This window comes from Pithys albifrons, chromosome 1 (genome assembly GCF_047495875.1).
Source record: "Pithys albifrons albifrons isolate INPA30051 chromosome 1, PitAlb_v1, whole genome shotgun sequence".
Classification (NCBI taxonomy): Eukaryota; Metazoa; Chordata; class Aves; order Passeriformes; family Thamnophilidae; genus Pithys; species Pithys albifrons.
The window spans coordinates 60,759,902-60,904,080 of NC_092458.1; the positions used below are offsets into that span (position 1 = coordinate 60,759,902).

At 41.6% G+C, this 144,179-nt stretch overlaps 1 protein-coding gene across 1 annotated transcript; it reads left to right on the top strand.

The window, feature by feature from the left end:
* The first annotated feature begins 10,067 nt into the window (after window positions 1–10,067).
* FOXO1 (forkhead box O1) lies at window positions 10,068–71,465 on the top strand. The gene is made up of 3 exons (XM_071552194.1): window positions 10,068–10,924; window positions 66,909–68,267; window positions 68,653–71,465. Exons 1-2 carry the CDS (start codon window positions 10,325–10,327, stop codon window positions 68,250–68,252), a joined length of 1,944 nt encoding a protein of 647 aa, XP_071408295.1. The 5' UTR covers window positions 10,068–10,324; the 3' UTR covers window positions 68,253–68,267; window positions 68,653–71,465.
* Window positions 71,466–144,179: the final 72,714 nt, after the last annotated feature.

The window sequence follows — 144,179 nt, forward strand, 5'->3', positions numbered from 1 at the left end:
TCAAATAGATGTTTTTTCTGACCACTCTAAGAAAATCTTGTGTTTGAAGACGGAGGATGAGTACTACCCATGGTGTAACAGTGGTGTTTGGGATGAAGAGCTGTGTAACCAATGTGCCAGTGATCCATGGCTGATGTTTTGCCAAACACACATTTGGCCACTGAGGTACTCTGGCTGCTGCTTTCACGCCACCAGCAACCACTGAGTCTCCTTTCTCACCTACAGCTGAATCAAGCTGAAGACCAAAGAGGGGATGAAAGTGATCTGGGCGACTGCTTTTGTAAGGTCTTTCTTCTGGGTTGGGTTGGGCCACAAAGGACTGTCTTGTCCCTGGAGAAACAAGAATTGAAGTGAAAGGTTATAATGCAAACCTGTAATGCTGCAAAATTGCATCAGGATAAAGACATATTCCTGAGGACCTGTCAGAAAAGCAAGCACAACTGAAAGCTGTTGTGGTGACTCAGAAATATTTGGTCATCACTGTCTGCAAACTACAACCCCCGATAACCAGTCAGCTGCTGAGAAATTCAATCTACACAGTAGTGAGTTTTACAGTTTACCTGCTCAGCTACTAGATTTTTATATCTTTTCAGGAACATGATGACATCATTTTTGGCTTCTTTGTTCTCTCTCTTTCTTGTCGTCTTCTTCTCTTATCCTTCCCACCCTTCACAGAGACCACAGATGACTGAATACCACCTTCTACAGTCTTTCTCCCTCTCTTCAAGCTGCCAGATGTTCACCATTGGTTGAAAGCTGGTGGTCTGGAGGGGTCTAAATTATATAGGTGCCAACCCCATAAGACAAGAGGTGTAAACACAGTTATTGTCCATTGGTCAGTCCAGGGTGACAAACTTGGAGACTTGGTGACAAATCAAGTAATCTCCTAGCCTTGGGCTTCTGCCTCTGCAGTTTCCTTTTTCACAGCCTTGAGGCTCTGGAGAGGGTAGAGTCCTTTTGTTGCCTCTGTGCTTTTCAGCAGGCTGAGGCATAGACCCTTAACAGTTTGGGGAACTGACTTTCAAGGGGTTACACACTGCTGTGCAGGATTTGGGGTGTTGCTCTGGAGGAAGCTTTATATCTGCTTCACATCCTGGGTGCCCCTCTGCTAACAGGAGCTTGAAGAGGAAGGGTCTAGACAGGGTCAGACTGGTGCCTGTATTTGCACTCCTGATTTAGTTCCAGTGTTAAAAAACCCCACTTATTAGATTCACATGATGGAGCAGCAAAGAAAGTGTCTATTTATGGAGGCTGAGGAAAATCCACAGAGATGTGGGTTGCTGCTGTTTGTCTGAATGGCGCCTCCTGACATCACGAGTGGCTGGAAAGGCTTGTTCAGGAACAACAGAGAAGGCAGCTCTGCCTGCATCTAGAATTGCATTTATTGTTTTTCATTAAAGAAGTCTTATTTTGCACAAAGTTTGATGTGTAGAGAGGAGTCCTGCTTTTCTACACTGAATATCCTGTAATGTAAAATTGCAGTTTTACAACAAAACTAAGAAAGGTTCAAGTTTTTAACAAACCTATATATATTAAGGAATTCTTTAAAATTCAGTTTTGTCCTTTGTCCATTTTATTTTGACTCTTGAGTTCTTCTTCAGTTGTGTATCCAAACATTCAGTGTCCATCACTGCTGTGTCCTCCTGAGTAGATGGCTTGCAAGAATTGCTGAGGGTGCCTTGGCATTTATTCAGGTGGGTCAAGGATAGAGAACAGCTGGCTGCCTGATATGCCACTTCATGAAGAGCTGTTAGTCCCTGGCATCCCCGAGCCTGTCAGTCAATGTGTTGTGCCCAGCTGCTCAGGATGGAGCACTGCTGGGCAAGGACTCCTTTGTCAGCTTCAAATCTTCTGTCCTTTTGCAGCACTGCCTGATTTTCCTGGAAATACCACAGAGAATAGTAGCCTGGGGTGCTTACTCTAGACCTGTGGGTGCTGGAGGGCAAAGTCAGCCATGCCCCAGGATCAAAGGGAAAGGAAGTTCTGACTGGATCATGCATGGTAGAAAGCAAGGCGCAGGACCAGCTTTCCAGCACACACTTTGACAATGTGAACTTCACGGCAGTGTAGACTTTGGAAACACAAAATAACTTTTGACTGCACCAAGGGCAGAAGTTCTGGATCCCTTTGTCCATTAAATCTCCACAATAGACACTGTTGGGGGGGATGTTAATGTGTTGTGGGTGAACCCTCCAGGAGACATCCATACAGACCTGCTCTGGACACCTGTGGAGGTGGCCCATAGTCCCTTGGAGGCACAGCTCTGGAGTGACAGTCCTTCGGTGTACTTTAAGTATTTTTAAGGGTTCTTTGCTTTGCAAAATTTTCAATTCAGGTTGCTCTGATACACATCTTTCTTCATACACTGGCCATTTCTCTTTGTTCCATGTTCATTTTCTTCTTTTCTATTTTTTCCCTTTCCTTTCTTGATGGTTTTTCCCTTTTTGTGATTTCTTTCTGTGATTTCCTTATCTCCCCCAATCCTTTTCTTCTCTGATTTATCACTCTGTTCTCACTCCTTCCCCTTTGCCCCTTCATTATATTTCCCATTAGCCAATGGCCTTGGCACCCATTGGAGAGGACAGAGTATCTCCTGTGAGCCTGAGCCTCAATGAACAGATCCCCACCACACCACAGGGCTACCCGAGAGTCCATTTACTGTCAGATTTGGGTTTTGTTTGCTTGGGTCTTTTTTGAGGTTTTGGATTTTTTTTTTTTGCAAGCTGCTTTATCAGCCACAACAGGAGCAAAGAGTGAAAGTGGGTGTCTCTCAGGGAGCCACTGCTGAGCTCTGTGCAGCTGCAGTAGTGTTTCTGTAATGTGTGGGTGGATGGATCTGAATAGCCCCACCATTTACCCCTTTGCACCCCATGACTTTCTCCGCCTCTATCTTCCTCCTAAATCTCATTGGAGATCCCCATCTCCTTATGCATAAAAAGAGAAGCCACCAAACTGCTGCCCAACATGTGCCTTCCCATTACTGATCACATGGCACAAACCTGCCTTATCGTGGTTGAGGTTCACTATTTGGGGCTTGGCAGACGCAATTGCAAAATTGAAACTACTGGTTGCTGCTCTTATCTGTTTTCAGGCTGGTACGTGGTGTGCCTCTGCCTTTAGACAGAACTGTGCTGCATTCGTTTTCAGCAGTATATCCTCCTCGCAGGCCAGGCATGAGCAAAGTTTGCTTCTGCAGTCCCAGATCTCAAAGCACTTAAACAGTTAACCATCAGGGTTTCAATGGATAAACGTTTTTTATACCCATTTTGCAGACGGATAAAAAGTGTAGCTGCCTAGGGTAGTTGCTGTCCTGCTGTGGATGTTTACCCTATGGATGGTATTTGTTCGCTACAGACCCTACTTACTGAGTATCCTGCCCAAACATTGCCTTCTGTAGTGTGTTAGTCACCAGCAGCACAGGAATATATGCATATATGTCAAAATACTGTCTTACTATTATTGTCTAAGCATGTTTGCATCTATATAAAACCAGCATAAAAAGCATATAATGTTATCATGCATATGTATTTGTGTAGCGTATGCATAATGACTCCTTTGTATGCAAATACAGTTATATACATATATAAATACCTTTTCAAGCATGAATTCAACAATGAAAGAAATAATTGTTTTGCCAGCCTTCCTGCTGATTCTGACTATAAATCATTTTTCTCCTTGATAACAGGTAGCTCTCAGTTTTCCAGGGAAACAAAGGAAAAGAAGATGAAATAGTTGTCAAGCATTGTGTTGTACCATGCCATGAATTTTCCTTCCTATGGGCTGAAGAGAAATCACTGAATTATATCGTAACTGTCAAGTGTCCTGTTTTTAGCTTGTTGCTCAAACACAATAAAATTATTAATATACAAAAGCTATCATGCAAAGCCAGTCAATTTTTCCTTTAGCAATATATAAAGGCAAACAAGAAATGAGAAATGCACCTGAAAATGTTGAAAAATGGATGGTAGGATGTGAGAGAATATTGTAATAGATCATATTTACAACAAAACAGAAACTCAACACCCTGGAAAACACACACACACAGCACTTGAACTGTGTTTACTTCCAGGCACATTGGCCTTTGCATAGGGGTGGGCCGGGTGATTCAGCTGAATCTGAAACCTGATAAACTCTTGCCTTCTGTTTTTACATCACAGCCAGTGATTGCACATGACACATTAAAAACAGATACCACTACGCAGGAACTACCTTTGGTATTTATGTTATTGATCCTAGTAAGGACCATTTCTTGTTCATATTGAACTTCAGTCTTTCACTCATGGGTGTGTATATGTGGGTGCAAGAGTATATATGTTTAAATGGGACATCTTGAGCCTAGATTGTGAGAGAATTGTAAGCAGAGTTTGTGTCATGTATTTTCTTCTGTTTAGCTTCTGTTTACAAACTGTGGCAGCAGACTCTGGTTCCCAGTAACTTATGCCTCATTTGAGCTCATTCAGTGAATATGGTTTTGTCCAAATATTGAGCCACACTTAGCAGAAATTTGAGCTGCATTAATTGCACCAAGCAGCAAAGTTGTGTTATTATTTCTTTTCTCCAATTGGAAAAAACATGCAAGTGCTTCTGGCATGAGGTTTTGCACAAGAGAATTTAAAATTAAATTCTGATTCCTTATAATAGAGCAACTTAGAAATGATTCCATGAAACCTTGCCCTCAAATCTTAACTGTTTACATTTTTGCAGATGCTGAGAAAAAATGAAGGATGAGCAACATCAAAGGAAAATGTTCAAAAACACATAGTAAATATTTTTGCTATTTATTTTTAGTAAGAAATATCTTTTAATATTAAATTATTTTTTAACTTATGTAACTAAATATTTATTGCAGCATTTCTTTTAAGCCACGGTGGTCTGACATCAGCAGTCATTAGGTCTGCACCAAGATTTTTGTAGCCCAACACCCAGCAGCTCCATGTCTGAGTCTGGGAACCATGACCCCACCTTCATCCCTCTTGACAAGCCCCTTTCACCCTTTCTCCTGGCAGCAGCGCTTGTCAAGCCTTCTGGCTGCTCTCTACCACTAAAACTTCTACAGACAAATTGGGGAAGAAGGAAGGGGCTGGCTGCGAGTTGTTGCTGTCTGGTTTGAAAGTTTATTGCCCATTGTTGGTAATGACAAAGAGGAGAAGGAGGGAAAGGAGAGAGAGGAGAAGGAGAGCAAAGAAGGATGCAGCAGCTGCTGGGCAAACCCCAGTCACAGTAGCCAGGCTCCCTGCAGCAGGCAGCAAGGAGGTATTTGGCTGTTTGGGCAGCTCTCCCATCACCGATCAGTTTCCCATCTCCTCTGAAAAGAAGATGTGGGCTCCCTGCTTTCCAGAGGCTGGAGTTGCACCGCACTATGTAAGGATCTGTCACTTCTCAACTCCAAAATATGTCCATTGAGGTGGGCAACCAGCACAGTTAGCACACAGCCCCAGTTCCAATCACAGATGCAAATCCAGAAGGACCTCTCTGCCTCTCTGGGGAGCATTCAGGATTTTCCCCTGTGTGTAAGAGGAGATGGACCTAAACCAAGGTAATTTCAAATCCCTCAACAGCAAGTACCCTGGCAACTGTTTGGTGACCAGAATCTTTTTAAGCCTAAGGACTAGGCCTTGGTAGACCTGGCTTCAAAGTTATCTCTGACCATGTACCCTTTCTGAGGTCCTCTGCACATTATATGAGATCATGGTGACCAGATTTCCTCCCTGTAAAGCAGGACTAGTCATCTCACCTTTCTTTTGCCATCTCTCTGCAGTGTCCAGTTAGCCTGTAAGCCTGACTTTGTGTGGCACAGCCTTTTTTTTTCTTACTGTTGATGCAATGACAGAGAGATCAGAGATTATGTGTTTTCCATTCACTGTAAAGTTGTATGGATGGGATTTACTGGCCTGAAGGCAGCTAGCTAAAAGTGAGTGTGAACCACCTGTAGTAAGATCTTGGCATCTCAATGGCCAATCAGCTCTACCACCTGCGGTGGGGATCACTCACACGGAGAATGTGTTTCTCTCCATCGACCACGGAGTGATCCTAAATGTGACACCCACCTCTCCCCAGGTCAGACGGACTCTGAGCTGTCTGTGGATGCTGCTGTGTGATATGGGAAGCAGAAGGCAGGTGGAAAGGGAGTAGGAGTTTAGCACCACCAAATTGTGGTGAGGGTTTAACAGATCTTTAAATTCCATCTGTGGTTTGTGTGGTTGGTGGGGAGACATGAGCAGTCCCAGGAGATAATGCACAGCAGTGAAGCTCCTGCTTTGAAATGTTGTGTGGAGGGACCACTTTTCTCCAGTGGCTCTGTAAAAAGCAACAGATGGCTTGGGAGGGCTTCAGTCACTTTGAACTCTCTTAGCAGGGCAATGCAAATGCCTTATTCATCCAGGACTTGTCCAAACCCTCCTGTATGGGGCAGCACTCAGCTACTCTGGGCTGGGAGTGGATGTGACTGAGGTGCCATGCCAGCCTTCAGATGACCTGGGCTCCTCAGAAACGTGCACTGCAAATCAAAGTCAGTCTCTTCTTGAAGGACATGGGAGGACACTGGAAGTGCTGAACTTCCCCATACTTCCTCAGAAAATGTGTGTTTTCCCAGCTCTTAAAATACTAGACAGAAACTGGTATTTCATTGTTGTTTTTTATTCTGTTAAAATGTTTGTTGTCTCTCACCATGCACACACATGTAGAAAAAAAGAGCTGTACATAGAGTATGAGTGCTTTCAACTTTATGTAATTTCCTGCTGAATTTGATCAAAACCTCAGCAAGTGAATTATACACAGTAGTAAAAAGACAGCACAGATCCTTTATTTTGTCTGTCTCAAACCCAGAATATGAAGAGAAGGCTCCACTTTATTCCAGTCATGATAAAAGGCAATCTTCAGGTCTTAAATGTGAAAAAAAATACAAGTTGATGCTAAGGTTGGTGGGAGATTTTGTAGTGTAGAGGAGTGGAAAACAGGAACAAGAGTAGGAGTAGAGAAATGAAAAGGTGGAGTGTAGGAGGAGGGTGGGAGTAGAAAATGAATTGTAGTACATCCATCAGCATTTCAGCATTGTGGGAGATGAGATAAGCCTAATGCTGTCCTTTGTAGATGCAGTAAAACTTCTTGTACTGAGCCATCACTGTGCTGAGCTGTTGTCAGAACAGGAAGCTCCTCTTCAGCAGCTGAATGGGTGGGTTTGTTCATGGTGCCTTCTCCTAAGGGTGGTCAGCATTGTTGGAGTGCTTTGGGAGAGTGGTTAGACACTCATATCGTGCATGGCATGTGTGTCACTTTGTTGCTTTGACTCTAAAATCTGTTGATTGATTCCCAAATACTTGATGGAGAGAAGAAATCTAATAAGGAAAGTGGAGGACCATGCATGTGTGGATTGGAGCCTTAGAGAAGAACTCACTTACCTGGGTGGTTCTGCCAGAGTCAGAGCAAACTCCTGGAATTAGTCATCCCAGAAAAAGTATGTATCACCATCTCGTTGCCCTTCATCCATCCTCCAAACCTCAGCAGACCTGGTCCCAGTTGTTAGCACGCAATAGCCGAAATCCCTGCAGCAGAGCTCAGCCCTGCCTGTTGTGGTGAGAGTCATGGGGACCCACTTGCCAAACAAATGCAGCATTTGGAAGGTTCTGGTTTTATCATCTCTACCTCCATGCCCCTCACTGCAAACTGCTGTCTGTACACACTGTATTCACTGCTAACTTGTGATCTGCAAGACCATCGGTGGCACAGGGTACAAATGTGGCAGAAGCCCACCAAGAAGATGAGGTAAGCAACAGCACTGTCATATAGGGCCAAGAAAGGGGAATGCAAGCTCTATCCTACAGAATGAATTGGGCTGAGCTATGAACACACCAGATCTTCCTAAAATCCCCCAGCATTAGCTTTCTTTACAGTTTCCACAGTTGGCATATGACTACGGAAAGCTATTTTTTTCCAACATCTATGTATAACAATAATGTTCAGGGAATAACATCTCTACTTATGACAAAATAAAAGAGCAAGGAGTGCAAGATTTAAAAAAAGTCCTTAGAAGAAAGCCTGGGTAATAAATCCATTTCCTTTAGCAGGATGGGTGCCAGTCTGGCTCTTAGATCTCTTTTTTTTTTCAGACACCAAGGAAAGAAAAAGAAAATGTTTCTATGTTCTTGAGCACTTCTTTTCTTTAGGCTCCTATTTAAACACATCCATTCTCCTTGTGAGCCTCTGGCTGCTTCTCACCATTATATAACCTCTGCTTCTCCTAGGCAGGGTGCTCTCCCTTGTTGCAGGGCAACTACTGCAGCTGAGTTGTGTAACACTGCCACATAAAGCTGTAACGTGGCATGCAAGTTATTAGCTGGAGCTGGGACTATTTTGCCTTTTTTTTTCCTTTTTTCTTTTTTTTTTTTTTTTAGCTGAAAAAAAGGTATTTTCTAAAATCTGTGGGCTAAGCAATATAAATTTGTGGGTTGAATCCTTTAAAGAATTTACAAAACACAGAAGTGACTTAAAGGCAAAGCAACTCTGAAATCTGACGAGCAGCCAACCTATAATAAGGTATAATCACCTTTAGCATTTGGTAAAATAAACATGACAAAACCAGTGCTTTAAAATGTGAGCAGTTACTATGCACTCATGCATATTTTGCACAAACTATATAGTTAGGTGTCATCTCTTGTCTCAAAGAGTGTTTTCATAATAGACAACATGTGTATCTAGATGTACGATCTGCCACTAAATTACGTGCTGTGGGCCTCAATCCAGTCTTGTACTCTCTCCCCTTCATTATTGTTACTCATTTTCAGAAAATATTTTTATATGAACAATGAACTGCATTTAAATAACATTAACACTCTCTGCCTTGATGCACAGAGGAGGGAAGAAGAGTAACAGGTTTTCTGGCTCTGCTTTGACAGTTACCCAGTTCCGATGGTTCTTTGACAAGCAACATCAAATGCCATGGGTGGTTGTGAATTTTGTCACTTACTAAGCCGTATCTGAAATATGTTTTATAAAAGCACTCCTCCTATTGAGAACAAAACAGATTTTATAAAAAGTAGAGTTTGCCAGTTTGAACAAGGTGTTGAGTCGAGCCTTATCCCTGAGATCGTTTCCCCGGCTTAAGCAAATGTCTTCTTTTTAAGTGTAAAGAAAGTAACACTTCTGTGTTACCTTGAATCTCTCTCTCTCTCTCTCTCTCTCTCTCTGTCTTTCTATGTAATGGGCTGGGGAGGCAGAAGTGGTCTGCCCTGTAACCGGTGCCTCTTTGAAAGGGAGGAACATAAGCCTTAATAAATTGTGATGGTTTGGGCTTTGTCGCTAAAAATATAAAAATATTTAACAGTTGACTTAAAATGAAATTATCCTGTGCTCCCGTGACAGCTCACGGGATAAAACACCAGCTCATGGTATGAAAACACGCTTAGCCGAAGGGAAGGTTTATCACTTCGGGAGGCGCAGACACTTTCTGGCGAGGAGCCGGCCTGGGAAGGAGGAGAGAGGCTGGGCAGCTGTCGCAGCCCCCGGTCCGGTGCGCGAGGGCTGCCAGGGCCCCCGCGGGCCAGGCAGACGGGCAGCAGCAGCGCTCCGCTCGGAGCCAGTGCTGCCGGGTTGCTGGTGGGAACGGGGAGACGACCGCTCCCCTCTTCCATGCGCTCCTCCAGCCGCCCCGCTGCACCCGAGGGATGGTGCCGCGGCCCCTGCTGATTCCCGGGGGCGTCAGACACCGGGCCCGTCGATGCGGGCGACAGCACCCCGTCGGCAGCGACCGAGGTAGAACCACTCGGGGGGGCATTTTCCGTGGTAATCCCGTCCACGGTTCGCCGTGCGAGCAGTTACTGGCTTCGGGCAGCCCCGGCCGCGGAGGCACCGCCGGCCGCCCGCTCGCCGCTTCTCAGCCGCTCCACCGCCGGAAAACAAAACCCTCCCAAAACCAGCACGGGGGCATTGGCACCCTCCAGCCAAACCGGCCCCGAGGCGGGAGGCGGGCGGGCGGCGCGGCGCTGCCATTGGCGCGGCGCAGGCCGTCCCTCCCCGCCGGGAGGAGGAGGAGGAGGAAGGCTGGAGGCGGGTCCGCGCGGGGCGGTCGCTCCAGTCGGTGCGCGCCGGGCGGCCGGGTCGCTTCTGTTTGCAGTTGCCGCGGAGAGTAGGGATCCGGGAACCAGGCAGGGGCAGCGTTTAGAGCGGCGGGACCAGGAGGTCAGCCCAGAGGTTTAGGGCGGCGGGGCCAGGAGAGTTGGCGGCCGCGCCGTCGGGGCCGCGCCGATCCGCGGCCGGAGCCTGCATGGGGCGGCGGCGCTGAGCCCCAGCTGTCCTGCTGCCGCTGCCGCGCTCCCGCCCCGGCCCCGCCATGGCCGAAGCACCGCAGCTGGTGGACATCGACCCCGACTTCGAGCCGCTGCCGCGGCCACGCTCCTGCACCTGGCCACTGCCGCGGCCGGAGTTCAACCCACCCAGCTCGGCCACCTCCAGCCCGGCGCCGTCGTGCGGTGGCCAACCCGAGGGGGCAGCCGGGACTGCGGCCGGAGCCACCGCCTCGGGAGCGCTGAGCGCCGACTTCATCAGCAACCTCAGCCTGCTAGAGGAGAGTGAGGACTTCGCGCCGCTGCCCCCCGCCGCTGCTCCCCCGGAGGCGGCCGCCTGCCGCTGCGGGGACTTCCCGGCACCCGAGGCGGGCTGCCGCCTCCACCCGCCGGGACCGCCGCCGGTGCCGCCGGTACCGCCGCCCGTGGCTGGTCTGTCACCGGGCCCCGTGGCCGGGCAGCCCCGCAAGAGCAGTTCGTCGCGTCGCAACGCCTGGGGCAACCTGTCCTACGCGGACCTCATCACCAAGGCCATCGAGAGTTCCCCCGAGAAGCGGCTCACCCTCTCCCAGATCTACGAGTGGATGGTCAAGAGTGTCCCCTACTTCAAGGATAAAGGCGACAGTAACAGTTCGGCTGGCTGGAAGGTGAGAGGCGGGTGGTGGGGACGCCCCGTCGGAGGGGGCTCCCGCGAGGCTCCTCTGCCGCCCAGGCAGGAGCCGCAGCTCTGCAGGCGGCCGGGCACGCCGTTCTGCCCAGCTGCACGCTGCCCGCCGCGCAGCCTGCAGTACTCCGGCTCCACAATTTGATTTAAATCTTAAATTTTTACTTCTTTTTCCACCTTTCCAAAGGGAAAACTCCTAAAAGAAGAAAAGCGTTCTGGCTATCCCGCCGGTGTGGCGCTGGAAGGGCCCGAGCCCCCCCCTCCCCCCCGCTCTCCACTCCGCCCCCCCCCGGCCCTGCCCCGCCGAAAGCAAAAGTTCACGCCGTGTCACGGCGCCGTCCCAGGGCAAACCCGGCGGGAGCGCCGCCGCCTCCTTCTCCCCTGGGGCGGGCGGCGGGACCAGGGCTCAACACCCGCGTGGTGGGGGTGGCCGTGGGAGCAGCGCCGCGGCCTCTAGGGCTGTCCGGCCCCGGTCCGTGCCTCCGGCTGCCCCGGCACGGCAGGGGTTTGCCGTCGGGCGGCGGAGCGGGGAGAGAGGCAAACAGGGATGGGGAAAGAGCGGAGGCAGGACAAGGGTTGCAGAAATACCGTGTGTTTAATAAGTAAGCCGCACTATTTGCCCTGATGGCTTTGTTAAACTTGAGTTGCGGGAGCGTCTGCCTCGTGTTGGGTGGTGAGACTGAGCTTCCTCCCTCCCGGAGCGCAGTCCCTGCTGTCGCAGCAGACTAGTGGGAGCAACCTGTTGGCGGTCGGGATTTGTGCCTAGCACAGGGCAGCCGGATCCGAGCAGCCCGTGCTGCCCAGAGCCCGGCGGTGAGCGCGGCTGCGGCGCTGCCACCCCCAGCTCCCGGCGACCCGCTCGCCCGGTGGCAGTGCCAGGCCCGTGGTGCCCCCCAGTTTTGTGTCCCCGTGGGTGATAAAGGCTTAACGCTGCTGTGAACGAATACTCTCCCTCCGAGGCCTCTGTCGTGAGAGTGTCACCCACCTGTGCCTCTGTGTGCGGCGGAGGCAGCGCCGGGTTTCGTGACACTGTTGCGTGAGAGCGTTGTCAGGACGAGCTTTTGCCGTCTGCGCACAGGCAGAGTCTTCTCCGCCCTGCGAAGGATTAAGTGATGGCAGTAAATGCGTGAGGTGCATGAACCTCGTACGGCATCGGCGCGTTCTGGTGTGTTCCTGACTTAGTTTCAGTGAGGGCCAGCCAAACTCTGCTTTGCTTTGTACCAGTTGTATTATCTGCCTTTTTTATAAGGGAAAGTGTCAGCTCAAATCCTGTATTAATGTGTTTTCAATTGCATCGCTAAGAATGTTTGTTACATCCAATTTTTGTAGGTAAGCAACATCCTGCTAAGGGAGTGCAGATTAATCTGCAATTCATTTTTAGGTGAAGGCTTTTAAGGCTTTTATAAGTACTTTGTTCGTTTCTATTGATGTGTTTGACTAAAAAATAAATTAAAGGATAATTGTCTGACGACCCCTGTCATGAAAAACTTTAATAGGAGTAAAGTGATTGATAGCTGACAACTTTTCAATAAGGTAACTTGTCACTAGAAAATGCTGGGTTTTTTTCCAGTGGTATTTTGGTCTCCTTAAGTGCCTTTTCAGAGTGAGTAGAAGAGAACTAAAACCCAAACAAACCAATATAAAAGATCTCCGAAATTCAAGTGAGCAAATGAGAAACACTGATAGCTGTATAACTTACTAGGCACTTCCTATTTTGTTGCTGCTCGTCCTGTGGTGTTTCTGCAAGGAAGAAGTCTTCCACATTTCCCTTTGATAGAGCTCTTCCTATGCCCACATATCTCTGCTGTGACAGGGAGAGCCGTTACTGGTATGTGTTTTGGCTGTAGTACCCCCTGGTAGAGTGCAGTACGTACCCTGCCACTGCTGGCAGGTAAATACAAATGTACTCCCTTCCATAATTAAATAGTCACTGTGTTATGTATCAGACTCATGTTGCCCTCCTCCCTTCCTTTGGCTGCACCAATGCCAGGCTGCCCTGAAAGTTACATATTTGCAGATTGTATCTCTTCTGCCAATTAAGTGTGGTGTTTCTTGAACACAGTTTTAAGTTTAGTTACCAGCAGCCACTGGGTGTCAGTTCTAAAACTGATTTGGTTGAGGCGTGCAGCCTGTTTGCCTTGTTTATCACCGCTTCTCCACAGCTCAGCTTGAGTAAGGATTATTTTCATTTTTCCACTTCAGGAGATGTTGGTTTGTTTGTGGTCTGGGGACCTGGTGTAGGTGCAGGCATAGGGCTGGGAATGAAGCTTGAGTCTGCCGAGGGCCCCGCAGAGGAGGAACGTCGCTCTGGAGATGAGCACCGATTAGCGACTGACTTTTCTGCTGACAGAGGGAGCGCAGGTTCGTGTTAGAGCCTGGCACTGACTTAGAGCTGGGCACTGTGCACTGGTGTGACGCAGTCTGAGAAAGAGGTGGTATTTTTTCCCCTTAAATAAAACTCTGAGACACTTTGTCTTGTTGGGGTTTGCATATTTATAAGTGCAATAAGGCACCTTTCAGATTATACACAAAATGTATGAAACAAAAAGAACGTGCACTTTCTGCATAGTGTCAAGGCTGTGTTTCTCTCACCTAGAAGATGCGGGGTACCTGCTCTAATGCCTGTGAATATGTAGTTCTGATTTAATACCTGATGTTGACCTGCTTTTTCATTTTTCACTGAATAAAGTTCAGAGGTGTCAATGTTATCTTTTAGGAGCTCGAAATAGCACCCAACTTCTTCTGAATAAAAACATTGAAATAAAAATAGCTTTTAAAATAAGGGTAGAAGCCAAAGGTAAAAGTAGGTAAAATTCCTCTCTGTTATACATACAAAGCAGTTTATTCCAGACTTTCTTGTCACAAACTCTGTTTTATGAACAAACCTGCTCTTGAACTCTAAGGGAGCAAAGTCCCTGTGAGGCTGCATGGTGTGGCTGCCTTGAATTAAGCACTTGAAATGTGCTCTGCTAGACCTGCTGCATTGTTGGTTGTGAATGAGTGCTGATAGTAACTAGTGTTGTTGGGAGAGAGCAGAAGCCAAGAAGGAGATGGGTTACAGAGATAACAAAGAAATTGTTGTGAAAGTTGCATGGAAGAATGAAACTTTCCTCCTAGTCAGGTGAAAGCAACATTTTTCCCTTACCTGTGACAGTGGAAGACAGGGCTTAAGACAGAAGAGACAAGAACTTCACTGCAGCTGTAGATAATTCTTCCTTTACTCAAATCTGACAGCTTTTTGGCTATTTATCATACATAAAATACAAAACATCTCTGTCAGGTGTATTTCATGATGTCTTTGCTTTATGGCCAGTGTGGAGATTTATTGTAAAGGACAGTTAAGCTTTCTTGAATGGTATTATCCTTTTAGCCTGCTTTTGAAAACAGGTTCAAATAAAAACCTGTAACTTTTCCTAAACAGAAAACATGAAGTTTTGTTGTCACTCATCTAGAGGTGGATGTGTTGTTGATTTTTCACAGTGGGAGTTGGAAAGGTCACATAAGCATGTATATCTCCTCGATTTCTGGTCCCTAGGAAACTTGATCAGCTAAATATGTTTGTTTCTGTTGTTGAAGGAATGAGAATAGATATCCAGTTGCAGAAGGAGGAATGTTTGTAAACCTGAAAGCCTGAGAACAAAACAGGCATGGGACAGGTGCTTTGGATGGCATTGCCATAGGAGTACTTGGTGGTTAGCACTCTATTCTGTAGTGAATTGGTCTCTATGCAAAATGAATTCAGGATTGTGGTGTATTTGATTTGACAGCTGCATGTAGTCTAAAATGTTAGGCTGAAAAATCAAGAATAACCTTCACTAAAGTTGTTCAAAGTTTTTGAATCTAGATCAATGAACCAATTAAACTGTGAAAATTTGTATGATTTATTTAAAGTGAAATGACTATATAGAATCACAGTGTCTAGAATAGTTTGGACTAGAAGGGCCCTTTATCATATTTGTGGGGGTTTTATCATGCCTTTTTCTTTTTAGGTGAAAATATCACAATTTAAGTTTGCCTTTAACTGCTGTATATTTCCTCAGTCCTGGTTACATACCTGTAGGCATTTATCTCTGTCCCTTTAGATACTTCCCTAGGAGATTTGTGCCCCCCCCCCCAGCATCATGCATTGTATTATACATACATACAAGTCACCCACATGCATATGCAGATGTGTGTATGTTTGGTTTTCTATTTATGGAGAAATACCTGTCAAGGCAAATGCTATGACAGTTGGACTTTTTTACATACGGGGCTAGTATTAGCCATGTGACTATTGCTGGAATCTGTAGTTGAGTCTGCTCTGCCATGACACCTGGCCTCAGCTGGGTGACGCTCAGAGAAACAGCCACACCAGTTCCAGCCTCTGCCCACCCTGCAGTGAGATAACCATTTAGTCTCTTGTGTACCTGCATGCTACCCCCAAAATGTCTCTTGTAGCAGCCTACATTGTCTGTGAGTCACCAGCTTGCACTTTGCTCAGTTTCAGCTATGGAAGTTCTGCTTAGTCTTTGCAGGTGCAAGGTGCTCTCCTTGCCTGTGCCTGAGTAACTCACAGGGAAGCTGTATCGTGGTGTGTATCATAACAAACCCTTAACTGTTCCTTTTAAGCTTAAATTTTGTTTCTTCTGTTCGTCCTTTTGACCTCAGCTCTTGCTTGAAGGAAAAAGTTCATTCTGACCTCAAACTTGTATGTTGCTGCCTGTTTTCGAGGTGATGGGTGGGCTTCCCTGGCCCTGTTCAGGTTTGAGGCCAGGAGGGACTGAGCCACCTCTCAGCAGCTGGGATGCTCAAGATATGCCCACTGCCAGTGGCTTTTGCCATCTGGTCCAGTGTGTCCCAGTGTTCATCAGTGGTTTTGAGCTTCCCACCAAGGTCTTGAATTACTTGCTAATTAATTGTCTTTTAATTTTCTTTGCCCATTTTCTGTTTGCTGTGATATATGTTCAGCTAATTGTATGATTATCGCTAATGATAATGAACTAAATTTTCTTGCAGTGCATGATTTTAAAAAACTTCAATACAAAAATGAGGTTACTGCTCTCTTTGCTACTGTATTCTTTGTGGCACAGTCAGCTGCTTCCTTATAATTTTTTTTTGGTATCACTGACATGGTTTACAAGTTACTGGTGAAGTTGATGGTTTTGGGAACTGGAGCTTTTGCTGCCTGAGATGGAAAGGGGAAGCAGTGTGGTAGAAAGCAACAAAGATTTTTAGATGAGCTGTGTGAGTGGTTTGTTTTTTTGTTTTTTTTTTAAATACAACAATCATCAATGAAATAGGCAATATTTTTGGTGTTTGGGTTTTTTAATAAGGCTCCAGAAATGATGGAGTCTTGAGATGTCTACTCAGGCTTTTTTCAGTTTCCAAAGCATAATGCTATTGAAATACGTGTGTCTCTATTTACTCAACTGGTGAACCTGTTATAAAATGAGTGTTTGGCTTTTGCAGTAAAAATGCAGATACATTTTGCAGTCACAGATTTGTGAAATATGTAAGATTGTGGTTGCAGAGATTCAACCCTCAGCCCCTTCTGTTTTGGGAGAAAGTTCGTGTATGAAAAAAGCATTCCTAGTGGAAATGATTTTACAACCTTCAGTAATGAATAATAAAGTAAGGCATAGTGAAGATAACATGATAAATAGTTTATTATTTTTCTCTTTCAGGAGTATGTAGACTATAGATATATTTGCTTTATTTTCAACTCCTGTGAGGAAGGATCTTCAAATTCATGGATGTTGGCTGCAGCTGGTCCCAGTTAGGGATATGGTAGTGCATGATAATATTTTAATGAATTTTATAGCACTTTGTTTTTAAGTCTGGTTACTAAAATGAATTTTAAATATTGGGGAAACACTGCTCTTCGTAATGATAGATTGCACTTCAGAAATTAAGTGTACTGGGAGGAGTCACATTTAGAAGAACAGCATCTCTGCTGCTCCATAGAGACCTTCAGCATGAATTGAATTGATCTATGAGGACAAGAGCTATTCACATTTAAGTATTATTTCTAAATATACTTAGTAAACATTAACCATGTGTGTTCATCTGACAAAGTGCTTTATTTCCGTACTGTAGTTTGTGGTATGCAGATGTCTTAAGGGAGCAGTGCAGCAGCTGTATAGTGAGGTTTATTGGTAGGTCTCCATTCCTAATGGAGAAGGTGGAGGAGTAAAAAGAACTAAGTCAGCTGCTTCTACTGGGTTGATATTTGTCTTCTAAGAACTTCATTAGGCCTCATGCTTGTTCTAGATTTCAATAGTGGATACTGGTCTTTACCAGATTGCTTAGAATGATATCTAAGGAACCAAATATGTTAAGTTTTCAAACACTTCTGTAATGAATGGTAAAGGTTTAGCAAAGCTTTGATTTGTGGTACTGGGACCAGAAGTGGCTCCACCTTTAAAAACGTAGTCACTTAAAATCCCCTGAGACTCTAGCAGAGATTAGGGATTGCTGGATGAACGGAGGGCAGCCCTCGGTTTGCTCAGGCAACTTTCATTAAAGATGACTTGCATCACTGTACAATATCCATGATATCACAGTTCTGTTTGAAAATACATCTCATTCTAGAGTTAATTAGACTTAAAGGTACAGGTCTTCTCTTGTTCTAGTCTTAGAAATCTATGTTTTGGTAATGCTAGGAATCCATGCTAGGAATCCATGCCGCCTGAAGTGCATTCAGTCCCTTTGCTGTTTCAAGAGAGCATGCCAAAGGTGATTACGATTGCATTTCTAAGTAGCGTGTGTTTCTCTAAGTGCTGTACTGATCTTTGCAGTCTAGGCTTGTGTTGGTGTGAGCATGATGGGCTCCTTTTTAATTCTATCAAGGCTGTTGTCACAGAAATCTAAGGGGGGATGTTGGTTCTGGGGCCTGGCACATGCGGACTTGTCTCTGAAACACTGCATATTCAGATTTAAATTTGGACTGATTACCAAAAAAGTGCTTGCAAGCAGAGGTGCCTTTAACCCATTATTTGCTAACTAAATTATATCTTCTAGCTGTGCTTTGTAATACATAAGAATTCTTATTTAATTAGCATATTAATTTTTTTGTGAATCTGTTGTTCAGAGGTCACTTGGTGCCAGACCACCATGCTTCTTCTATGCCAGGATGTGAAACGATGAAGTGGGCTACTCTTCTTCTTGCATGTTGGTGTCTCCCTCTGAAAATGTTAGAGACACCCTTCCTGTACTTTAGTTACTACCAGAATGAAATTTTCATTGAGCGTGGAAATTGGGAAATCAAAGCCTTTTTTTAATGAAATGAGTGGTATGTATGTATGAAGGAGTGATACATGTGAGCAGCCTTTGTGCTCTCCATGGAAACTGTAGTTTTGAGGAAAGTTGAAGGTTCATAAGGACAGGAGATGCGGAAGACAGCCACTTGCTGAGGCTGACCTGCAGCTCTGTAGCTGTGCTGTAGTGGCACTGCTGTTGTTCTGCTGCTGTTGCTGCAGAGGAGGAAAGTAGCAAGTAAGCCAAAATGCTGTGTCTGGCAGGGCCCTATACTACTCCTGGTCACCTGGACCCGGTTGTAAATTTCTGTGCTGGACAGGCAGCAGCTGCTATGTGCGGGCTGTGTTGTGGGCTGCCCCACTTGGCTGTTCTCGTGGCAGATTCACGTTCTGGTGATCTCTGCTTTAGGGCTGCAGTGATCTGTGCCTCCTGGCATAGGCAGAACTTGGGGCTGTTTTGCTTATATGCTGACCTATTTAAATTGCACAGCAGAGGGTCTTTGATTTTGATTTTTTTTTTCGAAAGGGGAGCTCTTGGGTGCAGTGGAATATAGACGTTAATTTTGTTGGAGAAAATCAAAGTGTGTGCTTTTTTTCCCTACATGAATAACAGGTATACACATAAGTTGGAATATAGACTCTAATTTTCAATATACTGTTGGTGGTCTCACTGGCAATGGGAAGGTAGCAACTTCTTGGGTTTTCTTGTGCTTAACTCCAGAAACTGTGACGTGGGTGGGGTTTCACTTACCCATCACTGACTTTTCAAACTAGGCAGTTAGATAAGACTGAAGCAACTTGCTATGAATGTGGTGACTTGTTAGACCGCATTTATTGTGCAAATGAGCTTACATCCTGCAAGATCAGCAGAAATGCTTAGTGTTTGCCTGCATGGAAATTAATTAAAATTTGGTGACTAAAATTAAAGCAATGGATTTGAAGCCCATTGTGTTATATGAATCTGCTTTTCAGTTCCCACAGTGGGAATTAGCATGACTGAAAATACTTTTTTGGCATATGTGAGTTTCAAGTTGGTGCTAAGTTCTGGCATCTGTAGACTTCTTAGATTTTTACTGCCCTTTAATATGTGTTAAATGTATTTGAAGCCGCTAACAGGAGTAAGGATACTAACAATCCAAAAATACACTGTTGTGGTGGTGGTGGTGTAGGCTCATTTGCTTGTAGCTTGCATTTGCTTAAAATTGATTTGAGCTAATCTGCTAATTTGATTGTAATTGTTAGAGTTAAAAAAAATGTACCAGTGCCATATATTTCTTGGATATATATCCAGATTTGAATTTTGATTGCCAAAAACACACTTGCAGACTGAGAGATCTTTAGTGTTTGCCAACTAAATTATATCTTATAGCAATGCTTTGCAATATATAGAAACTCCTAATTAGATATTCAAAAAATGAAGATGCTGTTATTCAGACATGCTTCATGGCAGGCCTCCGCAGTTCTCCCTTGTCAGGATGTGAAAGGATTATGTGCTCTATGCTCCTTCTCTCTGTTAATGTGTTGATTTCTCTTTCCAAAAATATTCTCTTCAAATGTGAACCTTCAAATCAAACATAATTATTTGCCACCCCCCAACCCCTTCTCCCAGAAAACCTGGCTCTCTGAAGGCATCCTGATGGTGCTCTGAGGGAAGAGGGATTATACCTGCTGTTGTTTTCTATGCCTGGAAAAGTGCAATCAACAGGTGCAATGTGTAACTGTTTGGTTAGTCCCTCTCTTCTTGCCTTGCCCCTTGACAGCCTTCCCCTGCAGGACTGCCCTGTGAGCATGGGAACACTGTGGGACTGAGGGCTGCTCCCAGCTGTGCCTAGCAGCCATCCTTTCATGTGCAAGCATTGGAAGGTGTGGGAAGGAGTGAGCAGAAGGATTTTTGGGAAAGCCTAGAACCTGGATTCTACCTTGATGCTAGCAGGGTGCTGCTGTGCAGATTTCGGTGAGTTTTTGAGCTGTGACCCAGCAGGAGTTGAGCCTGCCAGCAGAGTCCTGCTGAAATGCTTTTGTCTGCCAGATGTGTTTGTGGGTACTTTTCTGCTTGCTGCTCAGGTGTGAGGAGGAGGTCAGGGAAAAGAATCAAGTTTCCTTTTTGCAGTTACTGGAGAAGTTTATAGTGATTCACTACATAGATTCCTCACTACTTAAATCAGTTAAAGTATATCCCTTTGCCTCTCTGGAGGATACTGTGCTTCTGCCTTAATTCCTCAGTAAGGTCTTTCAATGTCTCCTAGAGGTTCAGGTGAGGAAAACAATGCATCTGCTAAAATAGAAGATTTAAACTGGAAGAGAGTACATTGAGATTAGCTGTTAGGAAGAAATTCTTTACTGTGAAGACAGTGAGGCACTGGCAGAGATTGCCTGGAGAAGTTGTGGATGCCCCATCTTTGGAAGTGTTCAAGGTCAGATTGGATGGGGCTTGGAGCAACCTGGTCTAGTGAAAGATGTCCCTGCCCATGGTGGTGGGTTTGGAACTTGATGATCTCTTTGAGATCCCTTCCAAACCAAATCATTCTGTGAGTCTGTGAAATGTTGTTCCAACGTAAATGTTTATTGATTAGATTCATTATTATTATTATTATTATTATTATTATTATTATTGTTGTTGTTGTTGTTGTTATTATTGTTACTACTACTACTATTTTTTAAGATTCATTATTATTACTACTATTTCTTTTTAAATGAACTTTGTGGTGATGTTGAGGCAGGTCAGGCTTAGGTATTTGCAGTTGCTGTTTGCCTGTGGACACTGCCACAAATGCTCTGCTTCAGCCCTGCCTCTTTGAGCTGATCTCTGCTCAACTGACAGGTCTGCAGCTCAAACCAGAAGCTATTGGACATTCAGGATGAGGATGCAGCCTCACATGTGTCCTGATCAAATTATGTTATGTAATTTAAACATAAATAAAAATGCACTCTATCTATCTATCTATCTATCTATCTATCTATCTATCTATCTATCTATCTATCTATCTATCTTTCTAAATATAGTTAGATCTTCATTAATATTGAGAAATCTATAGTGAAGGAAACAAGAAAAAGTACTCCTTTTTTTTTTTTTTTTTGTTGTTGTTGGAAGTGAAAACCCAGAGCGTGGCTGTGTGTTTAACTCAGAGCAGCTTTACTTTTTCACAATTGTTGTGGCTTCTTGTCACTGCTGTCATTGGGATGGCATTAAGGCAGAGCTGGAAGGCAGTTCTGCATTTTAAATGCAGATGGCATGGTGCTTGTAAACCTCAGAGATGAATGGAGAGGGCTAAACCAGGAGCTTTTGGTTTTGGCTCAAGTTGGGGGATTAATTTTTTTGCCTTATTTCCCCTTTTTTCTTGATGAATATACACAGTCTCCAAGTAAAACTGTGGTGTCAGATCTTTATGGCTGAGGGTTTACCTTTGCTGTGAGAGCTAAGCGGCTCTTCCATCACTGTGTGTGTATGTTCCAGCTGGTGCAGTTACTGCTAATCTGGAGTTTGGTCCCTGGTACTGTTGGTGTGTTGTCCTCCTTATGCACAAGGGTAATAAATCTAGTAAATGCCTCCTGGAAATACAAACAAGGATGGAAGTTTAAAGCAGAATTTTAAATTGCAGCCAGTTGCAATTGATTTGGGGAAAATCAAGAGTTACTATCTTAATAGAGACTTTTCCATTCTTGTTAAGAAACTTGAGTCACTCTTGAATAATCCAGTTTGTTCAGTCTATGAAAACCTGATACTGCACTCTGGCCATTTTCTTCTTTACAGTTTGATGGCAATGACATAGTAAGAAGCATTAAAGGGAGAAACAATAATCTTCTCTGCTTGCAGCCCAAGCCAATGCTAGTCATCCCCTGATGTTATGAAGTCATTCTTTGCTTTGAGGTTTCTAACTAAAACTCTATTCCAAATGTCTGTTCTTGGGTGAGCAGTAGAGGCATTAAGGAGGGAGTCCTGATGCCCTCCCACTGCCTCCGACCCCTCTTCACACCATCCTTCTGTGGCCAAGGAGACCAGTTCTGCAAAGTTCATGCCATCCCTTGACAGCAATCCCTCCTTCCCCCTTCTGGAGCTCTGGAACAAAAATGAAGATGTAAATGAATTTGTAAGGATTGCACAACCTGGTTATGCAATAAGGCTGACGTGGTAGTGTGTACATATGTAGAAAATGCCTTTTTGAAGAGATGGCATTGAGCACAGTTTCACCACCTTCTCCCCAAAGATGAGGGCAACTGTGTTACTGGCTTCACCCCCTGGTTGTTAACCTGCATATTAAAGCATGTGAAATACTCAGCTTCTGTTGGCTGAGGGTTATTGTTGATGGAGCAGAAAAATTAATCAGTTCTTTTGGACTGTTTATTTGGGAAGTAGTTTTTTAGCTTGGGGCTCAGAGCCTAGGCAATTACAGTAGTCAGTCCTCAGGCAGTGTCCTGCACTGTACTGAGTTTTTTTAGTGTCAGCATAATCTGAACCACCTAAGTGTGTGTTTTGTTTCTTAACTGAGTGATGACGTTTCAGACATTGTGTGCTAGTCCAGCAGGTCAGTGGGCGAGTGCTCAGCATTCCTTGCATTTGGGAACCCAATTCCTTACCTCCTGTTTTTTAATTTCTCTGAAAGAAGACATGTATCATGGCTGACTCATGATTTTTGTGTGAAATGGGGATGGATGGTGTAGTGCTCTGAGTTTTTAAGGCAAACTGCTTGGTAAGGCTACCTTGACACTGAATGTGTTGTCACTTCCCTGGAAAGTTACTCTGTGTGTAATGTGGGCTGGTGGGCACTGGGGCCTTGGGACAGGGACAAACTTCCTGGGGGCTTTCCATGTTTTCAGATGAGCAGATTTGCATACAGCTACTGGGCATGTGGAAATTTGTTCTCCTAGCTAAGATGTGCAGTCTCTAGAAACTGAATCTATCCCACCTCATCAGAAATGGCTGGGGCCCCTGGTTGATATGGTGTACTGCAGTTCTTTGCCTGACTATGGCTGGCACATTTTCACTTACGTGTGGGAAAATAAAACTTTTTTGTCCTGCAGTTACTTCCCTTGCTTCTGTATTAATTCTTTGTAGGTTAGAACAAATAAGTGATGTTATCTTCATATGTAGTGCATATTGCTGATGGAAAGGAAAATTCTGCAAACTAAGCAAGTAGACTGACCTGACGACTCCTCATGACAACTGCTTACTTTTACTTAACATTCAGAATATTTTTATCCTAGTTTACTCCTTAGAGGCTAATAGAGTGCTGCTAGAGTAATTTTCAGATGAATCATGCCATCTGCCATGCATGCTTTGGTGTTTCAGCAGTAGGAAAGGAGAGGGAATATATACATATAGTGATCTGAAATGGTGTGTTTGCATTCTCTGTAATACTAATTTAAGTTTTAGAGATTTGGTGGTTTGTTTTTTTTTTCCTTACCAGGCATTTTATATTTCTTGCTTTGGTTATCAGTTTAACATGGAGCTCTAGTACTGATCCTGCTCTCTTGGGTGTTCACTGCCAGACTTTGCAGAAGCACACTGGACATGCTTTATTTAACTTGCTAGTGAGTTAAAGTGGTTCATTGTAAAGTCCTTTTTGGAAATCACAGTTCAAATGTGGATCCTTTGGACAGTCAGACTGAGCCAGCTATAATTTGCACCCCACAGAGAAACCCCAAAGGTAATAATAAAACATCTGTAGAGAAATAAAACTGGTGACTGTAGCTTGGAAGTGTAGAGGGAAAAGTTGCTTGTGGACTGAGTTCTGTGAGGCTGATGTTCAAGACTTGTTCTTCTAGGAACTGTCCTGAGCCAGGGGAGGAGTGTCCCCTGCATGCAACCATCCTACCTGTGGGAAAGTGCAAACTCACGTTTGAAACCAAAAATTCAAATCCACATTGGAGCATTGGACATGTCATGTCCCATCTTGTGTTTCGTCCAGAAGCCATTATCTGGGAACTAGCCAATCTGTTAGTTAAGGTTCATGAATTTGGATTTGGGTTTGGAGAGGGCTGGAATCGAGGAGTTTGTACGTCAACCCTACTCAGTCTTTGAGAACTAGGTTATGATATCAGATAAGGCTTTAATTATTACCAGGCAAAATAAATTCTTCTGTGCTAATATATTAGAAATCTTCCCTTGCTGCCTGTCCTGAAGATTTAATTTTCTCATAAAATGTTTTGGCTGATAAACTTTTTGCACTAATAGTTTTGTACTAATAGTTTACCTGCTTTGTTCATGTCTTTAAGCTTTTTACAATAATTTTAACTCACGTGCTTGGTTTTAGTGCCCTGAAAACTGTATTTAAAGAAACTGAGAGCAAAATATTGAAATGTGGAGCAATTAAACTGTTTTCCTCCCTTTTCATGCATTTCACCACCTCCCCTCAAGGGAATGGTGTATCTCCACTTAATCATGTGAGGTCAGTTAAGGCCTGAGAAATAGTATGCTCTTTTTTTCAGAGAGGAAAGGCAATTTTTAAATGCCAGGAGTTAAAGTAAGAATTGCTTGCCTATGGAGAGGAGTTGTTGCACTAGATATTGAGCTGACATGCAAGCAGATCTCTGCTACCCTTAGATGAGGATTAGTTTATGCCCTGAAGCAAAGGGATTATTAACTTGTAATTTTATTTTAGCATGTTTAACAACAGATACTGTTGCTTATAAAACCAATTTAATCCTTTTTTAATCACTGCAAGTCATTTTTCCAGCAGTTATCCTGCAGCCATGGGTTCCAGTGGTTAGTTATTTACTGAGCAATACATAGCGTATTATCTGTTTGCCTGCGTATTTTTTAAGTCATTCTTTAATGCCTTGGCTTTAAGATAAAAAAAAGGAGAAAATGTTGAAAAGTTTGATCTGTACTTCTGTTCTTATTCCCCAACTCTTCAAATACCTGCAGCAGCTCTTTCCTTTGCTCTTTGCTCTTTGGACATTTGCTGCTACATCCTCAGTTTCCCTTCAGTTTTCCCTGCCCGCTGCTGTTGCTGATGTGAAACACCAACAGATAATCCTAGCAGATTTTTATTAGCTTGGGCTTTGCTCTCCACCCCAAGGCATTTATTGATAAATAGCAGCCTTGTATTATGGGATGTATAAAAAGGAGCATGTGACTGCCCTCTGCATTGGATTTGAGAACATAGGAAATAGCAGTGGCAATGGTGGTGTCATGATGCTCTTAAAGGAGGCAGTGCCTTTTCTCAGGCACCATGCGGAAACGCTGGCAAGCTTTCAGGTGAGCAGTTGCATGTGTGAAATAACAACTGTCATCATCAAAAACTATATAGCCAAGAAGGAATATGTCCATTTTCAAAGCAGATTAGAGCAAGAACATTGTTGGCAGAGTAGAGAAGGGGCACCAGGGGAGATGGAGGCCGGAATGGCTCTCCTAAGGGAGAGAGATGAAAACTGTTGGTACTTAGAGAGGTTGGTGGGTGTGGTGGAAGAGAATAGCCCTCCATAGTTATTGGCATCATTGCTTGGTCTTTTAGCCATGTTTCCTGGGGTAAAAGCTGGTGTTTCCTGTGCTGTTACTTGCCATACAGCGCAGGTGCCCAGCAGATGAACTGATGCTGCAGCCTGTCCTTCAGTAACCAGGCTAAAGTGAAAGCACACTAAACCTCTTAATTTTCAAATTATCTTCGAGGGTGAGACAGAAGTTAAGAAATAATTGACACCAAAAATCACCTTACCAGGTTACGCATCTTTAGTTAGCCACGATGTATAAAAGTAGCAGCAAACGATGGATGCATGAAATATAACTCACGCCAAGGTCTTCAAGCCTTTTGCATTACCCCACCTGTTACCCAGGGCAGTGCTGTGGCTGTGGAGATTTCTTCTGAGTTAGAAGTTTCCAAACTGCTCCAGTTGTTCTGCTGGACAACAGGGTTTGCTAACACACCATCTGAACTTGCAGCTGTGGCCCAGGGTGGTGCTTTGATTTTGCGAGCCAGCTCTTGGGGCAGCATCCCTGTGGTGGCCCAGTGGCTGATGTCCCTGCCTCATGGCAGCACACAAGGCTGGGGACACGACCATGAGAGAATTTGCTGTCCTGCCCTTTGTAAACTTTTGGGGTGACTGACTTGAGTCCTATCTCCCTTCCCAGCTGAAGGCCAAGGAAACTGGAAAGGAGAATTTTGCTTCTTGAGTACGAATGTTTGGATACATGTGGGTGATCCATCTGCTCAGAAAGAGGGATGGAGAGCCTCAAGTCTTTTCAGGTTTTTTGCTCAGTTCTGGCCACTGTTCTGGGATCTTTCAGCATCTTGCAGAAATCTGTCCTTTCTGTGCCAGCCACTGGGATGCAATGTAGCAATCCTGCCTTGTGCTGGGGGGTAATACTGTGTTCTGTCTAGTGCATGTCCAAAATGAGGGCGTGCATCACGGAAACAGAATTATTGATGTTGGAAAAACCTTTTTGTATATGTATATAAGCCACTTTCCAGCGCAGTGTGAAAGATTAGGAATGAGAATGAGACAGTGGTAAACGTGTGTGTCTTTCTGACTGTAGCGGCTTTGCCTCTTAGCTCTGATTAAGACAGTGTTGAGCTTGTAAAGATGTTATTTTTCCTCTGACATTGTGAGATCTGCTATTACAAGCAATATTGCCATCAGGGCCGAATGGCATAAAGTGAATACCTGACTGACTTGAAATAATTTGATTAGTCTGTCTTTTGCTGGGAGAATTCCTTGCTCAGGCCTATCCCAGGGATAAATGAATCATGCAGAGTAGAAATTGAAAATGCTAACAAAGGCTTTAACTTTGTTGCTGGTGACTGTTAAATGAGCTTTGCTGTAGGTCATGTGCCTTCTCCTAGAAATGTCTGTAACATGGCCTGAATTATACTAAAATATTAAACTTCCTTCCAAATTTAAGAAAACCCCCCTGAGGCTAGAATATGCTTCTATTGTCAGAAACTTCTGACCAAGTTTATTGCTAGTGCTGCTGATTTGCTTAAGTGCCACTTACACTAAATTTTATCACATGAGGATTAGAAGCAGAGTAGCAAAACATATCTGTACTGAATATTCCCTCTCCCCATTAACACTCGTTTTCCCCTGCCATGTAAATCTTGTGTTATGTTCAGACTGTATGAACCAATAAGAAAAATAGATCTCACTTGTTTGACTTTTCATCTTGTACTGGCAGCCTACAGGTCATGTGTGTAACTGCTGATGGAAGCCTGTTATGTGAGAGTTCCAGTAAGGTTCAGAGGTTCCTCAGCAACATGGAATCTTCAAAGTAGGAAAGAGGTTTCTTCTTTGTTCCTGACTGATTACCTGGTGTGAACACCACAGTCCTCTTTTGAACAACATACGAAGCTGCCTGCAGGTTCCTTCCTAACTGGAAGGCTTATAGTTACCTTCATTTAAGCCTAGTGGTTACTATCCTTTTGTTAACTTTTGTGATTCAAAGTACCTGTTGGTGTTGCAAGGAAAGCTGTTAGCTAACTGTAGAAGGGAAATGGATATGAAGAGGGTTGCAAAGTCTGCTTTTAGCTTAGGAGTCTGATCTACTTGGGATTGGTAGTCAGTGATGGGAAATTAGATTCCTGTTCTAAATGTTCACAAAGAGAAACTTCATCAGGTACAGTAAGTACCACCCAAGAAAGGAGGCAGCCCTAGAGTTGCTTTTAGACTTAAATTAGGAGACACCATTAGTTGAGGGAAAAGGCCGAAGGACAGCTTCAAGTGTTGACAAAATAACCTCATAAAAGTCAAGCCTGTACTCCAGAGTGCATGGGACTAAGATGATATCTCAGGATGTTGTTTCCAGCTCATGTGAAGACTCTGCATTTTGACTCTCTAGGGGACTGGCCCTTTTGCCATGTGCAGGCATTGCAACCTCTGATTTCTCTCTGTATGGGCTATAGTTTGACTGAGCTCTGGACATCATCTTGCCCATACTGCAGTGGCCACTAAAGGACTGGGAAGAAGGTTTTGTAAGAAGGATTAAAAAGCAAATAACTTCTAGTCAGTAGAGAAATCATGGGTTTCACTTGTGGTAGCAACAGTCTGCTCTTCCAAGGACGTAGAAAGGTGACAGTCATACCTGAGGTTTTAACCCACACCTAACTCCCTGCTTACCAGCACTAGGAAGTCTGGTCTCTTAAAGTCTGAACACAACCACAAAACTTAAACACAGCATAGGTGTGGGTTATTTTCAGCTAAATAGGACTTCCATAAGGATATGGAGTCTGAGAGGGTTCTCACCCTTTTCTGTTTTGAAAGCAAGACCAGGGGTACAGATGTAATGCGTATCTGAACTGCAAGTTTTGTACTTTCTAGAAAGTCTGCAAAGGCTGAATGGTCTCGATATAGGGACAAAAGCTATGATGTGCCAATAAACACCATGTGTTGCAGACAAATTTTCATATATTTGGTAGCAGTAGAGTTTTGAAAACCAAAGCAAACAAATGTGTTTTGGTTGTGGTGTTTATAAGAAAAGGCAAGAGAGGAAATGAGAAGCCTTTGAAATGGGAGTTAAATTGTGAGTGCCATGAGTTGTGTTTTTCTGGTTTTTTGCTTTGTAAAATCCTGCTTTCTTCTTGCTGAGGCTTAGTTAGGAAAGTTTTACTTTCTAAAGAGAAAACAATATGCGTCACAAAGAAAAAGAATATTTTAAAGGTGGGTAATTGCTATGTAATGGAAGAGTTTGTTATGGAGGAAAGCTACAACTGTAAAATCTTACAGGATTTCCAATCAGTTCAAAAAACAATCTTCACCTGGAAGCATGAACTCTTCACTAACATTGTAAATGCAGATGAGAATAAAAGAAAAAGAGACATAATTAAATGAGTGTTATAATCAAGCTGCAATTAATAAGGAAGATAACTTGCTATGAATCGTATTTAATAAAATAAATATTCCCATTCAGAAAATTAAAATAATAAAAAGAGTTAAAGGAAAAGCTTGTGTAATTCAAATCTTGTGTGCTTTTTCAACTTTGTTGCTCTGTAGAAGGTATGACAATTGTCTACAAGTCTTGTTTCAAGACATGTATTCTTTTCTGTGGCCTTTGAGTCAGAAGAAAGTGATTTTTTTTTTCTCTTACTGGTGTAGGATAGAACAGAGCAGACTTTTTCTTTCAGAAGCAGTGCTGTGTAATGTCACTGAACAGATCTGTTCACAATACAAGCCAAAACGGAAATAAAAAAAAAGTCCAGAAACATAAAATGAAAGTCTTCTTGTATTTTTAAGAGTTAAAGACCAAAGTGTGAAAGGGATTAAAAATTCTAAATGTATCTGGGGGATATTTAAAAATCCTAATTTCTTGCCATTCCAAATGCTGGGTGTTTTGTTCTCTTTGTAGTGTTGTCATCAAAGTATCGAAGTTGTTTGATTTGTAACACTTTTTTGAAAGTTTGGCTCTAATGTGAGCTCTGGCCCAAAAATATGGAAACTTTGCTCAGTTTAGAAAAAACTTGTAATAAATCACAAGGCAGTAATGAATCCAGCTTCTGTGATCATCACTGGAATATTCATTATTATGGATGTCACTAAACATCATTAGAAAAAAAAAGGTTCAGTTCAAGAGTTAAATAACCATGCTTGGGATCTCCTGTTTTCCTCCTAGTGGATAGTGACTTGCTGGCCTGTCCAAGCTCTTTCATGGATGTGATGGACCTCCAGAGGGATATTGTTTATGAGGGGCTTAAGGATGCTTTGAAGTTTGGGGGTTTCCAGTATTTGGGAAATGCTAAAGGAGTGAAGTAGTGAAATTGGAAAGGGGTGGAGATTATGGGGTTGAGGTTATGCTCATGGGAAGCTGTGGGGGACGTGGCAGGGGTGGGGGGATGTGATGTGGGTAAATCTGCAGGAAACCATGGCATGGTTTGTTGTATTTGCTTAGTTTTAACATATTAACCTTTCACATGGCAATATTTTAACTTATTTTGACATGGATTTTTATTGAGGGCAACTGAGAGAAGCAATTGCAAGCAAAGACATCCTTGAATGTATCAGGAACCTTCAGAAAAATCACCTAAAGCCTAGGAAGAGGAGAGAGGATTTGGCATTCTCACTGGTGGTGGTGGGGCAGCTGAAGAGGCACTCAGGGCAGAGAAGAGGGCTAGAGTAGCGTGGGGGCTGGTGATGGAACCTGGAGCTGAATCTGGGACCATGAGTCAAAGTCCCATGACTCCATTGCAAGATCATTAGTCCTTTTAAGTAGCTGCCAGGAATTAGGGATGATGGATAGCGCCAGCACAGAACTCAAATTATTCGAGGTTTTTAGCTAGAAGACAGCATGGAGTGGAAATCAACACTGCAGTGTGTCTCACAGGCGAACTCTGGCATGGCAGAACATGTATAGGATGAAAACGCTGTTCCTGCCGCAACTGTAGCTCTGAGTCCTGGCCACTGTTACCCACAGAATCCTGGAGTTTTAAAGGTCTTGATAAATTTGAGTTACCGAAGCAGGCATGAGAAGCTGCAGAAAGCATATGCAAGAGATGGAAATTGTTCATGTGTTCATTTAAACTGTACATTTAAAAAACTTGTAGTCAAGAGACACCACTTTAAAGGTGACTTTGTACTTTAGTCTACATTTTTGGTACAGTATTGTTCATGAATAACTTAGTTATTGATTACCAGTTTATTAGAAGTAGTATCTGGGAATTAATATTTTTTCATACTCTAGTCTAAATTATTAGTTTATAATTTGTTATTCTACATAAAATGCAACAGATGTCAGGATTTTTTTTTTCCTAGAATGAAATATTGAGGAAGTTTTATGTTCTTAGTGCATGTTATTTTACTTAGAAGAATTTTGTATTCTTTGTATGTCTAATGTCAATTGCTGTGTCTTTTGAATATGCAGGGTCATAGAACTTGCAATCCTTTCAAACAGATATTTCCCTGGAAACAGGCAGGGCTGTCTTTGTGATGTTCACCCCGGATATTTTTCCTTTATAATTTGTGCAAATGCCATCTATTTGTGTTTTCTACTATTTTAGGTGGTTTTATTTCTTTTTTGAAAATGGATGTTATTTAAGACTTTTATATAAAACTTGCCTATAGATTTTTCTATATAGTTCTATTTTTTCTATATTATTCTGCTGTTTAAAGTGTTCTATGTATGTAGGCCACTTTGTGTGTGTATAAAAATATATGTACTCCAAATCTGAGCTTTAAATAGTCGTCTTAATGTGTTTGTACTTTTTGTCTAAGTCCATAAAATAATGATGCTTATTTTCTTCTACTTTTTACTGTTTTTAGTTTGAAAAACTGCAAGGACTGACTGCAATACCTGCTTACAGTACTGCTGCTTTTATATATTTGTGTTAGGTAAAGGATGAGTAATTTTGGGGTGCTGGTGTTTCATGGGTCCCTTAATAGCTTTTAAAGGGATATTTTGTGTGGTTTATGTGCCATGTTGGGGCAGACCTAGCAGAAGTAGGGCACTGTTTGCTTGCTAGCAATGCAGGAAGCAAGAGATAGCACTTTTCCTCTGGGGTTTACAGCTAGAGGTCCTTGAGTTGTGAGCATGTTGTGAATGCTGAGACCTGATTGAGGACAGCATTTTGGAAGCAAAAGTGCCATCAAGGCAAGAGCCTAGACCTTTACCTCAGCTCAGGCAACCTGTTGTTTACAGGAGCCAAGTGGTGGAATCATTTTGGCAAAGAGGCTATTTGTCACAAATTTCATGTTCTTTGGCTGTTTGTGCAGTATTTTTTCTTCTATATTTTTTCCTAAGGTATTGTTTTTGCAGACCATATCGAAAACATGGTGTTTTTTCTTTTCTAATTTGATTGTAATAAGGGCTTTGTTAATCAAAAATAAGTGCAATAAGACAGAATGACTTGGTTATTTTTACATTTTCCTGTTTAAAAAAAAAAAGCCTCGGTAAGCGAGCCACAATGAGCCGTGATGTATTTCCTTCATCAGGATGGAGAATAAGCCATTTATTATTTCAGCTCTGACTCACAGTGAACCTGCTGACACTGAGACATTTTATAATCATAAGGAACAGGTTAGGGCAGTAACTTGGACGCCAGGCTGGGGATTACCTACTTATTACAGTGTTTTACAACCTGGATACTTTAGGTTTTCTGGCAGAATGTCCTAAACCTCACACTAAACACCACGTTGTTATTGTACAATTACTGCTTGCAGGTCTTGCTGTAGGTGGTGCCAGCTAGAGAGATGCCTTCATTATAATTATATTTTTTACTATATATAAAGATTTCATCCCTTTAATCCATGTAAAATTTACTGCTCTTGAAAGTGGCACTAATAGTTATACTTCTTGCCCTTCCTCTTTGTCCTGTGCTGTTCCCAAACTGACCAGGGCTGGGCATGCTCAATCCAGAAATGGGAGATTTCCAAGGAGAACCCAAGTTCTGCGGGAAGTGGCGCTGATGACTCAGTAGACGGTGCTGGTGGTCATTGCATAGTCCCCTGACACAGTCTGGGAGAACAGCAGTGTTAACTCCAGTGTCCTGGCCAAACTCCAGCTGAATAATTACTTTCTGCCTGCCTTGAATTCCTCTGCAGCTTCAGCTGGAGAAGTTGAGCTTCATTTCCCTTCTTGTAAACAATCCTGTAGTGTTGAAGTGAAGTTGTTGTTTTATCGCACATTAGAGGTAACTATTTTGCCATTGGGTGAGTGACTTTATCCTTGCACTTGTGTGTAGTCTGACAAATGCTTGGGTGCAGTTTTGGGTGATAAGTCCTGGCTTTAGTTCTTTGCATCTATCCCACCATGTTTGATGCTTGTGTATTTAACTTCAAACTATATGGACTGGGAATAAAAATAACCAGTATTCAAGTGTTTGTCTGGCCAAGTCAACTCCTAAAGTGCTCTTTTCACTATGATGTGTGACATCATCTTGTACTCCACTTTTTCAGTAACAGCCTATTTATTGCTTTTACTGATGAATCAGGGCATCTGTGAAGTTCATGGCCTTGTGACACCTAAAAGCTGAAAGATGACTGGGAAAGGAGTATTGAGATGCTCATCAGTGGGTGAGCTAAGACTCCTCCCCTGTAGCTATTTAAGCACAGAGGTGGTCTCTTGCTCTTCAATAAACATCACACTGAGCAACCCATGGTTGGATGTCTCTAGTCTACTCAATCACAGACATACAGGGTGAATCAGAGAAGTAGGAATGTCGGTCAGAAAATCAGGTCTGGGCATTGGTGGTCTCACCATGCTGGGAGGAAGGCAGGCTTGCTCAATGAGGGGGACCAGTGCTGCATGCAGGTGGGTACTGTAACTCCTTCCATGTACAGGAGCTCTGCCAATATTTCATTACTCTTGCCTATAACAGCAGGGGCTTGAGGTTTGGTGCTTCTGAGAGAGGAAGTGACTGATGATTCTATAGGTTGGTTTTTGCTGGTCATTTGTTTTAATCTGATATCTAACTATATGTTCCCTGAGCTGCATAGCTGAGACACCCTCATATTGATTTGGGTTTTGTCAGTGAGTGACAAATGGAGTGTGATTCACACGTGCCCTTCCACATTTAACACATGTAAAATTTACTTGCAAAAGACAAACTGCAGGTAGAATGGCTAAAGATCTTGGCCCATTGATTTTATGTGGAGACTTACATGCATGAGAGCTTAAATTGCTTTTTAATGAGGAAGATGGGGAAGTTAACCTCCTAGTTAAGCTTATGCTGAGGTTTGCTGTTGTGTTCATCTTACAGAGATTGTATAATCTTTTGGTTGACAGAAGCTTAGTACAGGTTTGAGTACAAATACTAAATTAAGATTCAATGAGTCTTCCTTTGCATATAAAAGCTAACTTTTTTGCCATTTGTTCTCCTGAAGAAGTTAGGCTTTGTATGATCCACTCTTAAAATGCCCTTTATTTGCATATTCCCACTTTTTCCATAATGAGGAGACTACTCGTTGTCTTCTTGAAGCTTGCTTCTTAACAGAATTCTGTAGTTAACCATCAAATCCTCTATTCAACATATCTCTTACAGTTTTGTGTGTTTCCTTTCTGATTGCTCAGAAAGTGCACCAGTGTTCCAGCATTTCTGTCTTGCAATATTGTATATATGCAAAATATTTGTTGGGGATCACAGTAATTGGTTGCTTGACCAATGCAGGTTGCCCACTTAGCTGTGCAGAGTGATTTGAGCAAGGGATCACAAAAACTGCTTAGTAGGTTTCCATAGCAAGTTTTGCTGGTTTTTTTGCTTTGAAATCATCTTTAGGGAGCATGTGGTACCTAATCCATTGTCAAAATCTGGATGCAAGAAAGCACATCGTTTAAAACTTTGCAGAGAGAGTCTGATAGATTCAGGCTCCTTGACAACGACAAAATTGGGGGTACAACAGTTCATCACAGGAGCCCAGGAGCTTTCACTGCCTGTGCTTAAGCTCCAGTGTGTCTAAGAATAATCTTTGCATATTTGCATGTAGAAGAAAGTGAAGTATGCAACCAGTGTAATATTCCTTCAAATTGTCTTAGGATTCAAAATTGTGTCTGTTTTCTGTAGGCTTATCACCTGCCAGTGCCATGGATCTGTGCAGGTCTACCAAGATGCAGAGGAAATACTAGGTTCTAGGCTAAAGTACTGGCACATGTCATCTGAAAAGTCACAGTATGGGAATATATTGTACACCAGCTGAAAGGTGATGTAGGTCCAAGGGAGAATTTATGTTATTAATCTTTTAGTTATTACATGGACCATATTGGTAATTTGTCATTTGCTTTAACAAATTTTTGTTTTGTTTTGTTTTGTTTTTCCAATTTGCCCTGAACTTCTGTTGAAGGGAAAGCTGGAAGGCACGGGTTTTGAAAAGCCTTCTATTATGTTGTTTGCAGAACCAGAGAGCTTCTCCCGGAACAGGAATAATGTGTGTTTGGAGATAGAGTTGTAGTCAGTAGGTGATTTCACTGGGGGCACATGACCTGTGTAAGTGGGAAGAGCTACCTGATAATTTAGAGTAAGAAATTACCTTTGTATGTATATCAACAGAGAAAGTATAAGTAGCTGTTCCTTGGGAATTACAAGGTGGCTTTTTAAAGTAAGATCCCTGTGTTGTCAAAATACTTTGTATTTTCTCTGCTGTTGTTACTTGGTCTGGATGTAGCACTACATTAGGTGTTTGTTGCCACAAGCCTTTTTCTAGACAAGCCAGGTATCCAGCGGAGAGAGTTTTCTGCTTGATAGTTTCCTTTAAACTTCAAAAGACTCACACAAATAATTATTTATGAAATAGCAAAGATATTATTGCACATGTTTTGGGAGAAAAAAATCATGAAATAAAAATGAGAGTTGCAGGACTGAATTCTAGGTACTTAAATCCAGGTTAGTAAAGAAACATATAGTGGTTTCATTTCCCCTTAGATGTACAGTGCTGGATAATTAGCATCTTTGTAATCATAAACCAGGAATGCGGAGGTGATTACTTCTACTTTACATGTGCCAAGCATCTTTGTACTACAGTTATTGAATATTATTACCTTCACACTTACTATCAAAGACTGGTTTAAGGCTAAGAATCAATTGAATACTGCTAAGCTCATATTCCCATCGATTTATCGAGCTGAGTTTATATTAAGCTCAAGTATGTGTGCTTCCATCATAATTTGCTTTACAATTAGAAGTTTTGTTGAGAAACTCTAGCTGGATACATGTGTATATTATACTGTATATTTAGTAAAAATTTGAATTTTCCTCTAAGAACAAGTATTTATTATTGGACTGCTTCTGAATTTGTTCTACATAAACACTTTACTCTTCACCGATTTGTATAATAGAGTCCCATCCCCTTTGTTTTTTAAATTTTAAACTGGCTTGTTCTTCCTTGTTACAGTATTCCTTTTACCTTCCCTCTGTTATAAAACAGGCACCCTGAAAAAGCTGCTCCCAGAAAGAGGTTCTGCATTGCATCTAGTGGCTTTTTCTTTACCTATCAGGAATGGACTTGCTGATGATGGTTTCTGCATAACTGGGATGAAAACACCTCCCTGCATCCTTGAACACCAGCCCTTGTGCATGTCATGTGAGGCTGTCGGAGCATACTATGCCATGTGTGAAGCTGGTAGAGGGATGGCTTGTCAGCGTTGCTTGAAATAGAGGCTGCGAGGACTGACCTGGTGCCCAGATGGCTTATTATACTTCTCCTTCACACAGCCCTCTGCTGCACTGGGAGGAGCAGCCCTTGTTTTTGTGGAAAGGAATATGTCTTCACCAGCATCAGTCATCACTGCAGCCTTGTAGGGCTGCAGTAAAAGTATTAAGTCCGACTCTTGGTTCAGGTGGTTTTGCCCTATGCCACTGCCTCCTTTCCCCAAGGCAAAGAAACTCTCTGCCACAGCAGCCTGGATATTGCCTGGCTATGATTAAGAATTGCAGCTGGAGAAGGTGGTAGTTCTAGTAATTAATAGCTTTTGTAGAAGGAATGAGGTGTGGACAGACAGGGTTAATTAAACCTGGGTTTGAGAAGATAGAGGATGGGCTTGCTGCAGTGGGAATGCATGTGAAATAGATGGATAGAAGAGGTCATGCTGCAGGGAGTGGAATACACCTTTTGGGGGCTCTTCTCAGCTTCCCACCTATGAACCTGGTAATGCCACCAGATTTGATTTTACCTACACTGTTGAGAAACCTTGAGCTGGTCCTAGGCAAGTATTTTGTCTGGGTGAGGATTTGGTGCCAGAATTGCTAATCGGATCAGGATGTCTGGGTATGCTTCTTTCCTACAGCAACGTGTGGGCAGAATTCTGTGCCTCCTGCTCCTGTGGGTGATTGAACTTGCCGAGTTTTATAGCTTTGAGACTTTGGCCTCTATCACATGCATCAGCATGAAAGTGGTGCCAGGCTAGAGCTTCTCAAAGAGGCATTTATGTGGGCAGGCTGAGTTCAAAAAACACCCTCAGAGTCACTGGCTGCAGTAACACACTTGAGGGGCTGTGAAATATAAGGGAAACTGTTACCAGAATTATGAGAATATGCACAGCCAAATCCCAGTGTTTCTGCTGTGAATGGCCAAATGGGAGTTTCTACTGAAATGGGGTAGAGAAACACTAGTGAAAGTTGCAATTCTATTCCAGTATATATGTATCTTGGGACGTATATTAGAAATTTTGCTATTGCCAGAAAAGGCGGCTTTATATTAGAATTTCAAAACATGTAACTTCATGCCATTTATTTATAAATGTGGAAAACAGGATAGACACATGACTGAGTGTTTATGAACAACTATCCCATCCCAGACCTGCAGCACAGCATGTGATGATGTTGTTTCTCCTCCAGCAGAAGGTGAGGAGAGAGTCACTAGAAAGAAGCTAGTATGACTTGGTTTAGTGTAATCTGAAATTCTTTCACAAGGAGTTTTTTAGTTTAGAGCACACAGGACTCTGAATCATCTATAATAAATGGATTCACTTTTCAAAGATACTTTTTTGTTCATTCCCTATTGTATGATTTCTGTTATAGTCAGTGTTTAATGGTATTGGAAACTGCAGCAGCTCTCAAATGCACCCTAGTCCCTTGGAAGCTGCAAGTCTGTGTTTTGGTTTGGCAGATTCTTTTTATTAATGGACTAACTGGTTGCCACTGTTGGAAGTCATCCTGGGAGCTAGATAAGTCCTTCCTTTATGAGAGGAGGTGTTTTCCTGGCTCGAGTGAGAGAGATGCTTGAATTCCTTGCATGGTGCTCGAATGCTGTGGAGAGGAGCATGCTGCCAGCTGTGCCGCAGCGCAGAGCCACGCACAGTGGACTTTCCTAAGTGCAAATCCTTGAGATCTTTGTAAATGCAAACATCCTGCAGCCTGTACTGTACAATGGCACTTTAAAATGGTAAAGAGCAAAATACATTTCCTACTCCCAAACCTTGTAGCCCTGAGAGGCCCTGTTGCCAGTCAGGGCAGGGTCTTGGTCTCAGCATCATTTCCTGCATGAACCTTTGCCCTCCCATCTTGGGGCACCATAACTCTGCAGCCAGGCTGTCACAAACTCTCTTCCTGTGATTGTTATCCTGACATCTCCCTTCCAGTTTGTTTTACAGCACAATGATAGCAAATGCAGGGAGGAAGGATTGGGGTGGAGGTCCAGTGGTAAAAGTATTTCTCACCCATTAGTATTGCTGTCTGTCCAGGGAAAACTGTGCCTGACTTTCTCACTTGCTGGGGGAAGGTGTGATGTGCAGGGAGGAAGGAGGCAGTACCCTTTGGTAGGGGATCTCTGAGATGGAACTGGGGAAAACACGAGTTTATTTTACCTGTCAGGTCTAATGCCAGGATTAAAATCAATTAATCTGAATGCAATTATCACTGCCTGCAGGCTCTGTTAGCTACCTGAATGCAGTCAAATGATATTTTAAAAGTAAATTCCAGAATATAAAAATGGCCTCTAGGGAATTAGACCTAAAATCCTTCTGCTCCAGTATTTTCTCTGCCTGGGATCTATTGTATGTAGAGTTCAAGATCAAGGCATGCATCTGTCCAGTCAAACACCTTCATGTTCAAGCATGGGCTTTGAATTTATTTTGTACTTCAGGTACTTATAACCTGAAGTAGATGGATAGCTGGAACACACTGAATTTTCAAGTTATGTGTGTCTTCATAAATACTATATTTCTCTTTTTTTTTTAATTTGTCATGTTAGATTAAGTGAATAAGAAAATGCTAATGGTGTAGCATTGGACTGCTAAAACATGATGTAGTATTACTATTATTTGTGTGCATAAAATACTTGTTAAATTTTGCAAGCTGAAAATCTTTATCAAGAAGGTACTTGATGTTATTAAAGCTTTCAGTCATATTTCTTGCTAAGAGGAAGAAATCACAAAAATATTAAATAAAATATGTGAATCCCATTGGCCACGTTAAAAAATGCCATAAGGGTCTTTGGTATTTTAGAATAACTTTCACTAAAACCATTACTACTTTCTTAGAAATTATGTCTTCTGCATACTGTCCCAAGTCCTAGAAGCAAGAAGGCAGAATGATGTTAACTTGCATGTGCAGACATGTCTGCCAACAGCAGAAAGGACAGAGTTCACTTGTCAGCTGTGAATGGGACTTGTAAAGGCATATGAAAGTACTGTGGGTTACTTAAGTCAAGCCTTTGGTTAAATAAGAAGTTGGAACAAATGTAAAGCACAAAAAGTAATTAAAAACACATGTCAGGCAAGGATATTCTAGAATATGTGGGTTGGAGTGATCCTTGGATGAAAGTAAGTTGTCTGAGTCTGTTTCTGCCTATTCCTTCAGGAGTGGAGCTGGGAAAAAGGTGTTGTTACCAGCAGTAGTGCAATGTTAGACTGCGGGTTGTCTTGTCTTAACATCTAAGGATTACATGTATACACATACATACAATGAAATATATATATATATGTATAACTTACACATACCTTTGTATATAACTTAAAGATTTAAAATGTAGTGTTAATTTGTGTATGATGTGTGTATATTTAAAAAACCAGAAGTGTGTAGAATGGTCAATACACATGTAACGGTGCTGCTGCAAGGCAGACACTTTAATTGCATGGAACTTTTGGGAGACATCTGTGTGCTCAAATCCTGTTTCTGCAGCAGTTATTTTCATGTCATGGTTTTAATGGTGGAGCAAATGTGTTGTACCATTGTCTAAAGATTAAGGTGAATCAGACATGAGACATTTCTACTGATAATGAGGTCTTTCATTGTTTTAGTCTTACAGCTAAGTTTCCATATATACAGTTTCTTTTTAAATAGAAACTTCTGCTTCTCTCATTTTCTCTGTACCACGGGTCATAGTTATTTTGATCTCCTGGCATGTGGTTTAATAAAGCCCATTTTTGTAGGAAGTAACTGAGTAGGAAATATTGTTTGAAGAATAAGACTTCTACAGCTGTGGTATATGGAGGATTGTTTTCTGTTCTTACAGGGTTGCCACTAGATTTAAAGCACAGCCTGGGAAAACAACTTTGGTAACCTCTGTGTAACTAACTCTGCTTTAGCAGTGTGAATGGAGTCAAGGTATCCCAAGACCTGTTTTAATGCATGATCCATTTCCTCTAGTCACTTTGCACTTGGTTATTAAGGATAGAAATTATTCTGGATACAAAAAAAAGTATTTATGGAAATGGAAGGAGAGAGATTTTAGCTGGATCATGAATAAGAGTGCACCATAAATTTTGCAGACAGAATGATCTTCAATGACAGAGCAATGTTCACATGCAGCTCTTTAAAGGAAACTATGAAGGAAGCAAAGCTTAAGGTGTGTGGTGCTATTAATAAAGCCTCTAGCTGTTATGTCCAGAAAATAAACAAACATGTTGATTTTGCCTCTGAAGTGTGGTTTTCAAAGATAAACAAGTCCTCTCCCCTGTGAACATCGCTATGGTTTCTCAGCATGGTGGGAAGTTGGTGCGGAGTAGATCCTTCCAATTTCTGTCTCCAGATCAATTATGACTCGTAGGAGAAGCCTTAATAGGTAGGTTTCGGCAAATTTGGGAGGAAGACTGGTTTCCAGTGTAGTACATGTAGTACATACATGTAGTCTCCTTTTGTAGCCTGGCTGTCCTGAGCTGTCCGCTTTATGGGTCACTGACTCTGTTACCTTCTGCTCCTGGCACAGGGAGGCCCTTTCTGCTCAAGGTCTCTGGGTGCTACTGCAGTACAAATATTTAATGATAAAACATGCTTATCTCCCGCCAAAAATTGGCAGCATCCTTATCGAGATTTTATTAAATTGTCAGTTCAACCATATGCCGAGCATTTTAGGTGAACAAATGTTCAAGCTGGCTCTTGTGTGGTACGTCAAGGCTCTAGAGAGAGAGACAGGTGGCTGTGTTTACACCATTGAGTACTGCCCAGTTCCTTACAAACAGAAAGTTGCATTAAGTGCCTCTTGCTTTATAGCAGATTAAAATTTTATGAACCTGATATGCTTGAGACCATGTTAATTTGATTACACTTAAAACATTTTAGTGTAGGTTGCTGGAACCTACGTAGTTTGCATATTAAAGGTATGTCGGCATTGTCCATGAAAAAGAAATAGGAGAAGTAAATTCATCAGACCACTGCCCCCCAGTCCCTAGTAATTAATAGAAATATGCCTTTATCAATAAATTACATTACCTCTAGTATTTGCCATTGATAAACATTCAGGAAAATCCTTGTGCTTTTTTAGATATTCTTTTTCATCCTTTCATCCCCTTTCTCCAGACATCACTTATTATTGCACCTTGGTTCTTGGAAGACATGAGTTTTAAGATCCACGAAGTAGTTGTCAACCTTTTCATTTTATCTTCAGTTTGTCTCTTTTTTAGGAGTGAGAAGTAAGGATGTTGTTCTGTCACCGTACTAGTGTTTTTTCCCACCCTTTTATTCTTGGAAGGTAACCTGTCTGGCAAAAAATCAAAATAGTCTGAGTTTTGTGAATATGTTTGGTATTTTCTTTCAGAAATAAGTAGTAATACTGCACAGTCTTAGCTGTGGTTCATCAAAATTATATCTAGATTTATTTCACTGTGGAATTTTTTTTGTCTATCTTATGGTCTTGTTTTAAAAATAAATTAATAAATTAGTTTATTGTGAAAGCTATCCCCTATGACAACTATTTGCATTCTTTTCGGTAACACTTGTATTATGTTCTGGGTGACTGCTACAGCTTGTGGCATTTGATTCCCCTTCCTTTTTCTTCCCCCCACTCTTTCTTTTTTTTTTTTTTTTTAAGGATAGAGTTTGTACTAAACTCTAATGATAAATAAGAGGGAGATGATATTTATTCTCTCTTGTCTTCATTTGTTGATGGCATTTGAATGCATTGGGAGGTAATGAGCTGAAAATGAATTAGAATTTATACGGAATGTTTTCTTCAGAAAAATAAATGCTTTTAGAATGCTTAATGCAAATTAATTTGAAGAAAGTTGCTGTCTTTCTTGATGGATGTTACTTTGTAATGCCTTTTCTGCCTGTGTAATTTCTTCAGGATAGATAAGTTCACATGCCAAAAAGAGTTTAAAAGTATGAACATCAAGCACATTAATGATTGCAATCTTTGATACAATTTTAGGTGGCATTCCCATACTTATAGCACTAGTTGCTTTGCTTAGTGACTTAATTATCTTTTTGACCTGTGTATCATTTTCTCTACAGTCTTTCTTTTGGCAGAATGAGAGCCTCTGACCATAAAGTTGTCCTGCATCTCCAAAGTACTACCAACAATGGCTCCCAGCTGCCTCCTGATACCCTCCTTGCAGGTTGAAGCTAGAAGAGCTGGACACCCCCACTGACAACGCACCCCAGATCCTCTCAGAGTAGCCTTGTGGCTGATGGACATACTTTGGGACATAGAGAGAATGAGGAGAGGCCTTCTGATGTTTTGAGCAGAACTCCTCAGATGCATGCTCATGACTGTCTGGGCCTATTAAGGGTGATTTAAACTTTATCCATATAGTAGCTGAAATTCAGCTTGCAGTAACTGTGTCTGAACACTATTCCAAAGCAGATAAAGAGTAATATCTCCTTAACCCATCTGCCTTTCAGTCCACCCTGTGTTCTAGGGCGAAGTCATTGTTTGATGACTATATTCTGCAGGGAAATTCCTTTGTCTCATCAAAATCTGCTCCAGAGCATTGTAAACCAAAGCTGTGCTGGGTCAACTCTGTTTCAAGGGGTGGATAGAGTACATTGGAGCATCAGTGACATGGTTTTGGAAAGCTCGGACAGTGGGGAGTCAGTGTTCAAGATAGTTTGGGAACATGAGGCCCCTTGCAATCTTTCATTTAAGTATTTGAAAGTAATTTATGCTTTTCATAAAATACAGAGAGTGCAATTCCTTTGAAATTTCTTGGGCCAAGCAAGTTGTCAAAATAACAGAGAGGCAGTATGGATCAAAGTGCTGTTTAAGATGGGGTATGTGACCGTCCCTCCCATGGCAATGTAGAGTCTCCAGGCTATGTGACTGGAGACAGGATAAGGGAGAGACCACAGAATTAGCGGGTAGCTGAGACAGGAATGTACCTCTGGGAGATTGTCTAGTTCAACCCCTTGCCCATAGTTGGATCTGCTAGTGTTGTGCTCAGGAGCAGATCCAGTTGAGTTTTGAACATCTGCAAGGGCAGAGACTCCACAGCTTCTCTGAACAACTTTTACCACTGTTTGACCACCATCACAGTAAAGGTGGTTTTGTTTTGGTTTGGGGTTTTTTTTGTTTGTTTTGTTTTGGTTTGGTTTTTTTTTAAACAGGGAAATGACGATTCCCTAGGGAAAAGGGGAGATAGTGCCAGAGACCTATTGAGGTCTCATTTAAAACAGATGACTGCTTTCTATTTTGCTAAGGGATCTGAAGCATATTTCAAACAAATTGGAGATCACAGCTGAGATGTCAGAAGCTGCTCTATGTTTGCACTGTACCCCAAGCTATGAGAAAAACACCACATTGTGTCCAATCCCAGCGGGGTTGCAAAGTCTACACTCCATATCCCTGACTGGGCTATGCTACATCCTGCTTAACTAATCATCTCCTCCACCCTCCCATCTCTGTTGCATCTGATCTGAGTGTCTCATCTTCACTTTCAAAGCCCCATTAAACCTGTTGTTTTTCCTTCTACTCACTCCTATGATGTCCACACCAGCCTGCAGTTTGCCTGAAGTATCTGTCTTGATTGCCTACTTGTTGCACCCACACAAACCCTAAATTTTGGTGGTCTTTTGTAGGAGAGAAACTTTCAACGAAAGTGCTTCATTATCCTCATTCAAAAGCCTGTTTCAGTCCTTTGTAGTGTTTTAAAGACTTTGGTGACAGGCTGGGCTGCTTGTGTACTCATGCTACTCCCTTGCCAGATGCGTGTTCCCTCCTGTTTCAGCGATATACTGCTCCCAAATCTCTTGTCTGTGGCTGTATTCTCCTATCTCAGATTAAGGATTCTGACTGAGAGGCTGTTGTTTTTCCTCCTCTGCAGAAGGGCTGGTAAAATGAGATGCAATCCCTGTGTTGATGGGATAATCCATAATAAAGAAAATTGTGGTGGATCTGTGATGCAGAGATCTGATTTCTTTTGTGAACCTGGATGAATATCTCCCTTGTACAGGAAGTTCTGTGGTCCAAAGAGTACAGTCAGGTTTAAGTACTAGAATGAAAACATATAAAAGGGGACAACAGAAAAATCTTAAGTAGTCTTGTAAGTTGGCCTCTGTTAGATGAAAAGGTCTGACCTCCTTAAACAACCTGGCTTTGATTTGGGTGGGAGAGGAACAATTGTGGGGTGATTTTATTTTTTGCAAAGCTGCTCTGCATCAGTCTAGGCAGGGTTATTGAGGAAGATCAGCCAGATGAAGCCCAAAGAAAATAGGGTGGTTGCTGGGAATTTTGGAATAACTCCTTGTGTCTCTACTCCAGTGTACTCCATCCCTGGCTTTTGGGCAACGGGCTGTCCAAATCATCCTTGTGCTTGTGGTGGCAAGAAGCTGCCAGTGGTTAGATTGGAGGCAGGGAGAAGTAATGGAGTTGCTGATGGGTTTATGTGGTCCTGTTGGCTTTGGTGACATGACCAGCTGAATTTGGGCACCATTGGTGTTACCTGTCTTTCTATGGCTGTGTTTGTAATGCAAAGCACCCACCAGCTGGCAACATTATGTGGCTATGAGTCCTGTGACTGCTGTAATAAAGTTTCTAGAAGATGCTTTTTCCCCCTTTGGAGAGGTGTACGATAGGAAACATCACTATATAGAAAAAAGTGAGTGGTCCTATTGGAGTATTATAGAAAATTAATTTTTGTCTCTTCCTTCATATAATGTGCCATCTCTCTGTGGCCTAAAGAGAGGCATTATTTTGCCATAATTGAGATACTATAGAATTAAATGACACTGAAGTTAAATGAATCTATTTAAAAAGAAAGTGATCTTCATAGTTGAATACATAAAGATGTGTCCGTAGAGCTGAGCTTAGGAGTTTTACTAGGAGTAAATCAAACTTCAGGATACATTAGCAATCGTGGAGACACAGCAACAGTTAAATGTTGGCTTGGAATATCTGAGCTCTTTTTAAGGGTTGCTTTCCATGACATAAAAACTGAACAGAGAGTTAGCAGTGCTTTTTCATTCAGATTACTGTTACACTGATGTCTCTGAAATGCTAGTTTGCATGTACTTAGTATTTTTAGAAGGCTGGAATTTCTAAGAACTGTATTTGTTCTTGTTATTTTTTGCTCTTATTGCAATGCCTGGATGCAAAATTAAGAAAGGTGGTAGAGGATGATTCTCTTGCTGTTAGAAGCTAAGCATATAGGGGCTCACTTGCTTGCCTTCCACCACTCTGTGGACAGTGTTTCAGGATGAGTGTGAAACTGTTGGTATCTGTGATAACACCAACAGATTTGATTTTTTTTTTGAAAACTCAGGATTATAAGTTGGAAATTTATGTTATGTCATATGAAGGTATCAGCTTCTGTGTATGGCTTTGTAATTATTCTAACAAAAAATATAGATGTGTCCTGTATCTGCTGATGTTATGAGGTGCTGAGTTTGTTCTATATTCCTCTTATCACACTCCTTTGGACTCTATTGAGCATGACCAAGCTTTTAGTTAAAGCCCTGATTTTTATGCTTAAAAAGTTTTGGTAACTTCATATATAAAGAGCAATGTGGAGGGGAAGAAAGGAAAGGCAGGACATTCTTTTCTTATGTGCACCAGACTGTAATGCTCTCTGTTTTTGTGAAATGTCATTATCCCATTCTTGTTTCACTTCTCCTTTCCCCATGTCCATATTACATTTTTAAAGTCTTTTATGCAAAATACATCAAGCCAGTTGTTAGTCATCTTAACGGAAAAGTTTGATCTCAGATGAGTGCTGAATTTCATAAAATTTGTATTAGTTTTTCATCTCAGGCTAGAACTGTTAGTGTGTGCCTGTCTCCTACCAAACATCACTAGCTTTGCATAGCTTTTATGAACAGTATTTGTATATATAAAGTTGGTCATGACTAGTGGTGAGAAGTTTGTTGAAGGCTCTAGATTCTAGGGATCAGAAATACGTTGATTAAATACGTCTTTTAAATCAAGGATCTATTTTCTTACTCTTGTTTCAAAATACCTTGGAATTCCCTATCAGGTCAGTAGCTACTGACAGTAAAAACAAAAAAATTACAGTAAACATGGTTGTCTCGCTGAGTAGGGTTCTTAGAACCAATCAGAGCTTTGAAAGCAGTGCGTCCCAAAACTCAGGAATCATTTAAAAAAGAGCACTACTGTCCAATGACCTTTGCTTCTGGCTCCCCTTATAAAAGGGGATGGGTAGAAGTAACCAGCAAGTTTTACATTTCTCCATCCCTGTTTATCACAGGACTTTCAGTCTACTGTGGTGCAGTCATGCTCCAGTGCTTCCTGCGCTGGAGCATGACATGTCTCTCTGCCTCAGTTCACAGAGTGTCTGGGCAGGGTGAGTGTTGTGGAGATCATCCAAGGTGTGCCTTGCCAGCCTGAGAGAGACCTGACCAGCATGCCCACATTCCAGCTGCAGGCAGACATGTTCCTGGTCCTGCTTGATATGATGATCCCTCCCTGGCTGCAGCTCAGACCCCTGTAGATGGTGGCCATGCATTCTACGGTTGCCCCAATACTCAGGTTCAAGTCCACTTGCAGTGAAATGGTTGACCGCCCCATAGTGTGCCATTTTCTGGGTCACACAGATGTTACATGTTGGACTTGGTTGCATTTCCCCAGTCTTGTGTGTTTAGCTGAAGCTCAGACTTCAGAGGCTTGTGGTTAGCAAGTGTCTCATGTGTGGCAAGGGTGGGACCCCGGGGAGGGACTCCAGTACCGTGCAAAGTGAACATCCAGTTTTTGTTTGAATTTAACTCTTATTTTTGGAACCATGGGTGACTTATTCTTGGAACCCCAATTTTCAGAAACCCATCTGCATGCAACATTGCCAGGATTTCTGGTACAAATATTTTGTCATTTGCTCTTGAGACAATCTGTTGTTTCAGTCCTGGGTGAAGTTTTGTAATATGTTGCTTGAGAGATCATGGAAAAATATCTAAGTGGTGGTGTAATCTTCTGTGGGTAAACACAAGGTTAGAATTTTTCTTTTAGGAAAAAACTGATTATTTGGTTTTATCAATGGATAAAATCTATGCATTAAAAAACCAAACGGAACAAATCTCAAGAGACTAGCACACCTATTTTATCTGTCTCTAAAGCAATTCAATTAGAAGCAAGCCACCTTTTCCAAGAAATATTTGGAGTTCTGACGTTTGATGCTCATTTTGCTCCATCCTTTCTCACCTATTTCACATGCTCAGAGCATTTTTTGTGCCTGAAAGCCTATTTGTTTTCATTTGATTTTTTCCTCTAGCAACAGAACTCACTCCCTTTACTAGTACCTTACTGTGCGTCCAAATTTTGCCTTTGCTAGACATTGATGTAGCAGAAGAGTTGCTGAAAATTTTCAAAAGTTGGGGGTTTAAAAACAAGGTTCTGGCTTTACTTTGGAATGATATTTCTTATTCTTTATCAGATTTGTGTGATGCTGCACAAGAGTCTCCTTGTATACAGACATAGATGGTACTTTGGTGTGCTGTTTTAATAAAAAATGGCGGGATGTTACAAATAAGTTTTGTAGGGTACCTAGTCTGAATCATAGAATAGAAGGAACTCTAAAGATCACCGAGTTTCAACCCCTCTGCCGCCACGGGCAGTGACACCTTTCTCTAGATGAGGTTGCTCAGAGCTCAGTCCGGCCTGGCCTTGAACACTTCCAGGTATGGAGCATCCACAACTTCTCAGGCGACTTGTTCCAGTGCATGACCACCCTCACAGTAAAGAATTTTTTTCTAATATCTAATCTAAACCTACTTTCATTCAGCTTGAAGCCATTCCCCCTTGTCCTGTCACTACATGCCCTTGTAAATAGTCTCTCTCCATCTTTCTTTTACGCCCCCTTGAATGATGAGTCTTACAACTGACAATGTTGCATTGTTAGTGTTGGCCGTTCTGGTGTTGCCAACAATGTGATCTCCCTTTGGCTGGTCATGCAGGTGGCACAGGAGGATATTGGAGGCTGGTTACTCATGCTAGCACCATGATTAGCCACATCAAAAGGGTAACTGCTGTAATTCTATTGACTGGAATTACTTTTTTTTCCCCCTTATTTTTCAGTCTTCAGATGTTTGAATTATCCTTTTTCTTCCAACCACAAAAAATGAAATGGAAAAGTTCCCTAATAAGGGGGATGTCAGGTTTTTTGTCACTGAGGGGGAAAGAAATGGGAATAAATATACTAGCACGGTTGATACTGGAGTGTATGTTTACCTGTTCTCATGGCTCTCCTGCTTTATTGGCAGTCTCTGAAAAGTTAAATCATCAACCCAGCAAATTACTTAAGATTTCAAATTGATGGCAAACAAAAAAATCTTGGTTTTCCAAAATATCCTTCTGCAGGTGAATCTCATGAACTTTGCAGACAGGCAAATCCAAAACCTTGGGAAGCAGTTTCAAGATGTTACTTGAGTGAGGTCAGCTTTTTGCTTCTGGGAAAGCTGTTGCAGATGAGGTTTCTAACTGTAAAGAGAAAACAATCTCCTCCTACTCCAAAACTGGAGCATGAATCAAGTGGTTGCCAGGTTTAGTTTTTCAGAATAAGCATTGTAAGTGGTGGCTGTTGCTAAAGGTGTGCTAAGAAAAGCTCTTTTCTGTGATGAGTGACTTTAAGTTTGAGAAGGCTTTGCATACTCACAAAATTCATGTAAACTCTTTATTATAAGTACTTGCTCCTCTTCCCATTCCTGTAGCTGGGCCTAGGAGCAGGCAAGTAGTGCTCATTGCTCATCGCTCATCATTGCCAAGCAATTCTTTCTCCTAGTGCTTTGCTTCCTCTCAATTTGCCCTCTGAATACCTTGTGCCTGATGAGCTTTCCAGCGCTGGTAGCTCCTTTTTACAGGAGGGGTGGGCAGATCTGACAGCACGTAGCTGTGCTGGTGTACTTGACTTTCACTTGTCTTTCCCCTGCAAAATAAATAAATAATTGACGTGTGAAGGGGAAAAGCGTGGGAGGAAAAATGTCAGGAAATTCAAAGGTGAAGCTATTTCCTCCCTCAGTAATATTTTTCTTCTACGTGTTGTTTCTTCTCTTCAAACAATGGGGTGAGTTAAGAATGGATGCAAGCTATTAGCCTTGCCATTGTTTATTTAAATCCTTTCATGTGTGTGACGGACCTCAGGAAAAACCCACACTTCCATTGTGAGTCCTCTGGGCAACCTCTCTGTGGTATGGTGCCAGTACAACAGGGATCCATCTCCTTTGGATTCTCAGTGCCAATGAGTTTAATATTAATAGTGAAACATGTAACATGTGTGATTTAAAGGTGTAAGCTGTGAAATTTGATAGATCATGCAAAGCTTCATTTTTTTAAACAGCAGATATATAGCCCACATACTCAGAATAAAGATTTCAGATGTTAATTACTTCAGTGTAAGGTGTTTGTTAACATCTTGTGTGTGTTCTTATGTGTACACACACTACCATTTGGGGAAGGGGTGTTTTGCTGAAACAGGTGAAAGTCAGTTTTGTAGTATGAAACAGGAAGCAGATGGGTACTAATTAAAGCCTTGTTGATGATAAAAGGGTGACTGAGCTTTTGAAGCAGCTGCTTTCCTTATTTTGTATATAGCCAGCAAGTATTTTATATAAGAGCCGGGCTCCCCACACCTCATTGTTTTCATGAAGCCAGAGGAAATGCGTGTGCATGTGCGTGCATGCTGCCATGGCTGAGGGATGGTGCTTGCAGTGCTTGGTGTTTGCTTCCTTCTGTGCCCCAGAGAAAATGGTGTTTTCCAAACATCTGACAAAGGTGCCAGGCACCATTTTGTCTCACTGCTGTTCTCCTTCCACCTTTCCACACTCAGGCAGACATAAGGCTGGCAGGAGTATCTGCCTTGCAGTGGTGCTGTAGACAAAGGAGGGCAGCTTACTGTGTGTCATAGGTTTTTGTGTCTCAACTCATTGAGGAGAGCTGCATCTGGGAGGGAGAATTATTCTTCATGGTTGCCTGTTGTTGGTCTGTCAGGCTTTTGAAAAGTGATTAAGAGAGTCAACAACCAAAAGACCAGTTAGGGTGTCAGCCTCTTCCGTGTGTGTGATTTGCTCTTGTCATTATGGTCTTTAGTCTTCACAAGTACCCTTAATACTTTACTGCCTTTTCTCTTACCTTGGGGCTTGTAGATTGGATAATAAACTCATCTTAAGAAAAAAAATAGCATCAAAGGTGAACAGATCTTCACATGGTAGAACTGTCATAGAATAGTAGAATATCTTGGGTTGAAAGGGACCTTAACAATCATCTATTTCCAACCACTCTGCTATAGGCAGGGATGCCACCCACTAGATGGGGTTGCCCAGGGACTGGCCTTGAACAGTTCCAAGTTCAGGGCATCCACAATTTCTCTGCGCAACCTGTTCTAGAGCCTTACTACCCTCTGGGTAAAGAATTTCCTCCAAACATGTAATCTAAATCTATCTTCTAAGTTTTAAAGTTTTCACCCTTGTTTTATCACTATCTGTCAGTGCAAAATGCCACTCCACCTTTTTTATAAGTTCCCTTTAAGTACTAAAAGGCTCCAATGAGGCCTCCCTGGAGCCTTCTCTAACTAGCAGTGTTAATTTTAGCATTTTAATGCCATCATCAATACAAAAATGTGCATTGGGCACAGAGAAATAAATAGTAAGTTTCTGTTGACTTGAGTAGGGTAAGTTTTGTCTGTATATTGAATCACTGAAACCTGTTTCCTGGCAGCTTTTGCTGCTGGGAATTGGTGTGAGGAGTTTCACTGGGGAAAGTGTCAGTATTCAGTCATGGTGCTGGGGGATGTCATCATTCCAGTAGAAATAAGCTAAGTTTGATGTGGGCAGACAGAGAAAGAGGAGAAAAAATTTGGTCAGTGACAGACTTGAGTCCACTAACATGCAGGTTCAGGGAATGGCAGCTGAGGTGTGGAGAAGTATCTTCTGTATGGGGAAATGGTCATTGCATTGGCCCAGTTTCTTAGTGAGTGGTACTTGGGAGCTGGGACTGTGTTTGGCTGAAGCTCTCATAGGAGTGCTCTCTGATTGTTTGAAAGCAGCAGCTTTCCTTTTTTGAAGCTGCTGCTGAGGTTGTAGGTTTCTGATGTCATCTGAAGCAGAAACAACTTGAGTGGCAGACCCCCTACAAGAGGCAGGTGCTCCTGGCAGTCTGTAAGCCTACGATTGCCTTGGAGGAGCTGGGTAACTCAAAGGGTTCAGGGAAATAACTGCCTAGTTCAGGAGTTGAGACTCGTTCTCTCACTATCACTGAGTAACTGGTATCTTCTGTGGTTCACTGAGCAACTGTGATGAAACTGCTGTACAATACAAGCCACAGTCTTTAAAAACTTCTGTTAATGATGTTAGTGGGGGTTATTCCCATCAAGTCTTTTCAGTCTTTTAGGAAGACAGCCATAAAATGGTAGTTTCTCAGCCTGTGACCTGCTCTTATTTTGTCCTTGTGTGTGAGGAGCTAAAAGGTTTTTCCATAGGAATGATCCCAAAAGCCTGCCTCTTGCTCCTCATAGCAGGAATGAGAGGAGGCAGCCAAAGAGTCTGCCTCTTTCTTTCCCTGTAGCTTGCTAACATTGCTGGTGGGTTTGTGGATGTCCCCTGCTGAACTGTGCACTTCTTCACTAGGGCATTTCTTCCTGACTTCTGGCAGCTGAAAGCAGAACTGCCTGGTCCTTTAGTGCATGGAGGAATGGCAATGTCACCTTCTTCATTGGACAGTTTGTCTCTTGGAGGATGTTTTCACTCTGAAATCATCTGTGTTGTCTGCATTTCTGATCAGGGGCTCAGTGAGTTGTACTGCATCACTACAACCAATACTATTTACTGGAGTTTAGCAAGTGCGAGAACCTGGTTTAGGGGAGCTTTCCTTCAGGCACAAACTGCAGAGTTATGAATTCGCTTCTTAAATGTTCTGGTTTTTGCAACCCCTCAGTGTTTGTCAAGAAGCTGTTGGTATTTGAGTGTACTTTGGCATCATACTTGTGTTAATCTTCTGTGGCCTTATCCTTTAAGTCAGCCTTTTGACAAAGTCTGGGGGCCAGGTTTAATCTTAGATGGTTCTTGATCTTTTTCTAGAGTCAGCAACTTAAAATTGTCTGTTTTCTTCCTGTGGTGCACGTGTGTTTAATCCAGGATTACAGGAAAGCCAGTGCAAACAGAGAGAGGGCATTTGACTGCCACTACCTCCCCTTAGCTGCCTTGTAAAGGATTTTTAGTGTTTTGGAGCCCCTAAGAGTATATGGACTACAAGCAGAGAACAGCAACAGTAGAAAGGATGAGAATTTGCCAATAGACTTGATTAGAAATCTGTATGGTTAAGACTATTTGAGAAGTGGGGAGCCTCTGTGGCAGTGATGTGGAGTCATGCAAGCTGATGCAAAAGATGTGGTGTGCCTTTAGCTGTGCCAGGAAGCAAGTGCCTTGTCACTGCTGCTTCCTGGCAAGTTCTTTCATAGGCCTTTAAATCTACTTTAAACATGTTTCTGTGGTGTTTATCAGCCAACCATCCAGCACAGAAATGACTGCAGCTGTGGGATTTGTACAAATCACAGGCTTCTCTTCAATTCTCCTTAGAGATGGATATGTATCTTAATGTTTTGGTTGATTAAGCTCAGTCTTGAAAGTTTTCACATTTAAAAACACAAAAATAGACAGGTGAGAACTGAAAAAAATTATATTTTCAATTTAAAATATGACTTATTTTTTAAAATCAGCTGTAGAACACAGAGATTTGTATTTTTTTCTTGTCGAAATTACACAGCTACTACTCTTTTTGGGAAATCAGTCAAACATGTTGAATATATATATGTGTGTGTGGGGTGGCTGCTGTTGTTAGGCAAACTTTGAGCAAGATAACTGCCTTCCTTATCAGATGCCCCAGAAATGCCTGGCATTGAAGGAAGTAGGCAGCAGTGGATAAGTGAATGAGGGGGCCTTGAATAATTGACAGAGGAGGAAAAAGGAGGATTGAACCCATGGCTGTTTCCATTATTTGAGGAATGTGTTTCTAAGTGGTAGCCTGAACTTAGCTGATGACTTAAGAATTTCATTGAAACGGTGTCTAAGGGGTCCTAAATTTTATTAACATTGTGTTTGGTACCTAAATATTCTCGAGGTACTAGATCCAGATTCCCTCACTCATTGCTCCAAAACTGAGTTTTGGAAGTACCTTTATTTACAAACCCAGTCTTGGGAGAAATGTTGTTCTTTTCTTCATCTCCTTCTCCTTGCTAGGTAAATGAGGAATTCCTAAGACTTCTTCAACAGAGGAGAGATGGAAATCCTTCTTTGAAAATTGAATGCTTGCAATATAATGTCCAACTTTAAACCTATAGAAAAAAAATACTTGAGAAATTTTTGAAGTGTGGTTCTGTAATTTCTACTTTGTCACCAAGACTTTTTTTATGAATTGTGTGGTGTTTGGAATGATGTCTCTTTTTGCTAATCCATAGGGCATATTCCTAGGAGTTGTGATGGGTTTACTGATCCCATACACTGCAGACTGTGACTGTGATGAGCAGCAGGGATGGCATATAGTTCAAAGTCTCTTTTCGAACTCACTGCCATAGTGTCAGGGTGAATGTAGGCAAACAGTGCCTTGCTGGGACTGTGACTCATCCAGCTGTGTTACCTGCAATGCCTGGGTGCGTGTGAGCTGACTCCAGAAGAGCTCTTTTGGTTTTCCTATGATTTCAAAACCAACCTTCAGCAAATGTGTTTACTGTATATTCTGACCTTTTTTTTGATGTCCTATTTCTTGCTCCTTTTTGTTTGTATTTTGTTCTGAGCATCCTTCTAAGTCTGTGTTTGCTTGTAAGCCTCTGTCTGAGGTTGCAAAACTGTAAAATTGTGAATTATCTTGCTGTTGTAAGTCAGCAGTGGACAGGAAGAAAGTTGAAAATACTGAATAGGCAGTGTATTGCTGTGTAGGCATTTAATGTTGTTACAGTGTGATATAAGTTAAAGTATTGCTTATTTCCTCTTTGCTGTTCAAAACAACCCAAAGCATGTTATGACCAGGATCTAAACAATAACTGAAAAAGTAAAAACAAACGTTTTAACAGAGAACGGCACGGCCTGCCAAATACTCTGTGTAATTTATGACTACATAAATAATCAACAAACAAAACACTTGAAAACACCTGACTTTCTGGGGGAAGATTTTAATTTCTTTTTAAAACCAAACAAAAATGTGGAAACATTCCCTACAATATCTTCAAAACCAAAAATAATTTTTAAAAATTGAGCAAGACTAGCAAGGGCTGCAGTGTCATCTGGAGTTTGCCAGCAGTTTAAGTAGTCTGTGAACATAAACCCGTAGATGTATCAATGACAAATTACTATAAAAATTCATAAACAGAATTGGCTAAATAAATAGTATTGGAAAACATGCTTCAGTAAACATGCTTTCTTTTTCCTGTTTCATCCTTGTTTTTAAAGAGGCCTTTATGTGATCCACAGAATAAATAACTTCCTGTGTCTTGATAGCTATTGCAAATGACAGTTCCTACTGCTGACATTCCTGCTATTTTTAATCTGATGTAAGTTTATGTCCTGAAATTTTTATTTTTTTATTTAGTTTTTGAAATGGGTACCCCATTCTGACCCACTCAAGAAAAGAGCTTGTGTGTCTTTGGAGCAACACAGATGTCTGTGTTGCTTCTCTCTCTGAACGTCTGTGAGAGGGAAAACTAAACTGCAGTACTTGAAAGAAGCAAAAGTTTTCAGGAAACAAATAATGAGCAAGTCCCTGTAGAGTGTCCTCAAATTTCCTTGTTGCAGCCCTTTGAATTGATTAGGACATTTTAGCTTCCTGTGTCTGCTCTGCTTTTGCCATAGTGCTTTAATGCCTATCTGCAGAAAGCTGGAGGGGAGAATGCTGGAGGAAGCTCCTCTGCCTTCCTCATCTTTGGACAAAAGCATGGGAGGGATGGGAGGCCCATGGCAGGCTTTGTGATTGCGAAGTTGACTGTTGCAGTCCTTAACTCTGAATAACAGGCCAGCAGGTTCAGGCTACCCAGTTACACATGGGATTTTCATTAAGGGGGGATGGAAGCAATGATGGGAAATTTGGGTCAAGTGAAGAGTGTGACCTCCAGGAGGAGGGAACCTAATCTGAAAGCTGGTAAGGGCTTTTTGAGTTTGAGGGGTTAGTGAAGAGTAGGGAAGGCTCTTCAAAAACAGTGTTTTGTTTTTGGAACTGATGACAGTGATAGCAATGTCCTTCCTGGAACACCTCCTGTTGGACCTGGTGATAGACACCTTGCGCCCAGGGCTTCCTTGTGTCAGGCTCTGTTCTGAGGAATGGGAGAATGAATGAGGTTTGATCTCCAAGCAGCCATGGTGAGGCCAAAGTCCGTGTGTATATCAAATGGAGAGAAAGAGTAATGAGGGAAGATTAATTAGACCTAGTTGTCAGGAGAAAACTAGCACCCAAAATGCCTAATAAAGCTCATTTTGTATAAGTGTCCCACTCTGGAAGCTGTCTTATTTTGTGTACAGCATGGTCCTGCATCTCTAGCAGCAGATGTATATGTAAAAGGTCTCAAGCCACAATGGTGTTGCTAATCTTCCTTTTCCTTGTCCCCATTGCAATATTTTACTGTTTAAAAAAACCCGATGTTTGGGTATTCTGATGAGTGCTGGTACACCAGAGCTCTAGGACTTTACTCCATTAATTCTGTTCTTGTCATTAAAAACATGGCTTTTTCTTGTCATTTTTACTTTTCTTGCTTGGGAAGGAGAAAAGCAAATGAATACAGAGCTGAAAGTTTAAGTCACTGTTGCCAGATGACGTTCTGTGTGAATGTGGAATTGCCAGTATGTAGATTGTAAATAGTCCTTTGATTTAATAAGGGTCTGTTAAGTACAGATGAGGGAATAGGAATGCTTCCAAAATGGGTGTGAGGGAAGAAAATGCCCTTTAGATTTCCCTTCTCTATGTGCCCATCTTGCTCTGAGAAATAGTACTCTGCGGCCCATAACCTGCTGAAAGTTGTGTGTCCAGTGTAGCTGCTCAGAGTTGGTGCTACATGTGTTGCAAGATTGGACTACTTTGGGTTTATAATACAGAGCAGCTGTCATAAAACCCAGTCATGAGCGCCAGCGTTTCTTGAAATGCAGCCTGAAGAACGTCACAGAAAGCAGCATTCGAGAGGAAGATGCTGGCATGAACAGTGCAACCACCTGTCAGGAGTGCTCTGAGTTCCCAGAAAATCAACTAAAATTGCTTTAAGTAAACCACACCTTTTGAAAGAGAGTGACTGCAACTGGCCAGACATTGGAAAGGGGCCGTGCACACTGGCGTATAGCCCAGGGCTGTATCGAAATTTGGATGAGGGTTTTTTGTTGGCACTGGAGTAGTAAATCACGTTACATAGAATCTGCTATGCTGTGGGAACAAACTTGAATTTTAAAGCACTGTCCCAAAGAGAGTGTGCTGGTGGTCTGATCTGCTTCTGTGGTGGGGGAATATACTACCAAGGCAAACTGTGCTCAAGGAAGTGAGGAGAAACACAATACCTAGGCTATGTCGTGCTTCTTTGGGATGTACCACGAGGAGTAATTGAAAATATATAATTGTTTCATGTATCCTTGGAGTAAAGAACAGGTATAAAACCAGAACATATATATGAAAAATGAACAAATGTTGACTGCATAAGGCAGTATCCTCTACAGATTTGCAGATATGCAGGAGTTTAAAGAAAACTTAAATATGATCCTGTTTAAACTATTTTAATAAAAAGTTAAGAAATCTATTTTTCCTGCTAATATTTTTTTAACAAGAAAATTATAGTTTGTTTTCTTTTGATGTATGAGATAGATAAAGGATGAATTGGCTAGAGGAAAAATAAACAGTAAAACAGTGTCTTTATACACTGGACTGTATTCACATACAAAAGAAACCAAAAAAAAGAGAAATGCTCCTCTCTTCTTTCCTCAGTTTCTCTTAGTTACTAAATCAACATCAGATATTTACAACATTGGGTAAAATCCATAGGGTGGTTGGTATTTTTAAGTTGACACTGTCCCCTTACAAATGTGAGTCCTTCAGCAACTTAACCATTACATGCACTAAAGATGTCCTAAACATAACAAAAAATTCCACTCAACTCTGTTTTAGTTTTCTTTTTGTAGTTTGGGGGACTATACTAAAATTTTGCTAGTCTATCCTTGCACTTGCTGTAGTCAAAATAAAGACCAAATGCATAGTGAGATGTAGCATAAAATACCGTGAAGCCTGTAAATGACAGGCTTTGCCCTTCTTTTTACAAGACTTGCAGTTTCCTCAAGCCAGGGATTTCCTGTGGGGCACAGCTAACCCTGCTGCAAAGGAAGCTTGCTGCTTTTCACTGACCCTTTATTTCTGAAAAACTAGTATTCAGTGGAATGAATCTTCATAGAATTTGAGTCCTTTAGTCCTTTGCTTGCTAAAGGAAAAGACTCTCTGCTAAGCTAATAAATGTGTAATAAGGATTATAAGGGGATATATTTCCTTTTTTTTTTTTCCTCAATCTATGCAAAAGCTCAGTCAACAACCCTTTGTATTATTTGAACCATACATCACCCTTGGTATATTGCTTCCCAAGGTGAGAAATACAGACAGGCTTAATGCCTCTACTAAATGTCTCTCTGCTGCCCTTGTCAGACGAGTGTGTGTTGTAGGAGCTGTGGGTGCAGTGCAGGCACCCTTTACTCTCTCTGTTGAACCATGACTTCAAACTGGCAGCTGCTCCTTCTCCATGTCTCTAAGGAGAGGTCTATGGTCAGGCAGTAGGTGTTGTTGAAGGTCAAAAAAGTCCTCAAGCTTCTCCAGTGCCAACTAGTCCGTAGGCAGCAGTGAATGGGCAATGGACTTAGCCCATGTCTCCAGTGCATCCTGCTTTACTTTATCTGATTTGGTTTTAACTTACTTTTAACTGTTGTGTGTAGCACATTGCCTGTAAATTCATCAGGTAATGACAATCATTCCAACCCTTTAGATTATCAGTGATTTTGTGAAAGCAAATAGTCTTAATCCATGAAAATGAGGGTCCCTAATAAAATATCCAACTGAAACCAAACAGTTAGGGCTAGGTTTGCTTATGCCTTTACCTAGACAAGTGGCAAACTGCTTTGGTCTTTATGCAGGGCTTTGAGCATGTAAAACTTATGTGACTTCTCAGGCAGGGATCACTTATCCTATTAAAGCTTTTGGAGTAGTGATACCTGGGTGTTTTGGTTTCTTCCCCCTGCCCTTTTCTTTTTTCCCTTGGAAGTTCTCTGTGTGTCCACAAAGGTTAATGCAAAAAAATGAGCCCTATTTTCAGACTGTGATGTTTTTCACCTCTGTGATTTGCACTGAGACCTTGGCCTATTTCTCGTCTTAGTGCTTCTTACGGGTGACAACATGTTTCCAGTGCTCCTTTTAAGATGATCTGCTGGTCTAGTTCGTATTGGTATATTTAGCATATATACACACTTCTACCTCTTCATTAGAGCTAATGAATGTCAATATAAGGTAGCTTAGTTTTAGAAAGAAAAAAGGGGGTGTGGCGGGGAAGCTTTCTATAAACTGTGCTATAGTCTTTGTGATGAACTGGGTAACGGTGAAGAGTGGCAGAGGTGAAATAGGCTGTCTGTTAAACAGGAAACAAGTAATTAGCATTTTTTGTCCTACTGATCATAATTATTCCCACTGGCTGAAAAAAAACCCAAACACCCTTTTGTGTCCCTTTACTGTAGTCCCATAATAAAATTTTAAGCTATTAGTCATTCTGGCATTGTATGGATAAACTGCTACTTTTCCTTTTTTTTTTCCTAATAAACTTTGCTTATAATTGTGAATCATGTTTTCCTTGCAGTAACCTGCTTGTGCTCTGTGTTCCAGGACAGCTTTGCCTCAAACTGCTCTGACTGTTGTGGTACCTGAATCCCTCTAGTGTTGTGCTCCTGGTCTCTGTGTTAGAGCCCATGGTGAATAATTGTAAAAGGGCTACCTGCCTGTCATGAATCACAGCAGCCTTCCTCATGGCTTACTGCACTACAGATAATTCTAATGCTGTTAATCCCTTTGATGAGCACACCTCAGTAGTGGTGCATGGTGCTAATCTTGGCTGCACTGTCATTCATTCGATCTGGCATTGGCATAACTACAGGTGTTCCCTCGCTTGCCTTTCTTGAATAAAAAGTTACAGTTTTTTGCACATGCAATGGCCTATATTCTGTGGGACTGTTTTGAAAGACTAAGTATTTCCCTGACCTTTGATGTTTTATTAGTCGAATCCTTTGTCAGCTTTTCTATGATAGCACCTGGGACTGCAGTCAGGTCACCCAGGTTATGCACACATCCCCTCCTGCTTTGCCATTTTTTGTATTACTGACATAACTTCATGGCTGCTTGTGAAGGCCAGAGGTCTGAGAGCACTTAGAGAGGAGAAGAAGCCCCAGTTGTAAAAGTATCCTGACCTCGAAACATTCCTCTTCAATGAGGTCCTGTATCACTAATAAACTTGGGAAATGCTTCTTTGTCATAAGCTATATATGCATGCATGCATATAAATGTGCGTATATATATGTGTGTGTGTAAGTGTGCTGCATTTGTAGAAAACGGAAATGTTTATTTACAAATAGGGAACCCATATATCTGTCGAACACTTGATTTCCATCTGCTGGAATAGAGAAAGGTTACAGCATCAGTTTTGTAAAGGCAGTATTAGGATTTGTCTGGATCACTAAATTGAGGCATTCCTGCTAGATTTACATTTTTTATCTGATATTTATTTCTTCCCTTACATGCTACACTTTGCAATTTTTAAAGCTGTTATAAATGAAGGTAATAAATGAAGCCGTCATTTATCTTGGTGGCTATTTGCCCTTTTTTTTTATAACACTGTGCTGCCTTCTTACTGTTGCCTTTCTATCACACTTGAAAATGGATAGATTTTAGCCAAACTTGTTGGCTGGCCTGGCTTCCCTAATGATTTTGCTGGAGGGAGGAAGGTCCATCCAACAAATCTTGTATTTTTATGTGCATTTTTGTCTGTTGTGTTTTCTAGTCCGTGTCTCTTAGTTTCCTTGGCTTTGAAATCCTAGCGAATGTTTATATATTTGGTGTACATGGTGTTGATGATATACCTATATTGTAGTCATAGAAATAAATGTAGTTATAAAACAAAGTATTGGCACTGATGTAGGAGATCATTAACCTGATTGTGGCCCTGTCTCTCTCTTGGAGGTACAGAAAACGTAAGAGTGGTATAAGATGTTTTGGTTGTGGTCATAAAGACTACCCAGGTGTGTGCTTGCCCTGTGTGCATACTTGTAATATTATGAACCTTGTTCATGGTTTTTGACATTAGTTCTTTCTAAATGCCTGTATAGAGAAACTAGGCATATGTTACCATCTCATTAAATATGTCCAAACCGCCAATATAGAAAAGTGAAGGAGGATATCTGGGCATAGAAAGTGTGAATTGTTCAAATGTATATCAATAGAGTTGCCAGTTCTGACATGGAAGTATGCATAGCCAAGTTTCTTAAACATTAGTGTCTGGAGCTGGGCATGTATTTTCTGTTACTACATACCATGCTCCAGAGGAAAAAATTCCAGTGATTGTGAAATGCTGTCCAGTCCCTGGTTCCACATGTGGCAGCGGGATGCAACCTGGAGGATGGCCAAACACCTTCAGCGTTTGAAGCTTTTTAGTCTTTGACAGCTATAGAAGGGTAAGTAAGTGTAGGATAGTATAAATCTGTGGACTTGAATGCAGAATATACAAGACTTAGATTAACGTCACTGACATGTGGTCACAGGAAGTCCCTCTCTGTGCAGGAGATGTGTAGCAACCAGGTAGTGGTAACAAGCAGTCTGTCCCGTTCTTGTACTTTCATGCATGGAATGAGGGCTGCATTGCCGAAATCTTATCAGATAAAACAGTTTAAGGAAGTATCTCCATATTTCGAGATGATGTTCCCTGGGTGATGGTCTGGGAAAGATTCTCAGATTACACCATCTGTAATGGAAAACATATAGAAACAGCACAAGGTCCCTCTAGTAAGATAGAAGTATTTATTTTCATTTCCAGCTAATACTTGTTAACCGTATATCAGTGCAGGAGAAAAAATGAAGGAAAAAGAAAGCCCCCCCCAAGAACAAAGAACCCAAAAAAGCATTACCTGTTTGGGAGGAAATCCTGCCCTTCCACCTTCACGCCAGCTGCAGGTGGCAAATTTCCAGCATCTTCTAAATACAGCTCTTTGACCTGAGGGTAAGTGACATGCTTTCTGTCCATGCTCTGATTGGACAACAGAGGTTTCTGAGAATGCCACAACTGGGTGTCAAATTAGCTATTTCATTGGATAAGACAAACAAGATAGCTTTACACCAGACTCTTGTACCGAAGGAAATTCTAGTAGATCTGGAGTTACCAGTGTTCTTATTCCTCCTCAGCTTCTTCACTCAGCCCCTGCAAACCTGGCAGCATGGTTGGAAACCACAGCAGAAAGGGTGCAGACAGACTTGCCTGTTTTGCCAGGCATGGTCTAACTTAGCCTTGGATAGATGCTACATGGTGCTACTTGCCATGGTTAGCCCCTGCTGCTGCTGTCTAGCTGTTAATGCTGAACAAACCCTGTGCAAGCGTGCTGGAGAACTTCCTGTCATTTCCACATTTTCCTAGGAGTTTCAGTGACTTGTTTTGGAGTGGTGCTTGCCACTGAGGCTCCAAGAGGAGGATGATTTGAACATCTAGACCTGCTGTAGAATCTCCACACAAAGACGTAGAGACAGGTGTGATGTCTTGTGTAACAGCATATGGAAATCCTGGGGCCTTGCTTCTGTGCTGCAAAGCTTCTGCTTTGGTGTTTTTTCCACAGGGAGATTCTGCTGTTTTGGATTCCTACTGTAAGCTGTCAGTACCAGGACATGTTAATATGGCTGGCTTATGTGCCAAACACCACTGATTACAGCAACACCTCTCAACAACGATGGATCTCTAACCTTCTCTACTACCAGTCCTCAACCCTGACTCTTTTTCCCAAGCATGTTCCTATTGCACTATCCTCAAACTATCAGTTGAAATAAAGAAGTAGCCTCCCCTGCCTGCAGAAGCAGTCTTGAGTACTGTGTTCTCTGAAAGTTTCTCTTCAATTTCCAAATCTTTTTCAGATACTGTTTGAAGAGACCTGAGAACTACAATCAAGTATTGCGCCCTATTCTGTATTTGAGGTCATTTCAGCTGATGGTAAACTGACTGGCAACTTGTGTAGACTTCCCCCTCGGATGAGGTGTAGAAAGCAGTTGACTGCTGTGATATCTTCGGAATGAAAATTTAGCGGGCAGTCATTAGACTGTTAATTTTAATAGAAATCTTTGACATGGGTGTTATGGAAGCAGTGTTGCTCCTATGGCCTCCCAGTTTGTTATGACTGCGTCTGCCTCCACAGACCATCTCCTGCCTTTGTTACTAGTTACTTGTGAATCTCTTTCTGCGATGCTATGGCACACTTTATTGCAATGCTGTCAGCGTATGCACATTGATAGCAAATCCAGTTGTTTTTGTAAAGTGTATTGGCTGTTGCATCCATTCCTTGCTCTCCCTTTTGGTGGCTGTCATGGCACTCTGGCTAAATGGGTGCTGCCTGTGCCCGTGGGTGAGAGTATGAGGGTGGGTGAGACTATAAGCACTTAGAGGTGCTTTTGCAAACTTTGGGTCTTGCAGCTTGCCAGATGCTCACAGATCCACAATAACATCCTGCTAGGAGAGATTTGCAGTAGGGTAAAAGAGGAGCACTGCAGCAGCTTCACTTTTCTTCCAAGGGCTAGGGTGGAGGAAAGATGGCCAGCATGACTGTATGGTCTCACTTCATTAAGTATAATGTTTTCAAGTTTAACAAAGCAACCGAGTGTTTAGTAAAACACCAAAACGATTTACTAAAAAAGTAAATCAGTATCTTAACTTCACTTGTGATAGGGATATAATTTTTGTCAGCAATTAGTTAAGATAAACTTAATTTGCATGTTTTAGTATTTTTATCTTGGGTTTAAATGCAGTATTAGATATCAGTAGAACTGTTGGAAATGTGGAAATGCAGCTGAATGATATAAATGTGTAGATTCAAAGGAATAGTTTTCTTGGCCTCATGACTTTTATTAGCTGGTATGGGCTCATCATATTGCACATAGCAGATACTGATTTTGCATATTTGGAATCTTCAGTCAGCAGGTATCAATAAGCATATCCACAGCTCCCAGTCCAAATGTAGAAGTATGGCATGAAGTAAGTTTGTTTTATCCCAGAGGCGGAAACTCAATCCCAGGAAGCACTCCACAGGTGGCAGAAGCTCTGCTGCCACGCTGACCCAGGTGTTTTGATAAAATTCCAGCACAGTTACTCTCAGTGTGACCACTGCTGCACAGAGATCCACCTCAAAATGAAGATGCTTACTTTTGGAGACATTCAGGCCAGGTTTTTTGAGGCTTTGCTTTAAAGTTCAGCTGACAGCCATGGCTGAAGGCATCTTGCAGCATGCTGGGGCTGGTGGTGCCACCGTGTGCCCCAACCACTGACAGTTGCACCATTCATCCGTCTGCCAAGATCAGCTGCTGAAACTATACTTTTTTATCAGGTCATGTTTACATCTGGCAAAGATTTGTAGACACAACAGCATTAACAGCAGTGCATATTTTCACAAGATTTACCTCTTCAACACTTTTTCCAAGTTAGTAAATCATAACTTCTCTAATGTCCTGCTGGCTGCGTGAAAAACAGGAATTTATGTAACAAGCTCTGGGCCGCAAACCTTTTCCTGTTAGGAAATTTTTTTTTCATTGCTGGCAGAGTTAGGAGACAGCTCTGTTACTCAAAGAGCGACCTCAAATGTCCTCAGTACAATAATACCAGATTGTAACATTTTTGATGACTAAGGAATAGCAGTGATTTCTTAAATATTTAACACTTGTGTTGCAGAGAAGAGGCAGCTGAGCCTCATCACTGTGTTTTTCCTTCCCAATCTTACGTGTGTTTGATATGCCTATTTTGATAGTAAACAGTGATCCTGAGCCAACTGGGTATGTTTACAAAATACAGTAAAAAAATGAACTGGTGCAGGAGGTTTTTTAATCAAGAGCTGTGCAGAACAACTTTCTTGCGACATTTCTAGAGCTGGATTTGTGTCAGCGAGGGATTCGGCTGTGGCCCTGGAATGAAAACAATGGGCTGTGCCAGGCCAGCCTCACAAGGCTTCTTGGCCAGCCCCTGGGGCTGCAGGCAAGTCCAGAGATGGATTTTCGGGCTTACCCTCTCCATGTGTTAGCTGCACCTTGTGCAAATAAAATTCCAAGGTCTTCCCTAACACACTGTTGCTAAATTGAGGATGGTATTTTGATTCCAGGGTTACCTGCAGTGAAGAGATTCAGTCCTACTTTGTAGTTTGTAGAATAGCTTCCTTTCAAAATTCAGTAAGGAAACACTCAAATCATAAAATATTCATGGAGTTATAGAATGGTTGGGGTTGAAAGAGGGCCCTAAAAAATTTTCTGGTTTTAAATTCTCCTGCAGCGGGCAGGGACAGCTTGCACTAGACCAGATTGCTCCAAGCCCCATCCAGCCTGGTCTTGAACAGTGCCAGGGAAGGGGAATTGTCGCTGGTGTTTGTTTAACTGGGATAATTTGTTAAAGATGTTTCTTTGGAGGAGAGGTTGGAAAGGCTTCTGAGTTTAAGTACATGGTTTCACTCATTGTTGTGCTGATTGAACTGCCAGCTGCCTTGAGGCCATGCTCTGACAACATCTGCTGTCAGGGAGTGTCCTGTGCCCATGTTTGGGGTGACGCTGCATGTCTATCTCAAGACACTGATGCCTGTAAGGTGTTGCAGGACTGTAACACCTCCTTGCTGCCCTCATCCTCTGAAGGTTTCCTTTTTGACCCCAGAGTAACCTCTCTTGTTGAGCTCTGCAGGTGGCCAGACCTGCTTTGGCTGGTTACCTTTCCATGGTCCAAAACAGGCTCTTGCAGGGAGTTTGAGTCTGTTGTCTCTGATTTGAGCCAGGGCCCATGAGATCACTTCTTTCACCTGGCATACTTAATTACAATCTTGGCTCCTTTTCTTCTCTCAGCCTGATGTATGGGGAGAGATGTGCAACTTGGAAAAAGCAGATGTAGAGAAGTGAAGGGGAAGGAAGACATTTCTGAAGATGCTACTGTCACAGGCAGCACTCTGGCTTGGAAATTCAGCATAAGCAAAGACCAGAGAAGTAGCTGTGTCCCTCATGCTCTGATTTGCCTCATAAAAAGCTCCATGAGCTGTATCATCATCATGGTTTGACACTGTAGTGCGTGTTGGGTGTCATGTTAAAAACTTAAGATAGATGGGAGTTAAAAAACAGGGAAACAGGAAATACAGAACAAGGTGTTTGTAGGTCTGGCAACCATTTAATGTTTTGAAATAATTGATCTACTGGCTTTTTGGTGAAGATCAACCTTACTTTAGTGCTTTCTAGAAACAGCCTTTCCATTTTGGCTCCACCAAAACTTCTTTAGACAAGCTGCTAAAAATCAGTATGAATGGAAGGCAGGTCAATCACTGATTTCTCTGCCATTGAGGTCTAATTTCTGGTTTACACATTTCATGTGTTGTTTTGTGGTTCCCTTCTACTTTTTCTACATGAATTACAGTCCTAGTACAGACCATCTTAGGTGGATCTTCATGATCCATGCTACTGCCAGCCTTCTGCCAATATCCATGGCTGCCTGTTTCAGCACTCTGTGAACTTGTGGCCTTTTGAAAGCAGTTGTGTCAAGATATAGGAAAGCTTTTCTGTTGATACAATGTTTTTTGCATGTACTCAGCAGAAAATTATATGAAGAAAAATATGTTTATCTACAGCTTGATAATGCACAGATTAGTCTCTAACAGGTCACCTGTGGGCTTCCACTTTGGGCTTTTTTTTAATTCTGTTTTGTTTTTGAGATCAAAGCATAAAACATTACTTATGGCTGAGGAGGTAACAAAAAGTTCCAATACCTCTGATCATTCTTGGCACAAGATACCTGGTGCCCTCAGGTATTAGAAGAGTCAATTTTCCCTATTTAAAATGTTGCTTTCAAAAGAGAAGAATGGTTTTGAGACTGAGGTTTTGATTGCCATTTTGTCTATGCTGTTTGAATTCCTTCCTATCTTATGATTTCTTAGGCAATTTGTGATGCTTTTTATAAAAATTAGAACTTAATCCTCAGTTGGTTTTCTATTTGTGTTTTCTCATATAATGCAAGTAATATAAACCTCACTAATACTCAGTGACAATAGTCACAGTTTGTGTGTTGCATGTTTGCAGGATTTAGGGATGTGCAGGATGGGAATCTGTTATAAGGATCATAGAACAGGATCCAGCATTCTTGAACTTTGCGTAAAATAATAATTAAAAAAAATCATAAATGCAGTAAGTTCAACTTATTAGAGTGAAGCTGGTAATGAGATCGTCAGTTGTCTTCTTGATCATCTGCTATGCCTTGTATCTTTTATGAGGAATTTTTATTTCAGAACAGTTCCTTCAGTGTTTTATTTAACTTTTTATAATGTCAGATGTGATTGGGCCAGATGACAGACAAATTGACATGGCAACTCTTTTCAAGCTTGTTTCAGCCAGTTCCATGTGGTGAGCTGATAAAAGATGTTTCCAGACTGGCATGTTTTCCTATTTTATGGATATACCAGTGTTTCTAACAAAATGAGAGTGCATTTACAAAAGTAAATGTTAGTATGCCATAAAAGATGCATGTTTTCTCTGTTTCTTACATGTTGTTCCGTTTTTCAGAATTCAATCCGACACAACCTGTCTCTGCACAGCAAGTTCATCAGAGTGCAGAATGAAGGAACAGGGAAGAGTTCCTGGTGGATGCTCAATCCTGAAGGAGGAAAGAGTGGCAAATCTCCTAGGAGGCGAGCAGCATCCATGGATAACAACAGCAAGTTTGCCAAAAGCAGAGGCAGAGCTGCGAAGAAAAAAGCAGCCCTTCAGTCTGGTCAAGAGGGAAATGGTGACAGCCCTGGATCACAGTTCTCAAAGTGGCCTGCAAGTCCCAGCTCTCACAGTAATGATGACTTTGATAACTGGAGTACATTTCGACCTAGAACTAGCTCTAATGCTAGTACAATTAGTGGAAGACTTTCTCCTATTTTGCCAGAGCAAGATGATCTTGGAGATGGGGATGTACACTCTGTGGTATACCCATCATCAGCCACCAAAATGACTTCCACTCTACCCAGCCTTTCAGAGATGAGTAATTCTGAGAACATGGAAAATCTTTTGGATAATCTTAATCTTTTGTCACCTAATACATCAATGACTGTGTCAACCCAGTCTTCATCTGCTACCCTGATGCAGCAAACACCAGGTTACTCATTTGCATCCTCAACCACAAGTATAGGTTCACCAAATCCAGACTACAGGAAATTTACTTATGCTCAAGCTAGCATGAACTCTTTGTCCCAGATTCCTATGCAGACTCTTCAAGACAGTAAATCAAGCTATGGATCGATGAGCCAATATAACTATCCTGCAGGACTTCTGAAGGAGTTACTGACTTCTGATTCTCCGCCGCACAGTGATATCCTGGCATCAGTAGACACTGGTGTTTCCCAGCCTGGTGGCAGGGCTCTGGGCCAAAGTGTGCTGATGGTTGCTAACTCGGTGATGCCAACTTATGGCAGCCAACCACCCCACAACAAAATGATGAATCCTAATGCCCGCCCTCACCAAGGACATAACCAGCCAACACCTGCAGTTAATGGCCGTGCCTTGTCACACACAGTGAACACCATGTCTCACACATCAGGTCTAAATCGCTTGTCGACAGTGAAGACTTCGTTACAAGTGCCTATGAGTCACCCAATGCAGATGAATGCTATGAATCCATATGCCCCTGTTAACAGTTGCAATGGTTACGGAAGGGTGGGAATTGTTTCCCTCCACCAGGAGAAGCTTCCCAGTGACTTAGACGACATGTTAATTGAACGGTTGGACTGTGACATGGAGTCGATTATCCGCAATGACCTTATGGATGGAGAAACATTAGATTTTAACTTTGACAGTGTATTGCCTAACCAAAGTTTTCAGCATAGCGTAAAGACAACTACACACAGTTGGGTGTCAGGCTAGGATGTGTAGTAGGAGGTAAGCTGCGCTTTTTATAATAAATATCCAAAACAGCTAAACGGAAAAGAGATGTCAGAATGCTTAAAATCTGGGAGGTCTTCTGTGTTGGCATGTAAATTGCCTCTATAACAGTCAGTCACTTTCCAGTCTTTTGTTAGTTTGGAAATCAGGTTTGCACTGGTGCATTAGGATTGTCACGTACCAACTCTGTGACTTCTTGTGGAGCACTTACGTTTTGTCATTGATGTTTTAAACAAAAAACTTGCTGTTAACTGGCCAATAATGAATGCTTTTTTTTCTCCATTTAAGGTATCTTAAAGATAGTTTGAGCACATTTTAATAGATTTACTCTTCTGTTGTGATTGTTAATTTCTTCTTTTTGTTGTTTTTTCTTTCTTCCTAGGCTATGGTTAAATTCTCCAGACTTGTCTGACAGCAGGAACTGAGAAAAGCAGTACAAAGATGTCCTTCATCTTTCTTTTTAATTTTCTTGACAAAGCTGTGCGCATGCACTGACTTTTTTTTTGGGTCTTTTTTTTTTCTTTTTTCTTCCTTTCGTCAGAGTTGGCAGCAGAGAGAGTATTTTCCTGTACAGGATGTTTGCCCAAGGTTTGCAGGTTATGTGCTGCTGTAGATAAGAACTGTGCCATTGGAAATTTCATTACTCTGAAGTGCCAAATTCACTACACCATATAATCACAGCCAAGACTATTACTTACATCATGTCGTGCTTTCGGTTTTGTACAGTATGATCTGTAGAAGAAGAATTGTTTTCTAAGACTATCTGTTTTGGTCCAAGAAAAATTTATAAACTTTTGTAAGAATACTGTGATATCTCATGCCCTAAGTAAGTTTTGTTGATATTACCTGTGTTTTGATGAATTGAGATAACCGTGGACTTGCCTTGCAGCAGTATGAACTGCATTATTTTACTCAAAATTGTCACACATTTCAGATGGGAATAGAATAGCCTGTTAAATATGATCTTAGAAAACTCACTGAGTATTCAAAGCAAACAGTAAGTTAAATGACATTGGGTAAGTTACCTGTATTCGTGTAAATTTATACAAGAATATATTTCATTGTCAGACTAATGACTTTATTGTTGGGCTTAAGATAATTTTTGGAGTACTTTCCAAGCTATTTTTCTTATAATTAAAATCTACTTTTGTTACATAGGCAACTTAAAAAAAAAATCTGAGATCTGGCAGCATTCATAACCTCTTAATTTTGTACAGTATTTTAACTGGATTAAGTACATGTTTTTATAAAATTCCCTAGCACTTGGGAGTGCTAATAAAGAGAAAGCTTAATAAGGATCTTGAATACAAAACATTTCTGTCTTGACATCCCTTTGTTTTGTTGCGTGATGTATAAATATAGACAACTTTATGTTTAGGAAGTATTTAATCAGTTTTATATATACAGTTTTAGAAATGTCATCTGCTTCTATTACCATTTTCACTCTGAATACCACAAAGTGTTAAGTATTCATTGTTAAGATGCTTGTACAATGCTTCACATGTATATTTATTTCATGGAGGTCTCATAATGTTTGTGCAAACAAGAGCATGATCTTTTCTTGAAAAACTCATAATTATAGTAAAATGAATGACAAAATTGTCATTTGTCTTAATTAGAACTAGTTTTAGGGTTCATCAGTGCTTTATTGTAAAGCTAAAACTCCCATGACGCCTTATTACAGGACAAAACATTACTTTTTTTTTTAATAAGAAAGGTAAAGTAAGTGGCAAAGTTATACAAATACATGAGCTTTAGGGTAGGGGAGAGCACTAATTGCGGAGATCTTGTCTCTATGGAAAAACTTGCTCTTGTTGGAGTAGGCACACTGACAGCTACCAGTGCATTTTCATGAGCGGATCTTGGAATAAATGAATTCTATTTTTTTTGTAGTTGCATGATGCAGTTTTTATGAATGTATGGATAACAGGATCCACTGGTTGCTACACAGCATTTGTGTTACAGAAATCCTTGGATCTTTTTTATACACTGACAGGATGAACAGCTTTTGTGCTAGGGCTGGCTTTTATGGAGGAGAGAATCAAATATTTTTACACTGAGCTTTCCTTTGTCTACATAACTTGCAACTGGAAAATGTTCTAATTGAAGTTTATCTTCCCTGTAGTGATGGTATATGGTGCAGACAGAAACGGGATGTGCCAAGTAAATGAACTTCAGTAACAAGCCGTATATTTAATGATCCTGTTATGACTTTCTTAAGGCTCTGCAATGTATTTACTGGTGTGCTAGCATTTAGCTCCCTCACAGGCTTAAATCGCTACTAATTACTGCTGGTCCTACTTTTTTAGATGTACTGTTATGGTTGTCAGCAGTTCCAAAGTCTGATGTTAAGCTGTTCTGTGATATAAGATCTCCCCCAGCATGAAATCAGTCTTTGTACTTGTTTTGAGCAAAATCAAATTTTCTTAGTGCCAAAGCCTCAATGAAGCCACCTGCTTTTACAGGCAAATATCTCTAGTAGGATCTTCACCATCAAATTCGTAGTCTCTGAAATGTGATAGTAAATCTGGCAGTGAAGCCAAGTGGAGGGCTCACATATGGATTTCTGAAGATCCTTCTTTCTGCTATGTGTGCAAAAATGTTTGCTCCCGAATAGGCACTGATTCACGTAGGCCAAAGTAGTTGTAAAATTCATCTCTGCACACAAAGAAAGCAGTACTGAATGCTGTACTTTATGGGGATGCAGCTGAACATGCTACATATAACAATATACCTCCTGTTTATTATTTACTGCTACTGTATAACTTCCTGTAAACAGATATTTTATTTGCTTCCTTTTATAACTATGAATAACATAAATATAGCCATTCCTTAATTACAACAGTCTGTAGGAAGCCCTTTGAATTCTTATGAGAAAATAGTTATAGGTAATCAGAGGTCTGGTTGTGTGGTCTATTTTTTTTTTTGTGGTGCCATTCTATTATTTTGCAATTGTAATTCTGGAATACTGTGAAGTTTGGTGAAGGAGCATGTTGTCTGCCTTGAAAACAAACATTATGTGACCTCTAGTAATAAATCCTTTTTCAGTAAAAGTACCAAGTTTCTGGAGTAACTTAGTTTGTCAGAATTGTTGTAAATGATTGGTTTGTGAATTGTGCAGATGATCTTACCTATGCAGCCTTGTTTTTGACTTTTCTCTGGTTTGTACTGTTATTAAAAGTTTATTGTATTATAGAGCTGTTCAGATATTTTAAATATAAAGATGTATTGTTTCCATAATATAGCTATATGATATATGTTTAGGTAGTAGATGCATTAATTGGAAAGCTCTGCTTTGATAAACTGACAGTTTGCCTACACTTATAAGCAAAAATCATATTGCTTATTGTTGGCTTAAGTCAACAGAGCATCCCTGAGAAGTTAAAATTGGACCAATTTTAAAACAGTATAAAATTTGCACTTGTTAAACCACTGGATGTATGTTAGTACTTTTTTATTTTTTTACTGATTTGAAATTCCTATTTTCATTATGAAATTGCTAGGATTCTTAATTTATGACTGATTTTAAATAAGGTATTCTCATTATTGTTATTATTTTGGTAATCATAATGTAAGATGCAGCATGGTTTATGCAAGCAAAAATCAAATTATTCAACTTTTAAACTGGCCTCTTTTTTGAAGGTGTTCCACAAACCAGCAATATTGTGAGAGATTGGCATGTACATACTGCTAGTTCTATTTGCGAGTGGTGTGACAGCTCTTCCATGCTTCAGTGCTCTGACTTAGTCACACTGCAAAATTAAAATTCATATGTGGATATTTTCAGAAAAAGTGCCTGATGTACTTCTACAGACACGTGAGAACAATCCCTGACAATTTGTTGTATAAAGCCATAAATGTATATAAATTATGTTTAAAAAGTTTTGTGTGCTTTCTTATATACAGAAAATGACATTTGTACCAGGATTCTACTTGTGATTAGTAATCCTTCTACTGAGATGTTGTTGTAATCACCTTCCTTACCATGTAATCTTTGTAATGATGATGATCCCATTTGGACAATCCTGATGGCATTAGCAATTTTATACAGAAAAATACCTCATGGTACCAAGTCTTGCCTGGCGAGATGATAACATATAAATGAGCAAACACTAACAGCAGAATAATTAACAAATTTTCCATTACTTGGTATAAAGGAATTTTTCTCTCTTGACATTGCTTCTGGAATTGGAACTGTAGCAGGTACAGGAACCTAACAGGGCTGTGTTACCGGTGTTTTATCACAACCTAGTGTGCTAAAAGTATCTTGTTTACAAGTCTTTGAGACTAAACACAAGAAGAATCCATGCCTGACTCCTAGGGCTTATGAGACATCTTTATGTAGAGATGTGTTATTACTGGAAACTGCATTAGGCAGCATCAGACCATGTTGCCAATGCTTCAACAAGCATAGTTCAGAGAAAATTACAAAAAAGTCCTGAAATCCTTTCAGAATGGGTATTTGTAAGTATAAGCTCTTAATAAAATTGCTATGACATGAGATGGTAATTAGTGTATCAGAATGTTATGTAATACATTATTAGAGATGAAAAAAGGAATGCTAACATCCATCAAACCACAGGAAAGAATTAGTCTTTGAGTCCAAATTACAGGTTAGAACCTAATGCTATTAAATGTGGGAGAGAGTCAGCTCTGGAGGGAGATGTTTCTCTTCTTTCTACTCCCCATGTTAAAGCAAGACAGTCCACAAAGCCCTCTTGGCCCTCTTTTCCTTGGTTTTCACCTCGTCTTCCTCTGCCCATCCTGAAGTATGTACCTTTTCTCAGAGTGTGTGTTTTCCCTGTTGAACATTTGCAATATATAGGCCAACTTGCACGGTCCCACTCCTTTGGCACCATGCTTTACGCTGTGGTGGTGGGAGCACTGCTGATGTGAGTAGAGAGAGAAGGAATGTCTAATTCTTTTTCTTTTCTTTTTTTTTTTTTTTTAATTTAGATTGTGTTTCAAAACAGAGCTGGAAGAAAGGATAAGAGGGTGCCAGAACAGACAGCCAATAACACCCACGCCATGGTTGTCTTGTGAGGCCCAGCTCCCTGCTTGCCTGCAGGTGGGGAGGGAGAGTGGTGGCAGAGAGCAGGCTTTAAATGAATCGCTGGCAAAAAAAGCCAGTTTGATCTTGAAGTGAGCAGAGATAGACCTAAAGAGCGTGAAAGAATGCATTGAACATAAAAATAGAAATTTTTGAAGATAGTAAAAAAAATAATTTATGCTTGTACTTTGCAGTTTCATCTTTATTTTAGCTTTGCCTGTCTTTCTTTAGTGTACATTTTGGAAGAGTTTTTTCATGTTAGGGAAAGCTGAGGATAACTTCCCTGACATTTTGAAAAGCCTGACTTCTGGAATGAGAGGGTTATAACATCCAAAGATACTCTCTTTGGGTATTGGTGAAGCTGTTATTGGAAAGGATGCACATTTATCTGGTACATGACTGGTTACTGCTGTCAGGAGAGATAGTCACAGCTTGACTCTTGGGAAGAGACCGACTAGCAATTTATATCAAACTGACAATGACGGATTTGAATAGCACAGAAACTTCTAAGCATCCTTATGCTCTGAGTCCGTTCTACATCATTGTAATAAACCTGGTTTTGTGCAGAAACATCAACTACTATGTCATGCCAATTGATAATCCAATTAAAACTACAAGTGACATTAGATCTTGCAGCCATTTATTGTGCATCTGATGTGCAAAGACGGGGTTTGTGAAGATCCTTGGAAGGAATAACTTGAAGTGATCATACCTGTGGTCATACCTACTGCTAGAATTGCATGCAAATCCCTGTTTGTTACCTGGCATTGTTTTGCTTGGGGTAATGTTCTGGCATGTGCCAAAATGATAGCTAAAATGAGTAGGCAAGGACAGCGCCCAATGTTATTTTAGATTTTTCTACTTGCTGTTGGACCCTGGGGCATTCAGAAATTTTGCATGTAGTTTTTGCAAGTAAACTTCTTGTGTGGGTGTTTATCACTGAGGCGATGGGAGAAAGGATGAGGGCTTCTTGCAGTACAACTGGAGGAGCATTGCAGGAAACTTCTGATGGGTATAATAGGGCTGCAGAGTGAAGAGTCAGACAAAGACCTTATTCACAACTTGGAACCTCAACATTTGACATCCTTCCTGTCTGCTCTTCTACAGTTGCTCATGCCATTCCTAAATGAAGAGGTCTTTCCAAGCAAGATGAGTGAGTGTTGGCCTCTTCTCCTAAGTAACAGGAAGAAGAGGAAACGGCCTCAAGTTGCCCCAGGGAAAGTTTAGCTTGGTTATTAGGAAAAATTTCTTCACCAAATGGGTTGACAAGTAGTGGAACAAGCTGTCCAGGGAAGTGGTTGAGTCACCATCCTGGGAAGTATTTAGAAACCATGCAGATGAGTCACTCAGGGATATGGTTTAGTGGTGGACTTGGCAATGCTGGGTTAATGGTTGGGCATGATGGTCTTAAAGGTATTTTCCAACCCAAGTGATTCTATGGTTGTGTTTCCTTCTCTGTACCCTAGAGTGACACTGCCTGAGCAGGCAACTGCCCAGACCTTGCACAAGAGCTTTGCTGGGTTTTCAGGGAACTATGTTTGGCGGGAATGTCTAAATTTTTTCTGAAATATTCAATCAACTTCAGTCAAGTCAGAGGAGCTCATGGAGAAGCCACTATAGAAATGTATATGCACTTGGAAAGGGAGTGGGGATGAGAAATTCTGGGATGATGAGGCAGGTTAAATGGTTGCTTTTGAAGGCCGAGGGGAACACTGGATTTCTCAGGGGTAAGTGCTAATGCAGCAAATAAAAGAGCTTCCTTTCTGTTGGATTTTGAAGTTGTGTCCAGTAGCAGCCACAGATGACACAAAATCCTGGCTTGGATTGTTGCTTGAGTCTTTTTGACCAGGTGAAAACAAGTGATGACATGTGAAACCCTGTGAAAACTGGGTTTTCAAGAGTCCAAATAAATTACCACTTCCTGCTCCTCCCTCTCTTCCTCCTTCACCCCAGCAATTTACAGCACTTGAGAGGAGTGTTCCTGTTTGTTTTTTGGGTATCTTTCCACCCTACTCAGAGGAGTTGGACTAGGCAAGGCTCTATGTCCTTTCATCCCCACAGCAATGGCTGAGCTGTGCTGGGGAAGTTCTTTGCCTCTCCCTTCCTCAGACCATACAACAGATCTCTCAATTTAACACCCAAACGAGCCCCAAAGGCAAAGTTGATTCACTCAGTGGATGACTCCAGGAGCCCTTTGAGATGGGAAGTTTTGTCTGCCTGTGGCTCATCTGTTGGGGGCCTTCTGAAATGAAAATAGCCTGGGGATGACAAGGAAGGCCCTGGGAAAGGGGCTTGGCTTGGAGCCATTCAGCTGTTCCACCACTCGCCCTGTCTCACCCAGCCTCAGTGTCCTTTAACCCCCATACCCTTGTTGATCTTCAAGGCAGGGCTTTCCAAAGAGGCCTTTCTGAGTAGGGTTTCCACATCCCATTCTGCCGTGAGCAAACTCTAGTGGTACAAGGACATCTGCTAGGAAGTTTATTTTGAGCAAAAAATAAGAAGTATAGCCCTCTTGCCTACAGACTCCTTGAGGAGCTGGTTGTCTTCATTTCTGTGGTCCTGGTGTGGTAGGTACAGAAAGTCAAGAGCCTGCTGGTGACTGAGAAGAACACCAGGCAGATTAATTGAAGAATAATATTCAGTATAATTATACTGGGTATTCTGGACTCAACTGTTGGATGATCTGTTGCTTAAATAGGACTTCATAACAGATAAGTTAAAAGAATTATGATGCTGGTCTTTGAAAGGGGTGCTAGCACAATCATAGGAGCTGTGTTTGACTTCCATATGGGATAACTTCACAGAACAGGTGTCACAGACTGAGTAGCTGAGTGGAGTGATTGAGGGAAAACAGTGGCCATGTTCTTGCTGGAGAAAGCTGTGCTTCACAAACGTGGCTAAGACAGCAAGCATGGGAACATGAGTGATCAATTTGACCTGTTTGGATTTTCAGTGGCTTCAGAAATTTTCCTTGTTGAAGTTCCTCAGTCAACTGGGATGTAATGGAAGTGAAGGGACTGGAGCACAAGTCCTATGGGGAGAGGCTGAGGGAGCTGGGGTTGCTCAGCCTGGAGAAGAGGAGGCTTAGACATGACCTCATCACTGTCTAGAACTACCTGAAGGGAAGTTCTAGCCAGGTGGGGTTGGTCTCTTCTCCCAGGCACTCAGCAATAGGACAAGGGGACACGGGCTCAAGCTCTGCCAGGGAAAATATAAGTTGGATATCAGAAAAAAATTCTTTACAGAGAGCATAATCAGGCATTGGAATGGCCTGCCCAGAGAGCTGGTAGATTCACCTTCCCTGGAGGTTTTTAAACTGAGATTGGCCATGGCACTGAGTGCCATTATCTAGTAAATGGACTGGAGTTGGACCAAGGGTTGGACTTGGATGATCTCGGAGGTCTTTTCCAACCCAATTGATTCTATGATTCTAAGTCCTCAGTGCCTACACTGATTTAAAGTGTTGGTCATCCAAGGGCGCGTAGTACTTAGCTTTTCCAAACTTCAGAACCTTATCTTTCCTCAAGGAACCATGTTCAATGAGTTTGAACAATCAGCAGAAGCAGTTGATAACTTAAATTGCTGAGGACACGGTTATATGGAGCAGTGAAATGTCAGGCTGTGCCAAGAGCTGTGGGAGGGTTTCAGCAGATATGATAAACCAGCAGATACAACTAAGTTAAATGTGGAATAATGCACAGGGGAGAAGGGAAAAGTGAACTCTGGATGAGATGCTACCACCATGAAAAAGATCTTGGAGTCATGGAAGGTATTTCTTGGAAGTCTCAGCACACAATTAGCTGTGGACAATAAAACCTGGTAGAAATAATAGTAGGCCTGGCAGAGTCCATAGCAGAGACTAAATAGGGGAAAAGATGAGGGAGGGTGGGTATAGATGAGTGAGGTGATAGAGGTTTGTAAAATTTTGGGTGCTGTGTAGAAGGTGAATAGGAAGTGATTAATCAGTGTATCTTGAGACAAAATTGGAAGCACCCAATGAAATAATCAGGCAGCAGGTTTAAAACAAACAAGAGGAAGTACTTCTTCACACAGTACATAATTAAAATTTGGAACTCATTTCCATGAGATGTGGTGAAGGCCAAAACTATAAATTGATTAAAAAATATTTTACAAATTAATAGAAGATACATCCATCAGTGGCTATTAAATACAATGGTCCGGATGCGACCCTAGCTCAGGAAGTCTCTAAATGTCCAGCTGCTGAAAGCTTGGAGCATGTACCAGGAAAGTGATGACTCAGTCTGTAGCCTGTCCCTTATGCACTTTTCTCCTGTGTATCCACTGCTGGCCATTGTAAATGACTGGACATTGTTGTAGGTGGACCTTTTCATCTGACCTTACAGGAGTTGTCTTCAGAATCTTAGTTATACTGGAAATAGGCACAATCAGAAACAGCTGCCTGCTACCTTTTCAAACATCCACGTGTTCCTCTCCAATTCTCTGTCAGTGATCATGGACACTGTGTTGACAGTCTTCCTTGATACTGTTCACTTGGAGGCATCAACTGAGATTATGTTCTCACCATAATAAGCTGTGATGTAACAAATGCAAAATACTTGGTTAGATTTTTAAGTTTTTAGCGCAGAACAAAATGCATAGAAATATGTCAGAGGAAGACAAAGCAGGGACAAACAAAATCCCTGTTCATCCCCAAGCATCTTGTCTGTAGCAGCTCTATGGAAACTGCTCAGGGCAGGGATAAGATAGTGTATTACAAATCCCATCCTCCCTCCCACACCTATAACTAAAGCACTGCCTTTTTTTTTTTTTAATTTTGTTGGCCAGTAAGGGGTTAAAATAATTCTTGTAGGCATGTGGAAGCCTTTCAAAGATATTCAACAGTGATGCTGGACAGTAAGCCTAGCAGTACTGGTGTAAAAGTAATGGTGTGTCAGTGGTAGGAGCTTCTCCAGTGCTGATAGCTGAGGTCAGCGAAAAGAGAAATGTATGTGAAATACACAGTTTTATTGCTTTTTAAATACTTTAATGATGTAGAATGGAATTCCAATGGATGGAAAACCAGCATTTTCTTTCCAGATACGTAGTTTGAGCTCTTTGCTTTGGATGTTAACAGAATGACACCAGGCTTGTCAACTCACAGTAACTGATTATTGCTGACCTAAAGATGAAGGAAAGGTGAGCCTTACCCTGCTGGAGGCTTAAACCAGCCTATTATACGACTTCATGTGAAAAGACACTGAGCAGACATTCCAACTAAGTCTTTAATGCCAGCAGCTATAAATACTGTGTGAGAGTGAATTTATACTATAACTCGCCAGTCAACATGCAGGAAATCACAGACTTCACTCAAGTGTTGAAAATATAATGCTAATGGAATACCATATGCATTGCAAACGTAGCTTTCTTTCCTTAGATCTGTGTCCAAAGGTGCTTCCTCTGTGAAGCTTTGAAATGTGAAGTCTGATCAATGATGACTCTTCTCAAAATATTCAAAAAGAATTTTTAAGAAAGCTGTCACCTCTGTATGTTCCTCTTCAAGACTGAGTGTTTTATTCCTCTAGACTCTCACTGTTAAAAGAAAGAGGAGATACCTAAGCCTCCATAAATGCAAACTGTAAGGTGTTTAAATTAACCTAAGGCTTGGTACCTCAACTGACTGAAACCTGGACTTTCAAATGTATTTTAAATTGAATAATAGGGAACCATGCATTTTATAAAACACTGGTTAGACTTTATTATCAAGCAGATCCATTTCCTCTTCCCTGTCTTCTCACCCATCTTTTCCTTGGTGATAGGTTTGGCAATGGTTTAGTGACACCTAAATCATGGTTGCAATGTCAGAAACTGGGCATCCAGAGTTCTTTCCTATTTATATTGGCATCTACTACTATTTAGCAGCTTTTCTTTAGCCTGCTTTGATTAGCAGTGTTCACAAGGCATGTAGTGCTTTCCAAACATGATGAAAGTATTACTAGTTCTGAAAAAAACTTGCAACTGACAATTTGCAGTAAGCAATAGCTTTGTGTGACCAGTTCTGAAGGCTTCCATGTCTCTCCTCAAAGTTTCCTAGTTTGTCCTGAACTCTGTTTTGACTTCATTAGCTATTAGCAACATTAAGACATGTTAAGGTTACTATGAGAACTTCAGGAAGCTCTCTGCCACCCACTCCAGAAGCTGTGCAGATACTCTGAGGCTATTGCAAACAAAGTGAAATGTGTAGGCCTATTCCCTTGGAATAAACTTAATTTGCTGGTGATTTGTATCAACTTTTTCCTTTTTTTTAACCTTTTTTAAAATCTTTTTCCTATTCATTTATTTTTTCCCCTCATATGCAGTGGTCTAGTGGTATTTGGAAAGTCAGTTACTGCAGCTTTGTGAAAAAGTTATGATTTCTTGCACCTTTGGCCCAGCAAAGGGAACCCACAACGTAGGTGACACGACAGCTCCCTTCCTCACTGTGTTACTGTGCATCCTCACAATTTGACTGAGGAAAGCCTCATAATTCCATGATTTAAAAGGCAATTGCATACCAACATCACAGTTGCTTTTTGTGCATTAGTTAACTGAGTGATAATACAAAGCTGCTCCTGGCAGCCAAGGGGATGAAATCCAGCTGGCGGATCTACTGGTGCAGGGTCTTAGTCAGCCCTGCACACTCTGTGTTCCTGAGGCTGCTGTGCTAATTGCTGGAATGTGAATCCTACCCACGGCACAAGGGGAGAGCATGAACTCTGGCCAAAGAAGGCTTGCCTAGCCCATTGCCAAGCCTATGGTTGCCCCCAACTCTGAAGGCTGCTTTGTTCAGGTAAGTCACTGCTACATTGCAAAGTGCTTGTGAGCTGCCCACCAAGAGTCCTGAGCCCTCCCTGCTGATGGCTGCGTGAAGAGAGGGGTCCTTGTGGGGCTCACAAGGGCACTGATTTTCTGGGGATTTTTTAAGGATTTGGTTTACCCAGTTGGAAAACACTCATCAAAGACAGGATGTAGGGAGGGTGATCTCTGATTCTGCATGTTCAGGTTCTTAGAGGCTTTAGTGGTGCAGACATAATAAATTGTGCTCAGCAGCTGCAAGAGCAGCCTCTAACTTCAGTGACACTGGAAACCATACGAAAACAGCATCTGTGTTTACTTGGGGTGCTCTCTGTTGAAAAAATGACCCACTTCTCTAGGGGACTGTCAGGTTTTTTTAGGTCAGTACTGTTTTAAAAATTCCTAAGTGTGATTTTTTAAAGTCAAGATATATTAACCATATTTGAAAATTATTTGCTTATTGCCCAGTTGAGAAAAATTCTGATATACCAGTAGGAACATGTTTAATGACTTATTTTGACTTCTTTTTTAAAAAGGCGAGACAAAAACTTGTCTCTGATCAGTGAATTTAAGTAAAAAAAAATAGTTTCTATTCTTTCATGATCTTTTAGGTTATAGACAATACTGAAAGACAATAATTTGAACAAGGCACATCTTAGTTACTAGGTTTGTGTGGAGAAGTAACTGACTTGCTTTTAGTGTGACACAGTGCTAAAGAAATTCAATAATGTAGAGCTTAGATATAAACACACTGCCTGACAGATGATGGAAATCAAGGGGGACAAGGCATATAAATGTAATAAATGTTTTTTATTACATTTATATAGTCCTCCACTCTTTGAAGAGTTTTATACTCCTATTTATCAATATTGTATATGGTGAATGGGGTCCCACTGGGCTGGGTGTTGGAAAAACTTTTTCCAGGAAGTCATCTGTGATTTTCAGCCGCTATGGTCTTTGTTGTGAAAAGGGAAGTGGGGTGGGAAAAGGGAAAACAAATGGATTGAATAGCACACTGACAACCAGTGTTATGATCCAAGTTTTTCATATTTGATTTTGATGGGTTTAGTAAGAAAGATGTAAGGGAAAGGAATACCAAAACAACATGAGTTGCAGAAAGGAAGGGAGGTAAATGAAAGGGGGTTGAGGAGTAGAGGTGAGGTGCAGGGAAAGAAAGAAGTTGCTTGTCAGTGCAGGACAGTGAGATGGGGGGAGCTACCAGTTATTTGAATGGTGATTGGGCAAGAGGTGTGTGTTCTGAAAGTCACTGTGGTGCAGAGACCCAGCAAGATTTGCTGGGTAACATGTTCTCAGTCACACGTCCAGGCACCTTCTCAGTCTGTCTGCTGTGTAACAGTGAATGCTTTTTCTGCCAAAGCTGATAAAGCAAGTCTAAGCAATGAGCTTAATGGAGGTATTCATAGCTGGAGGAGTAACTGTATAATATTATGGAGTTTATTTAAAGTTCTGTATAAAATGAATAGTCTACACTACATATGGTCCCAGGCTGCTGGGAACCATGAGCTAACAGCTCCTGGAGGAGTCATCAGTGAAATTTGTGGGGATGATCAGGTGTGAACCATAAAAGTGAAAACATTGTCAGTCACTGGGACAGTTTGACACCAGGCAGAGCCATTGCCAGTGCAAGCTTGGTACCACTGGAGTTGAAATGAGGCAGATGGCAATGGAAATGGTGATTTTTTTTTCGGAACCAAGAGCAGTCTTCAAAAGACAAAATGTTGCCTGAATCCCTAGGGCTATAAGCAGGGATATACCTTGGGCTTTGTTTCCAAGACATCAAATCTGTTCTCATCAAATCTACTTGCTTACAGGATTGAGATGAAGCAGATGAATTTGTGGTGTCTAGGCAGGTAGTTTCAAGAAAATGGTGGGTGCATATACAGCTGCTGACAAGGCTACGTGTGAGGCTGGTTTTCTGCCTGTCTTTAGGGAAGCTGGAAATGGGATTCATCTAGCTAAGTGCTGAGTTTTGGGATGGGGCTATTAGTTGTCTGTGCAAACTGGCAGTCACCTGCAAAAACAACCAGCTGAGACACACCTTTCAGCTCCAGCCAAACCCAACACTGTCTGTGGCTCCACATGTTTGTGACTGCAGAGCCTCAGAGACTCTGACTACTTGTCCTGACCCTTTTGCTGACCATGCAAGGTAGCTGCTCAGGGAACTGGCTCAGGGAGCTGATTTGACCAAAAAATAACTTGCCAGAAAAGAGGTCTTGGAAATTATGGAGTGAGCAGCTGTGGTTGAGATACAGCTATGCTAGGTCAGCATTTTCTCCAAAGCAAGGCACAGGGAAACCCAAGCATTACTATCCAGCCTAAAAGGCAGGTGCTGAGACCTGCACCAGTGACTCCGCTTGTCAACACAAGTGACAGAGAGCATTGGCCAGGCAAGAAAGCTTTCCCTTTTCATGAAAGCCCTGAAGGACCATACTTTAAATATTATTTTATCCTTGCTAGCTACATCTTTTTTACTTTGCAAAGTCAGGCCCGTCAGATTAACAGAACTCCAAACAGTGCTTCTGGTCTAGAAACTTTGGAATCATTTCTTGTTTTTTCCTCTTACCAACCTATTTGAGTTGAGAATGAGCTGACTGGAAGCTAAACACTGAAATGGAAACCTTAAAACTGGAATACAGTTGTGGGTATAGCAGCTTACACTTTCCAACAAATGCAGTAAAGACCTGTCTGACTTGGGCTCTAAACTTACTCCTGGGATGGAATCTCCCCACTGATTCTTCTTACAATTCTGGTTGAGAAGTCTAGCCTCATTTATGGTGCTAGCCACCATGTTCCCATTTATCTGAGAGAATTCACAACAACTGCCGTCCTCTCCACCCACTCTCCCATGCTTTGGTGGCTCTGGTCCACAATTTAAGCTCCTAGAGAAACTAACAGAAACCAACATATGCATAATTTGCAGTCTAGAAGGATTTTTAGGCAGCCCTTTATTTTTAGACACAGATGGATCTGTGCAAAATAAGACTATCTGTACATAGTCTGATGCTCAAGTTTACTCTCATCCCATAATTATTTTGAAGGAGAAGACAGGCTTTTTACTTCTTCTATTCCTTTCCTTTGTTTTTGGACTGTGCAGTGTTAGTTTTTTTTGAGCCTGTGGTTGGTATACAGTGGATTTCACTTCTAAAGAGTTCAGGTTCTCCTTTTAATGGACAAGTGCTCCACAACCAGATGTAGCAAACTGCTGTTTCCAGTCCAACGTCTTGTTCAAACATGACTTTGTGATAACGCATGAACATGCCCATAACACATGATACTTGGAATAGGTCACTGTTGAGATATTTTGCTGTGCTTTTATTAAACTGGCTGATGTCCTCAGTTTGAACTGTCTGGTTCTAGCAATAAAACTTAGCAGCTGTGAAGTCTATCAGGTGCTGAGGGACCTTTAAGCATAGGTTAAGCCTGATGTCTTTAAGTCTGAGATGTTCAGTGTTGGAGAATTCATGCTATAAAACTGCATTTGTTGGAAAATTTAAGCTGCTAAATCCACAAATGTGTTCCAGTTTTAAAGGTCTCAGCTTCAGTATTTGTTTAGCTTCTATCCTCCTCACCCTTAGCTGAAATAGGCTGGTAAAAGTAAAAAAAAAAAGAAAAGGTAAAAAAAAAAAGAAAAAATTACTCCACAGCTTCTATACCATGGCCTCAAACCCACGGGGCTACCTACCTATTTCACAGGAGATTTTATGAGGTTAGTTAATGACAGTTTATAAATATTTTGAGTTCTTCATATGAAAATACATATGAACACCTAAATGTTGTTCCTACACAGCCCATTTGTTTAGGCTAGCCTTCCTTCTCACCTTTGTGCATGTTATAAAGAGGAGGTCTGTGTGTACAGGAGTATAGGAAAACTTGTGGAGCCCTTTGGCCTTCCACTGATATTTCTGAGGAACTGAGCTGATAAACACAGCAGGTGTTTGAGCTAACTTCAAGTTTTGGACTCAGAGCAAACATGGTTAAAAAAGTGCCAGAAAAAAATCCATATCTTGCAATCTCTCTCTTTTTTTTTTTTTTGGTCACCTGGTACTACAGAAAGTGACCAGACGTCCTCTACTCTGAGCAACTTTTCTTTGTAACTCTATCCCCCCTCCATGTGTCAGCTAAGTCATTTGTCAGTGGACTGGATTCTTGTTAGGCAGCTGTTCTTACTTGGTTTTACAGTGACCCAACAAATCTGAGCTATGTACTAAAGAACAGATTTCACTTGATAGTTTGAAAATAGCCATGCCACTTTCTATTTCTTTTCCCATTGCTTTATTATCTTTTTTCCTAGGGTTGCCAGGACAGTGAGAGTCCCAGACCCAAACTAGCATGGACAGGTTAAGCTGACTGTTTGTGTCTTGGTCACACATGGAACTGTAATAGCCCTTGGCTTGACTTCAGAAAGCTAAGATATGCAACTCTGTTGCAGCTCCACCTTAGACAGAGATGAGGGAATTATTCTCTCTAATTTACAGTAGTGAGAGCAAGCATTCCCTCCCACAAAGTTGCAACACAATATGTGAATTGGCCTAGCTAACTTCTGCATTTCATTTGGCCTCTGCTTCTCACCAAGGCAGAACCTGAAGAGCAGAAAAACAAGTGACAGGTGTGAATGGAGTTGCTAGAGATGCTAGACTGGGTTTTTAGGTATCTTCTTAAAATTTTCCATTTTTACTAGTAGCATGGACAAACCAAGATGAAATGCTGGCAAGACCTTATGTCTAGCGACTGAGCAAAACAATTTAAATGGTCTTTTTTGATATGTTTCTGCTGTTGCTTGTTTCCCTCTGGATTGAGGAAAATGGTCCCTGCTTCATAGGGGATCAACAAACAGTATCAACTAACCTTGCCTATTCTTTTTATACTCTCTGTTGACAAACTGGTGACTCTTCACCACTGTGTCTAGATGGAAACTTCTACTGTTTTAAAGCAGGGCTCTGCTTGGTGACTCTGCTTGGTAATCAGAGAATCATTGAATTATAGAATGGTTTGAGTTGGAAAGGACTTAAAAGATACCAAGTTCCAAACTCCTTGCCATGGGCAGGGACACCTTCCACTAGACAAGGTTTCTCAGGGCCTCATCCAGCCTGGTCTTGAACTTGTCCAGTGACAGGGCAACCATGACTTCTCCGGGAGACCTGTCCCAGTGTCTCACCACTTTTGCAAGGAAAGAATTTCTCCCTAATCGAAACCTACCATCTTCAGTTTAAAGCCATTCCCTCTTGTTCTATCACTACATGCCCTTGTCAAAAGTCCCTCTTCAGCCTTCTTCTAGCCCCTGTGTAGCTACTCTAAAATCTGCTATAGGGTCTCTCCTGAGTTTTTCCAGGCTCAACAGCCCAAACTGTTGCCCTGAACGTGGGATCCTTACTTGGTGTGCAGTACCAACTCACACACTGAGTCAAGGTATTTCTCTTTGCTATCCTAGTTTTTGCAAAGTAGAGAGCTGGGCGGTAAGTCACAAAAGGCTGGCTCTCCAGTCATCAAAACTTTACACTATTTATGCATTTAAACAAAGGCATCAGCATTCATTGCTTACCTACTGCATAACTTTTTTATTAATTATTACTCAACGCCCTATTTGTAGTTATATCTCTTGCTTCTCATGCTAATTAGTCCACATGTGCAGTTCTTCCCTCCATTTGAGTCTGGGGTCTGTTCAGAGTAGGTGGTCAATGAGTCAGGGGTCTCAATCTCCCACTGCCAGAAGGACTGTTTCCCCAGCTACTGCTCAGTTCTGGTGACTTCACTCCTGGTGGCGCTTGTCCAGACAGCCCATTCATCTTGGGCTTGTCTTCCCTTTTCCTTTAAACTAAAGATTAGCCAAGCATATGATGTTAACAATGCAATTGCTTAATCATAACTGTCTAGTTATAGCAACTGATTAACTAAAAAAACCCTGCAAAGTTCAGCTTGAATTTGAACTCCTATTCAAATCTTGTTGGGCTTGATATCACAACTATCTCATCCTGTCTTCATAGCAGAGGTGCTCCGTCACTCTGATCATCTTCATGACCCTCCTCTGGACTTGCTCCAGCAGGTCCATGTTCTTATTTTGGCTGGGGCCACAGAGCTGGATGCAGTGCTCCAGCTGGGGTCTCACTGGAGAGGAGGAGTGTGGGAGAATCACCTCCCTTGACCTGCTGGTCACCCAAGAAAGTGTCAGAAAGACACCAACAACCTAGATCCGAGTATACTGTAGTGAACAGGTATCTCTGGCTTGCTCATTGCTGGATCAAGATCCAGACAGAAAATGTTAAAACTCTGTTTATATGTACATAGACAAGTTAAATATTTACGTATGTGTACACAAGCACTCAGACAATGTTTATTTTATTTAAGCCTGCATAGTATAGCCATTTTTACATGACAATAGGAAGTGAAAAAAGACTGGTGGTTTAAAAGAAATGGAATTGCTCATGTGAAGAATTCAAGCCACCTCTCAAGAAATTTAGCCAAGTGTAGATTGATGGAAGGCCAGAAGGAAGCACTGCAACAGAACTGCAACAGCACTGCCTGATTGCTTGCATGATGCAGGCCATGGGACTTGCCACAGCAGCAACACACCTTCTGACCTTGATTTAGATGCCATAGCTGAAGGAAATTTACTCTGACTAAGCCAAGAGATACAGACACTTTGGGGGTATGGTGTATCCCATCCAAAGTTAGATATTTAAAATGGGTGTAGATGAGCTGTAAGACTCTATTTTTGTCTGTTGACTATGAAGGGAATCCAAAGTAACCAATTCTGCTGAGACTCTGCATCAGTTGCCTAACCTCTGCCTTCAGCCTGTGAATCTGTTCAAACATCCAAAACCTACATTTGTCTTTTGGCCAAAGTTCAGCACTGCAAGCTTGCTATCAAATTATAACCCATGATCAGTCAGAGTCATTCATGGCTCACTGAGGGGATTCTCTGCCTATGGAGCAGCCTTAAGACTGTTGCTTGATGACTATTGACATTGACATTTTGACAATATGTTTCTGATTGTATTTATTGAACATTTTATTGATTTCTTCATCTTCTGTCTTTCTGATGCATATGTTAGTGCCCATCAAAATCCTTTATATATATTTAAGCTGTTCTACCGTACCTATTACTGCTATGAAAAAGTGTCGTGCTAGGACATCAATTTAATTTGATAGGATTTATTTTCCATAAATATATGGTGATTATCAGTATCTCTATATAATTCTAAATAGTTCTCAGTTGTCTTGCCAATCAGTTTGGTATTTTACTAGGGTCAGTATCAGAGTGATAGAATGTAGTTGACTTATTTATTTATCCATTAGCCTGGGCTACTAATAGGACATTATAATTTGTCCATGCTCCTCCTCTTTTCCAGTTTTCTGCCACCCTTGAATGCTGAGGGTTTTTGAAGTCCTGATGCATGTCTGTCTACCGCTTGCCTAGTACCTTGCCTAGCAAAACACTAATTTTCTGAGTGTAGTCACAAAGAAGTTGTGGTACAAAGCCATATAAACATTTGGACTGGCTTGATTATCTTACTGAACAAACATTATTGTTGCTTAAGAGTTGTAGTGTTAAGGGTTTTCTTTCTTTGGTAACCTGAAAATTTTGGGTGGGAACACTGGAAACTAGGCTTTAGAACATAAGCAGTGATGGCAAGAAAAATTGTCTGCAGATCCATAAGGATGAATAGTTTTGACAAAAATGTAAGCCATATTTGGCCTGTCTGTGTTATTAAAGTTAGTGGTTCTTAAATTGCAGTTTGTGGATCTTAATGATCTCTAAGATCATGGTAAGAACCCTTTATATTTCATTGGCACATCAGATTTGCCACTTGCAATGTTATGTCTTGTCTTCTGTGCATACTGGGAATAGCTCTCCTTTTTCAGCCCCTTTGACCACAATCTCTCCTGGTACAAAGGATCACAGCCCGCTGATTTCTTCTCTGACATACCTCTCAGACCACCAGATATGACAGACTCTCTACTGATACACTTCTCATGGCTCTGAAGTAGTCCATGGAAAAAATGTCCAGGGACCTAGGTGTGTGGAAGAGCTGCTTGAGGGTTGTCCTAGGACCTGGGGATGATCTCTTGAGAGGAATGAGCTGAGTGTTCCTCGGCTGTTTGCAGCCCAGAGACTCCTGCAAAACAGGCTTAATTATTACAGAACAGTCACTCAGAGGCACTGAAAAGCATTGCTGTTTGCTGTAAAAAAAGGGTGTGGATCAAGATGTGCTGTTAGATTTTTGGAACTTAATTAAGAGCCCGTCTACAATGTAAACAGTTCAAATAAATTTGGTAGAATTGCTGCCAGAAGCTAGACAGTGAAAACCAACCTATCGTATGTTAGTCCACTGACTATATTAGTTTATTGTCTGGAATTTAAATCCCTTGCAAAGGATTTAATGATGTTGTGGATATTGGCTTTTTAGTTGTGCCTTGGGGTTGTAAGGATATATCAGGCTAAAAAGATTTTGCAGAGAAAGGAATAAACCTATAGACCTGTCTGACTGGTTGATCTGGGAGGCAGCACAACTATCTAAATGAAAAATATTCTTCTAAGGATATTTTTTGATGGAAATTGAGTTGTTTAGTGGGAGGAAATAGATATTATCTGGTGGAAGCTATTGCCAAGGTCCTTCTATTATTCACAGACTCAACATATTCCTAGCTCTAGGGAGAGGTACTCCACCAAGCAGGATTATAATCCAGGAGTTACTTCTTTGGGAACAATAGAAAATCCAGAAATGTCGAGAAACCTGTAGAGGGAATGGAACATTTGCTCTCCAGGATAGTTGTTTGTGAACAGCTTGGGTGCTCTCTGTGGGAGGATCCAGGCGTGTCTCTGCTGGCAGGATGTAAAGCTCATGTCACCCTGAACACCTACACAGCAAGATGTTCTTGCCAGCTGGGGGCTCCAAGTCTAGAGCGAAGCCACTGAAGTTGGTCCTGTGTTGTGTACATGAATCAGGTGGACTGTTCCCATGGTTTGGCAGAAAGATCGAGGGCTAGGGGGGAGAGCCTGTGGGTCTGGGGTAAGAACTTGAACCACCTGGATCTCTTCCAGCTCACACTGTGGAGTGTTGATTGCCACACCAACATCCCAAAACAGATTTTAGCTCTGGTAAGAGATGATGAAAAAAGCAAACTGGGCAATGGAAAAATCATACAGGGCCTCCAAGAATCTGCTTTGAAGTGTGTGTTGGTTTCTGGCACATCATACTTTGAAAGCCTACCTTCACTCAGAGAGAGGCTTAAGACCACCTTGATGCCAATTTTCAAATAGAATATCAACCAATAGTGCATGTTGGGTGAGGGAAAATGAAAAAAAACCCCAAACTTAAAACACCCAAACACTTTTGAAACTGAGAGCTTGCTGGCACACATACTGCTCTGTTGTGAATTTTATGTCTGCCTGTAGATCAGAACAGGAAGCAAGGCTTTGAGCGCTTTTGTCAGAAAACCTCAAAACTTTTGATGGTATTATAAATGTCAATGCTATAAGAAGGAGGAAAGTACCAGACTGTTCTCTACAAGGCAACAGGGACTTTATAACATTACAGGAAGCTCATGTGAGAATTACAGAGAAGTTAAGGTCTGTGGTATAACTGAGGTCTCATAGCATTCAGTTTATCCTTTTTTCAGCATATTCCCAGTCATATGCAGTATCATACTGGTTGAACTGTGGACTGTAGACTTGTAATTTTAAAAAGCATTTAAAGAGATTTTTTCCCCAAGTTCCAGATTGAAGCAAAATAATCAAACTCAAGCTCTTATGCTTAATTGTACATCAAATAAGTTTGTCAGTAGAAAGCATCATCTTTAGCATTTGATATTGAAAAAAGGAGAGAAATTGTGATGTTAGAAGGACAGAGTGGGAAGGCAGGTGTTATCTGGACCCTGCACAGGAGGTGAGCTGATAATTACTCACATCTCAAAGAAGTTTGAATTAAGCAGGAAAATGAAAACTTCTACCTCAGACCTTGGGATGTGCTGTACATAAAAAGGTAAGATTACAATATGCTTGGACACACTGTAGGAAGCTAAGAATAAGAACTGACCCTGAAAATACTTCAGCAATCCTCTACTCCTTGGCTGCTGGCCTTGTACCAACCATCGAGGGCTCTGTCTTGACTGAACTGAAGCAGAACCTATTATAATCCACCCAGCTCTAAATTGTCTATAGATAACTAGACAGAGGAGGAACTGAATTATGAAGTACAAATATATCCATGGGAGAATATATTAAGGAGTCCTGAACAAGTGTTCTGTCTTATTCAGCAACCTTCTACATTTTTTGTTCTTTCTTTCTTACCACAGATTGTTGTGGGGAAGATTTCTGAGTTGATAATGTACAAGGCCTGAAAAGCGTTATATTTAAACTCTCAGATTATTTTTTTGCCCTATTTTATATTAGTAGGCCAATGTTGACTGTGCATAAAGATGGATACATGAAATCTAAAAAAAAACAACCCAAAACCAAAACACACACCCCCACCCCGAACCCCCAAACAGTTGAGAGAGAATAATAGGTGGTGTGGACTACCAGAGCCCACAGAGTCAATTTCCAGGCTTTATTTTCTTGCTGTGAAATGATTATTCAATCTAATGAGTAGTATGGGGAGAAGTTATCCTGTAAACTCAAGTAACATCTTTCCTTTCTAAAAACATTCTTTTATGAGCCCAAGAAGAAAACTGCCTTTTTCTCCTTTTTCAAGCATTATCCTTCCTCACTAGCCTTGCTAGAACATGCCAGCTCCCCCAGACCAATAAATATGAAAACAGTAAAAGTGGAGAGTATGAAATTTTCTGAATTACCAGTGAGCATGAGGCTAAGCTGTTGCTCACAGCTGCCTTATGTTCTCATCACAAGAATAAGTGCCAATCTGCATGGCAGGCTGCAGCGTGTCTCAGGATCACCAGTGCTCCTTTTCCTTGTGTAAAAATTCTGACTATTGACTTTTTTCTGATCACATCCCACTTTGTCATGGGAGGTGTCTCATCGGTGAACTAAGTTACCTACTCTGCCCTGCTTCTTGGACATTTCTCTGTTCTTCTTGCTACTCCCTAGTGACCAAAGCGATGCCCAGAAGGAGAGTTTCCAGACTTTTATGACAACTCTCTCAAAGTTTGCTTGTCTCTGCCTGCATTTATGGTAATTAATAGCAGCACTCTTCCCAGGTCTAAACCATCCATACTGAGGTTTAGCTGCAGAAATAAATGGATATCTCTCTGTCTACCTTCTTTTATTCCTGCAGCTAAGCTGAAGTACATGCAAGTCAATGCCTAGGGAGTGGACATGGATGTATTGGAAGGAGATGCCCACAGGACAGAAAGCTGCAAGAGAAACAGTCAAAAGGGGTAGTTTAGAGTGGTGCAAATTCTAATTCATTTCCCAGCTGACACTAGCGGGACTCGATAGTGGGACTTGATGGTGTCTCATTATACATGTACGTGTAAGTGCTTCACTGAACCATGTCTCTTATGGGTAGGGAAGGAAGAGCTGAGAGTAGAAAAAAGAGCATTATTTTCAAAAATGATTTTGAAGCCTTATAAAGCTAGTCTCCTTTTAAGTCCAAGAAATTAAACTTCACAGACATATTTTGATGATTTACACTTGTGAATTGAGATTTATCATGTCAGTGACTTGCATTTGCTTAGTATTACTTTCCTCACAGTGCTGAATCTCTATATCTTTGGGTTTTATTAGTTAGATCAAAATCCTGGTGTGTGGAGTAGGATTTGTGTAGGCAATGAGTGAGCAAGATTGAAGTCTGGATAATAATTATTATTTCAGCTCTGCTTTCATGCCTTTAGAGGTCATAAAAATCAACCCTTCCATAGAAATTATTTTTCACACATTAAAAGGAAAGATTAAAGTTGGTGGGCTTTTTTTATTTTTGTCCTGGACTTAGCAAAAGACTTTCAGGAAGTAGGTTTCCTTTTTTAAAACAAAAACAAAGAGTGATTGAAATGCAGGGTATAATTTTCATATTTTTAATTTCCCACTGCAGCTCAAATGATCACACTTTGGAGCTCCCCAGATCACAGAGGTTTTGATAACATTAAAGATATGCTCAAGATTCGGTTACCTTTGAGTTAAAGGGATGCAAACTGTGTCTAGCAAACATGGCATTTCCATAGCAGATTTGATTTGGTTTGCTTTTGTAGTGCTGTTGCAAAACAGGCGCTCAGAATCACCTCACAAGCAAAACAGGGGCATCTAAAAGACAATATACCTTCCTTCCTGAGGCAGATATTTCAGGAGGTGGGGAAACACAGCTTCCTGTGTTCTCACATGGATTTAGATAATGAAACTTTTGACTGATTCAGAAAGAATAGAGCATTACACACTTGCTTGAAAATATTACGATGCCATTGTACAATGTGCTGTAGCATTGAACGGCCAGATGTAGTGAAATCCTCTGTGTACATGTTCTAGAAAACAATCGCAGACTGAAGGCTGTGACTGGTCTTTTCACAAGGTAACCAGGCTCGGGTGGGAGGAGCAGGAGTTGAGTGACAGATGGGGGAAAAAAAAATAAAGGTGTGGTAATAATGAACATAAAGAGGTTAGAAATGGCTGGTTAATTTCTATTCTTTTAAAGATATGATTATAGGTGGGGCTGGTACCTTTGGTTATCATTAAAGTCATGTGATACCTAGCAGCTCCATATTCTGTTTTTAATTATTGCTCACGTTCTCAAGGCTCAACCATGTAGGCAGAAATTTTCAATGCAGTATGCTGCCATAAGGTAAGTATAACATGCAAATGTGGCCAGAATGGATTTTTTCCCCAAAGAAGAGTTCAAGGAAAAAAAAATCAATATAGTGAATTTTTAAAAAAGCTCTCATTTCCATTCTTCCATCTGCTTTGTAGGAGAGATTCAAAATACTGTAGGAAATGGTTGCTTTTCTAGCAAAAAGTGGCTCTTTTCCACCCCTCTGAAAATCTCTCCAGGTTTATTCAAGTTACAAATCATGTGAAATCTGCATTTTGCACTAATTTGAGGTAGAAATTTACAGGTCTTTTTAGAATTCAAATCTCCTGAAGATACCTTCCTGTCTGACCATCTTCCAGCCCTGGCAACATCCTAATGTGCACACTCCATTCCGCTGCAGAACATCTGAGTCTATGGTGGGCTGGAAAGCAGCTCCTGTTCCTGTGTCTTGAACTGCTGTGGGCAGCTGCTGGAAGGGAGAACAGAATGGAGAACAGCTCTCCTGTGCATGATCTTTTCCTGATGCCACAGTGGTATGGAGGAGAAAGCTGTCTTATCCAAATATGGGGAGGGTTATAAGGGCCTGAGCAGGCAAAGGTAGCAGGAGGGAAGAGAAACAGTGTTGGTAGGTTGAATGGGGAGAAATTCAGTTTAAATGGATGAAGGATTTAGCAAAGAAGGAGGATTGGAAGGCAACTAGAATCAGATATGTGGCAGAAGAGGAGGCTGGGACAGAGAGAACAAGGAAAACTGGAATCAGTGAAGGGAGTGAGATGGTCTGGAATATAGACTAGGATCACTGGGCTGCAGAAGCATGAACTAGGTAGCTGAACATGATGTAGCTTGACCCAGGGATAAGGAATACCAACCTGTAGAGGCATATTGGAAGAGTTTGGAGGGAATATTGACCTGTATATTCACACTCACCTTCAAATCCACAATTTCTGAAGTTTATCAGCTCTCTTGCTACTGGAAGGTCATTTCTGTGCTATCTAGTGTGCATGATTTCCATTCTGTTACAGTTCTTTTAAAGCAGACATATGCTGTTCAAAAAGAATAAGAGTTCTAAAAAATTTCAGACTTCCAGTATCATGATGTCTAAATTATAATGATGTTATCTGAAAGTTCATTGTGTAATTCTCAACCCAAGATATGCTATACTGTACAAATAGGTAGGTCCATCTCCAAACTTCTTTCAGTCCAAAGGCAAGATGAAGAGGCTAGTGCAATAAAAAGGTTCAGCAAAGTATATGGCAGCAGTGACTGCAGATGGGGATGGCAGAGCTTGCACAGGCAACAGGTTTTGTTTTTTCCCCCTTCCTGATTTTCTGCAGACCTCTTTATCCCTAAGAGTGCAGCTAAGAGCACTCTCAGGATGTCCACAAGTCTTTGAGAGAGAATAGAATTTAAAAATTGATGTTTGAGATCCATTTGGCCCAGGAGCCATGGGGTCATTCAGTGTCTAAGGTTGGATGTGTACTTCTTCATGTGAATGAGGAGAAGGGTAAGAGGCTTTTCTCTTTGGACAGGATCCTGACCTCAGAAGTGTTTGCTCTTTCTCAGGGTCCTGATGAAAGATGCACTAAGCAAGCATGCTATACTGCTTCTACTTCAAAATAACCAGTTTTCTCCCCAAGCATGTGAGAACATGGAGAACCATAACCACTCACACTAATGTGGATTTGGCAGTATGATCTCTGTACACCTGGGGGTTTATCAGTGCAAGATGGCAACAGTACAGTACTTTGGGAACACAGCAGAAAAGACAGTTTAACTGGAAATGAATTGCTAGACCTCTTGAAATATTTTTATTACTGCTGATGCATAAATGTAAGAGAAATGGGAGATTTTGTCTTTCACTTGATTCAAGTCAAAGTCTTGCTGGAAAGCAAAACACAACAGAGCTGTGATCAAGAGACTCGAGTTCATATTCAGTTGGAACATCTGATGTACACTGTCGTGAGCAGTGCTGCGATAGCATTGCATTAATGGCACCACTTGTCAGGCTTGCCACTGCCTCTCAGCATCAGGCCTGACACAGCATTTGTACAAACAATTTGTCCTGTCTTTGACAGCATTGCCATGTTGCATTTCTACCTGAACAGAAGCAAGGACTTGCTGAAAAACAACTATTGCACTTGGGTTAATGGCAAAATCACAGAACTTTAAAGCAATTTCTATCAAAAGATTGCCTCCGAAGAAGTCAACCAAGGTAAAGTAAGGCTGTAACCGGGATTTTCTGGTGGGAAAGTGAGTTTACTGAGGATGAGGTACCTCTAATTTTAATGGGTGGTCCCTGTTTAAATTTTCTTCTCCCATTTCCTTTTTCTCAGTTCAACAGAATTAGAACTGATGTGTAAAGTGCTTATATTACTAGGAACAACAGTAGGAAACCCTTTGTTAACCTTAATTTCCCATCTAATATTTCTCTGCAGCGTCAGCCAGTCTCCAAGGTGATATAACTCCAAATTGCTATGCAACTGTCAGACTGTGCAGCTTCTAAAGAGCAATTTGTTAATTTTGCCCTTGTTCATTTGTTGGTGTTTTTCCTTTTCCCCAGAGGTTGTGGACTGTCCAAAAGTTCTTATATCTCTCAAATGTTAAGTAAACGACAGACATGAGTTTCCTACCTATGAAAGAGTATATTTTTATGAAGGAGTAAATCCATCAGATTGCTGAGAATCTACCATAAAATACTGAGAATCACACACTTCTTAGGAAGCCAAGAGAAAGGAGGAGCATCAGTACAACAGGAGCTATACAGTTAGTTGCAGAAGACTTTGTCACTTAAGAAGAAATAACAAGACATGTAGAAAAACCTAAGTAGCAGCACAAAACCCTGAAGATGTCCAGCATCATACATGGTTCCATTTCTGGATGGCATGATGGTGGGTTTGAGAGTCCACATAGGTCTAGAGAATGCACCCAGAATTAGTGCAGGTATCTGTTTCTGTTAAACTCTTGGTAATTACAAGACCCCAAAATGTTTTTTGCTATTATACATAGCTGCTTTGCGGAAAGAAGCACAATTCGTGAAGGAAATATTCAACTCAGTGAAATGTCAACTTTTCTGAATGCATTTTGTTCAACAATTGTAATCTTCCAACAGAGCCTGTGTCATTTTCCTCACCACCTACCTATGGCACCTGCTCTTCATGGCTGTTGGTATGACTTTCATTCTCCTGGCAGCAGGAAGTGTCAAGATTTTGAAACTCTTATATTTAATTTTCCTTCAGAAATGGTAAGAAAGTAGCCTGCTCAAGATGCTTCACCCATTGCTAAGGTATGAAAGCAAATCAGAGGCCCAAAATAAGAACTGGTCTTATTTCTGTGTTAGAAGAGCTTTTTCACCCCTTGGAAAAGTGGCAGGCGAAAAAGGAGTGAAGTATCTAAATTAAAGGTCTAAATGTCATTCAAGCTTCATCCCACTCCATGCAAAGAGTGTAGCTCCCCAAGAGTGACATTTTGGTTTTGATATTTTCAGTTTTCTTAGCCATTAAATATATTTTTGAAGGCTGGAAAACTCAAATGTAGGTTTTGAAACTTCAAACTCTTGATAAGGAGAAATAAAATACATAGCATTAAAAGAAGCAAGCTAAGAAACAAAAGAAGATTGAAATATTCTTCTGTTTCATTCCTGAAGGAGAAAAAAGTGAGATAATTCATAGAAACAATGACTCAGAGCCATAACAATTAGTGAAAGAAATAATTAGCTCATGATTAGCCTTTTTTTTCCTGTGTGTTCTCATGTTTGGGTAAAGCTCATTGTTCGTACAAATGTTGAGCGGACATTTATCACATCCTCTGTAATAATTACCAGTGACAAGTCAAGCCTGAATGAAAACAAATGGAAGAAATAAGTGTTTATCTCTCTGTGAATTCTGTCTGATAATGTCTCATGAAATTCTTTCCACCTTGTACTTGCAGGAACTGAAAGAGCATTTTGACCCTAGGACACACTGAATGTATTATTGCTGTTAATTGGAAAAAGCATCCCCTCTAAGTTCTGTAACAGCAGAAGAAAGAGGCCAGTTTTATTTCCAGCAACTTTCCACTTCTATTGTTTTCACATATTTTTAAAATTTGGATTGCACTTACTTGTACAATTGTAAAAATCGTACAATAGGTACAACGTTAGTCCCTCTCATCTGTTCATATAACACACACAGAAAGTGTTATCAAGTTTGATATTGAGGGAGTTAAACCTGAATGAATTTTCCCCTGTATGAACTGGGTTTTTTTCAGAAAAGTAAGAGAAGAGGTAAGATTCCCTCTGAGGGCACTCAAACTGGGAGGTGTGGAAGCACATTTTGAAGAGCACCCAGTACTCTGAAAGGTGAGAGGAGCTGAAAACTCCAGTGCTACTGCTCATTCACAGCTGTTCCTTCCAGTAGTGAATTGTTGTTGTACTGCCTATCAGTGAAGGAAGGAAACAAACCTGTTTGGCAGAGAAGCAGATTAATGCTGTTACCATGTGTTTGCTCCTAGAGACTAGACTGGACTACGACAAAGAGGTTTCAAAGTGGAAACCTTCAGAAGAGCCTAGTAATGGTCAGTCCTTTTGACCCTTGAGACAAAATGTCTGTGGGTTTCAGTGACAGCTTTATCCTAGTGATCCTGAACTGATCTTTCATTTCTGAAGCCAGCTGGCCCTGGGGAACCAAAATCTCAAGAAAAGGGACTCCAAAATTGCCTGAAAGAATTTGCTTAATGATAACATGTTTGACGATTTATTTTTTAATAATCTAAGAAGTTTTACATTAAGAACAGGCTGAATCAGCATTTCACATGGGTTTAAGAAATGTAATATATGAGCACCAGGTAGTGTCTAAAAACAATGCATTGACTGGGTTGCTCTTTATGCTGTTGTGTGAGAACCACTGGAGATCACTGTAGGGAGCACTGGGACACTGTAGGTGTTTTCACTGGGGAGATTAGGTGTGTTCAGGCGGATCATACCAGTCTTTCTGAGCTTTCATTAATTCTTCATTGCAGGACTACTCTCCAGAACATGCCTGTTGGACTGGGGGAATGCAGGGACCAGAGAGATGAAACAATTTCAGAGGAACGGCTCATGGTCTGGTCAATGAGGCCCAGAGATTGACTGTTAAATCCAGTCTGCTTTGAAAGGGGAAGGGTAAATTCACAGGCAGGCCCAGAAAAGAAGTTTTTCATGTACAAAATGTGCCAAAAAGGTGAGTTATCTTCATCTGCTTTGAAACCTACCAATCAATGTGAAATATATCAAAAATTAACAGATTTTTCTGGCAATTGCTCTAAAGCAAAATGCCTTAAAGTCTCTACAGTTTTAAAAATCTCAGGAGCTTAGTTTGGGCTCCTAAAAGTTGAGCACACCAATGATAAAGAGAGGTCTCTTCTCTCCTTAGCATGTTCCAAAATGTACTTGGCATCCTTTTAGCCTCTAGAAATGCGGATTTCTAGATAACTTGTTATGGGGTGGAGTTGTTCGCATGTGGGGATGGGAGAGCTGGGAGCCTGAGTGTACCTGAAACTTCATGGAAATCAAGCTTAGATAGCAACCTGTGATTTAGATGGTGATTTGAGCAGGTTAGGTAGAGATTATATATCCAGAGCATGAACATAAAATCTGAGTCCTGTCCAGCACAGCAGGCTGCTGTGTAGCAGCAGGATCAGGTAGGTCAGGTAGTCTGTGAGTGATTGTGGTTGGACCCCACAATGTGTCTGCAGTAAAACAAATCACCTCTGGGACTTGATTGCTGGTCTTGCAGCTTTGGGATCTTTGTATAACACTACCCACAACATCATCCTTTATTTTAGTGGGGTCACTGATTTCCAGAAATTTGGTACCAGTAGTACTCAAAACCAGTGGGAACTTTATTGGAGCATTTTTCTTGCATGCTTGGTTTTTTCCCTTTTCTACCTCTTCTTTCTTTCAATTGGTTTGAGAGCAGTTCAGAGATTCTTCCTTCTGCATTCATTCATTTACTCCTGTATTCAGTGTTTTGAAGGTGTATTTATGTGACTGGTAATGCAGCTTTGTCAAGTCAAGGCCAGCACCTGCTTCTGGCCCATAAGTAAACTCAGGGGGAAATTATGGATGCATCTCTGGATGCTGGTGTGGAAAGGAGCCCTCAAGGCTGACAGCTGTTGGAGAGGAGTTCCAACCAAACTCCCAAGCAGTCCATGCACTTGGGGGCAAACAGAGGCTGAGCATAAACTTTTCATCTTTAAAAGCCAACTGCTATTTAGTTTGCTTGCGTTTGGAGAGGTTTTCTCAGCAGATTAATTTAACTGGGAAAAGAAAGCAGTCTTCTGGTTTTAGGCCACAGCCACTCTGGAAAAAAAAGAACTATTTGATGTTGAACTATGTGAGTCTGAACTCAAAGTAAATTTGGAAGCAACTAGTTTGGCAGTACCAACCACTGAATCTGTGGAACTACACCAGTATGAAATGGACAGATCCATATTTCAGAAAATTTATTACGTAACAGCCCTTAGTGAGACAACTTTCCTGAAGTGAATAAAGAGAGATTACTTTCAGGTCACACTGCTTTCTTTTTGGTTTTCCACTCCTCGCTGAGCTGAAAATACAACAAAAAAGTAGGTTCTTTTCATGCCATATTTCAGTGTTTCCCTCCCACTCTTAGCAGAGGAAGGAAAGAAGAATAGGAAAATAAATAAAATCAAGTAAATTATTCTGGAGGATCAAAGAGTTTAATTTGAGTTTTGGGGCAGAAGTTTGGATTGCTTTTTATTTTCTGTGAGTTTATTTTCCTTTCACCCTGGCTCTGAACACAGTGTACTTTCAAGATAACATTGTTCAAAATCTCATGAAATTTACACATAAAGTGTCTTAAATGAAAGGGAATATTTAAGTTTGGAGATAGTTGTAGTGTGTCATGATCTAATTACAATATCATTTTTAAAGGATAACAAACGTCAAAAGAAGTAAACTGGATGTTACAGAAAATCAAAGTAGGGCCAAGAATCTAAGGCTAGCCAGAGAAATTAAACATTGAGACTTTTCCTCTGGAAGGTTTTAAATCCATTTAGTGTTGGTGAAAAGTGCCAGATTCATAGCAGAAGAAAATGATGCCTTTTATTTATTTACAGGCAAGGCAGGCAAACACCAGTGACAGCATCTCTGCTTTAGACTATCACTGTACTTTGACACTCAGTTGACCACCAGGAAAAGCAGCTGAAAAGTCCTTCTGTGTCTCTTCACTTCTGTCCTCTGAAATTGCCAGCAGCCTGACTACCCTTTGCTTTTGAAAGTGGTTTTGATCATGTGGATCTATCCATCAGAAGCTATGCTGAGGCAAACGACTCCTCACATTGACGTCCAGAAACAGCTGTCAGACAGTTTAAAAACAAAACAAAACTCTCTCTTTTTTTTTTTCTTAATTTTATTTTTTATTTGCACAAAAAATTGAATGCCTGTGGATCACAAGATGGACTCAGGACAGAGTTTGTCTTTTGGGAGCACACAGCTTATGATGAGGTTTGTTCATGATGTTTTTCCACCATGTTTTGGGAATAATAGACAAGGATATCTTCCACAAATATTAGCTGCTCTCCGGTGAGGCAACATGGTGAGGGGACTAACAAAAGAAAGTGTTGGTTTTCAAACTGGTTGAGAAGAGTAGAGATTTTTGATGACAATAAATGTATCTTTTAGCTCTTCAGAACAGCTTTCTTTCATAGCCGAGTCTTCAAAATTGTCTGCTGCTGTAGGATATGCAAATTTTGTACAGTCTCTGTGAGACTCCTTGTGGAAGTCCTCAGAAGGTAAGTTGGAAGATCAGGAACTGTTCCATAAAATATAATTTTTTCATGAGGTTTTACCTCCTACTGAATACGAAACTGGGGCTGAATTAGGGAATTCAACTTTTGTTGGGTGGTGGTGAGTAGATGCAAAAAGAATCCTTTCATAGGGCCATGGGTTCAGTGGTGGGGCCCTATCACACAGTGAGGAATTTACCTGGAAGCCTCTCTAAAACACATTTCAAAGTATCTTATAGCTCATGCACAGGATGTTAAGGCATCAAGCACATCTCATTTTGAGGGAGATGCCCCAGCCTTGTAGTCAGACTAGATATAGCTGGCTGCTAAGAAATCAGGTCAGAGGTGCTTAATAGTTTCATGTCATTCAGAGTTGCAGGCAGCAGAGGGGAAAAAGGCAGTGCTTGACTGCAGCTGCAGATGCCACAACTTTGAATCACTGAAGTTAATGGGATCCACTGACTAACTGGGTGTTTCCAAGAGGCAGCTATTTGCCAAGGAAGTGAGAGGAGGGAAGGGAAGGTGTCTGTCAGGATTTTCTCTCTCTCCCTCTCTGGCACGCCAGCACCATTGATGCTGTGAAATTTGGCCTGGGATAAGGCCGGGCAGTTGCACAGAGCCAGTCTCTGGTTGTCTAAGGTCTGGGTAATAAAACAAAGGCTGAAAAGAAAATAGAGATCTGCTTTGAAAATGAAACATAGATAAGGCATTGCAAGGAAAGTCTGGAGGGAAAACTAGTACTCAGAGGATGTTCTCAAGCTTCTGAAATCAAATTTGTAGGAAAGCAAAAAAAACTAAATAGCAAGGGCGAGAGGTCTCCAGGACCTGTTGTGAATGAGGGAAGGGAGGTTGGGGGTCAGTTTTTTTGCTGCCAACTGTAATCAGTGGAGGGGGGATCTCTGCCCCCGCCCTGTGAGCAGCACCCTTGGGTCGCAGACCCTTTCTGGAAAGTTTCTGGGCTACAGCAACCCTGGCATACTTCCTGGACTTGCAGCTTTGGGGAATTGTTTTGCTCTCTTGAGCAGAGTGAAAGCCTTGGTACAGGCAGCCCCCAGCTCCTGTGGGCGCTGTTGTGTGCTTGGGGTGCCATCCCAGGCTGGATGGCCAGGCAGTGCTGCTGCTGGGAGCAGAAAGGGCTGACGGCAGGCAGACTCCCACGAGGGAAGAGTTTTCATGCAGCAATATCACAATTGGGTCTTTCAGGAGAGAAAGATGGCTCCCTGCAGATTTCGAGAGGAAAACATGAAAGTATTCCCCCCCCCTCCCTCCTCGTGTCCAATAATAAACTTGAAATGACCAAAGGAAAAAGTACTTAGCACTCACAAAAAGGTTTGGCTTACTGGAAAACCCCAGAGACAACAGCACTTGACTGGTTTGTATAGAGGCTCTGCACTGGTAAAGGGCTTGCCAGCTTTTATGCACTGCCCCAGCAATCTAAATTAATTTGAGATCTTTGGGACTGACTCCAAAGGTGATAAAGTCGGTCAGCTTTCATTTCCTCTCATTCTTTGATCTCTCTCCTGAGGCTGCCCTCAATGGAACATAATGAATTGGTTTTATTGTTACTCTTGAAGATGAGATGACACAGCCCCAGTGGGAATAGAACAGAAGACACAGCCCCAGTGGGAATAGAACAGAAATCATGAGGGTTTTTGTTGTTGTTGGTTTGGTTTATTTTGATTTTGGGTTTTTTTTTTGTTGTTTTTGTTTTTGTTTTTTTTTTTTTTCCAAGCAAGATTTCAAGAATTTTTTATTTGCTGGGACTGTGTTTTAGCGAAGTTGCATAGTGCTTTGCTGATCTCCATGCATGTGCAAGCTGAGGCTTCTTTGTCAAGTGACTATAGCTGGGTGGAGTAAATCTTTACCTCTGAAACTCTGCAGCTGCCTTTGTGGTATACCTCTCCTCTACTCTTGAAAGAACAATACTGAGAGTGATTATTGCACTCACATTCATGTGTTACTGTGATGGGCGACATATATTTTTGTTGAGAAAAGAATGATTTATGCACTGCCTATATATACACACACTAATTAAATAATATTAAACAACATTTTAATGCATTTTTTCCAAGCACCTTATAGAAAATCAACATTATTTTTTCATATTTCATATTTTTATGTTGTAAGAATATTTAGCCAGTTCTACCATCTATAAATCTTTGTCCTTCTGGACATCAGGTTTTACCTAGGTGACTTTTACAGTAAAGCATACATTGCAACCTATGTCACAAGGCTGAATCTTTTGACATTAAAGAGTCTGGCAGTTGTTTGACAGCTGAGGTAAAGAGGGTTTTACAGGACTAATTTCACTCTTTTGAATCAGGGTTGCCATCTCTACTGGCAATTTAGTAAGGAAGACTTTTAATCTTCCTGCCTTTGAGCATATGGAAATGATCCTTCCAGTTTTCGGACTTCCTAAGAGAAAAGAAATGTCTTAAAGTTGCTTTACCTTCTCTGAAATATGCCTGTGTTATTCCAGTGTATACAATAATACCTTTGACTAGTTAGCTTTCTAGCATGTATCCTCTAGTGTTTTAATCATATATCAAGTGATAAGGAAAACAGTGATCCTGAAGAGTTCTGGCAGCTGTGATTTTTTTTCTTTTTCTTTTTTTTTTTTTTTTGTTGTTGTTGGTTTTGTTTTGTTTAGTTTTTTGTTTTTTTCCTCTTTAATATGGTAGCAGTCTTGGGTTTTATAAATGCTGATGCTAGTGAAAAAAACTCACAAATCCTACCAAAAATCCCCTTATCCCAAATCAAATCTGTTTCTTTATCCATCCAGTGCCTAGTTACACACTCCTGTTATCTGACCTATTATAAGCTCTGGTATTTGGTGTAATGGGCGGTCCCGTGGTGTAATGGTGAGCACTCTGGACTCTGATCACAAGGTCGTGAGTTTGAGTCTCAGTGGAGACTGTACCGGGCAATTAAATGTCTCCCTGCCATCCGATCCCGCCAGATCTCGGATGCTCAGCAGGGTCAGCCCCAGTTAGTACCGCAGGTGTTGTAGACAGTCCTGAGGACTTCACTGTCACCGTCCAAGCTTGCTCGGCTGTGACAGATGGACCTTGGAACATAAACGGTGGGGCCAGTTCTGCGCACGCTGTGTCTCACCTAAAAAATCCACTGCGCAGGCTCGAAGGGCACACCCTCACATGGGAAGAGCCCTCCCCAAATCTTCGTTTGTGAAGTTTGGCCATACATATATACATACCTACCTACATTTGCTGTAATGGTTACACCAAGATTGTCTACACAAAGAACAATAAATGAGGGGATCAGTCAATCCATAAATAATTGCTTAAATGATTTAACTATTTAATAAGTATTGAATTATTTAAATGGTTAGGGATTATGTAGCCTGCTCCTCCCACCACATTGCTGTGCAGTAGGATTAATGTAGGTTTCTTACTCACATATATCTTAAACTAATTCTTCATCTGGTAATGGCTTGTAACCCTAATCAGCAGCAAGCTCTACAGCCTTTCTTGATTTCTCTGCCTTTAATTCTTGTGAATGCTTTTGGTAGATCTCTGGATGCCTGTGTGAAAAGAATTGTACTCCATCCTAAAAGGAAAGCAAGCAGCATCGCCCTTGGGAAGTACTAAATACAGCTGCAGAAGGACCTGGTGTAAAGTACCTCATATGTTATTAAGTGCATACCTAGGTGGGGCCTTCCTGTGTTACAAATCTCCTGGTACTGTAGGTAACCATCCTTTCACAAACTGACTCTGCCCCATCCTGGAACTAATTTCATTTTTAAAACCCTTTTCTGTTGAGAGTCTGTTCCAGAGTCTCCCAGTCTCCAGGCTTTGTTCTAATCATCAGTCTGATTATACTCAAGCCTCATTTACATCCAAACCCAATTTACTTCTTTGTCTGAACACTGTCTTTTTCTTTCAATAACTATGCTCCTTGCCTGGTACTTTCAGTGTTATGTACAGAGAAGAATCATAACTTTTCTTTTAAACTGAACTCATATGATGGGCTCCTCATATCACTCATTATCTTAGTTTGATTTTGTACTTCTGTTCCTCTTCAAAGTGAAGCTAACATTTTTGGGCATGGATGAGTGGATTAGACATGCAAATATTAGATTTATACTCATCAAAAAGCAAAAGAATAATCCCCATCCAAATCAAATATAGGAACTCTTAGGAGCAGAAAGAGAACACAGCATCCTTACAACACTGTTTAAAAACTGTGACTTGACCATGTCTTGAAATCTGTCCTGCTCTCTTTAGCTAAGAAAGGGTCTACTTAAACTGAAAGTAGGGCAACAGGGATGGTCTGGGGTACGGATTGACTGAAGATACTGAAGATAGGGGACCTGTTTGGCCTGGAAAAGAGACCACTTGGGAATGTATGACAGAAGATTACGGAATTTGGGAAAATGTTGATGGGGACTGACTGCTGACTCTTTCTTGTTTCATCCTGAACAAGAATTAGCAGACACATTATGAAACTGTTTGGAACTAGGCGCAAAATGAAAAAAAGGGGAGTGATTCTCATTGTAATAAGCAGTATATGTTAGGAGGTCCTTGCAGAAGGACACAGTGGATTCAAGAAATTTACATTGGCTCATGAGTACATTGAAAAAAATTTGAAAGAAAAAATGGGTTGCTTAATAGTCTAACAAAGGAAATCCCCTGAGCTGAAAATGTTTTGAGGCTGTGAGTATCAGAAGGAAGTCTTAGATGTGCTTGTCCTATTCTTATTCTTCCTGTTCTTACTCTGGCCACAGCTGAAAAAATGGTAGTGGACTAGGAGGACCCATGATCTGAATTAGTACAGACTTTGTATGTTATTACCATTCCATGTTGCACCACTGCTTTATGTCATGACAACCACTATGTGTCTTCTCTGGAAATATGCTGGCTGACATATCCTAGGATTACATTTGCTTTTTCTCATAGTTGCATCACCTGGTAACTTAAGGCATGCTATAATTACCTAATGCTCCCTGCTTCTTCTCCTTCTCAGTCATCTCCAGTTAATGAGCTCTCAGCTTATGGTAGAAGTTCTCACTATTACTCCATGAATATATGATCTTGTGTTGAGTAAATTTCATCCCATTTTTCTTCCTCTGGTCACCTTGTTCCTCCAGTTCTTGGCTTTGCAAGTGTCTCCTAGAAAATGGGACCCGTCTGCTTTATGCTATGAGCAAATACAAACAGCACACTTGCTTTGTGTATCAGGGTCACTTGCAAAAACAAAAAATGGAGCCAAAGCTGCTTGCTGAATATTTCTGTTAGTAGCTTCTCTACAGACTGATAGTTCCCCTTTCATCAAAACTGGATGCAGCTTCTTCTTCACCTACTTCCTTCCTGCTTGAAGTCCTGTTATTTGGGCCCTGATTTTGCACAACCCATGCATGTGAAGGACATTCTGGACAGGATCTGAGTCCTTAAAGATAGCACTGGTTTAACCTAGCTCTGCCAAGATGAACTGTTTCCCCATGCCTTTGACTTCAATGACAATGGTGATGGGCCAGCATTAATATAACAACAACAACAAAAAGCTTACTCAGGCCTTTTTTTGAAAATCTACTTTCAAAGCCAAATGTTTGGTTTGGTTTTCTTTTCATGAAAATCATGGAAAACTGCATTAGTTTCAAATTTTGGTGTCCATTTCTCTCCCATTTAGAAAAATAACACCGTGAAACTTAACTTTGGTTAAAACTTCGTTTGTCTCTGAACTGTGTTTGCCTATGTAACAATAATTGATGGGCTATGGTTAAAGTCAGAAGGTTTTGCTACTTCATAGCTATTGTTCCATGTAATGTGAGGTAAATTACAGGGTTGCCGCTATATTCCTGCAAGTTAAGAGATATTTTTGAGAACACATGACCCTCAAAAGAAGGATGACCAGAACCTGCTAATTTTGCAGATAAACATGAGGACAGCTCTTGTGAAGATAACCCAGCAACTAAAATTTGTTTTGGATTGGAGTTGCAGAAGTATCTGGCACCTGAAGATGCACTTGGGTGTTGGAGATGATTGTTCCAGGGACCTAATTTCACTGATCAGGGAACACCTCCTGTAATTGAATATCCATTTCTTTTCTTCCAGTCTTCTGGTTTCTTCTCTCTGTTGTGAGAGATATTTGATAGGTCTCTGTGTAGGCCCTGTGCAGTTATTTCTGTGTACATGGAGTAGCGCTACTTGGGCACCAGTACTTTATGGGTATGTGTCAAAGGAGTGTAGTAGCGTAGGCACTTCTGAAAGATAAGCCAGGTTTTTCCAGATGCTCATTTCCAGGTTCCTCTCCTGTGGGGTTGCTCCTAGCTATATTGCAACACATCTATAAGTCTTCGTTTCTCGATCACCAAGACTGGACTAATATGTACTTTTAATACAAAGAAGCCAGTGTCTTTCTTTGTCTCAGCAGAATGTTCCCTGTTTCTTGAAAATCAGTGTGCTAAAAGAAGAAAGTTGGCAGGCCTAGGATCTGCCATCCAGGTGCTTACTCCCCCAGTCCTTATTTACAGAAACTGGCCAAAGAAAAACTGTCTTTCTGTGAAGTTGCCAAGTGAAGTACTGTGGGGCAGGTGAAGTGCTGTAGTCAGACAGCAAAGAGAATTCTTTAAAATTTCATCATGTGTCAGCTGCTTTTCTGGCAGGAGCATGTAACATAATTGTAGCTTTAAAAAGTGTGCTCAGTTGATGGGTGGTTGAGGAGGTGAATGTTCCAGAAATGCTGTTTGCATGCACGAGCAGAGCTGCAGGATGGCTGCCCTCCCAGCCAGCCCCTCACTGTCTTGCTGGCATTGCTCTCTCTATGGACTCAACTGCATGGCCCCAGGGAAAACTAAATTACTTGGAACTTATCAAGAGGTTGCTTGGTTACTAAATCATTATAATGGCTCACTTGTAATTTCCTCCAGCCTGTGGTGCGTTTGTGTTTTACAGAGACTTGAACAATGATATGCACATTGATCATAATTGGATAGACTTCCCATTGGCATAAATAGACAGAATGCCACAGGTCTTAGGACAGGCACCTTCTAGTAGCAGTGCAGGGTCTATAGTTTAAACTACCTGCCCACAGAGAAATGGAATTTTCTACTGTGTACACTCAGTAAGCAATTGCCCTGTGGCTGTTTGTTGAATGCATACAAACACATCCCTTTGAGAACACTTACATTTAATTTTTAGAAACGAAACTCTTTAGTTACATTATCTGTCATTGCTGGTGTGCATGGCAAGGACTGTAATTTTGCTGTCCCCAGTTTAAAAACGATTGTTTGGAACACTTGGTGCCAGTGACACTGACTTCTAGGCAAGTTTAGAAGCAGCATTTTTCCCTCTCATGTCATCTGGTCAACAACGACTTACAATCATGCTTTAAGTGAGTGAATAAGAAGAATTTTATTTTCCTTCCCTACTCAGAGTAATGACTTTTCCTCATTGCTAAAGGAAGTTCCAGCATGATGGCAATGTCTCTTTGTAGTGTTACAATCCCGCAGCTAATATTAGTGCTTATCTCATGCTTTTGTGTTTGTAGATTTCCAAAGAGGGTAAATATTTTCACCTCTAGAAAGGAGGCTGACAGAGACCTAGCCAAGTGAAGTGATTTGTGCTGGAGAGAAAACACACTCTTCCCAATGTTAATGTAGTTGCCATCACCTCCAGCTCATTGTGAATCACAGCTCAACTCCTAAGTGGATTAAAGTGGATGAAGCTCAGCACCTTAGAGGGAAGCAAAATCTAATGGAAACAAGCTTTGCAAGCAGGCACAAAACAATTAGGAATTAAGTGGAGAACTTTAGGAAGTCCCCTCCCCTCCCCTCCCCTCCCCTCCCCTCCCCTCCCCTCCCCTCCCCTCCCCTCCCCCTTCCCGGGTGTTCCCAAAACTGTGATCCTTATAATCAAGTGAAGAAGAGGATATGGGATTTCTTGCAGGCCTCTATGACTCCCATAGATGGTGGGGCTGCCTTGGCAAGGTCTGAGCAGCGTCTGAGCAGCTCAGTAAGTGTCTAACACTGAAGGGAAAGTTGTGTGTCATGAGAAACACCCTAAGAGTGTCTGTAGGGAAAAGTCCAAAAGTTCGCAGGCAATTCTCCCCAGCAGGCTCAGAGTGGGTACCTCAAATGGACACTTTTCTGGGAAATTTTACCTGACTTGGAACAGTTTTCTGTCTAGGCACTTCCTCAGCTGGGAGGAAGGGGAATCACTTTGTACTTAATATCTGTCAATAGGTTATTTCTTTTTCCCAAGCTGTCAAAGTTTTCACAAGTTTTGTGAACTTTGTTCAGTTGCTTTTTAAACTGTTTAACATCCACAGTTGTAAGGAGCACAGCTGAACTCTGTGTGTGAAGTATGTCTTTTCATTTGTTTGGAACTGGCCATCTGCTAATTTTGCAAAATGTTCCCTAACTCTTTGTATATGAGGAGACAAATGGAGAAAAGGTCCCTGTTTTCTTGGTATCTCTCAAGATTTGATACATATGTATTTAATGCATGTGTTTGATACATGTGTATGTTGTATTTGATACACATGTTCACATTTGATACAAGTACACATTGTATACATGTATTTGATACATGCATATTTGCTATATATGTGATATCATATTCCTCTTCAGTTCCTGTTTTTCATACAAACATAAGATTGGAAGGGGTTTGGCTTGGAAGGGACCTCAAAGATCATCTGGTTCCAATCTCCCCTTGCCTCCACTTCACCAGTTTCTCACAGTCCCATCTAACCTGATCTTGAACACTTCCAGAGATGGAGCATCTACAACTTCTCTGGGCAACCTGTGCCACTGTTTCCCCACCCTCACAGTAAAGAATTTCTTCCTAATATCTAATCAAAGTCCAGCCTCAGTGATTTTAAAGCCATTACCCCTTGTTCTATCACTGCACACCCTTGTCAAAAATCCATCTTCAATCTTCTACACCCTCTTCAGGTACTAGAAGGCTACTCCAAGGTCTCCCTGGAACTTTCTCTTTCCAAGCTGAATAGCCCAAACTCTCTCATCCTGTCTTCATGGGAGAGATGTTCCACCCCTCTGATCATTTTCATGGTCTTCTTCTGGATTTCCTCCAACAGGTCCATGTTCTTGTGTTGAGGGTCCCAGACCTGGATGCAGTACTCCAGGTGAGGTCTCATGAGAGCAGAATAGAGGAGCAGAATCACCTCCCCTGACCTGCTGGTCACGTTGTTTTTTATGCAGCCCAGGATATGGTTGGCTTTCTGGGCCGCAAGTGTACACTGTCGGCTCACATTGAGTTTCTCACCCCCAAGTCATTCTCGTTAGGGCTGTTCTCAATCCCTTCGCCACCCATCCTGTATTTGTGCTTGGGATTGCCCCCTCCAGGTGCAGAACCTTGCATTTGGCCTTATTGAACTTCATGAGGTTCACACTGGCCCACCTCTCAAGCCTGCCCACTTCCATCTGGGTAGCATTCCTGTTCTCCAGCATGTCAGCTGCACCACACCATACAGCTCAGTTTAATCTGCAAACCCTCTGAGGGTATGCTCAATTCCACTGTCCCACTGTTGCCAACAAAATAGGCCTCAGTATTCAAGATGTAGCTTCACCATAATCCTGTTGTGCTAGGTACTTTGCATAGGCCTGAAGGCATGGGGTTCCAGGGTTACAAGATGTTCATGCAGCAGTGTGCAGTATGTTGTACAGCTTTGCGTGGTCATTGTTGGCTCTACCTCTGTTGGGCATGTCTGCATGAGAGCAGATGTGACCTGAGAGAACAAAATACAAGAACAGTGCTTGCAAGCTTTTCCACATGGTGTAAAAACAGAAATGCTCACTTTGCTCCACTCACCCTGGCTAAGGAATCTCCAGAGACTGGTTAAGTAGGTGGTCGCCAGGGAATGAGGCCTGGAGGGTGCTGGGGTCATCATAAAAGGAAAGTACAGCATAGCCAGGGAGACCTTCTTGCTCTGAATAATGATGTTCAATGTCATCATCAGTATGTAAATAACTGTGGGTGCTGCTCCTTTGCTTCCATTTAATCTGTTGTCTAAAAGAGGTGAAAACTGTGCTTAGAAGTAGATAAAAGGATTTCATCCTCTCCACTGATAGTGTTGTAACCAAGCCAAATTCTCTGCTGTCCCTGGGTGAAATATAGCGCCCCTTGATGTGTCCCACTATAGAACAAATTCCTTATTCTTTCAGATAGTCAGAAGAGCATGCTGAGTTTGCTTTTCTTTTGAAAAAGGCAGGATAAGAGAAATAAAAAGCCTCATACCCATTCACAATGCTGCCAGGTCATCTTGCTAGCTTAGATTTTTTTTAGTAAAACAGACAACAGTGTGCTCTGCAGACCTGGTCTTGGAGGTGGGAACATGACCCACTCTGCCTTGATCTTGTTAAAGCATCTTTTAAATAAATAGTTGCAGTAATAACACAAATTAGGCATGCCATCTTTTCTGCAAAGTATAGGATAACTGAGAATAAAATAGTAATTGAAAGTAAAGAATGAGCTTTGTAATGAATGAGATGAAACTATTTAAGGAAGTTGCCAGAATTATTGTTCCAGATTAGGTCTATGGCAAGTAGTCAACACTAGGATTGTTAATGTCTGTTGGATCTATGCAGCAAAAGGCTGTGTATGCAGAAGAGAATATGCCCTTAACATTTCCTAGTTATGCAAAGGAATTATTTTATGGAAAACTTCATTTAATCAAGATTGTACTTGATTGAGTTTTTCAGATCACTTATCAGGGCTAATTTGGTAGAAAATCTGTAGTTTCAGGTGCTGAAAAATGTGCATCTGTACACACTCACCAGAGAATAGCTCCTGGCTGATGCTATTAATATGGATTCTGCTGGCGTGTTCCTTTGAAGAGAAAGTCTTGAATCACGGAAGGAGATAGTGTCAACTCTTCACCAATACAAATGCATCCTAGGCCTAACTACATCAGGTGAATCACAGCCCTTTACTCTTTCTTCGTTTCTTAATATGTAAAATGTGACAAATAAATTTCTGTGCAGGAAAGAGTTAGTGCTGTTGCTCATACCAGCAGGAAATGCCTATTTTCTTGACAGTTAAATCCACCCAGCTGAGGCTGTTCTTGGGTGATTCTCACAGAGCTGCTATGGTGTGCAGATGGTTGAGGTGGAAAGTCTCCCTCAGTTAGGGGAACTCTGCTTTTTGGTCAGCCATGCAAAGGCACTGCAAACACATTTCCAAGTGCTGGGAACAGGCCTGTCCACTCTACTCTCACTGCAAGCAGTGGAGTTTTGTGTATGTGTAGCTGCAATTGCACTCTGTCTGCCCAAAATAATAAGTACTTCTTTTTCATACTATCATGTCTACCCTAGATATTTATATTTCCATATAAATATGACACAGTTTCTCTCACTAACACAAACCTTGAAATTCAAAGCAGTAACTGGGAATAAGTCACTGGGAGCTGCACTTTATTCTTTACCCCAGATGACACCTGCAGACCATGCCCTTCCTGGGTAAGAGTCAGGAAGTCTTCATAACCCAGCACACCAGCTATTCGCTCATTCGTTCTGCACACTATTAGTGTGTTTCCTCAAAACACATTGTATGGTTGCTTTGTATGGAGACAGTGGGGAGGGCCTGGCTCTAGGCTGCAAGTAACAGCCACAAGATGGGTTTGCCCACAGTGTTGAGGTTTGTGACAGTGAGGTTAGTCTTGCAACCTCACCACCACGTTACAAAAGGTTTTGCACAGTAGTAACTTGTCGTATGAGTTGGCATTGGAGCTGATATTCACACTGATAGATACCACACGTAGAAGCAGGTTCTTCACCAGATGTACTTCTTTTGTAACAACCTCATCTCTACTCTTTTCCCAAGCATGGGTTTGGCACCTCAAAGCAGTTTTGTTTCAGCATCATGCTGTTCTCTGACTGGACCCTGTAATTTAGCAGCATCAAGCAGCTGAGGGCTTAATGGGACCATTTACAAATTTTGACTTATTGCTGCATCTCTTTTTTTTCCTGACAGCAGCAAAGGTGTTTGCTTGGCATATTTACCCTGACAGACTTGGGTTATTTATGTTCTCAAGAGATACAGAGCTCAGCAACCCATGGAAATATATCTTTTCAGTGTCCCTTATGATGCTTCTCACAATGCCCTGTGCAGGAATTTCTGTTTCTATTTGATGATCAGGGTATCAACATTTTCTACTGCAGGCTACTGTCATGCCCTCACTGCCTAAAACCCTGAGGCAGCTGCTGGCAATTTGATGGGAAGCAGCACAGAACTGTGAATCAAGATCTGTGCTTGGCTTCTCCTGTTATTTCATAGGTATAAAAAGCAGGAATAATTTCTTAAGGGGGTGACCCTAGTGCTATCAAAGCTGCAAGAGCACAGATCACTCTGGCAGAAACTTTTTGGGTAGTACAATTTCTCTCTTGTGTCAAGTGCAGATGCTAGACCACTCTCTGGTGAAGAGGTTCTTCCCCCCAGTCCCTCCCAGCACCACAGTTTGTGGTTTTTCAGGTCTGCTGGCAGCAAGGAGAGGAAGTGCACTTGCTGCTCTGCCTGCTTCCCTGGAGCTTGCAGACCTGGTACTCAGACATAAAAAAGTGTGTATGCTCAAGGCAGTGCATTAGGATCTGGGTCCTCCAAAACTGGCCAAAGGACCACCCCAGGACCTCAGCAGCTGCTCCTGCTCACACAGGGTCTGTGTTTCAGCTCCTTTTACCTCTCTGTTCACAACATATCTGTTGTTCAGACACATGCCAATGGAAGTTTATGGTGGCAAGAGGAGAGCTTGTCTTTCCACAGCTGCCCTTGGTGGAATGAAACTGATTTTGTCATGCAAGGAGGGCTGGAAAGTGTGGCACGGGCCATCTTGGCAACCAGCAGCATTTGCTCCTGAGCTCCTAGGATGCAACATCAGGAGAGGTAAAGGTGTGATCTTGACATTGCTCCACTGGTAAGGTGCCAAAGAATCTGTATTTACAATGTATTTATCCTCTCCACCTCCCTGAAATTATCTGGAAAGCTTACTGTTGCTGAGGAGCCTTTTGCTTTATCTGTGGTGCTGCTGAAGGTTGGAAAGCAGCAGTAGCTGGGGGATCCTGGACATCACAGGGTTATAGGGCTGTGCCTTGAGCTCTGTTGGGACATAGAACTGCTTGGAGGTAGTGGTTTTTTCCTGTGACCATAGCCTCCCACAGGTCGAAAAGTACCACATTTGGGCTCAGGCTTCTATTTTACAAGTAGATAAGAGGTCTCTTTCTTTGACCTGTACCTAGCAAAAAGAACACTTCAGTGAGGAAAAATTCATAATGTGCAAAGTAACTTTCAGTGTATGGGATACAGTGCAGCTAAAGTGCTGCTCACAATTATTTAGTACCACAGGATTTCTTCATGTATTATTTTTATGTGACATCAGAATCAGACTACAAATATTAAGGAAGGGAAGGAGAAGTAGTGGACAGAAATGGAGGTCTATTATGTTGATTGTCCAGATTATACTGAGGAAATTTGGCCCTTTTGTGACAAGTGGTGTCTTTAATCTGCCCTAGAAGAAGAATTTGGTCATTAATTTTTATTTAACAGTGTGAGCAGTGTGGGGTCTGGGACAAAATAGGGTCTTCAAACTGACCTGCCTCATGGCAGCAAGAGATGGTATCACAAATCAGAGGCAAAAAGGATGCTTTTCACAAAACTGTTGATGTGAGCCATAGACTGCAATTGTCTTTTTGACCTGGGAATGAAGACCTGCAGCTGATGGGATGGAAGAAAGGCGGGGAAATAGGTCATTTGACTAACACAATATTTTGTACTGAGCTTCCACAGGGATACTATTTGCCACCATCACTAGGCTTTAACCATAATCTTGCAGTAGGAATGAATGAGTATGTTTATGCTAAGATGCTTAGCATATTCTAGCAGCTCTTTATAAAGATTATTATCTGTAATTAAGTAAGTGTGTGTAACTTATTGCTCTTGTGCTAAAAATTGCTGTAAATGGAGATGAGGAGGGGCAAGATTCTAATTTAGGCATCAGATAATTGGGCTTAATTTGCGTAAGAGAACTAGTAGTCATGGCCGCTTGAAACAGTAAGTCATAAGCTCAGAAATAAAATGCCTTTCTAAAAGTATTTAGTATCACTGTTCATATTTGAGTCAATATTTCCACTAGAGATAAGTGGTTTTGTTAATGAAACATGTGAAAATCCCAGTCAGTGCACTGCTGAACATGATGGTCCTAATTTTGCCTTTTCTCACAGATGTCTGAAAGTAGAAAACATGCTGTCATTGCCTAAACTTTAGTCAGTTCTGCTGAACTATGTTGAAGTTTATTAGTCCCTTTCATACTGATCAGATTTTGAGACAGGGTCTAGAGGTACATTTGCTGCTCCTGTGATCTCAAGTGTAGTAGTGATGGATTTGGATGTAACTAATAAAGGTCTCTATGAAGCTAGTGCTGTTCCCTGAAGGCTGAACTTCACCTCTCTGCACAAGCCTGGCCCTAGATCTAGATTTAACCATCAGTTTTGTGAAAACCTGTGCTGCCTTTTCATGCTTTTGGAAAGGAGTTGCTAAGTCAGTGTAACTATTCACAATATCATCTGCTGCATTGCATTGGTACTGAGTTGCCCATACATTTCCTAAACCTACTCTGGGACCAGCACTGCTCCTGAGTGGGGTGGCTACTGTGAGTGCAGAGTGTTTGTTTTAAAATATGTGTGATGGAGAGCACTCAGGACTGCATGGCCTGTGGGCTGCAGTAGAACCCAAATTTGCTATACACATCCTCATAAGAGTCAATTTTGCCCTTACTCTCTGTATCACAGGTTTGTAGCCTGTCCAATGCCTTTTGGAGGATCCTGATACACTTCCCACTTCCAAAAAGAATGGACCCAGCTGCCATGTTTTCAAAGCAATTATTTTTAAATATCTCACTTTTGTCACTGAAAATTTAGCTGGTTCTTTCATGCTTTTTATTTTACTCTGGTAAGCCTGGAGATGGAAATTGTCTGCTTGTCTTAGTTGATATGTGAAATAAATAAAAAATTAATCTATGCTGCTTATACAGAGCTGTAAGTGTGTGATTTTTGGAGCTTAGTGTTATCCTCTGAGTCCTATGAAGACTAAATAGTTGTTCAGTTTCTTGGACTCCTGTGCTGGAGCCTAACTGCTGAAGCATGTGGGCAGTACAGGCTGATGGGCTTCATTGACAGGCCAGTAGTAGGTGCCAGTGACTCCCAGGGATATTGGCCTGCTGCATGCTGAATCCTCCACAAGCTTCCTGACAAGGACAGGTTTCCTTGTGAGACTGTTCCAAGGACAGGACCTATAAGGACTTAAGCTCTGTCACTTAATAAGCAGGCAAGGCATGGCATGAAAGCCATGGAGGTAGGAGAACAGTACTTGATGTTGTGTCTTTCCCATCATTACCTCAGTTATGCATGAGGCTCTGAATCTAAAGGTATTTCAACAGAGTTCTCTTGGTGTCTTTAAAATTATGGCTACCGAATCCAGAAAATCAAATGCTGAGCATGCACTCAGATTGAATGCTGCACTGGCTTCAGTCATGGGGGCAGATGATCTCCAGTCAAACCTAAAGTGTGTGCTCAAACCATGTCTTGGGGAAGGCTATTTATCCAGCAGGCAGAAAGAATGGAACCCTGGGAGTCAAAACCTTCTTCCATCAAGTTCAAATTCTTCTCTTTGATCTAAATAACAAGGTGAACTGTTGTTGCCTGTGGAGAATTATGGTGTGAGGCTTTCTTAATCTTGACTGAACACTGTACAAGTGGTTTATAAGGAGGATCTGATCCTCAGTCTCTTGTACCTCAGATGAAAACCCTGTTGATCAGATTGTGAAATCCATTACCAATTGACATGGGTATGGGAAGAAGAAGCGAAATAGCTCTAGCCAGAAGCCCAGTCCAGAATGCCTGAAAGCTTAAGAGGAGATGTGTTTGGTCTGCTCCAAGTCAGGTAGAAAAGTCTCAGATTCTTACTTACCAGGTAAGTAACCAAGGAGATTAATGTGCAAATGTCATTTTAAAAATACTATCTTCTGAGAAAATGATACAAAAGTCTTCTGAGAATATATTCTGTATGTGTGCTCTTGCTAGCTCTTCCCCCTGCCCCAGCCCCCAATAAATTTTAATGCTTTATATAATTTCAGCCAAATTCAGCAAATGAAAAGAAGTCTCAAAGATACCAGATTTCTTCAATGGTCCTTTGCCATGTGTGGCTCCTGGAGCCATTTGCTTGCTCCACAAGAACAGACCGATAGGCTTAGGTGGAAGTCATGAGGGAGCAGCTGGGCAGCTAGTGTGGGGGAATACTAAGTGATCAGCAGACGTGCGCTGCTGATCCATTCAACTTCTTAGGCTATGTTTGCCCTGCTGTTACTGTGTTCTAGTTTTATCTTGTTGACTTCCACAAAAGAGATCCCAGGTGTGAAGTAATACAAATGCAAGATGGCCAAGATGCAGGAGCAAGCATAGAAGCTAAGCTATTAGATAATAGAAACAACCTTTATATATTTTAAGCACCATCTCTTTCCTTTGTGTCTTTGCTAGTGTAAGCGAAACCCAATCTGTATGATTTCCAGAATCTCTTCCTTTAGACAATCCACACTCCTAGGGCATTACATGTGCTTGGGGGTGAGGATCCCACCAGAGAGTGGGGTGTTGTGGGGTCAGGTATCACAGAAATAAGCATTGAATACTTCTGAGGACTTTGTCTGAATGGTGGAATGATGGATGCGAACACAAACATTTAATCTAGAAAAGATTTGTCATTTTTTGCAGCAATGATTTTGTTATGAGTCTTAATGCCCTGATTAAGTGTAGCTGTGGAGGGGAGTGTTTCATCACCCAACCTGAGCTATTGCAGCCCAGCAGAGAAATAATTGAAGACATAAGATAACTGTCTACTCCAGAACCACTGTGTATTACCATCATCTGTGGAGAAGAGATACACAACTGAGTATCCTTCTGCAATAGTCATTATTGGCTTATTGACTTGATTATTTTCCTTTGATATGTATTCACTCAACAGATCATAGCAACCCCAAAGAGATTAATTACATGTATTTTTAAATTCCCTAAGTGCACATTTGCATAACTAGCATTTTTAAATATTCATAAATACATATTTGCTTGATAGATTGTAGCGGCATCATTTGCAGCTTCAAAAGGGACCTTCACTTAATCAAACCAGAAATGTTAATAATTTCTTGAGGCTCAGACATATGATCAGCATATTGTAGCACAATAAATACACTGAATATCAGCTGGAGCACAGTAACTGAGTGCATGCTTCTACTCTTTGGCACATGGGAGGAAATCTGACCCAGCTTAATCCCCTCTTACTGTGGTTTAAACAGATTCTCTTTGTGTTTACTATAGACAGAGAGCAAACTTATACCTAACTGCCATGGATTGGCTTGTTTGGGTTAAGTGGATCCTACATCGTTGCATTTTCTCAGTGAAAAAAGCCTTGCAGGCATGCCACTGTGGACATTCCCAGAAGGTTCTCCACACCATTAGCCACATTGGGTATGTCCATAGTGTTAAACAAAAAAGGCCAGGAAAGAATTGTGAGCACTGAAGCCATGGTTGAATCTTCAGCTTGACTCCCTGACTCTCTTTTGAAATCTTCCAATGAGCTGAGTCCAAGATACAGATCCAGCAAAGTCCTGGGAACAGCTCATATTGTCCACCAGGAGAGCACCAGCTGTGCATGCCTTCACCCTGTGCTGTCATCTGGTGCTATCTCAGGGGCCTATGCATCCTCAAACATGCCTGCATACCTTTTTGTCACGTCAAGAGGCTGCAACATGGACTATCAGAGCCATGACACTGATACGCTTGGGCCGGAGCCAAGTCCTCAGTACTTCAGAATATTTCAGTTAAGAAATGCATAAGATATAGTAATACTTGAACACTGGAGCAGGCTCCCCAGGGAAATCATCATGGCACCAAGCCTGTCGAGAGTTCAAGGACTGTCTGGAAGACACTTTTAGTCATATGGTTTAGCTTTAAGTAGTCCTATGAGGAGCAAGGATTTGGACTCAATGATCCTTATGGGTCCTTTTCCACTTGAGATATGTTATGATTCTGTGAGTCTGATACAGTCATAGCGGACCACAGTGACAGAGATCCAGGGCCATGTGCTATATAGTACAGATATACTGCTTCTCTGCCGTCGACAGCTTAGTCCCACAGAATTATGAATGTGGGCTGGCCTGTATATCCCTCCACAAGCAGAGCTGCTGAAGCCAACAGTAGCTTGTATCTCAGACACTGACTGATGTGAAGTTCCTCATTCCCCACTCAGCCTGGCTGATTCTATTTTAAATTCTGGTGTGCAGGGAAACAGTCCTGATTATCTTCAACTCAACAGAAAGAGGAGTGTAATTTTTATTCACGCAAGCAGATTGTGACCAGGTGTTACAACTAGAAGGGCTTCCTCCCCCTCTGCCTTCTCTTTTTCATTTTATATAAAGAGTCTTTGCAATATCAAAGCAGGAAACCTCAAAGGAGGGTAACAAGGAAGTTAACTCCTTCTGGGTCTGCCTATGAGGTGGTGAGTAAGATGTGAGGTGTGGTGCCTCATCAAGCAACAGAAAAATAAAAATAAAGAGGACAGTTTTCCCCACCAGCTGAGTTTTGAGCTCAGGTTCAGGATGAGAGAAGTATGAATTCAAAACATACAAGAAATGTTAAAGCTGTCACACATTACAGCTCATAGCTTGGAGGTGCAGGAAATGGGACTGAGGAAGGATTGAGAAATTCTGTTCATGATGTAGGTCTGATGGGAGCAGGGTGCAGGGAAAGGCAGAGGCACAGTGGTTTTGGGAGGTGGAAGGAGTAATCCCAAAAGAGGAAAGGAGTATGATATGATTCACATGCATCAGCATCCCTGAGCACACAAAGAGAGACTCTGGTGTTTGGGCTGTTGGTCCCACACCTATAGGTGCATTTTGGGGTCAGTAGTGACTGAGTGCTCGTACATCTGCTGTGCTGCTCTCGCTGTAGGCTACATGGCACCCTGAGTAGCTGCCAGCCCACGGAGCGGAGGAAGGCCAAGAAGTGGAAAACAATGATCTGAGCTTGTGTGTGATCCCACCTCATCAGACCACATCCCTGAAATCCTGTTCTGCTGAGTCAGTGTGGAGCACATGCATTTTGGTTTTCTGCTGGGTGATATTGCATAAACTGTGACATCTACACCAAATCAGATGCTTCCTGGCTTGGCAAGTGGGAAGCAAGGCTTTGAAAACAAAGCTGACCTTATGTCCCAGGGCTTGTGTTTTGAAACAGTTTCATAGCATTGCATCTTAGCAGAATTGATCTCCTGAGCTTAATCCTTCAGGGCAAATTTTATGGAGGTTGAAAGTTTTGGGGGCTCAGTAGTTGACACTTGAATTTCTTATGAGAATTATTGTGGTTTGGTCTACTGGGAATAGGAGCCAAAATGCAATTACAAGTATATAACTTGATTTAAAAATGGATACTCCATTATGACTGGATAACAGCCTCTGCCCATTAGAGCATCCCCTGTAGCTAGTAATTTATTTTGGAAACACAAATTCCAGACAATCACAACAACAGTTTGATCACCAAGGAATAAAACTTTTTATAGTACCTGAAAGTCAATCTTAGCTTGAATATTGTATCTGCTTGAATATAGTTTTGTCAGGAACCTACTAGTCTTTCAAACTTCACAATGGGGAATGGTGGAAGATCCCAACTCATCAAAGCTTATGCCATTTGTACTTCATTGCTGAGAGATCCTCTTTGTAAGGATAAAGCCACCTTTAATTTTAGTTGGAGCTGTAAAGAAAAACTACCTCTGCAGTTTTGATTGAGTCAAGAGTGTCATGACAATGAATGATTAATATGAATCCCTGATTCAGTGGCACTGAAATAAGCCCCTTACATCAAAAAAGAAAGCAGTCTCAAATGGAACAAGCTTATCTGACCTGTCTTCATTGAGGAGCAAAGGTAAAATGAAATACTGAAGTGGATTTTTGCTTTGTACAAGTTTCATATCTGCAGGAGTGGAATCTGGAGGTAAAGAGTTACCAGACATATTAATTAATCTTTGAATTCCCACTTGTCTGGCTTTCCTTTGGATGTCCCTTTTATTTGGTTATATCTTAACTCATAGTGGATGAGAGAGATGACCAACCTCAAAGTGTCAGACCTGCAGCTGGGCTGGTTTTCACCAAGAATTCAGAAAAATAACTTAATGCCTGTTGTTCAGTATACCCTTTTGAGGAAATTATGACTTTTTTGACCACTCTAAACCCTCCTAAGTTTCTGCCTTGTCAGATTTATTTTTATCATTAGCAAGTAATTATGTCACAAGATTAAAGTTTGTATATTTATTCTTTCTAAAGTGAGTTATTAACTAGCCCTTATTAGGACAAGGAACTGGCTCTGGATGACTTTATGTGGGAAGGAAAAAGAGAGACATTGGCATTAGTGCCAGGGCAATTTTTATCATTGAATACATGGAAAACAGGCCAATTGACAACTGTTATATTATCATTAATTAGATTTTCAGACAATAAAATTCAATATTGCTGTCAAAGTGTAATTTCTAGTTCTGTTAATCATTGAGAAATTTAATCTCATGACAATGTACGGATCCATGATACAATGCTTATCTTAATTACTAGTCATGCCCAAACTAAAATTAAAGAATTCTTATTATTTTTTTTTAATTCTTACAGACTGAATAGTTTGGACGAAACATATCGGTGGTGAGGTCAGGACACCCTGCTTTCGCTGCATTCACATCTAGTTGCTACTCCTTTTTGTGCTTCAAAGAGGTGACTGGTTTGGGATGAATGACGGAGGTGACAGGTAAGGTACTCCCAGACCTACGGAGCCAGGTCCATCGCAGTGCCTGAGGAGTGAAAGCCCTTTGGCTCAGTCAGGTGATTGATGCCCAGACAGACATGAGCTGCTCCTTCAGGGCTGCAGGAGAGAGTGGCTCTCCTTCTTCCTCCCAGGCCACCCTGCTCCAGGGTAAGATGGCAGCTGCCCTTCTGTCAGGCCCCTCTGCAAGATAACACCAGATCTGCTGCAGCCTAAAATATCAGCCTTAGGCTGGGGACAGTAAAATCAAGATAGTCTAACAGGCAACTGAAAAACCACAAGCTGAACCACAACCAATATTGCTTGTTTTTGGTAGTCTGGAAAGGCTGAGTTTAAAGGATTAGGGGATGCTGCCACAGTCTCTTCAGGTCACAGCCTCAGTGCTGCAAGATGAAGGGGTCTAACAGGGAGTCTTGACTGCAGACAACCCTAAGCCTTCTTTAATGATTGTGTCTGCAATGTGCAAATGCTCACAAAATGCTGTTTAAGTTCCTACTGCCAGAAAATGAGAGGTTTGAATTAAAACCTAGGAGGAATTATTTTGGGACAGTCTTGACTTCAGGTTTTCAGGTCCTTGGTGAGGAATCCACAGGGAAAGTCACATGTAGTCATGCTGATGTGCACAAACACACAAAAGGGTCAGAAAACAGACTCTCAGCCAGGTCTTATTTCAGTTTTACTCTAGGACCTACCCTGTTGACATATTCTAATCACAGCTACAGAAATGAAGTGATCACCTGGCCTGCCAAGATGGGGACTATAAAGACTGAAATCAGATGGAGCTCCCTCGGATGCTCCATGCCTTTGCGATTACAGCTTGTAGGAGAAGTGATCTCAAACCCCCTCAGGCTGGAGGAGGGGTTTGCCGTGGTGTTCTGGTGTCCACAAAGAGGTACTCTGGTCAGGGATTTCTTGCAATGCCTTTCTCCATCTGAGTCTCGAGGATACAAGATTGTCATGTTGTCAATGTCCCAGAGAATCTCAAAGAGGTAAGAAGCCCTTTCTGCATTCTGGAGTCAAGCTCTAAACTTTCATAGAGGTTATTTCTTAGAAACAGGTTACGGGCTTCCCCACTCTTTCATAAGTTCATGTGACCCCCAGATGTCATTATACACTGCACAAGGCATGAAATTGCCTAGCTAAGATGCCCTGTTACATTTCACTGTGCTATAAACTCTGATGCCTCTTAAGGAAAACACCTAATTTAGGAACTGAGATGCTCCAAAATTCTGCTATCAGCAATGGTGGAAGAGTGAGATCTCTGAAACCAACACAAGGCTTGAGTGGGCTGGAAATATCTGTCTCCTTCCTTTGACTAATGAGGTCACTAAGGGTGTAGAGGCACTTCAATTATGTGCCTGAGTCAGAGGGTGAATTCAAATATAAGCCCCCCGGAAGTCCAGAGTGGGACCACTGAAAACCACTGCAATGTTCATCTGCTCTCACATCTGTAATGTTTCATGTGCCATCTGTTTCATTATTGGGGTTGTAGGATTTTCTCAGACATAGCCTCCCTGCATGTGTTTGAGTCTCCACACTAGCACAGAGCTTGCTGATTTTCTTGCCAGATAATGGAAGAAAAAAGTAGGTGGATCAGCAGGATTTCTCAAGCATCATTTAGATGGGGACCAAGTGAATGTTAGGATCTGAATAGAATAAAATTTTAATGGAGGGTTTGTGATTGAGATTTAGAGTTTCTGCTTCATTTTTTATCTATTTCTTTTTCTATTTTAACTCTCATTATCTGGTTTCCATGGAAAACTTTTTCAATAGAGCAGGAGAACAGCTTCAATATTTTTCTTACAAAAGTTAATGAAAAAATAAGATGCATCTCTGTCTCTTTCTTTTTAAAGTCAAGAATCTCAAGCATGGAAAATTGAATTAGCCAAAATGGATTGGTTTCTTCTGGCCTCCATTTTCCTTCTTGAAATGTGCAAAGCAAATAAGAGCTGCTAGTCAGAACACCATTGAAAATGCCCTTAAACAACTGCTCTATTTTTTTGCTTTAGGAGAGCCATGCATGAAATAAGCACACATTCACAAGGCTGCCTGTCACTAAAGTGGTTTGATTAAGTTGCAGGGAGTGCCAGTTTAAATTGCAAACTCAGTAGGCCTTCTTGGAAGCTTCTTCTTTTTGCTCATTGGAAAACAACTTGGAATATATATTTGTCTTAATCCAGCCTAATCTGATCAGTTTCACAATGCCATCTGGGTCTCATCATGGGCTGGATGCTCTCAGTATTTGATCCAGGCAATTTTTTTCCATGCTAATGTCTATTCTTTAAGAATTAAGTATTTTGGAGAGGTGTTGTTCCCAGTTCATTCTTATTCATATGTGGAAGACATCCAGGAGCAACCACTGAGATATTTATTGCCACTAAGGAGTCAATAGCTGATTTATCTGAATCAGTTGCTATCAGTTGTCTTGGGAGTGGCTCAAAAACAATTCTGTATCTTTCAAGGATGGCATATTCCTTACCAAATGTTAAGCCTAAGTAAGCACCTGGTGGATTTGGATGACAGCACAGCATTATCTTAAAGCATTTCTCAGTGACTGATATGTCTTCCAGTAGATGATCCTACTTTCTGGGAAGAAAAACTTTCTAATGATAAGGATAGTTATGCTCTGGCACAGGTTGCCTAGGGAAATGATGAAATCTCCATCACTGGAGGTTTTTAAGAACTGGTTAGACAAGCAGCTGGCAAGAACATCTGATGTATAATCTACTCTGCCTTTGGGCACCACAAGATGACCTCCTGAAAGCCCTCTGACTATTTTGGGCTGAACAATGAACTAATCATCAAGAAGTTATGACAAGGGAATTGGAACAAATATTTTGTTTGTGCAAGAATTAAAAGTACAAGTAGAATAGAAAACACACTTTGTATATGACACTTAAATTAAAAAAAAATCTGAATCATTAGAGAGATGTCTACAAAGATATAGACCTAGGAATTTAGGTGCAAATGTGTAGAATTCTCATTTCAGAAAAAAAAATAACCAACATAAACCAACTGGGGAAAGCCTAAGTACTGTCAAGAGATTTCATGTGTAGGGCTTAAGGGAGAGATACGCAGCTGGAGAATGTGTTTTGAGATGGTATGTTGAAGTATATTTAGGTTACACAAGGATACCTGTACTTCACCTCTTGTTCAGACCTTCCAGATACAGAGGACTACATGTTCCAGAGCCTTAGACCCATGGTTTAAGACAGAGCATGATGGAGACAGAAATCTATTTCACAGCTTCCTGTGTATGAGTCCCTTATTCAATATATGTGAAAGAAATAAAACACTAATTTGCATCCCAAGAAGCTCTGACAACCTAAGGGCACCAAACTGTGATATTAAAATACAGAACTAAGACTGCTTATGTCGCAGTTGAGGTAAAATTCACTTTGTGCAGAAAATCAGGGGTCTTGTGATAGAGTATGTTTCTCTCCAGGTCCCAGGGTAGAGGATGGCTCTTACCTTTATCCAGTGGCAGCAGAGCTTTGAGTGCAGGGTGACCTTGTGTGTGTCCCACATGCATGTCTAAGATATTTGACAGTGTGCTTAAAGTCTTGGTCAGAAATATGATGAACATGTTTCTAGAATGCTGTATTCATAAAGTGTTTTTTGTAATAAACACCAACCACTGGACTAATTCTACAGCCAGAACTGATGTTAGTTGTTAAATTGGTGAAGATCTTCACAGATTACTGCATTTATGCTAGGAACAATACATGACAATCTTTAGAGTGAGTTAGATTTCTTCTCTTATCTGAAGAGTAGACTTCCCAATGAATTTAAGCTTCGGGTCCTTCCCCAGACTGACCTGTTTCCAGTTGCAGTGTATTTGGGAACAACAGCTAGTCCTGCTCATCGTTTTCTTCTTCTTCTCTTTTTCTTCCCATTCCTTCCTTCTTTTATTTTTTCTCTTTTCCTTTGGTCTCTTTTTTCCTTTTTCTTTTTTCTCTCTCTTTCCCCTTTCCCTTTTATCTTTCCTTTCTTTCCCCTTTCTATCTCTTTCTCTTTTTCCCATCTTTCATCCAAGTCAAGTTTTTTTTGTGCATGATGGTAATTGATGAGTAATCTCCCTGTCTTGATCTTGACCCACGAGGTATTTCATCTTATTTTTGCCCCTGAACCTGTTGGGGAAGGGGAGTGACAGAGTGGCTGGGGACATTTGATAACAGGCGATGGTCAACTCACTGTACTCCTGTGGGACACCCAAGCAGGGGGCCATGGAGCACTTAGGGCATTTTGTTCCAGGCGTGGCTGTCTGCCTTTTAAACACTGTCCAATGGATATCTCAGCTCTTCAGTGGAAGAAGGTCCCGAGCAAGCCAAGAGATGACCCAGCATGGAGCCACGTGGACTGCTGCCAGTGGGTGCTCAGGAATGAGTGTATGGTGGTACCAAAGTGGAGAAGGCACAGGTGTATGCCCATCCCCATCACCTTCTCTCCTGCAGAGCATGTTGCACCTCCATAATGGACTGAGGCAATTTGGAAGTGCAGATCTTTTCCATCATGAGCAGCAGAAGGCACTCCCCGGTTTAGGAATTTTTTCCTTTTGCTACATTCAACTATCTGTATATATATGTTATTTTAACCTCTAATAAGAGGGTTTCCAACTTGAAACTCATATTAAAAATAGTTACATTGCTTGCCTGACTAAAATGGTTAGCTGTGACCAAAATGGTTTTGTCCTACTTCTCATTCATCTGCCTTTTTCCTGACTCACCTCAGTAGGACTTCTGCCCCACGCAAAGCACAAGTCCACATGTTACCAGGATGCTAGAACTAGGTCACACACTCTGAGGAAAGCTTTCCCATTCCTGAGCCAGGCCTCCTTACAGTGTCCCTGGGGCTTCTCACCCGTGTATGTTTTCCCAGGCTGATCCAGTAGTATGGTTGGGACACATGGGTGCAAATGATGTAAAGAGAACACAAAGCGAAGGACAGTCATTTGCTAAACTCCACAGTTTGTGATGCGTGTGTAATACAGATGTCTTCATTCAGGAGAGGATTTTGTTTGTTTTTTATTTTAGGTAGCTGCTGCTGTTTCTTGTTTTCTGTGAAGGTCCCAACAGTAGGATGCTGAAGAGGTTTTTGGGTGTCAGGTTGGTTGCAACCAAGCAAATCAGAATAAGGGTGAAATTCTGTGTCTATAGCTGGGGATGTAAGATGGCAATATTTTAGGAAGAGATAAAGGCAAAATCTGACTTTTTTCAAACATCTTCACATCTCATTGAGGGGATCTGCATGGTTAAGGAAATGTGGTAATGATTCCTCTATATTTCTGTTCAGTTGCAAAATATTTTTTGCCATGCGAAAAGGTTTCTCTCTCATTCTGACTGGATGATATATCTATGTTGGGTACATTGTCTGTTCACTTACCATCACAGCCTGACCTGAGATGCTTCTTAGGAGTCTGATGGAAGTTCACATGAGCCATTGTTTTCTTTAGAAAGCAGATATTGGCCTAAGAGACCTCTTTATCTCTTTCATCCTTACTGCTGTTTACCTTATATTTTTTAATGAGCAGAAAAGAAAAGACTTGAATAAAGTACCCTCATTCTGTGCAGAGAGGAGCATAATCTAGATTGCTACTCATTAGCATGGGTAAAAAGCTCTCTGTTAGCCTTTCTGAGATGATCGTGTCTCACTGCACAGATTCTTCATTCTTTTTCACACCACTGCTTTCTTTTTTTGGTATAAATTTCAAAATTTTTAAATAGAAAAGGCCCATTTGAAGGGGCCAGATTCACGACCAAACTAAAGGTATAAATGAAGGTTTGTAATTTAAAAGTGAAATAAGAAGTCAGAAGCAAAAAAGAAGTTATTATTTCTGTTGCTGGTTGGATCTGGGCCCAGAGCTCTAGCTGGGATATGTGAGCAGAACATCTGTTTCACTTAGCAGGTGCATCTTTTTATCTTGAATGAAGTGATGGTCCTATTCCCTTTGGTTTCACTCAGCAGGTAAAATGGCACATATGTAAAGCAGAACAGCATTCTCAGTCAAATCTTCCCTTTTCTTCTCCTCAACATAGATTTCAATAACTGAAAAAAAAAACCAAACCAAACACCAAGCTACCTAAATTTATTTCAATTCAGTAATAGTTTAACTGGACAATTATTTCCATTTCAATGATTTTTCTTCGCTCCTCTTACCCCCTCCAGTCTCCATCTTCCCAGGTACATGACCTCTACTCTGCCTTACCAACCCCTCCTCCAAACTTTCTCTGAGTGCAGCAGTCAGTACTATCTACACACACTGCCTTCTTCCACTGCAGAAGATACTGACAAATCCCTATGTGGACCTGGCCCCTGATCCCACAGGAAGGTGGGAGCTTGGACTGGTACGTGATCTGGGTGTAGCATCCACACTGGGCTTGCCTCTGGCTCCCCTAGGCTCAGCTAATCCTGTTAACAATTAACTGCAAGGAGCTGTTGACTCCCTCAGAGACAGAGACACCTTGCAGAGAGACCCTAACAAATTAGAGGGCTGGGCAACGACCAACTGTGTCAAGTTTAACAAACACAAGTGACGGATTCTGCACCTGGGATGGTGCAAAACTGGATGTACATACAGGCTTGGGAACAAGACGCTGGAGAGCAGCATCATAGAAAAGGACTGTGGGGGTCCTGGTTGATAGAAAATGGAAAATAAATCAGCAGTGCCCTGGCAGTCAGGAGGGCCAACTGTGTCCTGGGGGGCATCAGGCACAGCATCACCAGCCGGTTGAGGGAGGGGATTGTCCTGCTCTGCTCTGCACTGGGGTGGCCTCACCTTGAATATTGTATGCAATTTTGGGTGCCACAATGTAAGAAAGGTATTAAGCCATTAGAGAGTGTCCAAAGGAGGGCCTTGAGGGGAAGCTGCATGAGGAGTGGCAGAGGGCACTTGGTCTGTTCAGCCTGAAGAAGAGGAGACTGAATGGAGACCTCATTGCAGTCTACAGTTCCCTCATGAGGGGAAGAAGAGGGTGAGGTAGTGATTTTTTTCTCTTTGGTGGCCAGCAGTACAACTTGAGGGAACAGCAAGAAACTGCATAAGGGGGTGTTTAGGTTGGATATTTGGGAAACATTCTTCACAAAGAAGGTGCTTGGGCACTGAAACAGGCTTCCTAGGGAAGTGGTCACAATGCTAAGCCTGTCAGAATTCAAGAAGTGTTTGAACAATACTCTCAGGCACATGATGTGATTTTTGGCGTTGTGTTGTTCCGGGCCAGGAGCTGGACTTCAATGATCCTTATGGGTCCCTTCTAACTCATGATATTTCATTAGTCTATGGCCCTCAGGGGTCTATCAGTGAGAGGGAAAAAGGGGTGGGGAGTGAAGTCTGGATAGTCTGCTTTTCTTTCCCCTCCTTCCCTATTATGAGGACCACTGAACTAGGGAATTCTTCACTGATTTTTTGCTTTGACTTCTAAGGTCCTTGGCCTTCTGTACAGAAAGCGTAATCTTTTTATTTGTTGCTTCTGTTGAAGGCTCTTAAAATATTTCTCCAGAGTGTTAGTGGCCTTCCTTTTATTTATTGGAATAGCGGTTCTATGAACTGACAATGTCATCTGTGTTTTGCTGATGTATCAGGTTCTTTCCTTGGCTCTTACACAATCTTTATTGAGACCTCCCACTGACTCACTGAAATCACTATGAAGTAACACTCTATGTTTCCTTTCTTATCCTTTCATGTGCTTTTATACCTTTGAGGTCTGTTTGTACAATGAAACCACTCTGATTAGGCCAGGCCTAACTGATTACACAAATCTCAGAACTGTGTAGCAAGCAGGTTGGATGGGAATTTAGCTAATTAGTGACTAAAACGATGTCAGGCTTTAGCATGAAGTGGATAACCCATCTTATTAAATGGAAGTGAAGAGTAATGCAGAAGAAGCACTATTGCAACACTGAAAAAATGTGTTTTAGATTCTTCCCCCATATTTAAGGACTGTCAAGAGGTAAGGCAAGGGGTAAGATCACACATACTCAGCGGCTCATTAGCACAGTCGTCTGATGCTGTCTTTATAATGGACCACCATTCCCTAGTTAAAGACTGCAGTTTGTTCCTGAATCTTTATAATCAGTTAATATGTGTACCGGCATTTTGACATCATTCATCTAGTACAAATACAATTCTTAATACTGTAAGATTTAGACCAGAAGCATTTGGGGCATTAAAGAGGAAACACATTCTTTTTATGTGGTGGAAATTTGAAGTTCATAATTGTCAAACATATGGTTGTATTTCCATTCAGTTTTATATTCTGCACAACTTGTCGTAATCAATGTGATAATGGCAGTAAGAGGGGACAGATTTTTTAAGTCTCTTACTCTTGTACACAAATGATCCAGTAATGCGATTTGCAAAGGCCATGAAAATGAAATTAATGTTTTTATGGGTTATGCATAATTATTGCTTTTAAATTGCAAGCAGACCTGGGCCAAATTTAAGGCTTAGATGAACTGGATTACTCCTTCCCTTCCGTCTCATCTTAAATCCTAGGCCATAAGAATCAGTTGTATTTTAAACCCATCCCTGTAGTTTGTAATGCTTTTCTGGGGTGTGCAAAGCTTTGACAGTCTACTGAACCATGCTAAGGGGACATATCGGTGTACCAATAAAGACCCATGGGAGTGAGGACTGTAGCGAAAGATCAAGAAGTAAATAAAAACATTAAGAAGCAGAGGTGTAATGAAACTGAAGATTTCATCAGGAGGCAAGAAAAGAAAATTATTCGCAAGGACAGTAAACAAGGAGCACATTGTTCAAGGATTGTGTGTGAATGAATGGATAGAGACAGAAAAAGTGGTTTTGTAGGTTGGGTCTGTGCCCTGACACACACAGTTCTTAGAAATTACTGGGTCAGGTACCTAATATTTCTGCCCCTCACTTTTCTATCTATAAATATGAATGATAAAACTATTGCTAACTCACCAGGATATTTTCTGACTCATTTGTGCTATTTAGAAACAGGGTGTGTTAAAAGGGGCACCAGTGTGGCAGGAAGAAGGGAAGAAACAACCAAGATAAAACAAAGAGAAAAAAAAGCAGAGAATGAAGATCCTGACAGACTAAATTAAGGTAGGCCGGAGGAAATCTGACTGGTTTTGTGCCCTCATTATTAACTTTTACTGTAAAGATATTCCACATACTCGATGTGGCTGCCTGCAGTGTCAGCTGCATTGGAGGGAGAGGGAGGATGGGAAAGTCAGGACACTCAACAGTTCAACTTTCTTCTTTACAATACGCCAAAGTCTTGTTGAAACCAGGTATTCTTAGGACAGTCTCTAGGCTGTAGCTTTCTCTCAAGGATCTTATGGATTTAACTATTTGCAGCACTAGCCCCTTGTTTCTTTTCAGAAACAGCATCTAACACAAGTTATGCTCGTTATTCCCCTCCATCAACCCCCCAGCTTCCCTTTCAGCTGACACTGAAACTTAGCTTCAAGCTTTAAGCTTATAAAGTCTTTGAGGAAAAGCCTTAATGAGGACCTGATCCTTTAAACCTCTGATCTAATTACTCTTAGTACAATGTTTCTATTTTGGATACTGCAACAGATCAAATTTGCATGTTTGAAGACAGCACTATTCGATGGACAAGAAGCAAACCCCACCCTGTAGGCGAAATAAATTTTCATACATAAATAAAAACATGAATAGTACCTATGTAAAGCAGCTGGCATAATTTCAGAAGAAGTCTGGGAGGTGAGCCTGGGGAACTACAGAAGTACAGAAATATTTTTTCTTCCTTACTGTATGTTTACTGGTTGAATAGCAGCAGAGGAGATTTGAGGCCACAGTGGTGTAATCTGTTAAGTGTATCAGTAGGGAAATAGCACAAAGAGGCTTGAAAACTGAAGTTCTGGAGTGCATGGAAGGATGACCCAGAGAATGATCGAAACCTCATAGGTCTAATTCAGTGAGAGCAAAGGAAGGCAAGGTTGAGTCTGACAAGCCAACACTTTCACTTGATCTGTTGCTGCAGCCTCAGAGTTCTGTGTGCTTTTATCATGTGTTTTCATTGTGACTGGGACATGATTCTCTGCATTGAGCTCCAGATGGTGTATGAAGATGCTCTTCTTTTCAGATGCACTGGGTAGCTTTGCCCATTGTGGAACACGTGTATGTATTTCTGTACAATGAGTGCTGACGGAGACCTACCTGAGCAGCAGGTATGGACATGGTCGATTTACAGTTCTGTGCCTTAAACCGTCCAAGTATATTTCAAGAGATTGAACAATGTTGCCTACTTCCCTGGCTGCAAAACTGTCAGTCACTGCATGGATGCCTGTGCTGCTGTTTGGCTTGGCTGGAAGCCTTCAGAGTGTGAAATGCTACCACTGGCAAGCCAGGTGTGAAGTGAATTTGCCAGGTACTGCTTAATGGGGTGTTACTGTAACTTCAAACCCTCATGGTAACCACTTCTAGGTTAACACCCTTCAGAAACTAACCAAAAGACAAACAATAAGCCAGAGAAATATTAAAATGCTATTATGAGCCATGGTTTTGTCCAATTAGCAGACTCTGCTTTAGGCTTGACTCAAGTGGCTTGTCTATATAAGGATATATTAGTCATTTTCCTTTTTTATTTTTTTTTACCATAAAAGCAACAGATGTGATACTCTGTGGTCAGCATAGACAAGAATGATTCATGGCTAGGCATATTTAAACCTCCACTAGAAAATTATCCATCTGTGACCCTTTCCACCTCTTCTCCCTTATTTCAGACAATCGGAGCCAAAAGCACCTGTCACATGATAGATCTCAAAATTCATACACAATTCTCCCCATATGTCTTAGTTTTGACGTGGATGGGAGATATCAGCTGCTCCTGCATAGGCTATTGGACTGTAGCAACACTAAGGCAGTGATGAAGAAATTCTTGTGCTGCAATGATGTGGGTGAGCAAAGGAGCCGCTACTACTGAGCAAGAATCAATTTGATCTTGTATTATATGGCAGGTTTAGCTCTGCTACTTGTTTTATAGCCATCACTGGAGCATTTTGGTGAGAAAGGTAGCAAATATTGGAGTCTATGCTTTCAGATGAAGATGTGGGAGAGAGATGGGCTCAGAAAGAAAGGAAAAGGGACTGCGGACATGGAGCATGGAAGAGGATGGCAGTGAGTGCTGTGCCTGTGAAATAATTGAGGAAGAGCTGGGAAGCAGAAACTGAGCCACTGAGGTTGTGTGCAGAACAATATGGGGTTTGGGAAATGAGGGAATCAGAAATCCTATTATACATGGGCTGGGAGTTTTGGCTTGGGGAACTGGCATTTGAAGAAATGTAAGGATAGGGCTTTCACCTGAATAGGCAGGAGAGATGAAAAGGCTGTTATCCCATGAACATTTTGGTGGCAACATTGAGTCTACTTGGCTACATATGTAGATCTGTGTGGAATTGCTTGGAGCCCAGGGAAAGTGCTCTGCTCAGTCTGGGAAGTGACTCCACACTGCTGGGTGCTGTAAAAGAAGCTTGGTCTTGCTTATGAAGCAGGACTGGAAAGCTAGGGCTGTATGTACTGTTGACCTCCTCTTAGTACTGCTCTCAGGTCTGTTATCCTGCCACTTCAGTAGTACGTGGTTCTCCAGTGGCCTCTGAGAGCTGCACACCCAAGGAGTGGCCTGCTCAGGGTTCTGCTGAATAGTGACTCACGACTGAAGGTGACATCTCCACAGGAAATTAAACTGGTAATCTGAGTTCCACTGAGTAAAGAAAAACAGTAAGAGGTATATCAGTGTTTAAAATATGTGGAAAACATAGCACTCTGAAATTCAGTGTAGGTAAAAATAAGCCAGTCCTTTAGAGGTGATGTAAGGTCTCCTCCCACAGAAAAGAGAAACTAGTGAATTAGTAAGCTTGATAAACTGGGATGGGGGACAGGTAATGGAGATGAGACAGCTCTGATGAACCTTGTCTGACAACTGATCAGATGTGAGATTAGGTACTGTAATGTGGAGCACAAACAAGACAGGCCAATGAGCTTTTCCAGCTGAAGAGTCAGAAGTGGTAAATCACAAAGAGGGAAAGCCTTGCATTTGCACTCTTGGTTTACAGCATGGAATAGACTGAATCCCCCCCATGCTCTAAAGTACAAACATATACATAGAAATCATGTTACAAGAACTCCAAAGCTGCAAAATTAGCTCTTCCAAATTAGGCTCCTTCTGTGTTTTTAACTTAATAATAATTTTCTATGTCTATTTCCTGTCACAATCTAATTTCCTGGTGGACGATTCAGAAGCACTGCTTACTTCAGTGTACAGAATCAACATATCCTTCTGCCTCATCCTGTGCTGAATCTGGATGCTTGTTCCAATCTTTTTCTCTGTGACCAGCCAGCTTCATTCTGGCACCTTAAGCTCTCCTATCTCAAATTCCAGTTTCCTCATTCAGCAGGTCCTCTAATGAATTCTCACTGCAAATTGCCCACTTGTTTTTAACTGGAATCAACCTTGCCTAATGGAAGGTGTTCCTGTTCATGGCAGGGGGGTTGGACCAAGATGATTTTTAAGGTTCTTTCTAACCCAAACAATTCTATGATTCTATGATTTCCACTTAGCACTGTAGCACTTTAATTTTGTCATCTCTTTGTTGACGAGTTCTTCCCTTTTGCCATTCCGCATCTTCATTTTTGCTCCTGGGAGTCTCTCCAGTTTAGCTCCATGGGCTGATCTCCTTCTGGGCCTGCTTGTATGATGTCAGTCTTTTGCACACTGTGAATCTGCCCAATTAGGCCTGGTTCTCATGTGCAACCTGGCTCTTTGTCAGGTTGTCCATTGCCTTTCCCTCAGCCTTTGATTTTATAGCCAGTTGTGAGAAGGAAGGGGTTTCTCTCTCTCTTTCTCCAGTATCAGGCTTTTTTTGCCATTCACTTGTTCACAATTGTCTTTCCTATTTGTCTACACACTGCTTTTTGCTGATGACGCCGCCCTCGTTGCTCACACAGAAGCAGCTCTGCAGCGCTTAACGTCCTGCTTTGCAGAGGCTGCTGAGCTTTTTGGGCTGGAAGTCAACCTGAAGAAGACAGAAGTTCTCTACCAACCTGCACCTCAAGAAGTCTTCCATCATCCTCACATCACCATAGGCAATTCAGAGCTTAAGTCAGTCCAGCAGTTCACCTATCTGGGAAGTATCATTTCCTCAGATGGTAAGATCGACAAAGAGATAGACAACAGGCTAGCAAAGGCATACAAAGCCTTCGGAAAACTCCATAAAAGAGTCTGGTCCAATAAACACCTGAAGAAAAGTACAAAGATCAGTGTCTACAGAGCCATTGTACTGTCCACTCTTTTATATGGGTCTGAATCATGGGTCATGTACTGCCACCACCTGTGGCTTCTTGAACGCTTCCATCAGCGCTGCCTCCGTTCAATCCTAAACATCCACTGGTCTGATTACGTGACCAATGTGTCTGTTCTTGAACAGGCAGGGGTCAGCAGTATCGAGGCCATGCTGATGAGAGCACAGCTGCGCTGGGCAGGGCACGTCTCCAGGATGGAGGATCACCGCCTTCCGAAGATTGTGCTCTATGGTGAACTCACCACCGGCTGCCGCAAGAGAGGAGCCCCGAAGAAGAGATACAAGGACTCCCTGAAACAACACCTCAGCCTTGGCCATATTGACTGCCACCAATGGTCCACTCTGGCCTCCAATCGGGATTCATGGAGACACACCATTCACGATGCTGCTCCTTCCTTTGAGAATGCATGGAGAGTCAGTCTTGAGGAGAAAAGACAATGCAGAAAGAACTGTTCCTTGCCAATGTCACCTAGGGAGACGTTCCGCTGTGCCTTTTGTGACTGGACCTGCCTATCCCATATCGGCCTTTTTAGCCACCAGCACGCTTGCAGCAAGCATGGGTAGTGCCCTTCCCAAATCTTCGTTCGAGAAGCCTAGCCATGATGATGATGATGAGATGATGATGACACACTTTCAATTACTGTCTTTTGATCTTGCTCATTCTGGTCATCAAGACATGGGAACTTTTGATGGAGTCTTGCAAGGGAAAGAGCAGGACTTTTTAGAGTGGAGAAAAAAAACTTGTTTATCCTCTTTACTTGAGGGGGTAGGATCTTCCACCACGCGTGTGAATGCTATTCAGATTCCCTTGGTTGCTTGTGATCTGTATGTACCTGGGCAATCTGCAAGCATGGGCCCAAGATCCTGACAGAGTGTGGGGTTTGTGCAGAACAGCTGCCTGACATGAACTGAGCCAAAGGGACGCACATCTGCATATTTCCTACCAGGAGAAATCATCCATGTCAGATGCAGGGGCTACATGGTCAGTGAAGCATCATATAGCATAAGAGTTGCTATGAAATGAAAAAGCCCAGCCATTTGGAGTGCTGTTTCTCCTGCACCACCACCCAAAGCCTCCCCACTCTGGGGAGCAGTGTGGGCCATCTATCTCCACTTGGTCCTACAACTCTGACTACTCTATTCCTGCCTACCTTGCCTACTCCTGCTGCTCACAGACTGACATAACTGGTTGCCCACTCATTACTCAAAAGGTTCAGCATTCTCCTCTTTCTCTTTCTTTCCATGTTTAGGTTGGGGTAATGTTATACATTGTGGCAATTTTGAGGGAAGAACTGGGAAAACTAGTGATCCCAGTAAAAAGTGTATGGCATTACATCAATTTTGGCAGTCTGAGATCCAGTTGCAAGCAAGACCCAGCACTGAGTATTTTCTCTAATTTTGCATGTGTTCTTTCCAGTTGTTGCTGAAGTAAGTAGGGTATAAACTAGTCTTCTTATGAGATTGATATTGCAGTTGCTGCTTAATAGTTCTTAATAGTTCCAAAAGAAACTTCATTAAATCTTGGTCAAAGGGTGAAGAGCCACAGTTTTGTCCTTGTTGAATGTGAAAACTGAAATCTGGGATCAGAGACAGGTTTCATTTACTTTTAGATGTAAAGAACATAGTTTAATTGATGAGAAATGGTCATGATGATGTAAGAACTGTTTACATTCTGAATCTATGTCAATAATGTAGCAAGATGGCACTCAACACCTTGAATAAGTTCTCTAAATGTTTTGAAAGTGCCTGACTGACTTTACTGATTCTAGATACAAACTTAGCTAAAATTCTACTTTATGTGAATGTGGCCCTTCAAGCAGTATCCTGTCTTCCTTTTAGAGGCTCACACAAGCTGTGTTTACTTGAGTTGCAAATTGTAAGTTTGAGATAGCAGAGAGCTGAACAAGCTGCTTGCTACTCAGGGCTACAGGGCTGGCTTTTTGTCCAGCCAACAGAGATGCAGGGGCTGTGTTTTCTTAACTTGTACTCATAAAGTGCCTGATGTGGACACTGTGACTGTTTGTCTGCAAAGGCTCTGTGGGGAGCCAAGCCAAACTGCTCCTGTTCCCCTGGGCTTTGGCTTCATAGCTGGAGTGTTAGGGGCTATTTTGGGTAGTTTGAAAATAGCTCTAAGCAAGTGTTTATTATGTCAACAGGTAGCAAATGGTTGGAATTAACAATGGTACTAAGTGTAAGCTACAGTTTTTATAAGCTTTCAAAAGTCCTCTATTAGCCTAGTACTGTTGGAATTTTAAAAAGTACATTAAAAATAAATGCAAATGTAGCCATACTTTCAATCAGGATTTTTGAGAGAGTGGGCAAAGGATGAAGACAAAGATGAGGTGCTTGAATTAGTGTAGCCTGAGAGATAAACAACAGGGCAGATGTATCAGACATTACCTGCTTGACAACCAGGATGTTTTTTTGCCAGGTATCAAGAATGATGAATATACAACAATCAAACTAACTTTTATTTATCAGCAAGAAAGCTCACTGTGCTGTTCCATGTCAATAGGCTACTGTGTAACATAAAGTGAGTTTTGTTTTCATACGTGAGTGTTGACATCTCCCACTCCTCCAAAGAAGCAGCAGCAGCAACAACAGCAGGAGACTGATGGAGGCTGAAATGAGCATGGGGGCTGCAAGTGACTGGGAGGTCTGAGCAGGTCTTCACATCATGGAGCTTGTTTCTGCTATGACAGACAGGTGGGGGACACACACAGGTTCCTGCCATGCAAGGTCACCCCTAGAAGCAGTTCACTTCTCTCCTATTCGGAGACCTCCACAACACAGACAGCTCTTGAGCCACCCCTGAGGGCTGGGAGCTGAGAGCTAAAAGCAAGACAGGAACTATCCTTGTGGTGTAGATGATTGAAATTCTGTGCCTGGGAAAGTTGCCTGTTATACAGGTGCAACCTGCATGTTACCATTGGCAGGACTATGAAAGTCCTTAGGACAAAGGAAGCTCAGAGAGCACCTCCCTCTTATGTGAAACATCTGTATGAACCAGACTTAGAACTTCCTTAAAACTGGAGGTATTTAGGTTTGAGGTTTTGCCTTGGGCTTCTCTCAATATTGACTTTTGCTTGCATTTGGACTATCTAGGTCAATACTAGATATTTAAACCCTAGAAAGCACCTATTTTTAGTTACTGAAGGAGGTAGTTTTGATTTATTTTTAGGAAAAAAACCCTAGTACTATAAAGGTAGGTTTAAATCTGCTTATCCAGATACTGTCCTTTGGCACTATTACAAATACATTCATGCTCAGTGTACTGACTTTTGTCAGCCTTTCTGATGAGCTATTAGCAAATGACCTGTTTCTTCACAGACTAACATCAATTTGTTTAGCATACATGACAAGACTGGTTCCTGAATTTCAACTTAAAATGCAAGAGGATTCAGGAATCTCCATTTTAAAAACTCATTTTTAGTTTGGTTGTACTTATTATTACATTAGTACACCACAACATCGGCCATTACATAGTCAAGAAGCAAATTCTGATTTCTGGTACAAAAATCTTGTGATCTTGCTTAGGATTTGTTTGGCAACATCTATAAGCTTGTAACAAACTCTGATAATGATTTTTTTTTCAACTGAGGAAACATATTTACCTTAAGAAAACATCTTGCTGCACTGTAGGCAGGATAAATATCAAGTGGAGGACAAAACTCCAAGTACTTGGCAAAAATGCTTTGGCAGGGATGGGAAGTGTTTCACACAAACATTAGGAGTGGTAGCACTGATGGAGCCCTGGCAAATGTGTCCAGTATCATCCCTCTTTGCAACTGAAGTTGCAGCAGAGTAAGGGGATTACAAGCTCTTGTACTGCTGTCATATGAAGCAGTGACAACTGCAGGACACTGCTACAATGTATGCACTTTGCTGAGCTTCCTAGAAGCAGAAGAGTCTGATTCTGCTCCTTGAAGTCATCTTCAGCTTCATCTGTTTTCAGGAGCTGCAGGTTGAGATTACATGTTCCCTCTCCTTTCCCCTATCTGTTTGGGGTTTTTTGTGAACAATAACTTAATAACTCAGAGCTGACTCAAATATTCTTTAAATTTAACTTAAATTAATGGAACAGATGTGATGGAAAACTACCCTTTAAGAGATATGCAAAATCATGGGGGGAGTAATGTGCCACTCTTTATTTGGCAACTTTGGGTATTGCTCCCTTTGCTTTCCTTTGGGGCCTGAATGTTCCTCCAGTCACCAGGTCATTGAGCATTTTGGGGTGGTTTCTTTCCTAATTCTCATGATCAGGCTGTTTCACTTTGCACAGAGTGATTAACCAGAACACTGAATGCTGTCTGGATCCCTCATAAATGATCTGATATAAATTCAGTCTCTGCGCCCTGGCTCCTTCCATGGAGCACTGAGCTGTTACACAGTGAGGAGCTTTTCTACCAAGGACTGAGAAAGACCTTCTCATAACTCACTCAGGACCCTTGGGCTGCAGTGCATATCTTGGCCTCAGAATACACACAACACCAGGCTACAGGTCACTCCATCCATGCCATGTTTTCATTAGTTTCATTATTTCCCTGCCACTCTGCCAGTGGGTTTTAGCTCTTCAAAAATAATCCATTTAGTCTCACAAAACTGACAAATGGTAGGTAAATTCTCAGCCTTGCTTGCTGCTCAATCTCTTCTCCATTTGTTTTGCCATGTGCCAGAGAGTCACTGCACTTAAGAGACAGTTGAGCAAATAAAAGTATTCTCTCTCTCTGTTTAGGGGGAGATTAAATAGAAGTATATATCTCTCCCTTACTTTTGTAGAGTTTATCCCACATTTATTGGAATAATACCAGATTCCCTGTTGAACAAAGGATTTTGAGGTGCACCTGAGTTGTTTTTGGCAGCCTGACAGTCACTGTGTGATCCCTCCTGCAGTCCCATTACACTAAACCTCTATGGTTCTCTAACTGATGTCTTCTGTTAACTGCCTGCATTGCTATTTGGCACATTTATCAATAAAGTGACTTGATTTCCATGAGTTTTTTGGGCTAGAGTCATGCTGCTATTCCTGGAAGTATGCTTTCCTGAGATAAATTGTGGGAAATGATAGCTGAAAAATGTCAAATTTAGAAGAAAGTGGGTGGAAACCTGAATTTTGTCACTTACTGCTTCAGCTGGCACTAAATGAGTTTTCAGCTCCCTGCTCCCTCCCTCACCTCCTTCATGGCAGCAGAGTGTGACTGTGCCTAAATATGATGCTGTGACAGGGTCACAGTGAACTCCTCTTCCTGCAGTCCAGGTGGAACACCGTGTACGGAAATGCTGTTGCACAAACATAAGCGCTTTACACTTGCAAATGTTACACCCACCTACGGTTACAGAGGAAGGGTTTCCATGATGCATTCCTCATCTTCTGACATAGCTGCAATGATTTATATGCATGCTGAGGTTGAGGCAGAGGAGTTTGGGAGAACAGTAGGTGTTTGGGGAAAAGCTGCTTCTGCTCACACACACAGTAACCCCTGCACACAGAGGACGTTGCAGCACAGGACTGCCCTTTAATGAGTAGTGGGAATCTGGTTCTGTAACCTCAGTGTCTGTTCTGGTTTGTAGTTGCTTGAGAAGAGTGTTTTGCTTTAAGGCAAAGATTTTGTGTGGGGTTCGGAGAGACTGTGAAAGCCAATTTGAGAGTATTATATAAGCAGAAGGAGAGATATTCCAGGCTCTGTGGTTTGAGAGGATGATGTGAGGAAAGGCTTGAAGCTTGCTGAAAACTGGTAAGTGTAGCCATGCCAAATGTATGGACACCCTGAAAACACCACTTGGCAAGCTGCCCTTCTATGGTTTGTGGTATGGAGGCAGGAGTCTGACTGGTGCCACCGGGTGGAGATTGCCAGCTCCCAGGAGAGGTATGGCGGGTATCCTCTCTGCTAGGCCCTCATTCTACATGCCATGAACCAAAAACTAATATCCTCCAACTATTTAATCTCAAGTCACACCTTTGGGCCTCTGTCAGCTCTTTCTAACAGTGTTCCAGGGTGCACTCTGTCTATCCTTATTCCTCCCCTCATTAATGGGATGTCTTGTTTCTTTTTTCTCCTCAGTAGGCTAAGTTAAGTGCCTCCATCAGTATTACAACTCAATTTCTGCCATACAGACTTGATGGAGCTGTAAGGATCATGGTAACAACACAGACTTCATGACAAAGTACAAGCTATGATTCAGAGTCTGTGACCTAACTGCGACCTTCCAGTACTTGAAGGGAGCCCACAAGAATGAGGGAGAGACTTTTTGCAAGAGCATGTAGTGACCGGACAAAGGGGAATGGCTTCAGACTGAAAGAGAGTAGGTGTAGCTCAGATATTAGGAAGAAATTCTTTATTGTGAGGGTTGTGAGGCACTGGAAAAATAGCTCAGAGGGCTTGTGGATGCCACATCTCTGGAAGTGTTCAAGGCCAGGTTAGATGGAGCTCTGAGCTCTGGCCTAGTGGAAGGTATCCTTGTCTGTTGCAGCTGAGTTGGAATTAGATGATCTTTAAGATCTCTTCCAACCCAAGCCATTTTATGATTCTATAATTGATTCTGTGTGCATGGAGAAGTCTTGCCTGACACGCTCCAGCAGACATCCATCCTGCCCACTGCTAGTGGACCCTCACCTATGACATATATGTGATTTTGCAGACTAGGCTTAGTGACGAAAGTAGATCTGTGGAATGTAATTCAGAAGAGAGCCATGCCAGTGAGCAATGTTCTAAAAATCCTGTGTTGTGAAGAAAATCTGAATAGCAGGCCTGATTTAATGGAAAGAAAAGAGTCCTGGGGAAGGGAGGGGATGGTAACAGCCCACAGATATCTGTAAGATTGTTGTGTAATGGAAGGAAGCCCTCTGTTTTCTATGTCCATGGTAGAGAAGATAGGTTTGGCTTTAAAGAAAAGCAGCGAGGAATGGTGAGGTTAGATTAGCATTGGAGAGGAGAGATTTTATGGGGAAACTGTGAATTCCCAACTTGCAGTGTAAGTTGGATGCTCAGAAGTATGCAGACAGGGGTGACCTTGCTTCGAAGAAACTTAATGACTGGCTTAGTGAGGATGTGTGAGAAAAATGGCAGATATGACATGATATGAGTGTAAGGAAGTATCATATACTGTAGGAAGTGAACAGAAACTGGACCAGAGTGGAGGGCCAGAACAGGGAGAACCCCTTCACATGCTCACATACAAGAAGTGCTCCTTAAAATATATGAGAATATCTCCCTAGATTTTCAAAGCCTTTTCCTTCATGTCATCCTTACACTCTAAACAAGTTTTAGGAACATTACTGTGGCTTCTATGAAAAAGAAGGGCATGTTACAAAACACTGTGTGTGGGTACTGACCTGAATTTCCCCAAAATGTGGGTCATATGGACACAGTGCTTCAGCTTACTCATATCTACTGAATAAGGACTAGGAATAAATCAGATAAAGACCTAGTATGGGTAAATCTTTGACCTTGTTTATGTAAGGTTTGGCATGGTTGGATGAAAAGTCCATTTTATTTTGAGAGCAGAATTTTTCTACTGGAAAGCAGGCATGGAAAGTTTTAGAAGCAGTCATATGAGCCTTGAAGCTGAATGAAGTTTGTGAGTAAATGATACTATGCTGTGTTTTATTAGTTGGGAAGAACCAGTGGGAACAGCCTCACTATTACAAAAGTTGCTGAAGACAGTCTTCATAACCATGTCAGAATTTCCTCACCTGCCTCAATTGTTTTATGTTGATGTGGAGAGATGTGAGAAAGCAAAAAATCCAGCTAGACTCATCCATTTCCAAGAGGAACACTGGGGAAATAAATATTATTTGATCAGTATTAAAAAGCTCTGTTGGCCTTTTCTCCAAGAATTTTTGCCTCCCCCACACTGTGACATGGATTCAAAATTTGGCAGGATGGTGGTCTTGCGTTAAGGACATAGCTTTGTATCTGTGGGGAAACCTGTTGGCACGTGCAAAACTCTCATCCCTTTATAAATAACTGGCTTTGTGACTTACATCCATAAAGGCTGTGCTCCTTTTTGCATAGTCGTGCTAAGGGAAGCAACTGAGTGAATAGGGATTTTCCCCCAGCCTAACTGCTGCCTTCCATGCCATGTCCATGTCCAAACACAGATGTTGGGAGTAGTGACTGGAATTCTCTTGCAGTCTCAATCCTCTTGCAGTGGGGGGGGAGGGAAAAGGCAAGCTTTGGGAAAGCTGAGTGAGAGGTCTGGTTGAGAAAACTTTGGCTGTGTGGGCCAGAAAGCCAGTGGAAAGAGATTGAAGAGGAAAGGGGTCATTTAGGAGGGATTGCTGCATGACTAAAAGAATTGTGGGGTTGTGAGGTGGCTAAGGTTGGAAAAAGCATCACAGAAAGAGGCTTGGGAGTCAGAAGAAAAAGCAAATATGAGCTGTGCCTCTAATTGCTTGAGGAAAAGGTGCTTTCTTCCTCTCGCTTTCTTTTATCCAAGAAAATAAATTAAATATAAATAAATACATTCCCTGAATATGTGCACAGGAAATAAACTAGGGATGGAATTAATCTCATACAACCACATACCTTCACCTGAAATAGACACCTATGGGCACTTCATAGGCAATTGAGAGCAATTAGCACTTAGTGAGACTGACTCACTTGATCTATTTAGACACTTTTAGACATCTTGTGAAAGGCTTGTGTGTGCCAAGGTCAGCCCTCGGGTGACTATTTCATGTGGAGTGTTTCCTCTGCAGAGGTTTACTGCTGGGGGAAATGAATCCTATCCCTCAGTCAGGACTGGTGCCAAAGACCTAGCAAAATGCATCTCTGAGACTGGGCACCATTCTAGGTGGGATAAAATACAGGAGACCTGACACAGCCCATCTTTACAAAAGCTGATGAGTTCCTGTTGTCATGCCTGGCTGGAGGATGCCATTTAAGAGCAGAGAGGAGCATGCTCCACTTCAGGCTTTTCCCTGAGAGCTCCTGAGCTCCAGGCATGCAGGTCCCATCTCTGCAATGGTTTAGAGCAGCATTCAAATACAAATACAACCACACTGACCTCATTAATTTATGACTCTACCAAGTCAAGAGCATCCAGAGGAATAAAACTAAGCTATCTCAGTTCAAGTAATTGGCTCATAAATTATTTTCCAAACTACCAACTCCAGAATTATCATGGCTGGCAATGGTGCTTGATTTCCTTCTCTATCTCTGTATCCATAAGGGGAAAAAGGGAAATGGAGGCCAGTGTGAAGTCTTGCACTGCTTGTTATTCTTACATTTATTTGATGTTTTCCGTTAATTCCTGTGTTTAATGTTTCAGCGCCTTTGTTTTCCTTTCCTCACTTTTGGGGAGGCTAATGGTGAGGACTATGTTATTATTAGGTTTGTCATTACTTGATTAACTTTTTTTTCCTCTGCCTCTGTGTGATTGGGATTTGGTTTTTTCCTGCCTCTGCATTATAATATTGGATTTGTTTTTCCAGTCAGTACTTGCTGTGCAGTTACTTGAAGGAGAAGGAGTGCAGGCACGTT

What these genes read in the sequence shown, in the direction of transcription:
- FOXO1 (XM_071552194.1), top strand. Translation starts at nt 10,325, where the DNA reads ATGGCCGAAGCACCGCAGCTGGTGGACATCGACCCCGACTTCGAGCCG. An exon ending in ACAGTTCGGCTGGCTGGAAG is followed by an intron (nt 10,925 to 66,908) that starts GTGAGAGGCGGG and finishes TCCGTTTTTCAG; the next exon opens with AATTCAATCCGACACAACCT.